This window comes from Ochotona curzoniae, unplaced genomic scaffold (assembly GCF_017591425.1).
Source record: "Ochotona curzoniae isolate NIBS_2020 unplaced genomic scaffold, NIBS_Ocur_1.0 contig_2318, whole genome shotgun sequence".
NCBI classification, from domain to species: Eukaryota; Metazoa; Chordata; class Mammalia; order Lagomorpha; family Ochotonidae; genus Ochotona; species Ochotona curzoniae.
The window spans coordinates 4,743,141-4,887,319 of NW_024465419.1; the positions used below are offsets into that span (position 1 = coordinate 4,743,141).

The 144,179-nt window shown below is 40.4% G+C and overlaps 1 protein-coding gene across 2 annotated transcripts; it reads left to right on the forward strand.

Annotated features, from left to right (window-relative positions):
* Positions 1-21,657: 21,657 nt before the first annotated feature.
* RB1CC1 (RB1 inducible coiled-coil 1) lies at positions 21,658-90,005 on the forward strand. 2 transcript variants are annotated; one of them, XM_040972578.1, is made up of 24 exons: positions 21,658-22,028; positions 39,192-39,307; positions 40,121-40,239; positions 41,838-41,964; positions 42,130-42,300; positions 46,218-46,420; positions 48,076-48,493; positions 53,411-53,581; positions 56,254-56,438; positions 56,645-56,831; positions 56,916-56,997; positions 57,603-57,664; positions 59,155-59,258; positions 60,312-60,438; positions 60,519-62,416; positions 73,067-73,232; positions 75,434-75,542; positions 75,642-75,879; positions 81,311-81,365; positions 82,857-82,904; positions 83,734-83,792; positions 85,637-85,773; positions 87,957-88,027; positions 88,748-90,005. In XM_040972578.1, exons 3-24 carry the CDS (start codon positions 40,169-40,171, stop codon positions 88,823-88,825), a joined length of 4,767 nt encoding a protein of 1,588 aa, XP_040828512.1. In that variant the 5' UTR covers positions 21,658-22,028; positions 39,192-39,307; positions 40,121-40,168; the 3' UTR covers positions 88,826-90,005. The 2 variants fall into 2 exon arrangements, with proteins under 2 accessions (XP_040828512.1, XP_040828513.1); XM_040972579.1 differs by having other exon boundaries at positions 85,637-85,764.
* The last annotated feature ends 54,174 nt before the right edge of the window (positions 90,006-144,179 follow it).

The window sequence follows — 144,179 nt, forward strand, 5'->3', positions numbered from 1 at the left end:
GGCCATTGCAACCACTTCATCAGTGAATCAGCAGGCGGAGGATTCTCCTCTCTGTCTCTCCTTCTCCTTGTGTATCTGCCTTTCCAATAAGAATAGATAAATTTTTTAAAAAAATTAGTTGAAATTAATGTGATCCCTGAGAATCTTAAGCCCCCTGTGGGCAAGCGTGAGGGCAGATAGCATCCCTCTAATTCTATCATGACTGGAACTGGGAGTCTTTATGCAATCCTCTGTAATTTGGAGGCCTCGGCGTAAATGGCAACAGCCTCATGATTTCATACAACTATTTCATACAGATAATTTTACAACAAATTAACATAAAGGTGATAATTCTGAGCAGTGGCTAAGTCTCTAAAAAGATTCACACCTGATAAAATTTTTATAGCTGGGCCAGTCATGATGGCCCAGTAGCTAAATCCTGGCCTTTTTGATGCCAGTTCTTATTCCAGCTACTCCATTTCCTACCCAGTTCTCTGCTTATGCCCTGAGAAAGCAGTAGAGAATGGCCCGAAGCCCTGGGACCCTGCACCCATGAGGGAGATCTGGAAGAGGCACCTGGCTCCTGGCTTCAAATCAGTGCAGCTGTGGCCTTTGTGGTCCCTTGGAGAGTGAACTAGGGGATGGAAGATCTTTGTGTTCGCCTTCTCTCTATAATCTGTGTTTCCACTAAAGATAAATAAACCTTTTTTAAAAATTCTGGTTCTGCTGCTTTAGAAGCTGGGATAGTTGCTTGTCATAGGCCTTAAGTTTTTTCATCTTGATGAAAATGTCTTTCAATGGTTGAGTGTTGAATAAGGAATGCAGCACTTACATTGCCCCTGAGCATTACAATTCAAATTCCTTTCATAGGTCAGGCATCTGGTTCTATTGCAGGGGAATTTAAAAACAAATGCACAATCAATATCAAGAATGTTAACTGATATTGGCTACTGACTATGCAAAAGTGAATCCTCTTATCATAGTCAGGAGTGAGAGCTAGAATCAAACTGTACTTCAGTTGTGGGGCATGGATGTCCTAGCTTTTACTCTGAACACCTACCCTCACTGCAGCTTATCCTGTGCTAAGGCTGTAGGACGCAATAGTCACATTTCATGAGTGTTTAGCAATCGACTAGAGATGCAAAATAAAGTTGCATATAATAACTATATTTGTTAGCTTCAAGAAGCTTAATGAGAGAGTAGGAAGGTGTATGGCACATGTAATGACAGGCTAGAGATAATATATCCTCAGTGAGCTTTCATAGAATGTAGGACTACTTGGGGAATAAGGGAAGCTTTTCTTTTTTTATTAAAGATTTACTTATTTTATTGGAAAGGCAGATGTACAGAGAGGAGGAGAGACAGAGAGGAAGGTCTTCCGTCAGATAATTCACTCCCCAAGTGGCCGCAATGGCCGGTGCTGCACCGATCCGAAGCCAGGAGCCAGGAACTTCTTTCTAGGTCTCCCACATGGGTGCAGGGTGCCAAGGCTTTGGGCCAACCTCAACTGCTTTCCCAGGGACAAGCAGGGAGCTGGATGGGAAGTGGAGCTGGTAGGATTAGAACTGGCGTTCATATGGGATCCCGGCACGTTCAAGGCGAGGACTGTAACCATTACGCTATGCCCCGAGCCTGAGGAGAATCTTTTCTAAATAGGTTCTGCTTTAACAGAGAAGTGACGTCAGGGTGATTTAGTGATTTCTGGAAAGCAGAGGTCCTAGGGAATATGGCTGGCTTAAACACACATGGATGATAGGAATTTAATAAAGATGAAAGAAATCTTATGAGGCCTCTAGTTCAAAACCTTGAATGAAATTAATAGGTTTCTTTTGATTGGCTTGGATGTGTCTGAGGGAAGTGTGAGAGAGTTAACCTGATGTAGGGTAGGTTATAGAATGACACCGATACTGAGGAGGGCTGGCGTGGCACTGCAAGCTGTTCCAATTCAGATCTGAAAGATGGCCCCAGTGCTCGGGCGCTTGCACTTAGGTGGGAAACCAACAGGATCCTCTGGGCTCCTGGCTTTGGCCTAGACAAGCCCTGGCTATTGCAGCCATTTGGGGAGTGAATCAGCAGATGAATGATCATTCTGTAAGCAGTTTTTAAACAAACAAATAAACAAAACAAACAATAGCAGAGAGATGACTGAGAAACCAGAATATGGCCTACAGGGAAAGCATTTTCTGGAATGTGAAAGAATTCAAGTTCATTTTCTGTGGTCATGAAATTCTGGACTCTCTTTTGAATTGATTTCCAGGGGTAGCACATTTGACCCAATTGGAGTGCACACAATTACAATGAAGTCTGTGGGTTCAAACTTCAGGATCCACTACTAATTCCTGTTCTACTAATGTAGATTATTCAAGATGTAATCATGCTGATTCAAGTGATTAAATTCCTGCCTAGGACTGAGTTCCTTCTTCCAGCTTTGTCCTGGTAATCATCAGCCATTTCAGACACTGGGAGGGGGATGATAACCAAATAATTAGGAGCTCAGATTCACTCCCATTTTTTTGCTTCTCAAATCAGTAAAAATAACATTTAAAACATCTTTAATAGCCATAGGCCTAGTTCCAACCTCCTTCCCTCAGTGTTTAATTGTGTGATCATTAAAACTAAAAGCTGGATAGGTTCTTAGAAATTATACATAACGTAGTCTCCATCTAAGAGATAAGAATTTAGGCCGAAGGATTTCATTCTTGATTTCAAATGTGATTTTTTTTTTTTTTAAGATTTTATTTATTTGTATTGGAAAGGCAGATTTACAGAGAGGACAAACAGGATTTCCATCTTGTATTTCACTCCTCAAGTGGTGGCAATAGCCAGAACTAAGATAGTCAGAAGCCAGGAGCTTCTTCTGGGTTTCCCACAGTGGTGGAGGGTCCTAAGGATTTTTGGGCCATCCTCCAATGTTCTCTTAGGCCATAAACAGGGGACTGGATTGGAAGTGGATCGACTGGGACTGGAACTGGTATCCATGTGGGGTATTGGCGCTGTCAAGCAGAGGATTAACCTGGTGAATGAGCCATGATAGTATGTTCAATTTTTGGAAACAGGGAATTCCAGCTTTCTGAAAGTATACTATCTTACTGCCTTGTCATGATGTGACTACAGTGATGTTAGGAAATAACACCACAAATCTAAGCACCAGATGCAGAAACTTACACAGGAGGGCTTTATTTCAGCAGGAGAGGCAGCCACAGGGAAGGGCTTTGTTCCAGCAGGGAAGGAGACCACAGGGATGTGAGAGGCAGCAGGGCAGAGCAAGATGGTCATGGGAAGGGACAAAAAGCAGAGAACAGACTAACAGAAGGAGAGAGGTGTCCTGCCATGTTATCAGGACGGAGCTCTGAGGGAGGCCAGTGGGAGAGCAGAAGGCCAAACATTGAGAAAGCTGAGAGCAGGGAGAGCAGAGGGCTGGGAGGGAGAGGGGGAGGAGGGAAGGAGTGTGCTTTTATAGCACAGGGGTTGGTTACAGCAGTAGGCAGGGACCAGGGGTACCGGACCACAAGGGGTTGGCAGGTAGGACTGTCAGGGAACAAAGCTGGGCATGGAATAAAGAGCTGAAAACAGAAAAGTGGAATGTAAGGAGACGGAAAGCCTAAGAGAAAGGGAAAGTGAAACATAAAGAGACTGAAAGTGCAAGGGAAAGGGAAACTGAAACTGAGGGGAGCTGAAGCCTAAAGGAAACTAATTAACGTGGGGGGTCTAAAATCGATCCTGTCCATCTTGATGAGATCAAACGGTGTTTGAGTCATTTCTCACAGGTGACGCTCCTGAAAGTTTTTAATGATTTTTTTAACCTGTCTTTTTCTCTTTAGATTTATTTATTTATTTATTAGTTTATTTTATTAGAAAGTCAGATTTAGAGAGAAAAAATCTGAGACAAAATGGAGACTAGATTGTGTGTAATTTCTAATAACCTGAGAGAGAGATAGAAAGATCCTCCGTTAATTGGTTCACTCTCCTAGCCCAAGGCTTTGGGCTGTCCTCTACTGCTTTCCCAGGCCACAAGCAAGGAGTTGAATGGGAAACGGGGCAGCCGAGATACACACCAGTGCCAATATGGGATCCTGGCATATGCAAAACGAGGACTTTGGCCACTAGGCTACTATGCCAGGCCCTTTAATGAAAATTTTAAAAATTAATGTTCTATTGTATTATTTTATTTTTTCCTTGCTTTTTATTTTATTGTGTTATTTTAGCTGCACATTTGTGCAGCTCAGGATAAGTCAACATATTTTTTACTCAATATGGGAAGGCCAAATCAAGTTAGTTAGTATTCCTAAAATTTTAAATATTAAAACTTTTTCTTGGTTAACAATAATTGTATACACTTATAGGGTATAGTGTAGCATTTCAATAAATGGATGCAATGTATACTTATCAAATCACCATAATTAATATTTTGTTCATTTTATTTTGAATTCCTTTAAGTTTTGAATTCCTTTAAGTTCCTTGTAAAGTTGAATTAAAATTGGATAATTTTTTTTTTTACATAGTCTAGTCTTATAAAGACTTACTTCAACTGTGGTTTACAGCTTTGGCTTCACTTGGCCACTCATTTTAGCCTTTCACTGCCAGCAGACATAAAATCAAGTGGGAATAGCATAGGGGAAATATTAGTAGAGACAATTAGGGCAAAGACAGCCATCAGAATCAAATCAACAAAAATCCGCATGCCATAAACATTCCCTTGCATACCTAAGAACCTCTGCTGATGCTGCTTTGGGTGAACCTGGGAAAGAAAAGGCAAGGATTCCTGGGCTTCAATCAGATCAGGGAGCACTCACTCCACTGGCAGAGAAGTGTGTCTGTCAACTTGACAGCTGTACTGTTTAAACTGTGTATTTCATCTAGATAAGTAGCTTTACAGTTTACAACCACGTAACAGGAAACAACTCCCATTAACTGGTGATGAACTGCTGTTCTGATTTGGATGAAGGAAAGGACACTTCCGTCATAGGTTCACTATGGCAATAACTAGCCTGGATAACTTTATTCCATCACAGACCATACCGTCAGGAAACCCTACAGCTACCATCAGAGCTGCTAGCTGTCAAGAAGCTACTTCGTTTGGGGGCAGACCAAAAAAAAAAAAACAAACAAAAAAAAAACGGGGCGGGGTGCCAAACTGAAAATTCAACAAGTCCTTATCAAAAGCAAGCAAAAATAATATTTTATTTCTCCAAGTTTCACACACATTCAAGAAATTTTTAACTCAGGAGCATGATTCATAAAGCGTTTTTTCTACAAAATATAACTTCTCCAAAAACACCACGAACAAAAGGAACCAGGGCATGTTCCAGGAGAGGCAGGTGTAACTCAAGACTAAGGCAGGGAAAATCTAAGGAACCTCAAAAATACTTGGCCCAAGGATGAAAAGCTCCAGACTGGTTATTATTTTTTCTTTTCATCTTTAATACATTTGGCTGTAATTGTAAGCGGGGGAAATAATACTCAAGTCGTTGTGGTCCCCAATTTATAAAACAATCATTATTTTAAAGCTAATTTTAAGACTTCATATGTTTTAAGAACAGACACTTTTGGGTGCCAGTTGCATCTCACTACTTAATAAAAATCATTTTCTCATTTTCGTGCCCAGGCCAATATCTGAGTACATTGCCAAAACACTCGCATCCCCTAACTGCACCATCTAGACACATAGTGTTTAATCTATTTTTACATTCCTGCTTCATAGAAATTTGAGGCAGATTTTTACTCACACAGCCTGACAAACATCTGGGAAGCAAAGTTAATCTTTCTCAACTGACTTTTATAAATTCTGCACACATACAACTCCAGGCACTGCTCATGCTCGCCATTCCAAGCATCCTACCTACAAGGAAAAAATCAATTAAAAATAGAGTCACAAGTCTGTGTACTATTTAAACTGAATATCCAATTATAAATTGGTACATCGAACTGTCTAAATAAGATGTTTTAGCAATCTTGTTAAAAAAAATTATTGGGCAAAATATATCACACCCCAAGATTTTTAAAAAACACTTTTAACTATACAACTTATAGGAACATTGAAATTGGTTTATAAGGTTTTAATTAAGGTATTTACATGCCAAATAATGTGAAGGAAAAAATGAGAAAAAAATTAATTTTCAGTGACATTTTAGAACACACTAATGCATCAAAGATTTTATGAAATTAAAATTAAGGCTTTTTTTCTGTGTAGCAATTTGTGTAACTTTAATTTTACATAGTAGCCAACCTTGGAAATGTCAGTCTAAAGACATTTTTCTCCATCTACTGCATCCAATGCAGTGCAGTATGGTAAGTGTTACTCCAAGTAATGACATCGCTGCTACTGCTATGTTGAAGCATGCTTTCTAAACACTGTAGTTATTCAATATTTAAAATTAGATAATTTTAAAAATGATTAAAGATGAATTTAAAAAAATTACATCTCCAATAAGCAAATACCAAAATTAAAGTGCTAAGGCTGACAATTAACATTTTAAACATGGATGATTGTTAAAATTTTCTATCTTACAGTGACCCCTGGTGTTGCTTTGAAATATGCATGATGCTATTGTCTCTAATCTTGATGTCTTCTTAAACAGCTGCTGCATGAGAGGTCCAAAGCTATATGAACAACTCAGTTGTCTTTGAGTAATAGCCAATTTATCCAAAAAAAACTGGAATTTTGTCCAGACATACGAAAGACTAATACTGTGTTAGTTCATTAACAAAATTTTACAAAAAAAAAAAGTCAAACTCTCAACTTGAATCAGCGTTTTGTTCTTGATAATCCACATCCAATCCAGCTTGATGTTAACGTGCCTGGGAAGGAAGCATCAGATGACGGTCCAGGTACGGAGTCCTGCCAGCAACATGGCAGGATGGCATTATGGCTCCTGGCCTCGGTCTGGCCCAAACATCTTTCCAGCTGTATGGGAATGTACCTGAGGGTAGAGGATATCTGTCCCTCTCCTTCTTTCTGCCTTTCAACTGAATAAATAAATCTTTTAAAATGTATGGTAGAAACAGTTTTCAAATTGGTGAAATTTATTTTTTATAAGACATTGATTTGTTTTAAAAATAAAAGCAGTTGGGGCCCGGCGCGGTGGCGCAGTGGTTAAGGTCCTTGCCTTGCATGCCCGGGATCCCATATGGGCGCCAGTTCTAATCCCGGCAGCCCCGCTTCCCTTCCAGCTCCCTGCCCGTGGCCCGGGAAAGCAGTCGAGGACGGCCCAAAGCTTTGGGACCCTGCACCCGTGTGGGAGACCCGGAAGAGTCTCCTGGCTTCGGATCGGCATAGCATTGGCCGTTGTGCTCACTTGGGGAGTGAATCATCGGATGGAAGATCTTCCTCTCTGTCTCTCCTCTCTGTATATCTGCCTTTCCAATAAAAAAAAAAAATTAATTAATTAAAAAAAAATAAAAGCAGTTAACAATAATCTGAATTTATCTATAGTCTGATGCAGTGTATGACATGATTTCCAAGTTTCTTTAGCTATCTTAGTGTAGGATTGTGTTCTCCTAGGAAAGGTAACATTAAGTAATCAGTGGTCTAGGTAATTCACCGTGGACATGAACATTTAACTCAGTGGCTATGCTGTTGTTATGAGAACAAAGTGTTTACTTAAATCCTTCATAGCATGAAAAGGAATGAAGAAAAAAAGAGAAATTACAAGCAGACCAGAAGGAGGGAAGCAGACAGAGGCAAGAGATAGGCAGGAAGAGGACAGCAGGCATCCTCCTGCTGAGTTGGCTGTTTGCATCCTAATTATCATGACATGGGCTGGGCCTGGTGTGATGCTTGATGGGCAGACAGTATGAAAAGGCCCTCAGACATTGGCAATTTCATGAGTAAAGCTGACTGATTAAATGATGCAGAATGTGTCTCCTAACATCTTTCCTGATCTAGTGTTCAGAATCAGGTGGATGGATGTGGCACCCTGGCCACAGTTTCTTTCTAACAGGCTAATGCATCAACTAAACTTCTGTATAACTGCAAAGTATATTGCCACCATAAAAGTAGTGTGGACATCCTTACCTGTGGCCCAGTAATAATGGAAAGCAAGTTAACCTCTAGCTGTTCAGATGATTCCTGTAAATCCATGAAGAGAACAGTATGAGGCCTGTGTTTAGTAGGTGAAGCTGTCACCTACGGTGCCAGCATCCCTTATAAAGGCTGATCCAGCTCCCTGCAAATATGCCTGGGAAAGCAGCAAAAGACAGCTTTTGGGGCCCCTGCACCAACATGGACGACTTGGAAGAAGATCTAGTCTCCTGGTTTCACACTAGCCCTGCTCCGGTCATTGAGGCCATTTGGGGAGTGAACCAGAGGACAAAAGATCTTTATCTCCTCTCTCTGTAAATCTGACTTTCACACAAAAATAATTTTTAAAAGAACAATAGAATTTCAAAATGTTTTTAGTGATTTGTTAGACATTGTCAAAGAGGAAGAGAGTCAGTCAAAGACAGAGATGAAGAAATTTCCCATCTTACAGTTTACACTCAAATAGCTTCAACAGTTAGGCCTAGGCCAAGCTGAAGCCAGGAGCTTCCCATGTTGGCTCAGGGACTTGAATACTAGAGCCATCTTCCACTGCATTCCCAGACCCGTCAGCATAGAGCTGGATAGGGAGCATAGCAGCTGAGGCTCAAATCAACACTCCAGTAGGGGATAATGGCACCACCACAAAACGATAGCTTAGTCTGCAGTGCCATAATGCCAGCTCCTGAAACTACATATTTCCTTATTGATAACTGAAAATATTTTGGGGGAAAAGTTGATTGTATTGAACATGTGCAGATATACTTGTCATTATTTCCTAATCAACACTGCTACAATTACTTATGTATTACAAGTAATACAAGCAATCTGAGATGATGCAAAGTATATGGAGTAATGTATCAGGTAACATGATAATGCTGCACCTTCTCATAAAAGGGTTTCTTGTGCCCATGGATTTAAGAATCTGGGATTTGTGAGGCCCTTTCCTTTTGGATACTAAGGAAAAGAACTTGAATGCCAGCATGGAGGGTGTGACTTCATTAGTCCGATCCATGCTGTTTTTTGTTTGGTTGATTGTGTCCTATGTGTTTTTTGTTTGTTTGTTTGTTTGTTTGTTTGAGTTTTGTTTGTTCCAAGTAGTTTCTTTTTCTCTTGTCGAATTTGTTGCTGGCTCATGGATTGCACGATGGCATCATTTTCACCAGGAGACTTTTGTGTTTCCTTTTTGTCACTCATTTGTTGATTGCTCAGTAGCACATTTTTTCATGGTGCTGTAATTTGCTGTTGATGTTGTTGTTGTGGCTGTTCTGACTTGTGCCAGTTGTTGACCTTGTTTCATGGCTTCTCAATTGTGGAAATGTGTGGTGATGGAATACTGGGGTCTATTGTGTACAGATGTGGGGGTGTAGTGGAGCATGCATCCCTGCTTCCAGACGAGGGATGGATTCCTGGTGAAACTGTTGGACATGTGTGGACAGTGGGATGCTGGACTGTCTGGCATTGTCTGTGCCAACGCTGTCGGGGTGTGTTTGAGTGGGAGACTGACAGAATTGTGGTTCCTTGTTGGGGGACTACATCATTGTACTAAGATGCAGGAGTTTATTGAGGGGGGTAGTTTAGGAGGGAGTCCCAGCCTATACGAAATTGTGCCACATAGGTCAGGGTTCAAAATAAAAATACAATAAAAAAAAAAAAGAATGAGTGTGATGTATATGAATACTACTTGGGAATAATTAAGAACAGATGTAGTATAATAATTGTATAATATAATAATTTAGGACAGAATAAATCAAATTCTTTAGAGAACATTTTTTAAAGATGTATTTACTTTTGTTGGACTGTCAGATGTACAGAGAGGAGGAAAGACAGAGAAGATCTCACTCCCCAAGTGGCCACAATGGCCAGAGCCGAGCAGATCCAAAGCCAGGAGCCAAGAGCTTCTTCTGGGTCTTCCACATGGGTACAGGGTCCCAAGGCTTTGGGCCATCTACGGCTGCTTTCCCAGGCACAGGGAGGGAGCTGGATGGGAAGTGGGGCTTCCAGGACTTCTTCTGGGTCTTCCACATAGGTACAGGGTCCCAAGGCTTTGGGCCATCTACGGCTGCTTTCCCAGGCACAGGGAGGGAGCTGGATGGGAAGTGGGGCTTCCAGGACACAAACTGGTGCCCTTAAGGGATCCTGGCACACTCAAGGTGAGAACTTCAGCTGCTAGGCTACTGTGCCAAGCCCTTTAGAAAACACTGCAGTATTTTGTTTATTTGAGAGACAGAAAGAGAGATATTTTACCTGCATGTTCATTCAAATGACTTTGAACAATTCCTTATATGACACTGAGGATGAGTCACACAAAAGTTAGAAGCCGGCAGCTCCATCTTCATCTCCCATATGGGTGGCAAGAACCCAAGTACTTGGGCCATTCTCTGCTGCCTTCTTACGTGTCAAAAAGCTGGATCAGAAGAGCAGCTAGGACTAGAACCAGTATTCCAAGATAACACTGGCATTCCAAGAGGTGGTTCAGGTTTTTTTTTTTTAACATCATTTCCTTTTAAAATAAAGATCACTTCTGTCACTTGTGCCTGATATGTTTCCTACAAGTGGTGATTTGTCTAGTAAGGGTTGTTTATAGAAATGGTTTTATACCTAAGTGTAATTAAGCAACCTTTGGATACCACAGGCATTCACAGTCTAATAGGGAGACCAAGAACCAGACAATTTCACAAAGACATGACACAGGAAGAACTTCTGAAAGAGTCCGAACTCCATGCTTCCTGTGTTAATCACACTCTTTGTAGTAAGTAGAAAGGGTTATTGGGCACGGAGGAGAAATACAATGCATATACATAAATGTAATTTGCTTTGAGCAAAGAGGGAATAGAAAAAAAAGCACCTTGTCAGTGTTTAAGGGAGATGTTGAATCAGTGAGTGAAGCTGATCATGAAGTATGATCTGTATGTGGACTCTGAGTGCAGAGAGAAAGGAATTCAGTCCAGGGAAATCCAATCCCTACTCCAGACCTGAAGGGCCAACTGGATAGGCTGCTTTTGAGCTGGTTATGCTTTTTCCCTCAGTTTTTGTAACTTGAACAAACAGCCTCATTCATGAGTTTGACAAAGAAACCACGTACGTCAGACTAATTTTTCTGCTCACAATGTATACAGCACTTTTTTACCACCTTCTGAACGGCAATTGGCTAACGGCCATCAAACCTGGTTTATATTTATAGTGAATTAATCCAGGTTCTTTTGCTGTTACCATGACATCGTTTGCAAGCCTGAGAATCAGTTGTTTTTTCTTTTTGTTTTTAAACAAGATTAAAAGAAAAAAATTAAATTTAAAAAAAGGGAAAGCAATAGGGAATAACAATCATTCAAAGATTCTGATTCCCCCGTTGGCTGTCACAGCATGACAAAGATGGCAGCTCTTATCTCGGAATATTTTAACATTAACAGTATGCCCTTATTCAACATTTAGGCAGTGAAGCATTTCGTGGCTAAAGCAAAGGAGCATTTAATGTGGTTAATTTTACTGAGGCTATGCAAAACAGCACACAGACTTCCTCTAATAACTTTCGATCATAGAAGTAAAACCCACTGCAAAATTTCTACAATGGCTGATAATATAGTGGCTATTTAAAAGGATGACTATCTTTTTTCCTCCTGTTTGTATTTTAAATCTACGATATTTTTTAAAAATTTTATTTATTTTCAAGGCAGAGTTAGAGAGAGGGAGACGATGGACAGAGGTCACTGGTTTACTTCCCAGACAGCCACAATGGCAGGGCTGGTCAAGGGCAAAACCATTAACAGCTTCATCTGGATCTTCTGTGTGGGTTGTAAAGGCCCAAGTACTTGATCATTATTGGGAAACTGCTTCAGAAAAGTGCTTCAGCTGGAATTGAACTGGTACACAAATGGGATGTTGATGCCACAGGCAGCAGCCTAACTGCTGTGCCACAACACTGGTCCCCATATTCATCATTCCAAAGGATGTAACTCAGGGATTCTCAATTCATAAGTTTGCCCAAACATCATTATTTAATTTAAGAACATTTTTCATCACTCCCCCCTAAAATTTCAGGATCATTAGCTGTCACAGTATATTCTCTTTCTTTCTCTGACCCCTGGCAACCACTTAGCTGAGTCTTTCTCTGAATTAGCTTGTACTGAATGTTTCATAGTAAGGGAAGCCTTGGGCCCGGCGGCGTGGCCTAGTGGCTAAAGTCTTCACCTTGAACACGCTGGGATCCCATATGAACGCCAGTTCTAATCCTGGCAGTTCCACTTCCCATCCAGCTCCCTGCTTGTGGCCTGGAAAAGAAGTTGAGGATGGCCCAATGCTTTGGGATCCTGTACCTGTGTGAGAGACCTGGAGGAAGTTCCTGGCTCCTGGTCACTTGGGGAGTGAATCATTGGACAGAAGATCTTCCTTTTTGTCTCTCCTCCTCTCTGTATATCTGATTTTGTAATAAAAAAAAAAGAAAGAAAGAAAGAAAGAAAGAAAGGGAAGCCTTTTGTGCTTGTCTTCTTTCACTTAGCACGCTTTCTTGGCTTATCTATGGAAGAGTGACAGCTCAGTACTCAGCTCCTTTTTATTGCTAAGTAGTATTTATTAATTGCTTAAGTTTACCTGCTTATCCTTTGCTGCTTGAGTTATTTCTTTTGGCTACTAAGAACGCTTTCCTGAACAGTGGTGTCCACATTTTTGTGTCACATGGGTTAGGAGCAGAATTGCTGGGTTGTAGGCTGGGCTGATTATTCCTACTGGTGCAAACAAAATTAGAGTGGGTGAGGGTTGTTTGGGCTTAGCCACAGCATCAGCTGGCAGAAGCTGACACTGGGAGCTAGTTCTGTCAAGTCAAACCACACAACTATCTGGAGAGTGCATAATCTGGGAGTGGGAGAGGAAAAAAAATTGCTGGGTTGTGTGGTTGTGTCATTTCTTGAATCACAAATAGTATTTTGTTGATTTTATATATCACATTTTGATCATTTACTTGTTGGTTGGACTGCTACTCCCCTTTAGTTATGAATAATGTTGTACAAAGATTTGTGTGTCAGTTTTTGGGTGATGAATGTTTTCTTCTTTTAATAGTGGAATTGCAGGGTCACATAGTGACAACTCAATCTTAACTTTTGAGGAACTTGTAGTAGTAACTCAGTACATAATCTGTTGAGGAACTGACAGAATGTTCCTTGAAAAGCTGCAGCATTTTACAATTATACCAGCAAGAATTAGTTTCAATTTATTTACATTCCAGTAAATACTTGTTACTGTCTTTTTAAAAAATACTGATTAATATATTTGAAAGACAGCTAAGAGGAGGAAGAGGAGAAAGAGTCTCTATCGTGAGATTTGGGCTGCTCCTGGTTCGGGCCTAAGTCAGGGGTGTAGAACTCCTTCCAGACTTCCCATGCAGGCAGTGGTAACCCCTACAGATGGGCTCCCTGGCTCTCTTCCCAGGCACTTTAGCAGAGTGAATCCTAGGAGCAGCTGGGACTTGATGCCTGCATTGCAAATGATAGCCTCTATTGTCTTTCTCATCTTAGTCATTCTTACCAATATTACAGGCATCTCATCCTTTTGTTTCTATGTCCCTAGTGACCAATATTTTTTCATGAACTTATTAGTTATTTGTGACAATGTCTATTCAAAATTACTTTGTTTAAGGGCTTGGCATGGTGGTGCAGTGGCTAAAGTCCTTGCCTTAAATGTGGCAGGATCCTATATGGGCGCTGGTTCTAATTCCGGCAGCTCCACTTCCATCCAGCTCCCTGCTTGTGGCCTGGGAAGGCAGTCAAGGATGGTCCAAAGCTTTGAGACCCTGCACCCGTGTGGGAGGCCAGGAGGAAGTTCCTGGCTCCTGGCTTTGGATTGGCGCAGCACCGGCCATTGTGGTCACTTGGGGAATGAATCATCTGACAGAAGAACTTCCTCTGTCTCTCCTCCTCCCTGTATAACTTTGTGATAAAAATAAATCTTTTAAAAAAATTACTTTAAAAATTGTCCGTTGAATCTTGAGTTGCTCAAATATGTGCCTATGTGATTTGTAATTATCTTTCTCATGCTATGTTTTCACTTTTAACATTCACTGTCATGAAAGTATCATGCTCTATCTGATTGTTACTGGAGCTCTATTTTCACTTTCTACATGATGTCTTTTGGAACATAAAGTTTTAATTTTCATGAAATCTAACTAACCTATTTGGCTTTCCTTTTGGTGCCCTATCTAAAACACTATTGTATTATCCAAGGTTGTACATATTTACCCTTTATTTCTAATAATTTTAGTTTTAGCTATTTAAGTTAAACCGATCATTTTATTTTTGTATGATGAATTATGGGTCCTGGTTTACTCTTTACATGTGGGTACTCAGGTGTCCCACACTATTTGATGAAAAAAGAAGCATTTGTTGTCCATTGCAATGTTTCAGTGTCATTGTTGAATGCCTAAAAGATTAAAAATTCTGGAGTCATTTTCCCACATCACTCCAATTTTAGACAAGTATCATATTATTTTGATCATTATATTTTTAAGATTTTTTAAAAAATTACTTTTATTTGAAAGGCAGAGTTACAGAGAGAGAAGGAGAGTTAGAGATGCCTTCCACCCACCTGCTGGTTACCTCCACAAATGACCACAATGGTCAGGGCTGGTAGAGTTTCCTCCAGGATTCTCACAGGGGTGCTGGAGCCCAAAGCTTTGGGCCATTCTCTGCTGTTTTCCCAGGCTATTAGCAGGGATGAGACTGACAGTGAACCAACAAGGATGCTGGCTTAATCTACTATGCCATGGTGCTGCCCTCCCCCACTTTTAAAAATTGGAACTTACTGAGTTTCACATCATATATACATATATTCTGCAGAATAGCCAAATAGGATTCTGATAGGGCTTTTGTTGCATTTGTAGATCAACTTGAAAATGGTGTCATTTTAACACTTTCTGTTCATGAAAATGAGATCATTTTCTTTGCTTTTTTTTCTATTAAACATTGTTTATATACTTGAGACAGATGCATGCCTATGTGGCCCTCTGATTAGGGTGGTGAGAGGTGACATACACAAGAAGGTGGATGGGACCAAGGTTTCATTTTTTCTTTTGTGTGCATAGTGAGGGAAGAGGAAAAGGTCACACCTTGCTGTGAAACTACATCAGCAGCTGGGGTTTGGGGACAGTCATTTGATGGTGCCTTAGAAACACTGTTGTGGGAAAGAGTGTTCTGAGGGTATTATTTAAGTGGTTTTGATGCTTCTGAGAAATTGCTGGTTTTATTGCACCAGAGTTGAGAAAATCTTTCCAAGGTCTATTGTCTGAACAAAGTCCACCTTAGTGCCTCCACAACTTAGAAACATGCTTCGAAGCTTGGCCAGGAGAATTGTGCAACCTGCTGTGCTTTCCATCCTCTGATGAGGTACTCGATGTCCTCTGCTGGTCTAGCTGAGCTGGCTGTCATGCCCCTGGGTGCATGTGGGCATGCTGTTCACTACGCAGGCATCAACAGAAGAGGCCCAGTCCCAGTACAAGTACTCCAAGGCTGGATCACATATGTTGTGATTTTCCCTGTGGTCGATTTGATGCTACTTAGGCAGTCCCCCAAGAAACTTCACCTGTGGCGACGTCAGACTTGATTCTTGTATTTGCCAGCCAATGCATAGTCAGGTTCAGTCTGTGACCTGCACCAACAAATGTATATACTGGTGGCTATACTTGGCTTGTCAGTTCCACCTACAGTCCTATCTCATGCAATCCCAGAGGTGATGGGCCTATCTCAGCCCAGTCTGACACATGCACAAGCCTTCACACACACCAGTGGGTGCCATGGACCAGTCAGGGTGGCCACCAGCAATCCCATCAGGCCCACCTCCAGACTGTTTTGTGCATACCAGTATGTGTTACAGCCAAGCCTGTCCCATCCTGCATCAATCTGACTTCTGTGTATAACCAGGGGTGCTTCTGCCTTGTTCAGCTTGGATTTTCTTTCCATAATACTTTATGGTATCTTTACACATAACACAGTTGTGTATATTATACAAAGTAATACATGACAATTGTATTTTTTGTTCGCAGCTAGTTTTAAAAAAACAGAAAATGTTTTTAAGTAAAAATATACTGTTGGGTAAAAATTTTAATGCTACTAACACACTTATGAAGTTGCAAAAAGCTACTTAAGATTTTAAGTGGAGGTGTGAATTTGTTCTTGGTTGGTAGCCTTAAATAGTGATAGCAATGGAAACTATTTGCTCAAACATCTTTTTACTCAGCTTCCAGAATTTTAGATCTATAAAAGGATGATTGAAAAAGAAACAAACTTCCTGTAATGCAAATGGCAGATTTAAAATGTAGTATAATTCTTTAAATGTAAATAGATGTTTTACTAAAATATATCTAAGTTACATAGTTGAAAAAAGGTTGTGCTTACAAAAAATGAGTGATATTATTTGCTCAGGAACAATATAAATTTCAGAGCTACATTCCAACCTGACAGTAATATAAGGCAGTTACTGAGATGTAGAGTCTACACACGGGCACACACACATATTTTCTCAATGGTTCACTCCCCAGATGACCACACCTGCACCCTGGAACTCTTTCTAGGTCTTTCCCGTGTGTGGGAGGGCCCCAACATCTTGGGCCATTAGCTGCCTTACCAGGTGCATTAGCAAGAAGCAGACATGACTCAAGCTGTTGCTCTTTGAATTCTGGCATCACAACTGGCGGCTTAACTTGCTATGCCACATTTTTGACCCATGCAACACCAGTTAAAAAGGAGGAACTTGAAGTTACAGGTGTTAAGTGACTGTCCAAACCTAAAAGAGATTCCAACTTATAAATGCAAGCAAAGCTATAATCCATTTGTGTCTAAATGACTTTTTTTTTTTTTTTGCAAAGATGGACTTTTACTTATGAAAGAGTTAGTCAGAGATCAACTTCCCCAAAAAGTTGCCAAAGTGAGAGCTTCAGCTGGTCTTCCAAGTGAGCACATGGGTCCAAGGACTTGGGCCATCTTCGGCTGCTTTTCCAACTGCGTTAGCAGGGAGCTGGATTGGAAGTAGAGTGGTTGGACCTCAAACTAGTGCCCAGATGGGCTGCCAGGATCACAGGTGGTGGCTTAATTGACTACACAGGACACCAGCCTCTTAAACATCAATATTTTAGTCAAACATAAAGGCATTCCAAAAATGTTACTAAAGTAATATATTTTAGCAAATTAGAAAAAGTTTTTCTTATGACAAATAGAAAACATTTTAAGTCATAAGCAGAAATCAACTTGAATTCAATGAGTAGCGATATACCTTTCAGTTAACTAGTAAGAAGTACACTGAAGTAGTTATGTTAAGTTCTTGATGCTTTGGTTTCCCATCTGTTAAACTGGAGAAAATCTGTTGAAATTGTTAAGTACCTAGGCTTATAAATTAACCCAGGTCTGGCATCTTTGATACGCCCAAACTGCTTCATGAACACTAGTTATTTTTATTTTGAATAATTAACTTATATTAAGATAAAAAGGCACTGAAAGAAAAACCAAGAATACTGAATCTCAAGGTTTAGAGTCTGTCTCATGGACTCTGATGCTTTTCCAACCATGAGATAATGGTACAATTAACTGTGGCTCAAAGAGCAGTGGAGAAAAAGGGAAACTATCAGGGTGCATTATAAACAGCAAATGTTCATGAAATGATCTGATATACCAGCCCATGTGTATATTTGCTCAAAATGTTAGTAAAAAAAAAAAAGATGAAAATTCACCTACAAGTTGACACTTTGGGCAATCTCTTCATGATTATTTGATTAATTTCTGCTGTAAAAAACATTCATAAGGCAGGTCGATTCTACCATTGAAGATTTTGATAAGCTCTTCAAGGTAAGGAAAAGGAACCCAAGAAAATATGCTAGAGAAATGTCATCATTTTCTACGTGAAAAGTAACGCCAGAATTTTTTTTAAAGGATTTTACTTTTTTTAATTAGGAAGATTTTTAGAGAGGAGACAGAGAAGTATCTTCCATTTGCTGGTTTGCTCCCCAAACGGCTGCAATGCCTGAAGATAAGCTGATGTGAAGCCGGGAGCCTGGAGCTTCTTCTGGCTCTCCCATGGAGGGTGCAGGGTACCAAGGCTTTAGGCCTTCCTCTATTCCTTTTCTCGTTCATAAGAAGGGAGCTGGATGGGAAGTGGAGCAGCTGAGACAGGAACCTATGCACATAAATGATACTGGCACTGCCGGGCAGGATTAGCCAAATGAGCTACTGCACTGGCCTCCAGAAGTATTTTCTTACATGTGTTGCAACTTTGGAAAGTGTTGCTCACTGGCCCATCAAGTTCATCACTAGCTTTGAAGGTAGTTACTCCTACCTAAGTTAATTACCATCATTATCATTAATAATATGGTAAGTACCAAACAGACCAACTGAGGAGGGCAGTTGTAAGGTCTGTAAAATCGTTCTGAAAACATTAATGTAATAATCATAGTACCCACAGCCTCTAAATACTACCTGATCATACACATGGAATTAGTGATCCTAAAAACAAAAACCAGTACGACACAGCTTTTTAACTGCTTTGAAAATGGACTACTCTGATTCATATTTTGGATAAAGGCCAATTACATAAATTGTGGTTCCTGGTTGAGTGCAATTTAAAAATTACAGTTGAAAATTGAAAAGCATCCAATGCATGTGCTGAATGAAATCCCATCAGGCAGATTTTTTGCAGAATTTAGACATACCACTTCCTTGATGTCCCGAGTATATTTCCAGGCAGGATTAATGCCATCTGAACTTGTCCATGTTATGTTCTTTAATGGTCCTCCATACTAGCCTTTGTTCAAATGCAGGAACTTTCTGACCTGGCTAACATTCAACATATATGTTTGTGGGATCATTATATTAAACCAATATTTTATTATTTGATAACTGTGCCAAACTCTCTACAAAGTCTTAGTAACCAAAAATAAAAATTCGCAGTGCATGGTTCCTATTTTTAACAATTCCACAGATTTAGAGGGGGAGTAAAAAAAAAATGATAGTCATACAACATAAACCAGAGCCATCAACTGGTAGTTGTAGTAGGTGGAAGCTTTTGGGGTCCAAGCTGCATTTTAAAGGATCATTTTCAAAGGGGAACTAGCGGTATGTGTGTATGTGTGGGGAGGAAGGCATTCCCAGATCAGGAATATACAAGGCACGTATAAAAGAGAGTGCTGGGGAAACTGCTGGAGATGTGGGTCAGTACTTGAGAGATTTTAATGTTAAATTTAAATTATATATTGTATATAAAACCAAGTTAGGAAATACCAGTAGACTGGGCCTATATCAAGAACGGAAGCTGGGTAGGTTAGTTTGGCTTAAGCAGAAGGCTCGAAGAAGGTATGGAGTAATGCCAACAAGTGTTTAATGGGCACTATTTAACACCAGACACAGAGGAGACAATCTCTAAAAAAGATGCTTATGGCAGGCAGGTTTGACAGACACTGAAGACAGAAGAATGTGTTGGAAAGTCAGGGAAGGCCTTTCTGAGAAAGTGATGAAAGAAAATCTGTGATTTTGTAATGATGTGTAATTTCCAATGACGTGAGGCATTGAAGATGCTTTTCTTTATGTCCTGTAAAATCCCTTTATTCTTCTCAAAAAACTACTTCTGCCCTCATGGCAAACTTACTATAGTATCAAAATGTTATTAAATTTAAAAAATAATGTGATGAGGATAGGAATAAGTCTTTCTTCTCCCACAGTACACTATTTTTGCATCAGTCCTACAGAATCATGATGGAGGTTATGAAGTTAAAGGTCAGAGTCTGTAGCACAGGGGGTGGGAGACGGCAGCAGTCAAAGGAAAAAGGAGATAAGACCACTGACTTAAAATGGCAAATGCCTCCAAAAAGTTCAAATAAGTCTCAGCACTGCCATTTTGTAATAATTTGGAGGTCTCTGTTCAATTACGTTTTAGTGTCAGGGAGGAAAGTATAAAAGACAAAAAAAATAACCCTGGATTGAGGAACTCCCATCAAGTGTGGTTGAGAAGTGCCATAATGATTGGGTCATCTTGTTTTTGATTAAAGAAGAAAAAATACAGATGGTATTCAATAGGCTTAGTATGGAATAATAAATTGTGACAGAAGACATCATGGAAACACCTGTTATTAATAGCTTGCATTTCCTTTAGTTACTTGCATGCATGTAATAACATTAATGTTATCATGTTTTCAGTATCCCTAGGAAACAATTCAGATGCTTACAAACTCATAACATTTAAACCACAGGTAAGGATCTTTAGGCAGTGAGCCAGTTATTTCTGGAATTTCTTCCAGCCTGCAATTAAGAGAGACAAGGCCCTAAGTACTTAGCTCAGCAGTGAAGGCATCTGAATCCTACCTCAGGGAGGCTGACTCGCCCCTGATTGGTGCTTCCGGCCATTGCTGAAATGACAGCGGCTCCAGTAGCTGGGTTCCAGTCACCCAAATGGGATTCTGTACATGCATGAATGTGGAAGTCAAAGAATCAGTGAGACAAGCAAAAAAAAAAAAAAAAATTATTACTTAGCAGAATAATCAGAGGCATGCAAGGTTTTTCTCCTCCATTTTTAATTTCTTTTGAATGACCGATATCACTGAAAACTAGAATGTACACGCACCGGCTGCACACTTTGTTTTCCACGGTAACATTCTGGTGAAGCTCGCCTTTCCTACTTAATGTCTATCTGCTGATTACTCATGTTGTGCCTTATAAAGTCAGCTTTCCTTCAGTCTTCTCAGCTCTGTTCTACCTGACTTGGGCTGGCCTAAAAAAGCCGAGTAAGTGAAATGCTTTGCCAAAGATCTTAAGTACATTTTTTTTTCGGTGAGAAAATGAAAAGTGAAGCCCATCTTAATCCTAACGTGCAGACACAGGCTGAGTGTGATGACAACTTTTAAAATCACTAGTGCTTATTCTAACGCCAAAGTCCTGATGACTTCGACCTTGTCATTATGCTTTTACTATACAAAGGAAATTTCAAGAGGACCACGCAAGTAGTTTTGATCCTGAAGCCTCGCGTCTTAAAAGCCATGGCCTCTGCCCGACCTCCCTCACAAAGGCAGGCTTCCTCTGGCCTCCTCTCCCGCCCCTGACGGCTAGACCCTTAAGAGAAGTCAGTATTTTCACGCCGTCACTCCAATCCTCTAAGCCGCTGCTCTCTTCCTCGGGATGCTTTCGCGGTCTTACCGCGCGCCCCGTCCTCGCGGGGACAGCGGCACCTGCTTCCCGAGCTCCCGGCAGGTGGAGGCTGCGGGGCGGCGGCGGCAGAGTGGCCCTCCCGGGGCGTCCGGGTCCACGGCGGCCTCGTGTAGCAGCTCCTCTCTCGCCCGGCCTCGCTGCTCCGCCACTGGCTGGCGGGAGACAGCTGTCTCACCTGGGGCTCATCCCAAATTCCGAAGGGCCTAGCCGGGGCCTACTGGCTGCAGCCAGAAAGGTCAAGCTCACCTTGACACCGTCCGCGCCGGGAGGAGCCTCCAACCAAGCCGGCGGCCCGAGCAAAGCCGGCTCGGGTCAGCGCAGGACAGCCGACTCGGGGCCGGGCTCCCGGCAGCCGCGGGGCGGAGCCGCGCCGTTCCCGGCGGCCCGCCGACTTCCGCCCCTGCGCAGATGGCTCCCTGCGCCGCCCGGGCTGCCCGGCGCGCCCTTCCCCCGCCGGCCCGGTCGCTTCCCGGCATGCTCCGCGGAGGAAGAGCCGGAGTCGACAATAACAAACCCCGCCGCGGCTGTGTCCGCGGGCCTGGCGAGACCTCGGCGCTGTCTCGGGGTCCCTGGGTGGTCCCGGCCCCTCGGCTCTGACAGGCCGCGGCCCTTCGTTCCCCGGCCCCCGACGCAGAGCCGAGGGGCCTAGACAGGTCTAAAAAGACCGAAAACGCCGACCCCTCCCTGCTGCCCGGAGTTTGGGGCCGCGGCGGGCGGGCGCCCGGGAGGTGGCGTTTGTGTCTGTCGCTGGGTGTCGGATGGGCGGTCGGTCGGGAGCCGCCGTCTAGGACGAGGCGGCGGCGGAAGATGTTGCCGGGGGCCGACGGCTCTGCTCTTGCCGCCGGTGAAGGAGGAGGCGCTGCCGGGTAAGTGTCGCCGCCACCGCCCGCGGCCCCTTCCCCCCCATCTGGACATCGCGGCCAGCAAGCTGGTCCCAGCACGAAGGACTGGGGGGGACGCGGGGTCCCGGACTGGCCCCAGCCCGGCCCGCGCACAGGTGTGTGCAGACGGGATCCTGGCTTGTCCAGCCCCAGCAGGTGTTGCCCAGCTGCTGCGTCCCCTGTGGAGACAAAAGCGGGTCCAGCCAGTGCCACACCGGGATGCGGGTGGTTGTGAGGCCGGCCGGCTTCATCGGCTTGGTTGGCCGGTGTCTGTGAGGTTCCTGCCGGGTGCGTACCAATGGTCCACACCTGGCCAAGGGCGGGAGACGCCTGTGCACCCACGGGGACGCATCCTCGCTAGCGGTCACCACTGTCAGGGCGCAGCCTTAATGCTGGATTGGACTCGGGAAACCGGAGAAAGAGGTTGGGCGGAGACCGAAAGGAGCTCCCAGACTGGTGCACGGAGAGGTGATGTCTTTGTCCCGACCCCGGAGAGCGAGAATGGGTATAAAGTTTCTCCTAGCAATGACTCAGCCTCTGCCCGCCCCAGTGATAGGGTGTGCGTGTGGATTTCACAACTTCTTGTTAGAAACAAAAATACATAAGTCAGCCGGAGGGGAGGTAGCTTCACAGTAAAGGAACTCTTGACTGTGTTCTGTGGGTGGCTTCGTGGTCACAACTTTTGTGCCACACCATGAAGGCCTGTGCTCACTGTTGACCCCAAAGTCACTTAGTGCAAGACATGCATTTGGTTGGGGCAGCCCCTTCGAGTCGGCTGTGACAATCAGCGCACCTGTTTTGTTGACAGTACTTAGCTGCTGTTACTGAGTTTCTTTGTTGCTGGGATTTGTGTGACTTACCTGAAGTCTTGGGAAGTTGGCAAGTTTAAAAGGAAACTTTGAGTCTATAAAGACATAAATGGGGTTTTAATCAAAGATGTTGTATTTCTATTGGTCTTCCAAAAAGGGGCTTTCTTCTTATTGTCACTTGTTACTTTGAGAAGCTTGGCTGTGGAGGAAAGTGGTCTTACTTTTTGGGTTGTTGAATTTATACGTAACCATCAGCTGGAGGTGTGAAATTTTTAAAAAATACTCTAACAGAATAGAGCCTCAGTGAATATTGTCTCAGTTACATTTTTCTTTTTCAGAATTTTTATGTTTAGGATTTTTTTACTAGTGTTGATAAATTAACATAATGTTTTTATGGGAATTGGATATGATGTTAGGCCATAGTTTCAAGATAATTTTAGTCTATTTGAATCTTTTATTCATTTCATTATGATTCATCATAGTTAAATAATTTTTGTTGGAACTGGGTGTCATGAGGCAGTACCCCTGTAGCTGGAAGTTTTTCTGGCCCTTGCTGAGTGCAGGTAGAATGTATGGCAGATCGACTTTCTGCAAATAAAGTTTGTAAAGGCCAAAGGGCAAAGGACACAGGATCTTTGTAGTTTTGCAATTTTACTTATTTGGTTTCATTTAATTGGAAAGAGTTACACATACACACACGCAGTGTGAAGGTACCCTTCTATCTGTTTGATGCCCCAAATGCTCACACCTGTAACTCCATGCAGGTTTTCCAGTTGGGGGACAGCGACCCCAGCATTGAGTCATCATCTTCTCCCTTGTGGGACGCCCATGAACAGGAATCTGACTCACAGAAACCAGGGCTTGAACCAGGCACTCTGATTTGGGATACGCATGTCCAAAGTGGTGGTCTAATTTCAGGAAGCCACAATTTTGAACGTAAATTTTGATTATGTGAAGTTCAAGAGCTTGTTTGGGGGAGAAGCTTTAATTTTGGATTATACTTAAATCTGTATCCATTTATTCAGTAAGCATTTTGGCTTTGTTTTACATATATGTATCGGTTCTGATTTTTTTTTTTTTAAGAATGGCTAGTAAAATTTTTTTATTCAGCTGATAATATTCTCCAATCCCAGTAAACTGTGTCTCCAGAACCATTTGGGAAATTCTGAGAATCCTTTGCAACATATCCAAAATATTTATTATTTATGCACTGTAATGAGACCACTATAACAGTTAATAAAGAGACTGTCAGGATGTTAAAGACTCTTTAAAAAAAAAAAAGATTTCTTTATTTGTATTTGAAAGGCAGTTAAGAGAGAGAAGGGAGAGAGATTTTCCATCTGCTGGGTCACTCCTTGAGTGGCTGTGACAGTCCAAAGCTGGGAGCCAGAAGTTCTCTTCCAGTCTCTCGTGCGAGTGCAGGTACCCAAGGACATGGGCCAGCTTCTGCTGCTTTCCCAGGACATTAGCAAGGAACTGATTGGAGTTGGAGCCAGGATTCAAACCTGTTTCAAAATGGCATGCCAGCCTTGAAGGTAGAAGCTTAACATTCTATATCATGGTGTCAGCCCCAAGAAATTTTAAAGAAAATTGGAGTCCTGTGAAAGCAGTTCAAATAGACATTATTGGAAATCACTGTAATGGATTTGCATTTTTTTTTTTTTTTAAAGATTTATTTTTATTATTATTTTTTCATTGGAAAGGCGGATATACAGAGAGGAGAGACAGAGAGGAAGATCTTCCGTCCGATGATTCACTCCCCAAGTGAGCGCAACGGGCCGATACTATGCCGATCCGAAGCCAGGAGCCTCTTCCGGGTCTCCCACACGGGTGCAGGTTCCCAAAGCTTTGGGCTGTCCTCGACTGCCTTCCCAGGCCACAGGCAGGGAGCTGGATGGGAAGCGGGGCTGCCGGGATTAGAACCGGCGCCCATATGGGATCCCGGGCGTGCAAGGCGAGGACCTTTAACCACTTGCGCCACCGCGCCGGGCCCGATTTGCATTTTTAAAGTTATTTATTTATTTTAGAAGTCTTAGAGGGAGAGGTGCAGAGAAATGTTTCATCTGCTGCTTCAGTCCCCAGATGGCCTCAACTGTCAGCACTAGAGCAGGAGAAAGACATGCGCCTCACTCATCTCCTGTGTGGGTGGCAGGGGCCCACATGCTTAGAACATCCCCTGCTGCTTTTGGGGAACTAAATTAGAAGTGGAAACCCAGGCCATGAACCAGTCTGTATGGAATGCACACCTGAGGTGTGGCCTCAGGTGCTGTAGCAAACACTGGCCTCTAGGAGCTGAGTTTCTTAGGGTGTATGTGGATGTTTGTGGGAGAAGAAAAATCATAGGATGGTAAGTCACTTGCCTTCTGCCTAGAAGTGACTTAGCTATCTCACAGGGTCATGATGCTTATTTATTTTTTACTTACTGTGTATTGGGCACTGCTGTAGCAGTACTGGGGATTCAGTAGTGAGCAAATAAAGCAAAATTTATGGAGCAGGGAAGTGTTAAATGCTAAGGAAAATGTTAAAGCAGGAAAGGGCTGCTTGGTGGACGTTATGAAACTTTAGAGAAGGTGGCTAGGAGTGGTTGAGTTTTGAGTAAACACTTGGAGTAAGGAGGTGACATGTGTTAGCTCTCTGACTAGCAAATGTGAACACTCTGAAATTGATGGCATATAGAAGAAAGAGAGGTTACTGAGACAGAACTGGCATGAAAGTAGGGAGAGTGGTGAGTCAGTTGTTAGTGTCCCTACAGATATTCAGGCCTTGAAAATAATAGTAAATAGCTGTAATGTACTCCAGCATGCTTGTGCAAAGGCATGGAAGTGAGTTTCTGGGAAATATAGCAAGACTGGGAAGCATTCTTTTATTCATCCCAGCAATATTGGTGTGAGCAGACGGGCATGTACGTACACAAGGGCACTTCTAGAAGTTGGTGGAAAAATAGAATGAGGACATGGGATTATTTTGTTGCAAAATGGATTTTAAAATTTTGAGTTTTTGAAAATGCGTTTACTTGAGAGACATAGCCAGCTGGACAGGCAGATAGTTGACAACAGATGGAGACAAGACAGGCTGCACCAGGACTATCTAACCTGATCAGGGGCTCCCTTGTGGCGGGTGGGAGCCTAATTACTTGAAACAACCTTTCTACTTCCCAAGGTTTGCATTAGCAGGAAGTTGGCATGAGGAGACAGACCAGGGTCAGCCACTGCACCCATGGATGGGACCTGAACATCTGAACCCTGAGGCTAAATGCCATTCCCCCCCCCCCATGCAGATGTATACATTTACATGAACTGGTTAGATGGCCTGCTAATATGCACATGTCTCGGTTTTATTTTTATTTTGATGCCAAAATAAACATACCTGTTTGCAGCAGTTTATCTGAGTATATTTGCATACATCCAGGGGCTTATAAAAATTGAAGAAAATGCATGCTAGGAAAAACTATATATGAATATTAACAGTTTTCCACAAAAATAAGCTTATTTATTGATCTCATTTTTCCACAAGGTTTTTTAAGTATCCTCACATGTATATATGAAATAGTGAACCATTGGAATGGTCAGAGAAGGTGAAGTGACACAGAAATTGTTTTAAGATAGCAGAATAGATCCAAGAGTAGAGAAGCAGATTGTGGAGTGGTGGGATGAAGTGTTTGTTTTTACTCTCATTGGTAGAATGATATGAAGATTACCTGTTATTTTCTCTGATTGTTTCATTATTGTTGGTCTGAGAAGTCTGATTTGCCTGTGCAGTAGACCCCTGTTCCTCTCTGTCCTCCCACAGAATTCTGATCTTGCCTTTTTGAAGTACTCCAATGCTTGAGTGCTTCCAGACATACTTTATTTGATTGTCAAGTCTCCTCTCACAGCTGTTTAGTGAGGGCTTTGTGGGACAATGCTTTTTGCATCCATTGTCATTTTATAGACTTACAAATATGTTGAAGAAAAGGACTGACAGATTTCTGTGTCTTATTAAGGGGACCCTCTACGTAGATTCTCTTCACATTCTACACAATAATGGCTCAATAATTACCCAGCATATCTGTTGAAGTACTAATTTAATAGCATACTGTCATTTCCATGACTTAGGATAACTATGACTGCAAATAGCAGATGTATTTTTTTTTATACTGGGTTTTGTGTATATGTGTATTTAATAGAATAAAGTCTTATAATATTGGTTATGTAGATACTATTTTTTCATCCTGAGAGCAGTTGTAAAATAAAAATAGAACTGGAAAATTTTCACTGAAGTCATGCATTTTATGTAGTTTTATGAACGGTGAGAGATAAATCACTAGTGTTTATGATACCTGTACAAATGTTTTTATATTATACCTCAAGCAGATTATATAGTAGTATGAATGGTGTTATCGTTCTCAAACCAAGTTGTCTAACTATATATAAAAATGTATCATTTAGTTAGGAAGGAAGGATCTGAAGGATATACTACAAACTTTTTTTGTTTTGAAGATTTTTTGTTTGAAAAAGAGAGAGAGAGGGACATATACACAAAGAGAGAGTCCCATCAGTTGATCTTTCATCTTCTGGTTCCCTCAGTTCCCTCCAGGTGGCCACTTCAGCCAGGCTTGGGGGACGCTGAAGCCCAGAACCAGCTGCTTCCTCCAGGTCTCCCACGTTGGTGGCAGGGCCCAAGCGGTTGGGACCAGTTGTCTCTGCTTTTCCTAGAGCATTAGTGGAGAGTTGGAATGGGAGAGAAGCAGCTAGAATACTAAATGGCATACCACGCAGGATGCTGAAATTAGAGAAAGTGACTTTATCTGCCACACCAGAGCACCAGCCCCTTCATTTTTGGTTGTAAAAGTACTCCAGGGCCCGGCGCGGTGGCGCAAGTGGTTAAGTCCTCGCCTTGCACGCCCGGGATCCCATATGGGCGCCAGTTCTAATCCCGGCAGCCCTGCTTCCCTTCCAGCTCCCTGCCTGTGGCCCGGGAAGGCAGTCGAGGACGGCCCAAAGCTTTGGGACCCTGCACCCGCGTGGGAGACCCGGAAGAGGCTCCTGGCTTCGGATCGGCATAGTATCGGCCCGTTGCGCTCACTTGGGGAGTGAATCATCGGATGGAAGATCTTCCTCTCTGTCTCTCCTCTCTGTATATCTGCCTTTCCAATGAAAAATAATAAAAATAAATCTTAAAAAAAAAAAAAAGTACTCCAGTTTGTCTTACTTACTTCTTCCTTACTTCCTTTGAAGAGTTACAGGGAAGGAGAGAGGAAGAGACAGATTTAGATCTTTTGGTTCACTCAGATGGCTGCAATGGACAGTGCTAGGCCAGGCAGGAGGCAGCTGGAGCCAGGAGCCAGGAACTTTATCTGGATCTCTCTAGTGGGTGGCAGGGGGCCAAGCACTTGGAACATCTACTGCTGCTTTTCTCAGACCTCTAGCAGGGAACTGTATGAAATATGGAGCAACTTAGACTGCTCTGGGACTTGTCCTGGAGCACATGAGGGATTCTGACATCACAGGCAGAGGCATTACCCCCTGTGCCACAGTACTGGCCTCATGCCACAATGCGGGCTATTTTTACCTCCTTCTGCTGTCTTCTGTATACTCACTTTCTAAATGTTATCTGTCTTTTTTAGGTACTGTCCTTATGTGGAGTTGTTTGTCTACTTGCAGACAAGGCATACATTTGGGAGACCCTGAATCATGAAAAGGTTTTTCTCTCTGGAAATTTGAGGAAGATTCTTTTCCTTTTTTTCTGACCTACTCTTCTTTCCTTGTTGGTAGAGAAGGAGCATTGTCAGGGAATGGGAATACACCTGATTTTGAGAAATAAGACTCCCAGTTTCCAGTTCCTAGGCAACCTGGATTCTGTGGTTTGTGGTAGGTAGACAAGTTTAATTGAAACTTGAGTTATACTTCAGTGAGACGGAATTGTAATTTGGAGTATTGGAGATCAAGAAGAATTAATCCTGTTTCATCTGTGAATTGATTCTTCTGTATGTGATGGCATCAAAATTTCATGTGTTTTATTCAGTTTGAAAGTAACTCCAGGGTATTTTTACTCCTCTGCCTAGTAGAGTGCCTGGTAATTGTTGAGGAAGTTCATGGTAATGTGTATTATGAAATAATTGCCTCTGGATTTCGGTTGTTTTTGGTACCAATATAAGCTTATTTTTTAAAATTCTATTTTTCGTGAGCTTAAACTCATTTGCATGAGTTTTTTTAAATTTTATTTTTATTTGAAAGATAGAGGGACACATTTTCCATATGTTGATTCATCCTACAAATGCCTGCAGCAACTAGTATTGGGCTAGGACAAAACTTGGAACCCAGAACTGAATCCCAGCCTATTTCATGAGTGTCTTGGATCCTGGCATTTGAGCTGTCTGAGCTAGTTCCCAGAAACTGGAATCTGAAGTGGAGCAGGGAATCTCACAGGTGCAGAGGTGTAGGTTGCAGATGCCCTAAGCAGCATCCTAATCACCCTTCCAAATGACAGACTTAACTTTGATTGCTTTCATAGGCCTACTAACTGAGGAGGAAGAGGGACAAGGAGAGAGGGAGAAGGCATGGGATTAGGAAGGGAGATCTGTGGAGCCTCTCTTCACTCACTGGTTCACCTTTGAAATGGCTTCAGTAGCTGTGATTTGGCTAGGCCAAAGCTAGGAGCCCACAATACCGTCTTCGTCTCTCACGTGAATGGTAGGGAGCTAAGTGATTGGACTGTGTTCCACTGTTCTCCCAGGTACTTTAGGAAGCTGGATCAGAAGCAGAGCAACCAGAGCTTGATACAGCATGCTGGTGTTAAAGGCCATGGCTTATAATCAGCATTACCTGACTGAAACACCCTCAGATACACTCCAATTATTAGATGAGTAATAATGAATGAATTTCGTTCTGAAGGGCAGAAATTGCTTGGGGATTCTGCCTTTCATCTCCCCATACATGGAGGTTAATTCTTTTTTTTTTTAAGATTTATTTTTTAATTTTTATTGCAAAGGTGGTTATACAGAGAGGAAGATCTTCCATCTGATGATTCACTCCCCAAGTGAGCACAATGGCCAATGCTATGCCGGTCCGAAGCCGGGAACCAGGAACTTCTTCCAGGTCTCCCACATGGGTGCAGGGTCCCAAGGCTTTGGGCTGTCCTCGACTGCTTTCCCAGGCCATAAGCAGGAAGCTGGATGGGAAGTGGGGCCACTGGGATTAGAACTGGCGCCCATATGGGATCCTGGGCGTGCAAGGCGAGGACTTTAACTACTGCGCCATCGCGCCAGGCCCACATGGAGGTTAATTATAAGTTTTGAATATATTAGAGTAGTTGACATTAAGGCTGGAATGATTGAGTTAGTAATAATCATCATGGCAACAGTCTCAAGAGGACATTAGTCTCTAGTTCATAAATTGGTTACATAGCTTCTTGTGAATCTGAATGATTTGGTACTTTTTTTCATAAATGGGATGAAAATCCTGCCATTTTCGCTATCCCCTTTCCCCTCATTTGTAGCTGTTTATATGCCAGAAGGATATGAAGAAGCAAAGTTTCAAGTTTTGTTTTCATCTGTATGAGATAATTCATACTAATTTGTATAGCTAATTAAGAGCTCTGAAAATTCAGAGGAGGGGAAGAGAATGTGTGGGCCTTTTGTGAGTTAGAAGAATGCTTATAGAGACCATAGGTTTTTGGTTTTTTTTTTTTTGTTTTTTCTAAAGAATGAACCCAATTGATATAAGCAGAGATGGGGTGGGAGATAATTTTACCTGGTAGGAATATGTAAAGTGAAGGTGTATTATAAAGTCTTTGGGGGTAGAATTTAAATAAAGTATGAACTGCCACCATGTTTTCGGCTTTTTAGATACCAGTAATGTCTGGAAGAAGAAGCCTGGCATCCATTACTATCCTTCTCATCTATTCTGTAAATTTATCATTATGTTGCAGTATTCAGACCCAGGTAGCTTTTGTCCCAAAGTCAGTCTAGCCTCTGTCAAAGTTGGGAAATTCACCAGCTTAGAAAGTGGGACAGTCAGATAATGAAATTAAGCTGACTGGGTACCAAGCTAGAAGAAGTGTTGGCCGGGTTAGAAGACGCAGGGCTTCAGGGGCCATTTGTTGGACCCTTATGTCTGTAGTAACACTGGAGCAGATCCTTCAGGGAAGCAGCCTGGCGTGTATCTGGTGGTTGTATCTGTCAGGAAGGTTCTGAAAGGTGTAATCAAAATAGAGATGTAACAACAGAGGGGAGGTGTAAAGTAAAGGTTATGTCGTTGGAAGATGAAATTTTTGTGGTACAGAGGAGATTGGATAGGATTTGGACAGAAGTAACCTGTTTGGGAAAGCAGGAGTATAATTATTTGTTTGAACCTTGTAGAAATGTAATGTAATGTAGCAGTAGTATCTCTAATTAATAATGTTAATGCTAGTTCTAGGCTTTGGACAGAAATCTGGTTGAATTACAGTACCTGATACTTGCATTACACTTTAATTCCATGTATGTATTGTCTAAAAATTCCCGCAACAGCCCCCATGAAATAGGTAGCTTTTTTTTGGTAATTAATAAGCTTTTTTTGCACCAAGACAAAGGTAACAAAGACTAGGTGGCAAGAGTTCAGTGTAGGTCTGTTGATTCAAAATCCGATGCTATTGTTACAGACCTCTAATATCCCACATAGGGATGAAAATTGGAAGGAAAAATAGCTGTTATGGGATGGGGCAGAGTTCCTTTGATATGTCAGATTGGTCCCTGAAATGGGAAACTTGGATTTAATTTTTGTTTTACCCTGGAGTAAGACCAATTCCTTTTTTTTTTTAAATTTGTTCCTTTTAAGACCAACTCTTAGCGTAAGTAGCCAGCTTAGGTTCTTCATTTCTTTCTAGTGCGTGGAATGTCATCTTTTTTTTTTTTTTAAATTGGAGGGTTTTGTTTTTGATTATCAACAATAAATGTGATTCTTTGGGAAACCATAGATGGTGAAGATATGGGCACCCAAGGATAGTTAGTGTTGAAAAGATTTTTGTAGACTTTAAAGTGATTGTTGCTTAGAAACAGATCTCTCTGATTTAGTTGCAAAATAAAGTAAGCTGGATATATTCTGTACGTTGCTTTCCTTACTGGAATGATATATTACTAAACAGTATGTATAGTTATAAATGCATATTTTCAGTTTAAATCATGGTGACATTACAGTTACATCATAATGTATTTAACAAACCACAGGGGGTAGTCATTATCTATGTATTGATAGTGATGGCATAATGCAGATCATTCAGTGTGTACCTTTGTACACTTGTCTCATTCTTCTTCTAGTGCATGCACAGAAGCTGAATTACTGATTAGCACATTAAAATATTGGTATTTATTGTCTGTTTAATTTTCCCTAAAATTCAAACCAGTTTATGTTGTCAGAAATGTGTTCTTTAATCAGGAGTTATACTCTGGAGGGGAAAAAAAAGGATTCTTGTTGACATTTTTAGTTCTTGCTTCCAAAGGAACTCCAAATAGTTTACTTTTCATCCGGTTACAAATAGCTACTTGTTATGAGGCCATTGTTTGTAAAAATTGCAATTTTACTATAATATGTGAGTGTGTACATACCAAAAAGTATGCTTGGATTTATTGTGTTTACTTCATTTTTTCCTTAAAATACATCACAGTCCCACAATGGTAACTATAGTATATGTGATGTGTTTTGGTAATCTTTCCCACATGGTCACTATAAAAAGAAATTAAGGAAAAATGGAATTAGAAAATAATACAGGCTTGGTGTGGGAGCCTAGTGGCTCAAGTTCTCGCCTTGAGCGCTGGGATATTCCATATGGATGCTGGTTCTAATCCCGGCAGCCCCGCTTCCCATCCAATTCCCTGCTTGTTGCCTGGGAAAGTAGTGGAGGATGGCCTAAAGCCTGTAACCCTGTACCCATGTGGGAAACCTGGAGAAGGCTCCAGGCTCCTTGCTTCTAATCAGCACAGCTCTGGCCATGTGACCACTTGGGGAGTGAATCAACGGATGGAAAATCCTTCTCTCTCTCTCTCCTCCTCTCTGTATCTCTGACTTTCCAATTAAAAAAATAAATAAATCTTTTTTTAAAAATGCAAGGTTGGTTGGTTTTAGCATAGCAGTTAAGGTGCTGGTTGTGACACTCATATCCTACCTGGTTGTGATTCCTGACACTAATTTCATGTTCATGTGCTCTCAGGGTAACAGTGATGGTGGCACCCCACTTAGTTTAATTGGGTTCCTGCCTCCACCTGGGAGGCTGAGCATTCCTGAAGCTCCAGGTTATGTCCTTAGTCTAGCCCCTGTCATTATGGGCATTTTGGAGTCAGCCGAAGGATGAGAGCTCTATCTTTGTCTCTTTACCTTTCAAATAAGAAAACTTTTTTTTTTTTTAATTCTGTGATTTCATATGAACTCTTTGAAGTCATCTTGTATGTGTTAGATAGCAATTACTATCTTCAGGAAACAAAAACCAAATGTAGTGTTTAGACAAAGGATAGGATCAGATAATGATCTTAAAAAACTCTGCCGGTTTTTGAGTTCTTTACTTATTGCTTTAAGTGTAGAATTGGTTTGCAGTATTGATATACTTTAGTGTTTTAAAAATCTAAGCCAGTTTTTACATGAAACGATCGTTACCTCAAATTGTAGGAATCCTTGATTTTTTAAAGATCATCCAGGTTCCACCACCATGGCATAGTCAGGTATGCCTCAGCCTGCAGTGCCAGCATCCCATGTGGACAGTGGTTTGTGTCCTGGCTTTTCCCCTTCTGATCTCACTCCCTGCCTATGGCCTGGGGAAGCAGTGGAAGTTTGGCTGCCTCCAGTTCTTGGGCCCACGTACCCTTGTGGGAGACCAGGAAAAAGCTACTTGCTTTTGGCTCCTGGCTTCAGATAGGCTAAATTCCTGCCATTGGTGACTATTTGGAAAGTGAACCAGGAGATAGAAATCTTTCTGTCTGTTTCTCTTTCTCTGTAATTCTGCCTTTCAAATAAAACTAAAGTGAATCTTAAAGTACGCAGTTGGTCCCCTATGTCCTTGGTTTCCACATTGGGTATATTAAATGAACCACTGATGGAATCCTGCAGACTACACTTTATGCCTTAAATAATACAGTCTAACAACTGTATGTACGTCACGTACGTTAGGTATTTTAGGTATGTAGAGATGGGTTTAGAGAAGGATATTCAGGGTTAGTATGTGGGTAGAGTAGATGCAGATTTTACACCATTTTATCCCAGATTTTGGTTTGGGCGGAGGTGGGGGATGTGGCTCCTGGGATCAGTCCTCCATGTATGCTGAAGGAGGATTGTACCTAAAATACGACTAGGTTTATGTAAGAGTTACAGGGCAAATTTTTAATTCGTTTGACAACAATTGACTTCTGTGTCATACCTTACAGTTTCTCTTCTCTACCTTGCACTTGTTCAATTGTAGCAGCAGTTGTGTGTGTGTGTGTGTGTGTGTGTGTGTGTGTGTGATTCCAGTGTGTGTCCTTGGCAGCAGGAAGCAGCTCTGTAAGTCGGTAGGTAAGGGTACAAAGGGAAGGCCCCTCTCAGTATTTTATCCTGAGCCTTGTTCTTGGTTGCCCTAGGTTCTTCATGCATCTCTTTACCTGTGAGAATTTCAGTATACCCATTCACAGAGAAATTGACTGCCTGCATTGCATGGCCAGGTGTGGAAGAATTTCCAGTCTCTGCTGCTTGCCCTGAATCACCTTTAGTTTTTAGACCAAGAAAATATTGTCCCATGACCTATATAAAATGATTATATACAGTGGTGAAGGTAATGGGAGGGAAAAAGTATTGGGATTTTTTTAAAAGGTCTGCAAATTGCCCATTCATAGAATTCATGCTTATTATGAGTGAGGGATCTTAATATTGCATAGAATATAGAGTTTTTTCCTTCTTTAATCCAGTCAATATAACTTTGTGCTGCTTTCTTGCTGTGAGGCTTTGAGACAGAGCTGAGCTCTGAACCACAGTTTGTCATTGGAATTCTCTTTCTCAGAGTAGAAATTGAGAATATCATGTACTTAATGGCTTTCATGTTTCCAATCAGCAAAAGCTGTTGCTATGCTGGTAATATCTTCATTTTTACAAAGGATATACAGAGAAATATAACTGTACTTAGAATTTTGTTTTTATTTAAAATCAGTGCTTTGGAGCGTTTTCTTTTTTAAAGTAGTTATTTAGTGTAAATATGAAAATTTTATGTGGCCCATTATGATTAATCTTAATGAAAGCAGTTTTATTAAGTATTTGGTTCTCTGGTGCTGTTTACATTAAAAGTATGTGGTGAACTGACTTGTTCAAGCTCCTCAGATTTTTATTTGATAAGATTCTGCCTTTAATTAACTTGAATAATTTCTACATTTTTCTCTCACCTGCAGATTGAAACAGCAATAATGTTAATGTCTCAAACATTGTGAAAAAAATGAATACATATAAAAGTACTTCGTAGGTGGCATTAATAAATTGCTCATGTTTTGAAAATTTTTATTTATCTTATGTACCACAAACTTCAGCATGTGTGATATAAATAAGAGCATTTGTGGCCCTAAAAGCCACAAACCTGACATTTTCTGTAGACAACAAATGCTTTTGACTCATGTGGAAATGATGCCTCATCTTACTGTGTAGATTTTTTTCTCTGTTCTTGGGTAAGCCTTTGATAATGAGTTAATGAGATGTAGAAATTGATTCAGAAGGAGCCTCTGATTACTGTTGCCATCCTTAAACAGCTGTTAAAATTTGGGTGAAAGCATGGGGTATCTTTTTGGGAATAGGTAAGGAGTTGCTTCTCAAAATAATAGTGTCATATCACTTAATAGCTGAAAGATAAACATCTGGCACGTACACAAAATCTGATTGGTCAATGAAGTTGGGTACCTGTCTTGGGCATTATGTTGGGCGATTGTATCTATGTAGCCTTGCTTAATATTTTTTCTTTCCTTCTTTTTTTTTTTTTAAAGATCCATTTGTTTATTTGAAAAAGGTAGAGCAGCAGACATGCAAGTGAGTGAAACCAGCAAGTAGCTGCAGCGGTCAGGGCTGAGCCAGTACTTTAATCTAGCTCCACTTTGTGGGTGAGAGAGGAAATACTGGGGCTATCTTTATTTCCCAGACCATTAGCAGAGTGTTGGATTAGCAGAGCAGCCAGGACATCAGGGCCCTAAGGGATGCTGGTGTTTTAGGTGTCAGCTTTACTTGCTTCACACAATGGCAGCCCTAAACCTTGCTTAATCTCTCTGTTTCCTACATATTATGACAGCATTGTCATTTTTGCTGCTATTGAGGTTTGCTCCGTGTCTAGTATACTACTTGGAACATAGTAGACAATCTAGGAATGAGTACTGCTTAATAATAAAAGGTGGTATGTAACTATAAAAGTTGAAATATTATTGACAGGCAAGGCTGTAGTGACCTTGCTGGCGGAGTACATTTCCAGAGGAGTATGAATTTATAAAAGAAGGAGGTTTATAGTATATTGTCATGGCCTTAAAATATTTAAAAGTTTAACTCAATAGTTCAGGAATCTAAGTTACAGAAATATTTTTATACAAAAGAAATCTAAAAAACCTGTAAGGTCACAAGATTATTAATATATTCACAAGTCACAATGCCTTTTAGTCTATATTGTGAAGCCTTTGTTGTACCATAGAAAATGCCTAAGTTAATGAAGTCTTTGAGCCAGCATATGCTTAATAGTGGTGTAGAATGAGACCCTTGAAGTTTTGACAGTGTAATATCAGCCCCAAAGGAGTTACCAGGGACTTTGCTTATTGTTACTCTGTAAGATGTGTTTGTTATTGAATCTGTTTCTTTGCCTTAATTTCTCAGTCACTTTTCTTCTTTCATGAAAATATGTTGATACTAATAATAGGATATTACTAGGAAATATATTTTAGTCTGTTAGGTAGAACTGTAGTACCTGTTTAGTTGAGCTGAACAGTTGGGATAGTGTTTTTCAAGTGTCTGTGTCACCCATAAGAGTGTATGGAACTGTTGTCATGTAAATAATGTTTGAAAATCTGAAGTTTTCCTTCAAAGAGCAAATCCTAGGGTTGATATCAAATGTATAACTTTCTAAGAGTGTTCTTAAGGATATAGAAAATCTCTTGCCTGTTTTGTATTACATAAATAAATATAAAAGAATATATTTAAAAGATTTATTTATTTATTTATTAAGATGTATTTATTTTCATTAGAAAGCCAGATATACAGAGAAGAAGAGAGACAGAGAGGAAGATCTTCCATCCACTGATTCACTCCTCAGGTGGCCACAATTGCTGGAGCTGCGCTAGTCTGAAGCCAGGAGCCTTTCATTTAATAAAACATTCTGAATAGCTTCCTGAGTTATAGTAATATCTCACACGCTAGTTGCTGCTGTGAAAATCATTGTCATCATGGCATTTTTTTTTAAAGATTTATTTATTTTTTATTACAAAGCCAGATATACAGAGAGGAGGAGAAACAGAAAGGAAGATCTTCCCTCTGATGAATCACTCCCCAAGTGACCACAACGGCCGGTGCTGCGCTGATCCGAAGCCAGGAGCCAGGAACTTCTTCCAGGTCTCCCACACGGGTACAGGGTCCCAAGGCTTTGTGCCATCTATGGCTGCTTTCCCAGGCCACAAGCAGGGAGCTGGATGGGAAGTGGAGCTGCCAGGATTAGAACCAGTGCCCATATGGGATCCTGGCGCGTTCAAGGCGAGGACTTAAGCCGCTAGGCCATGCCACTGGGGTCATCATGCGTTTTAAGCTGCAGAATAACATAATCAGCACATTTAGAAAAAATATGTTTGGGAAGAAGGCAGAGAATGGCGTCCTAGCAATTGATGAAATACAGAACAGGTTGAGAGGTTTTATAAAGGAAGGACACTGAGAATCTGATGTCAGGTAGGAGCAATATGAATAGGGCCAGGGGTAATAAATATTTAAATGATTTGCTGATGCTTGTCTTCTGAGAGGTTTAGAATAGCGTGGAAGAACAGAGAATAACAGTTTAGATTTATTGTGTTTGGGAAGAGATGGATTGATGATTCAGGAGATATTTAATTCAGATGTAGGAGTCAGTAGTTAAGAGGGTTGTTGCAGCCTAGGGAGTATATATATATATATATACATATATACATATATACATATATATACATATATACATATATATACATATATACATATATATTTAATTTTCTTTTATTTAATTATAGAGAGAAGGAGATAAAGAGATAGTGAGTTCTTCCATCCACTGGTTCATACCCCAATTGGCTGCAGCATCCAGAGCTGGGCTGGTCCAAAACTGGGAGCGAGGAGCTTCTTCTGGGCCTCCCACATAGGTACATGGATCCAAGGTCTCGGAACGTCCTCTGCTCCTCTCCCAAGCTATTAGCAGTGAGCTGGGCTAGATATGGAGCAGCAAGGACTAGAATTGGTACCCATATGGATTCCAGTGCTGCAGACAAGGATTACCTGGCATACTACCATTCTGGCCCCTACATGAAACTTTTGTTTCGCAGTCTCATAACACCTCAAACTTGGTTGATCGCAACACAAATGTATTATTTCAAAGACTGTAGGCATGACTTGTGAAAGTTTTTGCTGAGAAGTTTTTACACAACATTAGCCAGTGGGTTGGCTAGGCCTGCAGTCTTGTCTAAGGCTAAACTAGAGAAGAAATCCACTTCCAGGGTCATGAAATTTTGTTCAAATATAATTCCTTGAGGATAATGAAATTGAAGTCCCCCAGCTTGTTGCTGACTGTTGACAAAAGGCCGCCTACTGTTTCTTGCCAAATGGATCTAGCCATGTGGTTGTTTATTGCTTTCAAGCTGGGAAGGAGAAAAAAAAGCTGTAAAGTACAAGTTATCCATCACTTATATAATACTCACTTTGCTGTTTTTTGTAGACTAGAACAAGTAGATTACAGTCCCTAAGTAAATCTCGGAGGGGAGGGTATTACAGTAGAATGTGGATACCAGGAATTGGAGCGTGCCATCTTAGAGGTTTGTCCACAGGTAGTACTTTAATTATTGAAACAATTAGCTAACTTACCTATGCAGTATAATATAGAGTTGCCATTAATGGGGCCAGACAAATTGAGGCTATCTGACTTCTCAGCCTGGGTTCTTACATTTTCAGGACTGGAAAATGGCTGCACAGTTAATTAGAGTCCATTAGTGATTTTTCTTTGAAGTCTTAATGGAGTCATGGTGTCAAGTCACACAGTTGTGCTTTCAGTAGATGTGCACGTAGCAAAAGGGTTGAGAGTACTCTCAGATGTGATAATTGCTAAAGGACAAATAGTGATAGTATGTGATTGTTACATATTGACTTATTTGTTTTGTAGTAATCCAGAAATTTTTCTTTTGCAGTTCTCTTACTTTAACCGTGAATACCATTCAGTTGCGAACTTCAAGCAAAGCAAACACAAACCAGTTTTAATTGGCTGTTTAAGGAAAAGTGGTAGTCCTTATCATAGTGCCTGACGGTAAGTAATGGGTCTTCCTTTTGTAATATATATTTTGTCAAATGCATTTTAAGTAATCTTTTGGGATTTTAACTTTAGGATCATTGCTTCCATTTTTCTTTGTTGATCTGTTCAGTGTAGTGCTTCTGTGAAAAGAACAGGAGCTTCACGCAGGTCTGCCACATAGGTGCAGGGGCTCAAGGACTTGGGTCATCCTTGTGCTGAGACAAATTAGCGGGGAATTGGATTGGAGATGGAGCAACCAGGATTGAAACCTGTGGACATATGGGATGTTGGCACTGTAGATGACTTTACTCAGTGTGCCACAGCACCAGTCCTTGAGTCATTGGGATTTTTTTTTGAAAGAATTATTTATTTTTATTTGGAAAGCAGAGTTAGAGAAAATTAATTAATTTTTTTTCTTGTTTAAATAAATAATATGTAGTAGGTCTGTATTGTATCTTTTTGAGGTTTATTTTATTACTTGAAAGAGAGAGAGGGAGAGAAATATTCCATCTGCTGGTTTAACCCTCCAAATGGCTGCAAAAGCCAGGGTTGGACCAGACCAAAGCTAGGGGCCAGGATTTCCTTTCAGGTTGCCCACATTAGTGGAGAGGTCTGAGGGCTTGGTCAGTTTTCTTTTGCTTTCTCAGGTGTGTGAACAGGGAGCTAATTGGAAATTAGAACAGTGAGCATTTGAACTGGAACTCAGGATGCCAGTGTGTCTGGCAGTGGCTTTACCCACCACATCACAATGCTGGCCCCTTGTGTTGTGTCTAAATGAGTTTTGCATGTTTGTAAAATTGATTGTTTTCTTGATTTTTTTTTTTTTAGTAACCATATCAGAGGGTGAGATTAGCTCACAGAATTCAGAGAGACATCATGAAGTTATATGTATTTCTGGTTAACACTGGAACTACTCTAACATTTGACACTGAGCTTACTGTGCAAACGTGAGTTGCTTTATATTTATTCCCCAAATTTTATGTTTTGTATATATTTTTAAAATTTGTGTTTTGGTTTTGAGAAAGATTTTATTTTATGGCCAGGTCTAAATTAAAGTTACATTTGTGTGTGTGTGTGTGTGTATGTAAGTATATGTAATTTACATATATAATTTACAGTAAAGCAACCTTCCTCAAAAGAAACCAGTTTTGAACTGAGGTTGTCTTGTTGTGTACCTGTAACCAGTTGCTATTCCAAATTTCATAGGATGTTATTAAATTATTGCTACATAGCAGTAGGTTAAGATAAAGGTATTTGATATTTTGGTGATTTGTTTTTATTTATTTACACAAATGAAGGCAGTGGGTTTGAGAATAAATTCAATGGTTTTAGCTAAATTACTTGAATTCAAATGCCTATCACTGTCCATCTTCACAGAGATTTCAAATATTTGGTTAAGGAATCTGCTTTTTAATGTTTTGCAAGATTTTAACAAACAAGTAAGGCTTAGTAGGGAATTGTATTATGCTTTGGTACAAGTATATGTGGTAATGTGCACCAGAGTAAACTTTGTCTTTTTAAACATTGAACTTTTCTTGATAGTTCAAGCATCCAAAATAACATCTCCTAGCTTTCTTCATGGCAATGTGTAGTGTATTAAGATTATCTGTAGTTATTCTAGAATACTTTATATTTTTGAAAAATGGTGGCAACTGTCATTATGGAGGATATTTTACACATATGTTTATAATTAATTTCTTTATCTGAATTGATTTCAGAGAAAGAGGAGAGGGAGAGATCTTGCTTCCTCTGGTTCACTCCTCAAATGGCTGTTGGACTCAGGGATTGGATAGGCCCAGCTAAAGAGCCAAAACCTTTGCCTGGGGTTCCCACTTCTATGGCAGAGGCCCAATCCCTGACAGGAAAGTGGATTGGTAGCAGAGCAGCCTGAAATTGAATCAACACTCTGATATGAGATGCTGGAACTGCAAGTGGAGGCTTTCCGCACTAGGCTTTGAGCCTTTGAGGAAGGATAAAGAAATAGTAAATGTGCTTTCCAAACCTGCTTATATTTTTATGGTCGCCATTAATAGTAATAAGTATGACTTAAAAAAAATATCTGACAAGCTGTTGTAATTATAGATCTTCAGTGTTATCAGTAACTTTTGTGAGGACTACTTCACACTGAATGCATTTTTATACAAAGCAATGATTTCTTTTGAAAAGGATTGAAAAAGGAATGACTTTTTACATGGTTTAGAGTTCATGTAGTTTCGATATTATGAAGATATTGATAACCTATATTCTGAGGATATTAACAGATTTGATGCTTCTGAATGTATTGTTTTTTTGTGTGTGTGTGCATTTCTAACTTAGCAATGAAACAAATGTGACCAATGCTTGTATTTTAGTCTTGATTTTAGATGTGACAATGTATAATTTATGTTTAGTAAGATCAATTAATTGTGGATTATCCAATTCAAGAAATGCGAAGCTTGTGTTTTCTGTTACAGCTTTTCAAGGAAAGTTTTAGAATGAAATTCATTACCTTATCACTGGGAAAATATAACTAATTGATGCTTTTGATTTTTTTGTTTTGGGGAAGTGTGGCAGACCTTAAACATGCCATTCAAAGCAAATACAAGATTGCAATTCAGCACCAGGTGCTGGTGGTCAATGGAGGAGAGTGCATGGCTGCAGATCGGAGGGTGTGCACCTATAGTGCTGGAACGGTAGGTACCCACGTATTCAAGGGCACTTTCATACAATGGTGTTCCAACTTCACATCAGCTGGGGAGCCAGGAATCATTGCTTAAAAGAAAGATTTTTTGGTATGTTGAGTGTAATGTGCCTATTCAATATTAGTAACGTTTTACTTCTGCCTTTTTAAAACGCAGGACACAAATCCAATTTTTCTTTTTAACAAAGAAATGATCTTATGTGATCGTGCACCTGCTATTCCTAAAGCTACTTTTTCAACAGAAAATGATATGGAATTAAAAGTTGAAGAGTCTCTAATGATGCCTGCAGTTTTTCACACTGTTGCTTCAAGGACACAACTTGCAGTGGTAAGAAAGAAAATTATTTTAATTAGCTGATTATGCAAACTGAATTCAAGTCTAAATAACAAAGTTACCCAAGTTACGTGGCAATAATGCAGGAAAACATGACTGATACCAGTCCTTTCAAAAGAGTTTGCATCTTTTGTTTATTTTGAGGTTTGTATTGTTATTCCTTCTATCTTGTTAGCTTTCTTAAAAATGAGAGAAACTGATGAAATGTAAATAATTTTTTTGATTGGTCTTTAATAAAGTGCCTGTGTTAAGATAGACATATGGACCTGGCTTAATGGTTCAGTGGCCAAGTCCTTACCTGGAAAGTGCTGGAATTCCATATGGGCACTGGTTTGTGTTCCAGTTTCTCCATTCTTCCCATCCCATCCAGCTCCCTGCTTGTGCCCTGGAAAGCAGTAGAGGACAGGCCAAAGCCTTGGGACCCTGCATCCACATGGGAGAACAAGAAGAAGCTCCTAGCTTTGGATTGGCTTTGGACTTGGCTGTGAAAGAGGTACAGAGAGAAAGAGAGGTTGAAACAAAGATCTTTCCATCCACTGGATAACTGCCAGTGGACCCAAGCTGGACCAGTCCAAAGCCAGGAGCCAGGACTCTCTTCCAGGTCACCTGTGTGGGTTTGGGTGCCCAAAGCTTGGAGCCATGCTCTGCTGCTTTGCCATGCCATAAGCAGGGAGCTGGATTGGAAATGAAGCAGCAAGGACATGAACAAGCACCTAAATGGGATCTGGTGGAGGATTAGCCTGCTCCTTGCTGGCCTCTCAGTCGTTTCTTTTTAACTTGTTATTTATTTGTAAAAGCAGTACTATTGTCTTTCAGGTTTCACTGGTAAGCAACATTTTGCCTTCAGACATGAAAAACTATAATATCTTTAAATTAATGAAATAGTACTTTTGTAAAAATAACAGGTAACAATTATCTGAAGCCCTAGGTTTTCATCAGTTTTAAAATCTGCTTTTCCAGATTTCTATTAATTTTACCTGTTCCCATGAACTGTGCGCTTTCGTAATGGTACCTGGTGTGAAGAATCCTTTCCAAGAATCCATCAGTTTCCTGTGCCCAGATCCATCAGAAGAATCCTCACCTAAAGCAGCTGAGGCTTTAAGAGATAATAGTTCTTCAGTGATAAAACTTGAAAGTCAATATTAGTTCTCAATCCATGTGATGCAGAATAGGTATTGTGTCAGCAAGATAGAAAATAAAATGCATCTTCTGGTACATTTCCATTGGAACTCTTGAATGACCAGATATTTTATTATATTTTGAAAGCATTCGCTTTTCTGAACAGATTCAATTATGAATATAAAATACTCCTTAAGGCACTTAATGAACAGACATGCTGTCATCCACATCCATGTATTATTCTTCCTTGTAAAGAGCACATGCAAAAGTTATTAGGGTTCTTAGAATTTTTGGAATGGTAAATAAGTATTGGCTTTGGCCTAAAGTCATCAGCTGTAACAGTCTTTAACAGGAGAATCCGACTTTGGAAATTTTGCAGCTAGGCATTGATGATTGTTCTAGATGTGAATGTACTGGATTTTCCATATCAGACTAGTCTGTTACAACTACATTGAAAGTGTTTAACTTGGCCACTATCAGCATTTGCTGCTTCTTGCATTTTGGTGTTGTGGAGACAGATTTCTGAAACCTTATGAGTCATCCTTTGCTAGCTTTAAATTTATTCAGCTTTCTTACTTTACTTCTCCCTGCCTCGTAGAGGTAGGGCCTGCTGCTGAATTAGACTTTGGCATAAGGTGTATGTTGTGATTGGTTTGGTTTATTCTTCTGAACCACTGAAACTTTTAATCAATATTATGGCTGTAAATCCTATCACTTGTATGTTCCTAAGAGTAGTATTTTAGTTTTCTTTAAAAATTGTAACTTTGAATTCACAACTTTGCCATTTGGCATAAGAAGTCTATGTTTCAATGTGCCTTAGCTTTTAAATTGCCTTCCTCATAAAGCTTAATGATGTCTTGATTTATAATGGAGGCTACTTTCACTTGAACTCCTGTGAGCCTGGACATACTAATTGCAAAAGTAACCTCAAAGACTACTGATTGCACATCATCATAGCAGATACAGTAATAAAAAAAATTGTAATTATTATGAGAATGTCATAGATTAAAGAAATGATACCCAAGGTGGATTGCCACAGATTCTAAATTTGTAAAAATACATATCTGAGTTAGCATTGTGGTGTAGTAGGCTAAGATTCCGTATCTCAAATGGTGGGTGCTGCTTTGAGTCCTGGCTACTCCCACTTCCAGATCCCTGCTTCTGGCCTGGCAGTGCAGCGGTGAATGGCTCGAGTTCTAGGGTTCTTGCACCCACATGGGAGATCAACAAGAAGCTCCTGGCTTCAGATCTGCTCAGCTCCAGCTGTTGTGGCCATTTGGGGAGTGAATCACCACATGGTGCTTCTGTTTCTGTCTCTGCTTCTCTTTGTAACTGTCTTTCAAATAGAAATAAAGTAAATCCTAAAAAAAGCAGAAAAACATAGTGTCTGCAACTTATTGGGATATAGAACATAATAAATTAAGGTATACCTGTATTTTGCAGGTTTTAGGAAATACACTCATATTTTTAAAATGAACTAGTGGTACAAATACTGAAAAGTGAAAACCTTTTTGTGATAATGTCATGGAATATTTGGGAAATGCAAGAGATTTTAATTAAAATTTGTTAGGATTTTTATTAGATGATTGGCTATGTAATATGTATAAGAATTAATGGGATTGTTTTCTTCTGGACAGTGCTTGAAGGGACAAGGAAGAAATGTGACAAACAAGCAGCAAAAATTTTGAAACATTTAACAGTTTGCCTTGTAAAGAAATGCATTTTAAGAGTACATGTAATAAGATTTGAACAAAAGAAAAAAAGTTATTATTGTTAATTTAGAAGGGAGATAGGAAAAGAAAGAAATAGAGAAATGTCCGTTTGATAGTTTAGTCCCCATACATTCAATAATAGCTGGGCCGAGTTAGGCTGAAGCCAGGAGACAGACTCAGTTCAGCACTTTCATGTGGCTAGAATGGACTCTCCTTAAACCATAACCTGTTGCTTCTCACAGTGAACATTAACAGGAAGCCTGAATCTGGAATGCGGCCCAGACTCAAACCCAAGCATTGCTGTTAGGATCCCTGCTGGTAGGCCTAATGCCCACCCAGAATTCTTAATATGATAATGAACTTAATGAATTCATGATAATATGATTTTGTCATGGAGAGCTTTAGGTTTTACACAGTTAACATGAAACACTGTCTAGGAATACACATGAAACATTTTACAGAAGAATATAGGGCCAATGTTGTGGTGTGTCATTATCATGGGTATCAGTTTGAGACTCAGCTATTTCATTTCCTATACAAGTCCTTGTTAATACGACTAGAAAAGGCAAATTTCTGGCCCTGGGTTTTGTCTGGGACGGTCCCAGCCATTCTGGCCATTTGGGAATGAACCAATGGATGGAAGATCAGTCTCTCTTCCTTTCTCCCTTCTTGTTCCTCTGCCTTCCAGATATGTAAAACTTAAAAAAAAAAAAAGCTGGATAGAATAATGTATTTCCTTAGATTTTTAGATTTTAAAATTACACCAGCCTTTGGATAGCTCTTTATAGAATGGTTGTAATTGAGCTGTTACATGTTAGTTTTAAATGGAATCCTTGTTCTATTTCCAGACTAGCTTCTTTGGAATTCTCTTGATCATCTGTTAAGATACCTTGCATTGGTATTTGTATCTTCATTTTACTCTATGTTATATAGGCATGGACAATAAGATAAATGATCTTTTATAAAATTACTGTCTTTAGAATGTACTTAGAATGCATTCACACATACATGCATGTTCTTTCGTTTAAGTCATCCCTTTTACTGTTCTTTTTTTTTTTCTCTCTCTCTTTTTCAATTTAGGAAATGTATGAAGTTGCCAAGAAACTTTGTTCTTTTTGTGAGGGGCTTGTCCATGATGAACACCTTCAACATCAAGGCTGGGCTGCAATCATGGCCAATCTGGAAGACTGTACAAATTCATACCAAAAGCTACTTTCCAAGTTTGAAAGTATTTATTCAAATTATCTGAAATCAATAGAAGACATCAAGTTAAAACTTACTCAGTATGTTTACCATTAAAGTGAATAATAAGATGTTTGCTTAAAATGCTTTTAGAAGTTTTAGCGATGGTTTTATTGTAAATTCTCTTTCATATAGGTCATATATTTATTGTAAATGACAATCCTTTCTTGAGCCTTTTGTTATAGTGGCTTATGGGTTGCTGTTTTTATAGAATTTTTTTTTTTGAAAATGTATTTTATTGGAAAGGCAGATATTCAGAGAGAAGGGGAGACAGAGAGATTTTCCATCTGCTGGTTCACTCCCACTCCCCAAGTGGCTGTTATGGCCAGAGATGAGCTGATCTGAAGCCAGGAGCCTGGAGCTTCTTTGTATTTCACACACGGGTATAGGGTTCCAAGGCATTGGGCCATCCTTGACTGCTTTCCCAGGCCACAAGCAGGGAGCTGGATTGGTAGTGGAGCAGCTGGGATTAGAACATGTGGATCCTGGTGCATGCAAGGCGAGGATTTAGCCACTAGGCAATTGGGCCTGAGCCTGGTTTTTTTTTAACAGAATTTTAAGGTTATCATTTAAAAATCATGGTTTGCCTTATTTACAGTTTATTTTATGAGCCTTCTGTGTTTGAAACGGCTCAAACATTTTTAAAATTATTCACAAAACAAAGTATTTAAAAGTCACCTGCCCAGTAAGAATAAAAGTGCAGGATGCAAACCTAATGTATCTAAATGGAAAAATGAATCAGTCATGTTGGTAGTAATGGAACATTTTATATTTCTTTTGAAGTAGTCATCCTCGTAACAGATTTGGAAAGACAGAAAAAATCCAGTGTATGTTAGTGTCTTATTTAACACATCTACCAGCCAGTGATTCTTTTAAAGAGCTAGAATTAATTTAGAAAAAGCAGTAATTCAACATGATTTACACATGTTATCCTGTGTATGTACCTAATATTCGCATTATTTTGTGTTTTGTTTTGGATTTTTGTTGTTTTGGTGTCATGAGTTTTGTTTTTGTTTTACTTTGACAAGAATGAGAGGCAGGTAGCATGTTTTCAGTTTTTCTTGCCTTCTTATTCATGGGTATGTTCATTCCTGCTTCTCTTTTTCTCCCTCCATCCTTTCCCTTATTCTGTCACAGGTAACTCTGTTAGGTATACTTCATGTTACGGAGATTTAGATAGATTTTGGCCTCAAGGTGACAGTTGATGAAATTAAGGAGAGAGCCTTTTGAAGTTTATGAATAGCTGTAGATTAACTTTTTCTGATGAGTTTAAATAAGTTGCCTTGATTAGAAGCTTTCAATTTATTATGTAATTTTATACAAGTCATGGAGATTTCTTATTTTCCCCATACATTTGGCCAATATACATCCATTTATTAGTTTTTAGTATATAATGAAGTAATGAATGTCAATATTAGCAAAATAATTGCTAGGATTATTAACTTCATTCTGGTTTTTCAGTATATCGGATGTATTCGATTTTTTGAAGACAGGATAATGTGAAAAAGTACTATTATGGTGAATCTTTTATTGTAAAATTTAATTTGTTATGCTTCTGATTCATGAAAGGCAGTGTACATTTGATTGACATGATCTATCTAAATTTATTATAGAGTTTTAATGTGTTAATGATATACTATCTCCTGTTCTATAAACTTTTTCATTGTTTACTGACAGATACATTTTGTGTTTTAAGTTTAGGAACTGCTGTTTCAGTAATGGCCAAGATTCCACTGTTGGAGTGCCTAACCAGACATAGTTACAGGGAATGTTTAGGAAGGTTGGATTCCTTACCAGAACATGACGACTCAGAAAAGGCGGAGATGAAAAGATCAACTGAACTGGTGCTGTCTGCTGATAGGCCTAACAAATCCTCTTTAACCTCATTTCACAAGTCAGTGGAACATGTATCTTCAGATACCACAGATGCTGAAAGTGGCAAAGAAATTAAGGAATCATGTCAAAGTACTATCCAGCAGGAGGAAACATCAACAGATGCTAGAGACAGTGATCTACCTTACTTTAATGTCTCATTGTTAGACTGGATAAATGTTCAAGATAGACCTAATGATGTGGAATCTTTGGTCAGAAAGTGCTTTGATTCTATGAGTAGGGTAAGTAGTAGAAATTTGTTTTCCCTATGTTACCTCATTTTTCAGTGTTTGCTGCAATGTATTTTGCTACAATTTTATACAATGAGTGGCACTATGTTGGGTTCGAAATAATGAATCTTGAAGTTAAACTGTTGAAACTAGGTCAGATTAGATTATTTAACTCATAACTATTTATGAACTGACCAAATTTATGTAGATAGATTATTGGAGAATATAACATTTCTAGTGAATTATAATTACTTAAGACTGTATAGATCTTCAGTGGTTAGCACAGTGAATAATAACCACCATTAAGAAGGCACCAGGTATTTCAGTCATTGAGTTCCCACTGTGCCTCTTTCAATTACTATTGCTCTACACCAAACCTCTTTCTGAATTTTTGAGGAAAATTTAAATACTGCATCTGCTTGAGATCCTTAAAATGTTGGTTTTGCAAGCCAGCCCTCTGCCTTAGCGCCAGCATCTCATATGGATGCCGGTTCAAGTCCTGGTTGTTGCACTTCCAGTCCAGTTCCCTGCTTGTGGCTTGGAAAAACAGCAGAGGATGATCAAGTCTTTAAGTCCTTGCACACAATGGAGATCCAGAAGAAGCTCAACTCTAGCCACCATGTGGGGAGTGAATCAGAAAATGCACGAGCTGTCTGTCTCTTACCCATTTCTGTAAATCTGCCTTTCAAAATAAAATAAATCTTTAAAAAGCTACAGTTTGTGCTGTTGTTCCTCTAAGTATCCAACTCCCTCTAGTGCACCTGGAAATCGGTGGAGGATTTCCTAAATCTTTGGGTTTCTGTATCACCACTTCTGGCTTTAGCCTAGTCCAGCTCTAGCACCAACCGTTGTCACTTGAGAAGTGAATCACTGGATGAAAGATTAATTTCCATTTCTCTTTCTCTTTTCTTTCCTGTCTCTCCTCTTTGTGATGCTGCATGTGAAATAAAAATAAAATGTTTTTTAGGCCCTAATTTAAAAATTTACAGTGTGGTTCAAGCATCCTTGAGAATATAAGAGTTACAAACTATGGATAGGACGTTGATTTCCCATGAGTTTGTATGTTTAAATGTGGAGCTTAGCAGATTCTTAGGCTTTGTTCACATAACAAGAAGAAACAATGTTAATTGTGGCTTAATAATGAAATTTATAAGTGTTCCTGACTACATAAAATGGAGACTATGCTCTGGAGGTTGCATTGTTGAGTTCTTGGAAATTAGGGTTATTTTTGTAGAACATAGCAGCAACTGTAGTCTTTGGGACTTTGATTTGATAATATGTAGTGGTTAATAAGAATTAATATGACTGAGTACTGCCTGTGAAATGCTCATCAGTTGCACATGCCCATTATGTGAATAGAGAATAAGTTTTGCTCTGCGATAAATAAAACATGTGTTAAGAAATTCTCTTTTATGTATATCATCATATTTTACTATAGTATTTGCTGTTGCATTTTTAAGATATATTGTATAATGCACTTTGCTATGTTCCTGTGTATTTATCCTTCGTAGTACTAGTGCTAGTGATGCTTAAGGTTAATTGAACTGAATATTTGTTTTCTCTTTTATCAGCAGTGCATTTATTATTAAGTATTTTTCCTAGATAAATACCTACTGCTGTTAGTACTGCTTGTCATTGAAGCAGTAAGCTGCTGAGGTGATGATTTTCTATTAAAAAATTTAAAAAGTATCAAGTAAGATTTAAAATTTTTATTTTTAGTTAATACAAAGTGAGTAGATTGTACGCTTTTTACAGAACATTTAGAGGCATAGGAGTTCTACTTTTCCCTCTTCCGCCTAACCCCCTATGCGCATTCCCCTTATTTTTTCCCAAATTATTGTTAATAGTGCATTCATTCACTTCACAATAGCAAACTTAATTTTCTGTATCGTTTTTTAAAATATTTGCCTCTAATAGATTGACTCTAGTTGTAACAGGTTTGTAATATTTATTTCCAGCTGCTGAATTTTAGTGTATTTTAATGTATTTTGCTTTTAATGTATTTCATAGCGATACTGCCAGTCAGATGTTGACACTGGCAACCATTACCCCTGTCAACCATATTGAATCACTTAACGATTTACATTCTTTGTTTTATCTGTGTACCATAAACACAGATATATGGGTAGGTTGATTTAATAAGTGCTAGTTTCATGATTTAGCTTTTCCTCCACTTTTGACCTATCATGAAAATTTTAGGATTACTGCTGCATTTCTGTAGATCACTGTAGAGTTATTTATGGGTATTTTAGTTCAGATTGTGCTAACAAAAAGGCAAATGTAATTGTGTTCTGCACATAGCTCCTGGTTGGAAGTTTGTGCTTTTATCTCATTTCTAAGCATTGATTAAATTCAGCACAAATTATTTGACAATTTGTAATTGTATGTATAATTTTGTATAATACAATGCGGTAGTATGGGTTTGGAGGTGGATTGCTGTGGGTGGAGCCTACATTAGTAGATCTCAAAGAGAAAACTGAGTGTAAACATTATTTGTAGTACCATCTGTTTTTATTGACAAACTGGTGATTACTGATGCTTGTGTTTAAGCTATGTAAGAATTTCAAAGACTTTTGAAAAAAATAACCATTTATAGTGTCATCTTCAGTCCATTGCTTTTAGGAAGTCATGTTATATATTCTACAGTCAATGAATCATAAAATTCTCTTTTATGTTTATCATTCTAGTCATATCATGCTTTAAACGATTTGTGAAATATAGAAACTGTGGTTTTGACAAAGTTGAACATTTCAGCTAGTTTTAGGAGTTGATTTCAGTTCCTAGTTACTAATTATTTGTGGCCATACTTTCAGTTGTATAGTACTACAGAATGAAAACATTTGCACATTATAGTAAATTCACACAAGCTGCATTTTTTTTCAAGATAGATAAATCCTTATTGGAAATGCAGATCAGATTTACAGAAAGGAGGGACAGAGAGGAAGATCTCCCATCTGCTGGTTCATTCCTTAAATGGTTGCAATAGCCAGAGCTCAACCAGTCTGAAGCCAGGAGCTTCTTATGGGTCTCCCACATGGGTGCAGGGTCCAAAGGCTTTGGACCATCCTCTACCACTTAACCAAGTCATAAACAGGGAGCTGGATGGGAAGTGGAGCAGCTTGGACATGCACTGGTGCGCGTGTGGGAATCCCAACAGTTGGAAAGTGAGGATTTGCCCACTGAGCCGTCAAGCAATCCCTCACAAAGTGTAGTTAAAATAATATGCAAAGTGAGTCTTTTGCCGCCTGTACTTAAGTAATGGCTCTGTTTTCTGAGGTACAGTAGCACAGACCTGGATTAGGAGCACAGTTGCTAGAACTCTGGCTAGCACTCCAATACAGGATGTTGACATCACATGCAGCACAGCAGGTTAACATGGTGATCCACAACGCCTGGTCCTTCCACTTGATTCTTGATAGTATCAGTGGAATAATTTAGTTTTCAGTGTTTGTTATATGTTAAATTCAGTATGTAAAAATAATGCCACAATCTTTAAGAGCTACAGATTGAAAGAGGGAGAGCCAGAAAGAGGTCTTCCTTCTGCTGGTTTACTCCCAAGGGAGGCATAGTGGCCAAACAGTTTGAAACCAGGGCTGTGCCAGGCTGAAGCCAGAAGGAAAGAGCATCTTCTTGGTCTCGTTACATGGCACCTGGGATGTCCTCAAAAAATTTTTTTTGCAATCAGTTTCACCTTGAGGAAGGTAGGTGGATTGGAATTGGAGCAGCTGGAACTCCAACCAGGACCATATAGGATGGTGATGTTGCAGACTCCGGTTTAAACACTGTGCCACATTCCCGGCATACCACAGTCGTTTTGATTGCAAATATTGGAGAAACGATCATGAAGAAGATAGTATTTAAGTAGAACCATTATGGGAACAGAGGCTTAAATAGTTAGTAGAGTTTTAGGCATCCCTTGGTTCCAGAAGTATTTCAGAATTCAGACTTTGGGTCAGATTTTAGAGTATTTTAATCTATATAATGAGGTCTTAGAAATGGGACCACATTTAACAATGAAAATTGTTATGTCTTATGTATACCCTATACCCACTTGTCGCCTAGAAGTATAAGTGGTTCACATGTGGCATGTAGCTATATAGCCTGGGAATTTTTTTAGATGGTTAAGGGGTTGATCTTCCTTGTGGAGAAATTATATAGAGCAGAGGGAAAGTGGGCAAAGAGCAGAATAGTTCTGGATCACCTATGCTTAAAGATTAGACATGGAAAAGAATCCCAAAGGCATACTAGAAAGAATCAGCAAGGTGTAATATACTGAAGTCTCTTAAGAGTTTGTAAAGTTGTTACCTGCTGTGCTAAATCTAGTGAAGGAAGGGTAATGGTAGTATCGCCTAACAGTTTCAATAGAACATGTAGACAGTCAGCTATGTTTGTTTCTCCCCCCGCCACCAACCAAGGGAAAAGTGTAAAAATTGTTTTCAGAGTTTATGAGTTCCTGCAAGTCTGTAGCATTGAAGCAAATGGTAAGAAACTTTTTGATTTTTAGAAATTCTCTGCAAAGATAGCAAGAATCAAGGAATTTTATTCCTTTTCCCCCCCGTAGGAGGGAGATTAGTTTCAAAAGGTTGCTAGTTTTAGGAATTGAATTGGTAGGAGAATTAACTTTGGGCATTATTTCTGCTATGCTTCCAAAGAGTTTGAAAATAACATTTTCTGAGGCAAGTTGAGGATCACTTAAAATGTGGCACCTATGGAAATGTGTGATTCCTAAAAGTATATTTTAGGAATCAGATTCAGCATTCAGAAGTGATTATTTAGTTTTATTTATCTTGTTATTGAGCATCTTGTGAAAATATGGCATATTTTCCATGCCTTTTCTTTTCTGTGTTAGCATCTTTATTTCTCCAAAGCCTTGATATTTTAAAGTAATTTCCTGTAATGTTTGCTCATATGTGTCTCCTTGTCATTTAGCTTGATCCAAGAATTATTCGACCATTTATAGCAGAATGCCATCAGACTATTGCCAAACTTGATAATCAGAACATGAAAGCTATTAAAGGGCTTGAAGATCGGCTGTATGCCCTGGACCAGATGATCGCCAGCTGTGGCCGACTAGTTAACGAGCAGAAAGAACTTGCTCAGGTACCTCTTGGGGTTTTCTCAAGAAAATCTATGTAAATGTTTTATGCGCTGTGTTGGTCTGACAAGTCCCGTTGTTTTTTTGTTCTGTTTTGCTTTTCAAATCTTGAATATTAGAGTTTGTTAGTATATTGTTTTTATTAGTGAAGAAGAAAAGCATGTTCTTAGTGGTTGGGATTGTTAAAGTGAACTCATACATAGTATAAATGTAGCCTGAATGATAAACCATGATAGTGCTACTTGCAACTAACTGCATTAAAAAATTCTGCTCAAAAATATGTTTTATTTCACTTTACTTGAAAGGCAAGGCCAGGCAGGGAGGTAGAGAAGGAAAGAGAAATAAAACAGACAACTTCCATTTGTTGCATTAGACTGAAACTAGGAGTCTGAGACCAATTTTAGATTGCCAGATGGGTGGCAGGAACAAAAACCAGAGTCAGACATCATCATGCACCAACAGGTAGGTGTTTCTGAAACGGGCAGTCAAGTATGGGTTATGGGTATCCCAGTCGATGTTTTAGCAGCTAGCCAGACGCTTGCTCCCTCTACTGTTTCCGGGAACTTATAAGCGTATGATTAAAGCAGTTGTGGTACTGAATGCTTGAATGTGTTTTCTCTCCCCATCACTCCCCTGAATAAAAAAGGAAAAAAATGAAATATTTGTATACTATTTGTGCTTATCCTTTTGTGGCTCCCTTGTCGAAACTGATTTATAATCAAAAGAATATGATGGAATGAGAGCAGAGTTCTAATCTTGAACATTGTCCTGTAAGCTTGTGCCTTCCTTTGTGACATTTTACCCTGCTGGCAATATGACAAAACAGCCCATAGCTAAACAGTTGAATTTCATAATCAGATTCTGACACATGACGTACTAATTTAACTTTCTTCTGCTCAATTTTTACCTCTAACTACCCTTCGTAAGATACCTTGTTGCACTGGTGGCTGCTGGAAGTTAGAATGTTATCCTTCAGTGTTTCAGTGATCAGTTTGATTTTGTTATTGTAAAGCCACTTTTATTTTGTATGAGATATTTTTGCTTAGTATAGAACACTAGATTGTAACCAATTTATCCTTTATTTTGCCTGTGGTTGTTTTAGCGTTTTTACTTTGTTTCAAACTGATTTTTTTAGTCATCATTTAACTTATAGTGTTCTGTGAATCTGACACTTAATGACGTGTTTTCGGTAACAAATCCCAGACTGTTGAAATCCTTGTATGGCCATACTTGCTTTCCCTCTTTCAGTGACTATTTTCAACATATCCTTCAGTTTACACATTTTATGCAGTTTCCATTCTTTGGGCTGTCTGTGCCTTATGGTAGGTAATTTGACTTGTCTCATCATTCTTATTCATTTTTCATCATCATGTATTGATTTCTTCAGCTCTTTAATTCCATTGTGCTTCATTTGTTCATTCAATTTCATATTTTCTACCAAAACATTTGACCCGATTGATCATTTCTTTGCATAGTATTCTTAATTTAAAAAAAAAATTATGGGTTAACTTCATTATCTCTTCCTGTGAGTCTGTTTATATTTTTTGATGCTTGTTATAACTTTAACTCATGTAGTCTTTTCATGTGACTGTATTTGATAGGAGAAGCCAAATAACTGTTATGAGGTCAAGGACAATGCTTTCTCGAAGACAGAATTTGTTTTGTAGATGTGTTTAGCAGCACGTACAAACTTCAGTTACTTGGCAGTTAGTAGTTTTGCTGTGGTCATTTTAGTTGTTACCCTTTCTCTTTCTCTCTCTCTTTTTTCTGTTTTTTTTTTTTTTTTTTAATATTCATTTCTTTTTATTTGAAAGGTAGATTTACAGAGAGGAGAGGCAGGGAGGTCTATCCAACAGGTTCAGTTCCCAGATGGCCAACATGGCTGGAATTGAGCCTGTTAGAAGGCATAAGTCGGGATCTTCTTCTAGGTCTTTCACTTGATTGCCTTGGCCCAAACTTGGGCCATCCCCCACTGTTTTCCCAGTCCATAAGCAGGTAGCTAGATCAGAAATGGAGGAACTGGGACTAGAATGGTGCCCATATAGGATGTCAGTGCTGTAGGCAGAGGATTGCACTGTACTTTGTATTGCTGGCAGTAAAATCTTGTGAGTGATGTGTTGTACTGTGATGTGAGAAATGCTGTCACATCAGTAGCCAATAGGCACTTTTCAACTCTTATGATTTTGGGGGATCACCATAAGCATAATCTATACCAGACTGAATCATATGTGATATTATGACTGCACTGTAAAATTCAAGTCATTTTCATAAGAACACCACTTGAGAAAAAATAACTGCAGAGGTAACTAATTTACTGTAAATACTTCAAGAGTGGTAATTTTTCCATAACTATTTCATTTATGCTTTAACTGAGGTCTGGTGTAATAGGAGTAGATGCATAGGTTCTTGTTTTGTTCAGCTATTAAAATTGTTCTTTGGTTAGCTATTTTATATTCTTAGTCCTCATTTTCCCTAATTGGAAAAAAAATCAAGGTTTTGTAACAGTAGTTTTCTTTCAAATTCAGTTTGTTACCTTATTCAGAAGAAAAAAAAAAGAGACAGGCTCTTTAAAATCTTACTTGAAATTGAATAGTTCTGTTTAACATGAAGACTTAATTAAGAATTCACATTGTTCATGAGACAAAATTAATGCCTTTTAAAATACCTTTTCTCAAAGGGATTTTTAGCTAATCAGATGAGAGCAGAGAACTTGAAGGATGCATCTGTTTTACCTGATTTGTGCCTGAGTCATGCAAATCAGTTGATGATTATGTTGCAAAATCATAGAAAACTGTTGGATATTAAACAGAAGTGTACCACTGCCAAACAAGAACTAGCAAATAATCTACATGTTAGACTGAAGTAAGTGATTCAATTATATTTGATTTGCAGTATGTTGGGTTGATGTTTTATTTCTCCCTAATCATGGGGCAATTTTTCTTTCCTAGTGTATTGAAATATTTAAGTTTACTGTTTCTTATGTAATCTGTGTATCTCTTAGTTTTACTAGTCAGGAATTATTTTCAACAGACTTGTGGGTTTTGAAAATAATGAATTTTATTCTATAGGTGGTGTTGTTTTGTAATGCTTCATGCTGATCAGGATGGAGAGAAATTACAAGCCTTGCTCCGCCTTGTAATAGAGCTATTAGAGAGAGTCAAAATTGTGGAAGCCCTCAGTACAGTTCCTCAGATGTACTGCTTGGCTGTTGTTGAGGTTGTAAGGAGAAAAATGTTCATAAAACACTACAGAGAGGTATGCAAGTTTAAATTTATTTTATTTCATACTTGTAATTTTGTAATTTGGTGGAAATCATAACCATATACTTACTTCTTCCAGTGGGCTGGTGCTTTAGTCAAAGATGGAAAACAGTTATATGAAGCTGAAAAGTCAAAAAGGGAATCCTTTGGGAAGGTATTTAGTAAGTATTCTTCATCAATAGTTTTTTTTAAGTGGAAATAAGTGTTGTTATTTCATAGATCTGAATTATCTGCATCATTAATCACTGCATTAATTGCCATTGAAATCTTTAAAAATTCATTTTTTTAAAACTTTTTGTTTTGTTTTAAATATTGTTTACATAGTTTAGAAGAATGGCATGCTCAGTGGGCCTTTCATTAGGGTAAGGCGGGTCAGGTATGGAAGAAGGTAGATTGGAAAATATTTCAATTTTTTTTTCTTCTTGTGTCCACATGAGAGGAAGGGAAGGAAATGGTCATTTAATGGCACCTTAGCGATCTCAGTGTGGGAAAGATTGTTCTGAGGGTGTTACTTGAGTGGTTTTGATGGTTCTTACAAGTTGTTGGTTTTGTGGCTCAAGGGCTGAGAAAATCTTTCTAAGGTCTATTGATTGACAAAGTCTACAAAGTGAGTGCATCTACAGACTCGGGAAACATTCTTTTTAAAGATTATGCAATCAAATCAATTAAGGTTTTCATGTAAAGTGTTATCAAAATGTAGGATTTAAACAGTTTTTTGTCTCAAATATTATGCTAAAGTGATTGTATTGTCTACTTCTCTATACAGGAAAATCTTTTTTAAGAAATCGCCTGTTTAGGGGACTGGACTCCTGGCCTCCTTCCTTTTGTGTATGTATTTATTTGCTAATTGTCACTAGATTGAGTATGTTTCAAAATATTTTTTCCAAAAATAACCATTAGTGTCTTATTTTTAGAACTTTGATGTAATTATTGATCAACTCTTCATAACATAGGTGGAATGTCTTATATTTAACTGTTAAAATTGGTTTATAGAAATGTTTTTTGTCTTATTCTTCCAATTTCTTTCCTTACCCTGTCATTTCCTCCGTGTGTTTGTTCCCCTACTTTTGCCTCTTCCTTCATGCCTCCTCCCCTCACCCATGTTTGAAGTTAGCATAGACTGTGAAATTTTCACTGAAACTAAATCATGAAAACTAACAGTGCTCTGTTTCTAAACCAGTATTATTTTGAGTTCTTAATGTCATTACATGAGAGCAAAAATTTTATCATTGAACAAATTTGAGAGGTGTTGGATTTTTCCTCCCGTTCAAATGACTATTTAGTTTTTAAACATGTTTTCATATTCAGGGACGTCCTATGATTTTATATGTCTAATTTTCTTTAAGAGTAAATGATGCAGTAGAAAGGGATTCCTAAACTCTTAACTCTAGAATGATTTATTGATATTTTTTTAAAGATTTATTTATTTTTATTGGAAAGTCAGATATACATAGAGGAGAGATAGAGAGGAAGATCTTCCATCAGATGATCCACTCCCCAAGTGACCACAATGGCTGGTGCTGCGCTGATCCAAAGCCAGGAGCCAGGAACTTCCTCCAGGTCTCCCACACCGGTGCAGGGTCCCAAGACTTTGGGCCGTCCTCGACTGCTTTCCCAGGCCACAAGCAGGGAGCTGGATGAGAAGTGGAGCTGCCGGGATTAGAACCGGTGCCAATATGGGATCCTGGCATGTTCAGAATGATTTTTTATAAAGAGAAAGTCTGTTGAGATAATGTCTAAAGAAAATTTGTTTTACAAGATGAGAGGATAGGGCATACTAACTATTTACGAAAAAGCAGTGAAAGTGAGTTTTACCCAGATTCTGTGTTTAGGAAGATAACTATCAAAATGTCAAGGGAAAGGCAGGGAATGAAATCATACATGGAAAAAAAAAATAGATGCTTCTATCCGTATTGTAATAGCAAGGCATGCTAACTAGTAGCAGAAATAGATTCTTGTCTAGAGCAGTCTTCATAATTGTGCTATAAACAAGAATTTAAGAATAGCTTGTATACTAAAGAAACAGATGTTTTTACTTACTGATTCAGAAACAGAAGCATAGGAGGAAGCACATGAATTTGTGTATAAGTTGTTAAATGGGTCTTAAAATATTTTGTGTACTAGGTCTTCATTGAATGTTCTTGTTTTTGGTTTTATTTTGTGTGTGTGTGTGTGTGTGTGTGTGTGTGTGTGTGTGTTCAATTGAATCATATTAAACTCATTTGTTGTATTTTGTGTAAGTAAGAAACCCTGTATAAATTTCTCTTTCATATATTTTAGGGACAAACCTTTTTTTTTTTTTTTTTTTTTTTTGATAGACTCAAAAACCTCGAAAGTTTGACTGTGAACTTCCAGATATTTCCTTAAAAGATTTACAGTTTCTTCAATCATTTTGTCCTTCGGAAGTTCAGCCTCTGCTCAGGTAAATGTCATTAGAATTTTTTATTTCAGTTATAACTTTACTATCAGAAAATGTAGCACTGGTATTTAGAAACAGCAAGATAAAGAAGTATTCTGTGATGGAATTGTTGTTTTGATTGCTTTACAAATTTACCAAGTAATATAAAAATGACAAGAAAACAAAGTACAAGTAAAGTTTACCTTTTATGGGATTCTTTTTTTTTCTCTTTCCTGCTAATTTCTCTGAATTTAGATACTTTAGAGATTCTGTGTTGACTTTCTAATTTTCATGAATGAAGTTTCTTAAAATGTATATGTGTATATATATACTTAAATGTTTACATGTTTGGAAAAACAGAGGGAGATACAGAAAGAGATCTTTCATCCAAAGCTTTCCTCCTTATATGGATGCAAAAGCCAGGATTAGGCCAGACCAAAACCAGGAGCTAGCAGCTTCTTTCAGATTTCTTATGTAGGTAACAGCGCTCTAGCATTTGAGCTGTCTTCCTCTTTTTTTCTCAGGATATTGACTAGGAACTAGATCAGCCTGGATGTGGAGCAACTTGAATGCGAACTTCTTCTGTATGTTATACCAGTATTGTAGGTGTCAGCTTTACCCATTAAACCACACTGCTGTCCCTACATATTTCTTGTATTGATTTAAAATGAGATGACAATGGTCTAGTAATTTTTGATGTTTAAATACTTGATTGTTATTATCTGGTTTTCCATTCAGAAATCCGTTAGTGTGCCAATTTGAGTCCCAGAAACTCCAGTCTAACTTCCTGCTAATACACACCTTGGAAGGCTTTAGAGTAAGACTCCATTCCTTGTGTCCTTGCTGCTCATGTGGAAGTCCTTAATGGAACTATCAGCTTCTGGCTTAGGCCTGGCCCTGAATTGACTATTGCAGGCATTTAAGTCAGCTGATGGAAGATCCCTCCTTACCTTCTCTCCTTCCCTTGCTCTCTCTTTCTGTCTTCTACCTCCTCTGCTTGTGAAGTAGATGAAAAATAAGTAAGTACTTAAAAAACATAAGAGACCAAAATTATAATTTGTTTGCATTGTGTTTCAGGGTTCCCTTACTTTGTGACTTTGAACCTCTGCACCAGCATGTACTCGCTCTACATAATTTGGTAAAGGCAGCACAAAGTTTGGATGAAATGTCACAGACCATTACAGATCTGCTCAATGAACAAAAGGCAAATGAAATTCTTTCAAATGTTTATCTTTATTAGTGTAAAATATCTATGACTTTTTAATCGCTTTCTCTCTCTTTCAGGCATCTGTAAGTCAGGCCTCCCCACAGTCTACTTCATCACCAAGGATAGAAAGTGCAACAGGAATGACAGCTACTACCTCACCAAGAACTCCTCCCCCACTCACTGTTCAGGATCCCTTATGTCCTACAGTATGTCCCTTAGAAGAATTATCTCCAGATAGCATTGATGCACATACATTTGATTTTGAAACTATTCCCCATCCAAATATAGAACAAACTATTCATCAAGTTTCTTTAGATTTGGATTCATTAGCTGAAAGTCCTGAATCAGATTTTATGTCTGCTGTGAACGAGTTTGTGATAGAAGAAAATTTATCGTCTCCGAATCCTATAAGTGATCCACAGAGCCCAGAAATGATGGTGGAGTCACTTTATTCATCAGTTATCAATGCAATAGACAGTAGACGCATGCAGGATACAAATACTTGTAAAGAAAATTTTGGAGATTGTGCTTCTCTAAATGTCCAATTAGAAAAATGTAGAGTTGTTGCCCATGACTCTCATTTCAGTATACAAAACATCAAGGAAGACCTTTGTCATTTCAGAACTTTTGTACAAAAAGAACAGTGTGACTTCTCAAATTCTTTAAAATGTGCAGCAGTGGAAATAAGAAATATTATTGAAAAAGTAAAATATTCCCTAGAAATAACACTAAAAGAGAAACATCAAAAAGAACTTCAGTCTTTAAAAAATGAATATGAAAGTAAACTTGATGCACTAATAAAGGAGAGTGAAGAAAATGAAATCAAAATAAAAAAATTGAAAGGAGACTTAGCATGTCTCGAGGAGGTTTTACAAAATAAAGATAATGAATTTGCTTTAGTTAAACAAGAAAAAGAAGCTGTGGTCTGCCTGCATAATGAAAAAGATCAGAAGTTGTTAGAGATGGAAAATTTAATGCATACTCGAAATTGTGAAATTGAAGAACTGAAACACTCTAGAGAATTAGCATTAGAAGATTTAAAGAAGCTCCATGTTGAAAATGATGAGAAAATACAGTTGGTAAAGGAAGAACTTCAGTCCTTAGAGCAAAGGCATCTAAAGGAGTTAGAGGATACACTGCACCTCAGGCATACACAGGAGTTTGAGAAAATTATGGAAGACCACAACATTTCTTTGGAGAAATTGAAAAAGGAAAACCAACAACAAATGGAGCAGTTACAAGCATCTCATGCTGCTATGGTCCAGGAGAAGGAAGAACAGCTGCAGGAGTTAAAACACAAAGTGTCTGACTTGTCAGACATGAGATGCAAGTTAGAGGTTGAACTTGCATTGAAAGAAGCAGAAACTGATGAAGTAAAGCTTTTGTTGGAAGAAAGCAGAACCCAGCAGAAGGAGACCTTGAAATCTCTACTTGAAAAGGAAACAGAAAATTTGAGAACAGAAATAAGTGAGTTAAACCAAAAGATTCAGGATAATAATGAAAATTATCAGGTCGGCCTAGTAGAGTTAAGGACTTTAATGGCAATTGAAAAAGATCATTGCATTTCAGAGTTGATTAGTAGACATGAACAAGAATGTAATGCGTTGAAAGCTGAATTAAACAAAGTAACATCTTTGCATCACCAAGCATTTGAGATGGAACAAAACCTAAAAGAACAAATAGTTGAAATGCAGAATAAACTGGACTCAGAATTGAGTGCTCTTGAAAAACAGAAAGATGAAAAAATCAGTCAACAAGAAGAGAAATATCAAACGATTATACAGCACCTTGAGAAAGACAAAGAGGAATTGGTTGTGCGCAGTAAACAAGATAAAGAACAGTTAATTGAGAAACTTAATTGTGAAAAAGATGAAGCCGTTCAAACTGCACTAAAAGAATTCAAATTGGAGAGAGATGTTGTTGAGAAAGAGTTATTAGAAAAAATTAAGCATCTTGAGAATCAAATAGCAAAAAGGTAAGAATTAAGTTCAGTATATAATTAGACAGTTAAAATTGGTGATTCAACTTGCCTGTGTATAACCATAGAACCTTGTTTATATCATTAGGTAAGTGTAGTAATTTGAATACTTTCTTATTAAAAAAAGCTTTTTTTTATCGTCACTCTTTCTTATACACAAAAAAATACATAACCCTAACCCTATACTAGTAACTTTAAAAAAATGAATCTCAATATTTGAGAATTTTTGAGAAATGTTTTTTAGAAGGTTTGAAATATTTTAAGGCACTTCTTTTTCTTTCTTTAATCCGTAATTCATGTTCAAGAGTTTTTCTAAATTCTTAAGTTGCAAATTGCTTATTTTTATTCTCTATGTTCACATTAAAGAATACAAGATTCCTCTGGGCAAATTCTAATCACAGTTTGAGAATATGTTGAGTTAATCATCATCATTATTTCATTGATGTTGCAATTTTATTTTCTCTGTGGCTTGAATATAATGTTTCAAATTTCAGATCTGATTCTATAGATTGGGATTACTTTTTGTTCTTTGAATCTTTCTTATTGTTACTATCTGTGTCTATCTCCTAGTCCAGAAGATAATTTTTGGTTTGTTTACATTTTAAAACTTTTTGATGGGGATATGTGGACTAATAAACAATTTCTAGAGTATAATATATTAATTAGTTGTTTTATTAATTCTCCAAGTGAGTGTATTTATGGTTATTTTGTAATTTAACCTATTCTGCTGCATTATTACTTTTAAAGTTTGTTTGGCTGATATGTAATTCTCACATATTAGGATACAGTTTGGAAATAGAAACTCTGGTTTTTTATCCTGAGGTGCACAGGGGGGTTAACAGAAGCATTTGTGCTTGCGTAAAGGTTGTAAAGATCTGGGGTCCTGAAAATCTACCAAGTCACTGCTGAATATCCAGGAATTTTATCATGGAGATACACAGCTGGATGCTAGCTAAAGTAGTTACATAAAAAAATAAAATTTTTGTAAGATTGTGGAAGTGTTGAAATGGGCGTAAGAGAGCTCTGTAGAACATGCTCAGTTCACTTGACATAGCTTGAACAAATTGAAGTTTATAGCCAAGATAGAGGTGGAAAGGAAGGTGGAAGGAACGTGGGAGAAGAGAATACTTAGGTAATTGGGAGATTTTGGCTAAATTCTTCTTAATTCTTGGTGGAAGACCATCCGAGTTGATTGGTTACTAAAACATGAAGAGTTTGGGAAACTGCTTTTCCATAAGGAGTTAGATATGATATCCATCTATTGTGGGGTTTCCCTGTCTTAGCAGGATCATTGCTACAGTTAAACACTACAGTCTAGAGAAGACATAATGTTAATGCCAGAGCCCAGGAGGACCTCTAAGAACCTGATCCAAGTTGAGTTTTAGAGTTTTTATGAAGTTTCTGAGTAAAATACTAGGAAATCGAAGCATCCATCAAAGCTGATGATTTGTGATTGTTAGGAAGCTGCTAGAGCATTGCAGTCTCTTCACAGCACTAATGGGTAGTCTTGTACAGAAAAAAAAAATCTAATTTTTCACAGTCCACTACTGTGAAACTTCAGTTGACTACATCCGCCTTTGCAGAATAAGCCTGAGCTTCTTGAGAACCTGGGCTTTTAATGGCAAATACAGAAATATATGTATGGGGGAAAAGTATACATAGATTGCTGGAAAATGTAGAATGTCTGCATTGTATTGTGGATGAAATAAAAGGAATGAGGGCAATTCTGAATAGATAACAAATGGGTCATCCCCTATTGCACTTTCAAATAAAGACACTTAAAATATCATGTTTATGCCTGACATGATTCAACTTTATATACCTCATGTTGCTACAGTCATTTTCAACCTGTCTCCAAAAGGTAAGACTAAAACATAGCCCTTTAGGAGTGATACTGCCATTAATTATGCTTCCTGTTATACATTTGTATAGTTTTTAGTTGATTCTTCACTGCTGATCATGCCAGTACCAACACCAACATCCTCTCCTAAAAAAACCCCATTAGGTTCCAATAATGTTTGTCTTTGCCCTCATTGAATAAGAGCAACCTTTTGTTCATAGAAAATGAGGTTTAGTAATCCATGCAACAGTATCCTTTGTATATTTTCCAGAATGAAGAGTCCTAAGTATCCAAGTTACTAATATAAACTTCGAGTTTAGTGGTACTAAACAGAAACAGCTTTTTTGCTTTCCCAGGCCACAAGCAAGGAGCTGGCTGGAAAGTGGGGCTGCCTGTATGAGAACCTGTACCCTTGGGCCTGGCGCAATGGCGTGGTGGTTGTGGTTCTCGCCTTGCACATGCATGGATCCCATGTGGTCCCCGGTTCTAATCCCGGGTGGCCCTGCTTCCAATCCAGCTCCCTGCTTGTGGCCTGGGAAAGCAGTCAAGGATGGCCCAAGGCCTTGGGACTCTGCACCCAAGTGGGAGAACCGGAAGAGCTCCTGGCTCCTGACTTTGGATTGGCTGAGCTCTGGCCATTGCAGTCATTTGGGGAGTGAACCATTGGAGGGAGGATCTTCCTCTCTGTCTCTCCTTTCGAATAAAAAATCCGCCTTTCGAATAAAAATCTTAAAAAAAAAAAAAAAAAGAACCTGCATCCATAAGGGATTCCAGTGCGTGCATGGCAAGGACTTTTTAGCCACCAGGCTACCGCACCGGGTCAATAGCTTTTCTAGATAAGCCTAAACGAAATTTGTACAAGCAGGATGCAAACATTTATCATTTCTCTGTGTCTCTTTCTGATTATTTGATAGGTAGATATGGAGGCTAGTGCGGAGAGAGTATCATTTTGCATTCACTGTTCACTTCCTAAATACCTGCAAATGGGCAGGGTTAGGCCAGTTTGAAGCTGGGATCCTTGAATTTCTTCTGGGTCTCAGGTGAATTTCTTCTGGGTTCAGGATGGGCATCTTCCACTACAATCCCAGATACATTAGCAGAAAGCTGTTTCAACACAGTGCCAGCTCCAGACTTCTCCATTTGTGCCCTTCTTCCATTTGATGATTGAGACTCCAGAGGCTACTACAGGCCTGGACCTGGCTAAAGCCAGAGCCAGGAGCTTCATTCATGTCTTGCCACGTTAGTGGCAGGTCACAGGCACTCTGGGCATCTGATGCTGCCTTCTTGGGTATATTAGCAAAAACTGGATCAGAACTGGAACAGCCTTGATTGGATTCAGTCTTCCTGTTTCCAAAACTGGTTTCACATGCCACAGTTTAACCATAGTGCTGGCGCCCATCTCTGTATTCCCAACATGGGAAAATTCAAGTCAAATAGTGATCTCTGGTTTAGAGCATGCACTACATTTGGACATTATCCTGATTACAAAGTAGCAGCTATCTAGCGCTGTTAAGTCTTCAATCTTTTGGGGGCTGGTACAATGGCTCAGTTGGTAATCCTCCACCTGCAAGTGCAGGCATCCCGTATGGGCTCAAGTTTGTGTCCCAGCTGCTCCACTGCTTATCCAGCTCCCCACTTGTGGCCTGGGAAAGCAGTAGAGGATGACCCAAGTCCTTGAACCCTGCACTGAAGTGGGAGACCCTGAAGAAGCTCCTTGCTCCTGGTTTCAGATGGACTAAGGTTCTGCCCTTTGTGGGCGTTTGGAGAGTGAACCACAAATGGGGGATCTTCTGTCTCATTCTCCCCTTAAATTTGCCTCTTCAATAAAATTAAATATTTTTAAGAAGTCTTAAATAGTTTGGACTATCATTGCCTCAATCTAAATGGGAAGTAGCATAGATTGTATGACCAAAAACTTTGCTGGTTACCGGATCATGGATACACATCTTTTCACTGGAAGTGGATTCCTGTACTTACAAGTGATTCTTTTAAATCAGACATTCAGCAGCTTTTGCAATGGTCGTTTTGGCATGAATGGTCAAAGTCATGAATAACTACTGGTGAGCACGCTGTTCTCATTCACCATCGATGTGGTCTAATGTAGTCACTGCCACTAAATGGTCATTCTCTCGGGAACTGCAGTGCAAGGACTCAGTGTTTGTTGCTTAATGTATGCAAAGCCATGTTGCTGAATTCAGGTCCAGCCTCTTGTCTTTCCTCACAGGGTACATCTTTATCAGTCTGTTATATGAAGATTGATGTGAGTGGATAAAGATATTTCTTGGTAACTGAAAATTTCAGCTTGACAGTGTGGTGACTAACTGGTTATTTGAAGTAGAACATAGTTCTCAGAAGACTTAAATAGCCTCATGTGTGCTTGTATATATGGCTTCATCCATATTCTTCCTTCACAAATAGTCTGTGACCAAATTTGAATCTAGTACATTTCATATCCTTCACTTAACCCACTCAGCCTTTTAGCCAATCTCTTCAGTGCATTTCTGTATCACTGGCCATTCCTCAGGTGTATTGCTTGCCACATTGCCAGTGCAGATTTACCTTCACTGCTTTTCTTCAGGTTTACTCAGCAGGACCACAAGTTTTACGTTGCTTTGAAGAGTTTGAGCACATTGTATAGAATCAGCAGGAAACCAGACCTGTTTTTCTCTCTAGCATATGGCTGGTGAGAGGCAGTGTAAAAGGAACTGAAAACTCCTGAATGCTTGAACTGTTTCTTGTATGCCAGATTTGTCAAATGGGGAGTGCAGTTGTGCAAACTCCTGATTTGATTGATTAGGCAGGAGCTTCATAACAAGAGGCTACAGTGTCCTGGTTAGTTGGAAGCCCCATTGTCAGCTGCCAGTCTGCCCAGGGACCCAGTAGCAAGCCACAAAAATAATTTAAAAGAAAAAAGTGGCTTAAAATCTCAGGAGTCTTTGTGATCATTTATGCAGTTTGCCAAAGACTCCATGTGGAATTTTTATCTGCCATGAACTTCTCAGGTATAGGAAATGCTAAGTTGTAACAAGTACCTAGCTATTAAGAAGCATGTTGTGCTTGTTACTACTTTGCTATTAAGAAGCATGTTTTCACCAACTGTGTTAAGTCAGTATGCTGTTCTTGAGATTCACAAGAAACTAGCATCTTTATCAGACTTACACCACTACCCACCAAAGAATTTGTAGAATAAAGAAATGGTTAAGATACTCAATGACCTTCCAAAAGTATCAAACATAAGCTGTGATTTGATTTTTTATTTGCTCTTTGTAGTTGCTACCAGATAATCATGATAGAGAAGTTGGGAGTTGATATAGTCTCAAAATTATACACTTTGTAAGTAAAAGCAAATCCCTCTGTCAGGGATTGAGTTCTGAGGGAATTTGTCCACTATTTTTTACATATATTTGTCCTCTGCTCTTCCTCATGGTCAGGATTTCCTGAAGTATGGGTAAAGGTCAAGCCTGTAGTGTTTCTTATCACTTCACCTGTTCAAATAGATGTAATATTACAAGAGGAAAGCTACAAGAAGTACGAAAAGATACCATGAGGGAATGGAGTGACAGTCATCTGTTGTGTGTGTGTGAGTCTTGTGCATAATTTATAAGTGAAATTGTCACAATTTTCCTTTTTCTTTTTTTAGGAAGTATCATATGGTTTGGTACTGTCCTACTTTAGGCATCCCCTAGGACTTTGTGGCTTCATTGGAATACAGCCTCCACCACTACCCTAGAATCATTTACCATTTATTTATGCCTACTTTAGGCAGAGATAGTAGTTACAACAGAGATCATGAAGCTAACCTTTTTTTATCTGACCCTTTACAAGGAAAGCTTGGTGATCCCTTCTTTAGACCCATAGGGCTGGGGAGGGGGTGAATGGCTGGGTTAGGTAGGTGCCAAATCTAATAACTCTTCCTCAGATAGTGGTGGCATTGTTAATTTGAACCAGCAAAAAGCTCATAATTGAAATAGCCATTGAACATGTTCAGGTTGAGTAAGAACGTGATTGAGATCTCTGTGTCATGTTAAGTGCTGTATGGTTCTTGAGATTTTATTTGGCCCTATCAGTAGTTTTCTATATTGAAGAGTCTGGGCATAAGTCATCCCTGATTCTGCTGAGAGGTCTGTGGTATACCACCTGTTTCAACTGTTGAGTACTGCTAACCTAGTAGACTGTAGAAGCGTTGGGATTCCATCACCCAAGGTTAAATAGTTTCCTGAAGTCAGGGAAATAGTTGCCCAGCCCATTAATGGTGTAATTGATTACTGATTCTCAGGTGTTGGAATTGGTTGGGGGCTATTCTTGATTTTAGATCTTTTAATGCTTATGCTTCTTTCTAAAATTTTCAAAGTTTTTTTGAACCCTCTCACTATGCCTGCCATTAGACCCTTTCTTCTAAACCAGAATTTACGAAACTTGTTCTTCAAAGGATCAGATAGGCGATTTAGTATGGAGTCACATTTTGTTGTGAGTTATCATCCATTAAGCAAACCCGAGAACACTGTTTTTCTGTACTTAAAAATTGAAACTAAGTGTTTTTTTTGTCACTTAAAAACAACCTCTTTACGTGTTTACATGGATAAGATTTTTTTTAAAACTTATTAAATTATTTGATACAGATTCCTGTGTTTTGCATCACTCTGGAATGCAGTCAGTGACAAAGGTTATATCTGGTTGAAGACAGGAACCAAGACATCAGTTAGGTCTCCTCCAGTGGGTGGCAGGTACCAACCAGTTGAGCCATCATCTGCCCTCGTGGGGTGCATAACAATAGGAAGTTGGAGTTGGAAGTGAACTGAGCACTCCAGCTTGGGATGTAGAGATATTCCAAAATTGTTGGCTTAGTTGCTTTGGGAAAATATCTGCCCCATATGGAAATTCTTTGCTGCAATGAAGATTCAAAGAGTAGCATTGTTTTGCATTTGAAATCCTTTTACCTACTCTATAGCAGTGCATTTTGATTGACATTTGGAACAACCTCCAACCATCCCCTAATCTAAATAGAAGAAGAAATACTTGTTTAGTCTTTTCATGTAGTTGTGGTTCTGGTCACTGTATTCAAATTTAGCAAGCAATTATCTTAACATTAGGTGTTCTGTGGAATGTGAAACTCATTCAGTGGATTTGTTCATAATCATTTACTGGTATACTGTCACAACTTATATCTTTTATCCAGTATTTTGTTTTGGAGGGGTGGGGTGACATCATGGATTATTTTGACTTAAGAAAAAGAAAAAAAAAACACAATGGAACTACTTAATGATTCTTAACATCAGTGTTTTGTTTTTGTGTTTGTTTTTAAAAGGAAAATCTGTCCTTTTTCATCTTCAAGTGAAAGACAAATGGTTATAGAGTTGGTGCAGTTGTCATCAGTTTGTTGTCAGGTGCCAGAAATTTTACCATAAGTGAACATGTCAACAAAGTAAAAAGATAACATCTTAGTGTTGTAATGAAAATAATTTTAGACTCTTGACTCCTGAAAGTCAGAATTGCATCAAGTTTCTGTGGAACATAACTTTTGAGAATTCGTCTAAAGATGTTTGACAAAATTTTGTTAAGGAAATACTAAATACTAATACTAAATATTTTAGGCTTTCGGGACAGATGGGCTATGCTCTTGTTATGCAGCTTTAAGTGTAGCAAAAGAACAGCAAGGCAGTGTAAGTGAATAATGTGGGTATGTCCCAATGAAAATGCAAATGAAAGGGCTGAATTTGCCCACCATGAAGTATCCTTTCATTCATGTTGGCAATATGATTCTGGTTTCAGGTAGTCCACAGAGTATTACCCACATTGAGTTGTAAACTTGGTCACTGCTTCCATTTGAATAATCATGGTCTGTTGCAATATTGATTTTGACCTTCCCATTGTATTCATTCTTGTACACATTTCCAATTTTAGTATTAAAACTTTCATTGAGTGATTAGTAAATCTTACTTTGTTAGCTTTTTAATTCTTTGGTTATGTGCAATTCAAGGTAGCAGTGACCTGAAAACGATTAAATAGTTGTGACAGGTTGTTAAAACAGCTTGTTGAGAAGAGGATACCTTGTGTGAGTTTATACTTAGCACCTTAGGCAGGGGAGAAGCAGCTGTTGCTGTTACCAAGGAAGGGTTGGCAGGATCTGTTGGGACAGCTGGAACATGTCCCATAACCTTGGCTTCTTTACCCAGCTGATCTCCGACAGCTACCGTCCTGCTCCTTAGTGCCTGGGTCTGTGATTTGGGCTTTACACTGGCAGTGGGAGCATTACTGCCTCAGTCCTAATTAGGTTAGAGAATACATTCTAGATTTCTCCGAGTTCTTTTACTGTGGAGTAATTTTTATCTTTCTGGAATGAGCTTAAAACAGTGGCCACTTTTCTGAGATATTAGGGTTTAATATTAGAACTTGCCTTAATGCTGGGAGAACAAGTAATAAATGAATCACTTTTGTTTTTTATTCAAATAGTAATTAACCAAGAGAGGGAGAGATAACACTGGAGCTGTGTAGTTGGCCACTAACTGCTTCCTGGTCTCATGATACAGGGACCCAAGAGCATGGGCCATTTCCCACTGTTCTCAACAGTGCATTAGCATGGAGCTGGATTGGAAGTGGAGCAACTGAGACACCAACTGGCACCTATACGGGAGGCTGGCACTGCAGATGAAAACTTAATGCAGTGCACCACAATGCCAGTTGCATAGTGGTTAATTTTAAAGGCCATGAAATATACCCACTGAATGTCAGCTAGAAACTCCTTAGGAGGCTCCTAGAGTTATTGGAAGACCTCAGAAGTCATCCAGAGATGCCAGAGTGGCAGCTTATTAGAAAACCTTGGGAAGCTCACATTGTCCAAGTATCTGGACACCAGTGTGTCTGCAGCACACTAGGTAACCTTGTCAGGATTTTTCTTCATCTGTTTATATCTTTCATTGGCAGTCTTGAGCCCAGAACCTAATGTAAAGAGGACTCTATCCCATAGCATAAACCTTTAAAGAACAATGCTAGTATAAGCACAGACAAGCACTCACATGTTTAACACTTTCACAGCTTGGTCCTGCATATATTAGAAAGCAAGTTGTGAGGTCAACAGCCAGAAAAGAGATTAGTAAAAAGCACATAATCCATCAGTTAGTGCGCAGAAGCTATAAACATAATAGAAGAGATGCAAATGGCCCATAAGTAAATAGTTATTCTACCTAGCTTTTCAAAAAAATTTAAAATTAGGATTATTACGTACACATTATTTTTGCAAATATAGGGGAAAAGGTTTTCTTGTATGCCTGTGTACAGTGAGAGTTTTGGGTGAGTATTTAATCTTCAAGATAGTCTATCTCTCGTACTTCAAAAAGTTTGTGCAAAGTTAGAAGTAAAAAGTTGGTTTTGGCGAGAAATTTGGAATTGACACAAATTTCAACGAAGTCCATACAACAAGCATATTTTGGGGGAAAAAAAAAACACCTGTAGGGATTTCAAAAACACTTTCATCATAATTTTCTATTTATTTTCTGAGAGCTTTTTGAAGTGCTTTTGTATGCAAAACAACAGGTTTGTACATTTCTTTTGGGAATGAAGGAATTCACAAGTTTTTAGATAATGTTAAGTTTCATTTGGTAGTTTTGTTAGAAAAAATACATTTTCCTTGCTGAATTGTAGTTTTTTTCTTCCAAAATTAGCTATTCCCCCAAGTATATAGTAGCTTGTTCCTTAAAGAAAGCTAATCACTGTTGTTGAGGAAAAAATATGTTTCAGTTGTTAACATTGGTAGGCTTAATTCTGCTCATATCAACCTTTTCTGTTCCTAAGGTATTGAAAAAAATTACGTGGCTGATAGGTAAAATGATCATTGAGAAATTCAGACAGTATAGCATATGGTGTCGTTTCATCTGGATAGATACAGGCACAGTAAGTCCTGGTCCCAACCACAGGATGCTTATTATTGCTGATTATGTCATAAGCTCCCTTTTCTTTGCCATGACCTTTCTGGTCAGTGTATCGTGTAGCCTGTGCTAAGCATCCAGGGTGTTTGGTGATATGTTTGGGGAATGATAGTATCTTAAAGAGATAATGGTGTTTATGCGTATGTGTGTGCCTGGAAATATGTCTGGTACCTGTGGCATCTCATCTCAGAATTGACCCTGACCTGAAGTTGAGCATATCAGGTAATCCAAGGATGCAAGAAACCTAGAAATTAATGTGTTGCCTTTATACATACAATTCTGTTTGGCTGAAAATGACTGTATGTAGTTTTGTTGGTTCTGCTCCAGTTTCTCTTCCTTCTGCCTCCCTTCTTCCCTCCCTCCCTTTACTTCCTTCCTTACTTCCCTCCCTTTTCTTCCTTCCTTCTTTCCCACTTGGGTGCAGGGACCCATACAGTTGGGCCATCCCTTGCTGCTTTCCCTGGCCGTTCCAGGGAGCTTAATCAAAAGTGGAGCAACTAGGACATGAACTGGCACTCGTATAGGATGCTAGCATCATAGGCTGAGGGCTAGTTTGCTATATTATAGCACCAATCCCATTTTTGGATTCGTTTTTAATTGCAAAGTGTTTGTGTTTGAAAAGTTACAGTAACAGCCATCACAAAACTGAAATTTGAAGGCAACTTTCAGAGAATATTTTTCTACATGCAGATCACATTATTTTGAATTAATTTAGTCTACCATTTATTATTGGCTAATATGTTTCAATCCTTCACCTTTCACTTGCCTTGCTTACTTTTTTAGATTGACTTCATGTAGAAAATACTTTCACAAATGTGAAGAATAATATATGTATTTTAATTGGATCTATTTTTAAAAAAAGTAATACTATATTTAATTTTTAAGTTCTGCCACTGAGTCCATCAGGGAAGATTCTTCAAGCTTAGTTGCTGAACTTCAGGAAAAACTACAGGAAGAAAAAGCTAAGTTTCTAGAACAGCTTGAAGAGCAAGAAAAAAGAAAGAATGAAGAAATGCAAAATGTTCGAACATCTTTGATTGCAGAGCAGCAGGTATGCACCTTTGTCCCCAAACCAGCCAGATGCAAGCTCACAAATTAATTGCATCTTGTAGTTTGTCATGTTTTTTGTGATTTTCCTTATATTGAATCTATCAATTCTCATTAAATATTTTCACTATAAAAGCACATCTTGAAAGTAACTTTAACAGTAATTATGTTATCTGATTATCTCAGTTGCTTCAGAGTATGAATTAGGAGATGTGAATACGGTGTGTGGTTTCTTCAGTACCTATAATATCTTGGATTGATCTTTGGACCTCATGATAGCTACATTACTTTTCTCAAATTCTGATGTTTATACTACTAAAAAGATATTTCAGTAATTTCTCCTGAGGTCTAAAATACTGTTAAATTACTTGCTGTCCAGTACAAATTTATTGCACATTTCTTTTGTAATTTTTTTATTAGGCTCATACAGTGTTGAATTTACTAATTTAATGGTTATTTTATTTATTTATTTATTTTTGGCCAGCTTTGAGAGTTAGTGTTTGTTAGCTTCCTGGAACCAGATCACAGGATGAATGCCAGTTGAAGACAAAATTAAAGAAAGCCATTGTTGTGTTTATATTTCATGAGAATTAGCTCAAGGCTGTGGGAAAGGAGAGGACTTCGAGACAGGGAGCTTCAGGAGCAGTTGAGTGGCTGTTGTCACTTGTGGCAGCTGTGCCAGGGAACATAATGTCATGCTTTTTCATCCCGAGTGATACACCTTTCCAACTACTGTGGGTTATTAGGATATATGCACAGGCTTAACTTGCAGAATTTTTTCTTTTCCCAAAATTATTATGAATTTTTAAAAAGTAAGTTAGGGAATACAAAGAGAACAAGGAAAAAAACAGTTAAACCTTTTGGAATTGTTAAGTTTTAATATCTGGTGGAAGAAACAGATACCAGAAGAAAAGCAAAATGTGGCTTCCTGGAAATAAAGGGAAGTTATGTAGTAAGGGAGGAGGAGTAACTAGTAGTTTCAAGAATCGTCAGTGAAGAGTGAGCATCATGACATCACTTTTTAAAAAAATACTTATTTTTATTGGAAAGACAGATTTACAGAAAGAATTGAGAGGCGGACAGAAAGATCTTCCATTCACTGGTTTACTCCCCAGGTGGCTGCATCGACCAGAGCTAAGCCAACCCAAGCAAGAGCCAGGAGCTCCTCCAGGTCTCCCACGTGGGTGCAGGGTCCCAAGGCTTTGGGCCGTCTGCTGCTTTCCCAGGCCACATGTTCAGAGCTGGAAGGGAGCAGTTGGAACATGAACCAGTGCCTACATGGGATCCCGGCACATGCAAGACCAGGACTTTAGCCTCTAGGCTACCATGTCAGGCGCTGCATTAAAAATTTTTTTGAACAAATTTATTTGAAAGCGAAACAAGAAGAGACATTTTCATTCTTTCTTTGATTGCATTTTGGGGACCAGGACACAGGAGCGCTTAAATTGAACTCTTCCATGTAGGTAGCAAGAAGCCAAGTGCTTGCACCATGTTCTGCTGTCACCCAGGCACTGGAGCTGGAAGCTAGGTCAGTAGCTGAACAGCCAGAACTTATACAGGGATTCAGGCATGAATTTTGATGTTGCAAGCAACCACTTGAATTACCTTACTAACCCATATTAAGTTTTTTTCTAAAAATGAGATTAGAGATTATAGAGTTCTTAACTTTGGAATTTGAAAAACTGGGCAAATAGAAATAGTTAATTTAGATCATTAAATCAATGTTTATATTGTCTTGCATTTAAAAAAGGCTTGTTTACAAAGTTAAGATGTAATAACGAGTCTAGCTAATGAAGTCAGATATCTAGCAACCGTTACATATAGCCAGATATGAGGTAGAAACATACCTCTAAAATGTTCAGACGGTAATCAAGATTCAGCTGCAAAACAGAGGAAGCTTTCAGAGGCAGGGAGATTACTGAGAGAAAGGTATGTAACTGCGTTCTTGAAATGGTCCATCATTTCACTTTATCTCGAAATGATTGCTAATGTTCTGCCTCTGACAGGAAATACATGAGTAATGGTGAGAATTTATTTTTAAGATACATTGTATTGGGCTGAATATCCTTTAATGCTCATGTAGCACTTTTATTGAAAAATTTGTAATTCACATTTTTTTCTTCATGTGTAACATTTGCAAGTTTATGTTCTCAATCTTAGTTTTTAGGTATAGGTACATAATTAAAAATTTTTCTGTTGTTCCAGACCAACTTTAACACTGTTTTAACAAGAGAGAAAATGAGAAAAGAGAATATAATAAATGATCTTAGTGATAAGTTGAAAAGCACAATGCAGCAACAAGAACGGGACAAAGGTTAGTACTCCTTGTAATATGGTATTTAAAAATGACAGAAATTGTCTGCATTTTTTCCTCATTACTCAATGTCTATTTCAATTTGGGGGGTTCTTTCAGATTTGATAGAATCACTTTCTGAAGATCGAGCACGGTTGCTTGAGGAAAAGAAAAAGCTTGAAGAAGAAGTCAGTAAGCTGCGGAGTAGCAGTTTTGTTCCTTCACCACATGTACCTGCAGCCCCGGAACTTTATGGAGCTTGTGCACCTGAACTCCCAGGTGAAGCAGACACACTGACCATGGAAACAGCAGAGGGAAGAGTGGATTCAGCAATGGAGACAAGTATGATGTCTGTACAGTAAGTATTGTTGTCAACAGTGATATTTAATACCTTTTTTTTAAAGTCATAGCTATACAAGAGAAATAGCTTCCGTCTGTTCATTTTCCAAGCCATCTTCTCTTTTCTCAAGCCATTATGCAGCCAGTTTTGAAGTGCAGCAGCTGAAACTTAAACCAGTGCCCATGTATTAGCCAGTATGCCACTCCACTGACCCAGTACTTAATAATTTTAAACTACTGATACAATTCTATGTAGCATAAAGTTCTGAAGAAATACTTACTATTCAGAGTTCATGTGTCTATAAGTTGTGCTGTTTTAATTTTTATGCTGAGTGTGAGAAATTATTTTAATATAACTGGTGTTTTCATTACCGTATATAATTTATGTATCCTCCTCTCTGTTCTCCCCTGCAGTCTCCCATTGGGTGCCTTTTCCCAAGTTTTGTTGCCCATGTGAGAAAGCCAGATTAAATTTCCAGATTCCTGCTTTGGCCTGGCTAGGTCCTGTCTGTTGAAGCTGTTCAGGGTATAAACCAGTGAATGAGAGATCTTTATCTCTTTTCAAATAAACAAACTAAAATTTTGAAATAGAGGAAATATGTCATTTAAAAAGAAAATAAGCATATTGAAATTGCACGATAACTAAAAAATATGACAGGGCTTGGCACCATGGCCTAGCGGCTAAAGTCCTCGCCTTGAAAGCACTGGGGTTCCATATCAGCACCGGTTCTAATCCTGGCAGCCCTGCATTCCAACCGGCTCCCTGCTTGTGGCCTGGGAAGGCTGTCAAAGATGGCCCAAAGCCTTGGAACCCTGCACCCATGTGGGAGATCTGGATGAAATTCCTGACTCCTGGCTTTGGATTGACGTATCACTGGCCATTGTGGTCACTTGGGGAGTGAATCATCAGATGGAAGATCTTCCTCTCTGTCTTTCCTCCTTTCTGTATATCTGACTTTGCAATAAAAATAAATAAATCTATTTTTTTAGATTTAGTTTTATTATTTTTTTTCATTGGAAAGGCGGATATACAGAGAGGAGAGACAGAGAGGAAGATCTTCCATCCGATGATTCACTCCCCAAGTGAGCGCAACAGCCGATACTATGCCGATCCGAAGCCAGGAGCCTCTTCCGGGTCTCCCACGCGGGTGCAGGGTCCCAAGGCTTTGGGCCGTCCTCGACTGCTTTCCTGGGCCACAGGCAGGGAGCTGGAAGGGAAGCGGGGCCGCTGGGATAGAACCAGCGTCCATATGGGATCCCGGGCATGCAAGGCGAGGACCTTAACCACTGTGCCATGGCGCCGGGCCCAAAAAATAAATAAATCTTAAAAAAAAATGCCAAATATATTCAGTGTGGAAATATTTAAAAACATTAAATATAATCCATTCATTCTGCATACAAGAAACATAACAAAGTGACAGTGAAAACTTAATACAGTTGGAAAATATGTATATGACAAAATGAAATCTTTATAAGCAATTTAGAGCAAAAGGCTATATAAAAGGATGAAATTTTTAAATTGGCTGGGGCTCATTTCACCCAAAATCCGATTAACTTGCAAATGCTTTGAAATGACTTTGACTTGCTTTTATGAATCAAAAATGGATTAAAACTAGGACTTTCACGCCCAAAATTACAGCAGAAAAACAATGAAATATATTAACCACAGCGAAATATAACAATGTAATTATAATCTTAGTAATTTTTCAGGTTGGACATATATCAAATAAAAGGAAATCTGAAAATTCTAAAAATTGAAATTAAAATAGGAATCAGTACATCTGGGATAGTCATATCAAAATATAACTTAGTCATTCAGTTTGTGGAATCTAGAGTTAGAGGTTCATTTTGAGCAGAAATTTTTTTTAGAGACAGGCATTGTGGTGCAGCAGTTTATGCAACCATATCTCATATGAATTGGTTTGGATCTGGTTGTTCCCTTTCTGGTCCATGTGGGATACCCAGATAGGTTTCCAGGCTCCTGGCTACAGCTGTGGTGATCATTTGGAAGGTGAGCCAGTGAATGTGAGATTCTTTTTACACTTCCCTTTTTCTTTCTCTGCAACTGCCTTTCAAATAACTAAATAAATGTTTTTAAAAAGTTTAAATTGAAGAATCATTAAAAAGGCCATGAAATAGGCATTTTGAAAAATATGCATAGGTTTCAAAGCCTTTTGTACCCAAATAAATAAATAAATCCTAAAATGTAAATGACTTAACTTTAAAAAGCAAGCACATACAGAAGATTCCAGTGAAACTTTAAGACTGTTTTAGGAATGAACAAAAATGTTCATGGCCTCTTGGGGAATACAAAGAGATCTTAAAGTTATATCTGGACAGATGACATTTTTCTTCTTGGTTTATATTACTTCTCAGATAAGAACCTTGGTTAGGGCCTGGTGTGCTAGCCTCTGGTTAAATCCTCTCCTTGAGTCTGCCGTGATCCCATTTGAGTGCTGATTCGTATCTGTGCTGCTCTGCTTCCCATCTAACTCCTTGCTTGTGGCTTGGCAAAGCAGCAGAGGATGGCTCAAGGTTTTCGGACCCTGCACCCTTGTGAGAGACCTGAAGGAGGCTCCTGGTTTTGGATTGGTTCAGCTTCTGGCTTCAAAGTGGCTCAGCTTCAGCTGCTGTGGCTACTTGGAAACTGAATGCAGAGACAGAAGATATTTTTCTCTGTTATTGTTTCTCTATTTAGCTGTCTTTCCAATAAAATAATAAATCTTAGAAAAGAAAAACTGGAACCTTAGTTATTTAATTTCCACCACATTAAACAGAATAATTTAGGTAAAACTTGATATTGGAAGGTAGAATTTATATTGGGAAATAGATGTACCAAAAAAAAAAGGTAAATATAATTTCCTGGTAAAGATTAGAGAGTAGAATTGTGTCATGTCAGGTATTTAGTTGCAGTTTTAAAAAAGGATGTAAATTCCAAATCCTGTTGATAAAGACACACAGCGATGGACATTGTTGATAATCCTGAAAATAAACCCATGGATGTATGAAAATGCATATAGGTTATTGAAAAAAGTTTTATTTAAAAGGCAAATTTATTTAAAAGGCAAATTTTCAGAGTGAGAAATAGACAAATAGACAAATGTTCCATCAGCTGATTTGTGCCATGACCAAGTCTTGCTGGGCTTAAGCCGAGAGCCAAAAACTTTTGCATGCAGGGCCCCAGAAACCTGGACCATCTGCTGCTGCCTGCCAAGGTGCACTGGCATGAGACAGATGCCATACTATAGAATGCATGCTAACATTGCAAGTGTTGGCCTAACCCATTGTGCTGCAGTCCCAACCCCTGTATTTGGCCTCTTAAATGTGATTCATGATGGTATCCCCAGATGGCATTTTTAGAGTTAATTGATTACCTATTAGTGATTTATAACCTGTATTTCACATTATGCAAATGTGAAAGTCATGTAATCACTAAAATTCTTATTCAACATACAGATTTTCTTTAAACTTTTTATTTTCATCTTATTTTGAGACTCAGAGATCTTGCACCCACTAGTTCATTTGCCAGAAGCTTACAGTATCCAGAGTTGGACCAGGCTGAAGCCAGGAGACAGACTGGAAACCAACCTGGGTCTCCCTCATGGTTGGCAGAACCCCACCATGAACAAGCTTGAGGGTGTTGTTTGCTGCTACTCGGGGTTCAGATGAACAGGAAGCTGGATTGGCAGTGGACTAAAAAAGCCAGGCACACTGCATATGGGTTGCAGGTGTCCGAGTTTATGAATTAAGTACTCTACCATATTGTCTATCCTAAACCTATAGATTTTCTTTATGGAAAGTGAAGATTACTTAGGAATCATGCAGGGAAAACACTTTGAACACAGCAATAAAAGATGTTAAATTTAGACCTAAGTATCAGTACAACAAACAACTAAAGACTAGTAGTTAAAGTTTTTTTTAAAAAAAAAAATCCAAATATTGAAATTATTGTTGTCAAGTCTTCAGTCTTTTCCAAAAAATTAGAAGAGATAATAGGTTTTCAAAATTCATTAAAGGTTGGTATTACGCTGGTATGCAATCAAACACATCGTAAGGGGAAAAAATATTCTCATTGACTATCAGTGTAAACATTTTCTCTTGTATGACTTAATATGTTTCATAGGCAGAGTAAGAGTGAAGGGCAGACAGACTTAAATTTGCCAGTTTGCTCCCAAAATATCTGTAACTGCTAGGAGTGGTCCAGGCCAAACTCAGGAGCCAGCAACTTCTTTTGGGTCTCCCCTAGGTGCAGGGGCTGACTGCTTCTTGTCAAGGCACATTATTGTGGAGCTGGGTTGAAAGTGAAGGCAAGATGTGGACCACTGCCCATAGAGGATGCCAGCAGCTTTATTTGTTATGCCACACTTTTGCCTAATATAAATATTTTCAAAATAATTTTCAAAACCTAAATCTGGCATCCTACAGAAGACATCTCCAATGAATTTATCCAGAAATATAAATTTATGATGTACTGTCACTAGTTTGTTGTACTATCACTAGAAAAAAAAAAACGATCAGCCGAGTAGATGAATGAAAAACAGTTGAGAGAATGCAGTAGCCTTCCTTGATAAAAACATTTTTAAAAAGAGAAGGCAATTTGTTCAACCTGATGAAAGACATCTGAAAAAAAATCCCAGCTAACATTATACTCTGTGTTGCAAAATGACAAAACATCTTAAAGAACCAAGTTACAAGACCTTAAATATTTATAAACGAAAGGAAGACAGTGTTGTGCTAGACTGACATATATGTCAGTGGAATAGACTTGTCACTTCAGAAATTAGTTCTTGCATTACAGTCCAAGATCCAAAGCCTCAGTTGAGGAACACACTGTCTTTTCCACAAATGGGCTGGGATAGCTGAATATCCACATGTAGAAGGGAAAAATTGATCTCATTCCTCCTCCTGTAAAGTAACTTACAATAGAGCCTAGACTTAAGTTTAAAAGCTAATGGGAGTAGGTCTTCATTACTTTGTGTTAGACACAGGCCCTTCCTGAAGGAATTAACATTTAGAAAAGAAGATGCAAAAAAAGAAAAGAAACAAAAAGCCTTTACTAATATTTGCTTTCACCTAGCTTTAGATTTGTTTTAGTGTAATGGGCAAGAATACATGTGGGAAAGTTACCTAGTAATCTCTGTTGAAGCTCTTAATAGTAACAAGCATTCACTCAGGAGTGAAAAGAGTGATTTTTCAGTCCTTGAGAAAAACGTGAAAGTTAAAAGAGATTGGCCTAAGATAACTGCATGCACAAAGTTTTGCTGATAATTTGAAATGATTTATTGATACAGTTCTACAAAGATCACACTGATGTTATAATTTAGTTAAAAGACAAGTATAGTTTACAAATTTAAATTATAGTATGCTCTGTATTAAAACTTAAATTTCTAAATTCTTATTTGGAAAATGTAAAGTTCAGAATTTGAAAAGACTAAATTATTCTCTTTTAGAGAAAATATCCAAACGTTGTCTGAAGAAAAGCAGAGGATAATGCTGTTAGAACGTGTAAGTACATTTTATTCTTTAAATGCCGTTTGTAATATTTTCACTTAGAGATAGTTAATAACTGACTTTCAAAATGTATAATGAACTATCTATTTCTGCTAATGTTTTGAGAGGATCTGTCATTTACATTCCTAATGGTTAGATCATCGACAGTGGCGTGTCGATGTTTTTGTCTGTCTTTGCATGCCAACAAATGATCTATATGAGGAAAAGAGGTTGGTCGCTTTTATAAAATAAATATTTAAAATAATGACTAATAGTTTAGAATTCAGTAATACATATAAATTTTACACATTTCAAATACTTTGGAGATAGTCATAAATATAAGTGATGGAAAAAATGGTGATCTTTTTTTTTTAAGTTACGGTTTTAGTAAATTTTGACTCAGAGGAGAAGAAAATTGGCCAAAAGAGGTTTTTCTTTACTTTTCTTTCAAAATTGTACATGTTTGTCAAATCTTTAATTGTAGACTGGTTTTTGTTCTGTAGGTTTTTAAAGTTTTGAGCAGTACATTTTGACTTTATATGTGCTTCATTTTCTGTTACAAATCCAGTCAAAATAGCACAACTGTGTTCAAATATAAAATGTTGTAATTTCATGTGTATTTGAATGCAGTGGGGAATTAGAGAATATGAATGTCACATTCCTCTGCCAATTTACTCCCCAGATGCCAGCAGCAGTCACTGCAGAAGCCAGGAGCCATGTTCCCAGGCTGGGTCTTTTCCCTGGTTGCAGGATTCCAACTACTCGAGCCACCTGCTGCCTTCCAGGGAGCATAATAGCAGGAAGTTGGAATTATAAGCAGAACTGAAACTTGAACCTAGACATTTCCAAAGACATGAAATTAATCACTCTGCAAAATGCCTACCCCTAACTTTACGTTAGAAGAGTTCCATGGTTACTTACCTCAGGGCTATCTGAAATGACTGTCGTAAATTTGGGCTCCCTCCTGCTAAATGAGGCCTGTTATTTTTTGGAGGAAAATCTTGAATATTTACTGCGTGTTTGCAAGTTTCATTGACATTTCCAGTATTTATTAAGGTTTGAGAATCCTTTCATACATAAATAAAGCAACTCCATTTCATTTTCATTAAAGCCAATAAATAACTGTTTGCAACTGTTTTAGGTAGCAAAGGAATGGAAAATATTAACCCTTCATACCAGTACTGAATATTAGTTTGAAACAAGAACTTTATATCTGTTCATTTGAAAGACACGGGCAGAGATCTTGCACTTGCTCCTCTTTTCCCAAATGCCCACAGCATCTAAGCCAGGCAGAAGCAGGGAAAACAGCATTCAGTGCAGGTCTCCCACAAAGGTGGCTGGGAGCCATGTATTTGAGCCATTATTTGCTTGGTACCAGAGTGTACAATAGCAGGAGCCTGGAATCAAAGTTGGAGCCAGGATAGGAATTTTTTTAAAAGTTTTTCTGTTTGGATTTGTTTGGGTCGATACAAAGATGAATCCTTGATTTGTTCTTTCTACTTGCAGACATTGCAGCTAAAGGAAGAAGAAAATAAACGGTTAAATCAAAGACTGGTAAGTCTTTCTTTGACAAGTTGCCGTACCTGACAGTTTGCCCAGTTACACCAGCAACCCATTTTTTTAAGATTTATTTTAGTTATTTGAAAGGTGGAAGTTATATAGAGATCTTCTGTCCACTGATTTACTCTCCCAAAGCATTCAGCAGCTGGTGCTGTGCCGCCAGAAGCCAGGAGCCTAGAACTCTCTATCTGCATCTGCCACCTGAGTGCCGGGCCCAAGTATGTGGGCCACCGATTGCTACTTTCCCCGGCACGTTAAAAGGGAGCTGGATCATAAGTGGAGCCAGCAGTACTCAGACCATTGGGATGCTGGCATTGCAGGCAACTAATTAACCCACTGTACCATGTCACCAGTCCTTGTTACTCATGTGATAGTCTAATGGCTAAATCCTCACCTTAAATCTGCCAGGATCATCAGTGCCAGTTTGTATCCTGGCTATTCCACTTCCCATCTAGCTGTCTGCTTGTGGCCTTGGAAAGCAGGATGGCCTGAGGCTTGGGACCCTGAGCCCATATGGGAATTGAGGAGGCTCCTGGCACCTGACTTTGGATTTGCTCAGCTCTGGTTGTTGTGGCCACTTGGGGAGTGAACCAGAGGATGGAAAATTTTCCTTTCTGTCTCTCCTTCTCTCTGTGTATCTGCCTTTCTAATAAAAAAAAAATACTAATAATAATAAAAATAAATCTTAAAAAAATAATCTCAGGGCCAGCATTATGTCATAATAGTTAAACCCGCTTCCTGCAACTACAGCAGATACTAAATATCTAGTAAATGCATGTGGTGCTTTAATTTTCTAGAAGTTTCATGAGTCATTTTTTTTTAGATGTCTCAGAGCATGTCTTCCGTATCTTCAAGACATTCTGAAAAGATAGCCATAAGAGAGTAAGTATTTTATTTTTAGTTTGTGTTTTAGTTTTGTGTATTGAAGTTTTGTGAATTGTGCCTTAAGGAAAATACAGAACTCATACAAATTCAGCCAAATTCAATGAATACAAGGGGAATATTTTGTATTTAGTGATAATAAGTCCTGGAAACATTAGAATTGCATTCCAAAACCTTCTGACTCTAGCTTTATCCTTCTCACATACTTGCTATGGGCCTTTTAAATGCTAGTTTTCCACAGATACTGTCTTTTTAAATCCCATTTAGCGCTAATCTTTTTCATTTTAGATTTGAAAGTCTTTTTCTTTTTGTGTGTGTGTGCACAAAAGGCTGTTATAGATTAAGAGGGAGAGACACAGAGATTTTCAGTCCGCTGGTTCGCTCCCCAGCTGGCCACAATGGCTGGAGTGAGGCTGATTTGAAGCTGGAACCAGGAGCTTTCAGGTTTCTCATGTGGGTGCAGGAACCCAAGTACTTGGAATGTTCTCCACTGCCTTCCCAGGCATGTTAACATGGGAGTCAGATCAATGCCCGTTATGGGATGCTGGTGCTGTGGGTAGCAGCTTTTGCTTATGCCGCAGCTTCGCTCCTGCCTTGTTTTCAAGTTGTCATGTGCTCCTACCATTGTTGTTCAGTTATTATTTATTAATATGGTACAAATTTTAAAAAAACACTATGAAATGTATCATATGCTTCATTCAAATTTTACTCTACTGAATTATGCAATAGTAACGTTGTCTTGACTTGAGATATATGAAAGGTGTTCCAAGACAAAGCAAAATGTTATTAGCTGCTGTTGAATAATGGTCATGTCTTTCATATCTGATAAGATGTGAAAATTATAGAACAGAACACTGTTAAACACCTTTAGTTTTATTTATAATAGCTGTGTTAACAAAAGGTTTGATTGTTAGAATCCAATGGTTCTGTCTGGCATTTCACATCTCACTAGGATTTTATTTTCTCCCATGTTGTGAAAGGACTGGTCACATCTGTGAGAATCGTCGATATGTTAGATCAGTAGTAATCAGGCATTCCTTCATTGTCTTTTTAAAGATTCATGAAAAAATGTTTTGTTTTGTTTTGTTTTTACTTTTGACCTGTTAGCATGCTTACTTAAATGGTCCTGCCACCTCATTATGCAGTAAGCATTTGTAAGATAATTTTGAATGGAAAGCTGTTTTCCTTTTAATACCTCCACAGCTGATCTTGATGATCTATTAGGTGTAGTACCTACCTAAATGGTCCTGACAACTGAGAAATCAGATTAGTTTTTGAAGTCCTATTGAAGTGTGAGCAACAGTTCTGAAGAAGTTCTAAAGAGTTACACAAGCCTGCAAGCAGCTGTACCCTCTCGATGCTCCGTTACTATGTCAGGCCCATACCCCAGTATTACAAGTGGGGATCCATTCACTTGTTTAAACCTCATGAAGTACATAGACCAATTGTTTCATTTAGAAGCATTTTATACCTAGAAAGTGGATGAGCTAGGTGGTCTCTCTGAATTTATTCCTTGGAAAATTTGGACAGAAATCGTCCCGTGAATGAATGAGCTGCAAAGATGTTTACACAGCTCAATTGAGCAGGTTTTTCCCCCCTTTTTGTAAATTTAGATTATTTAAAATCATTTTAGGATATATGTGTTCTTTGACAATTGCTGATTGTATCTTTTGCACTTTTGTTTGTTAGGAGCTGAGGGGACAGATAGTACCCTGTAGATGTGACATGTTATGTGTGTTACTATTTTAACATTGTTGAGCATTGCAGAATATGTGTTTAAATCTTCAGAATAGAGTGATTGCTGCTAACTCCACAGGGTAATAAAATTACATTCCTCTATCCAGTTTTCAGGTGGGAGATTTGGTACTCATCATCCTGGATGAACGCCACGACAATTATGTTTTGTTTACTGTCAGTCCTACTTTATATTTCCTGCACTCAGAGTCTCTACCTGCCCTGGATCTCAAACCAGGTGAGGGTGGTAAGTGTCACAACTATGGCTAAAATATTAAGTGTACTGCATATAATTCTCAAGATTTTTTTCTTTGTCTATTATATTCAAAGCAGAGGGAACTCTGCTTTATCTTTTTAAAAAAAAAATAAAATCTTCACTATCTAGATTATTTTTATATCTTTCCCCAATTCAAAAATACCAGATAATTCATGCAGTGGGTTAACTGATCAGTTGATGAAAAGTGCAAACATTTTACACTGTAGCAATTACAAAAAGATCTTTTCAAAACTCTCGTGTGAAATCTGCTGTGCTAATACATGTTTATTGCACCAAAAAAATTCAAGGTTTTTTTTTTAACTTATATTTATTGAAAAGTTAGATATATAGGGGAAGATCTGACTCATTCCCCAGGTGGCCCACAATGGCCAGAGGTGAGTTGATTTGAAGCCAGGAGCCTGGAGCTTCTTCAGGTCTCATACACAGGTGCAGGGTCCCAAAGCTTTGGGCTGTTCTTGACTGTTTTTCCAGGCCACAAGCAGGGAGTTGGATGGGAAGCAGGGCAGATGGAATACAAACTGGTACCCATTTGGGATCCTGGCGCATACAAGGCAAGGATTTTAGCCCACTAGGCTATCCTGCTGAGTGCAGATCCAAGTTTTTAAAAAATTATTAAGTGTACTCATATCTTTAATTTTTACCTAGCTTTTCATACTAGCAAAATTTTGTTAAAAATGTACTGTTATTGTACATTTCTATAAATGTAGATATGTTGAAAATTGTAATGTGTGTTATCTGTTTTCTTTAAAGAACTCTAAAAGAGTGCAGTAGGTACTGTTATATACCTAGCCTTATAATAATTTTAAAATCAAAGAAATTTGGCCTTTAAGACTGATGTTTCTATAAGGAGTAACGTACGAACACACATTCACACATACCACCTTTTAAAAAATGTATTCCTTTGAGAAATATTTAATCGGTGATGCCAGTTGGGATGCTGCTACCCCGATAAAGAGATTGGCAAAGTTCATTTTTGCCCATGATAGTGAGATCATCCTCTTGCATAATAGGAGTTTCTAGTTTTCTGTATTTTTTTTTTGTTTTGCAGACATCATCAGTTGTTGGTAAAGTGTTTTATTCTTTAGAGTATTTCATATCTTACTGTCTAGATGTTTTATCTTTCTGTCACATAATCTTTCATTTATGTATGTTTTGGCAATTTCGTTTATATTTGAATAGCAGAGTGACAGAGAGACAGAGAAGTAACTCTTTCATCTTTGATTCACCCCTCAGCTGCCGCAATAGCTAGAGATGAGCCAAGCGCAAGTCAAGAGCTTAGAACTCCATCCATGCCTCCCACATGAGTGGCAGAGACACAAGTATTCGGACCATTTTGTGCTACTTAGGCACATTAGCCTGGAGCTAGGTTGGAAGCATAGCAGCTGGAACTCCATGGACACAGTATAGGAAGGATGTTGACAGCCTAAATGTTGGCTTAATCTTTGCCACAGTATTTGCCCTGGCAAATTGTTTTTAATGAAATAAAAATTGATGTGACTTTGGTTGGGAATCTCAACAGTTTTAAGAGTTTATCTACTGCATACATTTAAAATCATCTTTACGATTAATTTAAAGGGAGAATAAATACACATCTTTTAGCCTGCACTGTGTCAGCTCTGAGAACTTGCCTTCTTAGGTGTCCCATATTGTTTCTCCTTCCAACAAACATTGCCCATCTAGAATCTTTTTATTTATTTACTGGGCATCATGTATGTTCATGCCACCATGCCAGCTACTCTTCTGTTTTTAAGGACTTGTGTTACAGGTACTTTTTCCCTCTGTCATTGATGTTTCCCTTTGATCCTCATGAACATGTTTTGTCTGCTTTTAGAAACACAAAAAAGGTCACTTATCTAGTTATTTCAGTAGGTGGCACTGTTGAGTTATATTAGAACTTCAGATATGTTTATTCATGATTTGGACTACTGGTGTTTCCTGAACTGTAAATAATGCTATGAGGAAATAACATACTGTGAATATTTAGTTAATGAGTAATAAAAGCCATACATTACTGTTTAAAAGAAACACGAATTCAGTTTTATCAATTATTACGCAATCCAGTACTCCTTTAGAGTGTTTTAATTCTGAGGTTATTGTCATGAATAATAGTAATTCTGTACTTTTAAAAAGAAGTTAATCGTTTGATTAATTAGCTTCAGGTACATCTAGAAGACCATGGGTGCTTGGAAAAGTGATGGAAAAGGAATATTGTCAAGCCAAAAAGGTAAGAACCGTAGCATATGGTAGAAGCCTATGAATTACAAAGATTGTTGCATTGTTTTATAAAGATGTTCTTGGCCTTCAGCTTACTTGAGTTAGAGTCTAAATTTAATGAGCATTCAAACCAGTAATTTTAACAATTATTTAGTTTTTTTTCTTAGATAGCTTATCAATGGTCCATTAACCTGTAATGAGAAAAACAACCACATAGTTTTTGTTCTATGTTATTAGTGTAATTTGTGTGCAGGAAAAGCATCTTGAGTAAATGGTGCAATAGACACAAGCTGTTTGTTAGTAGAACTGATGTTTTCTTTTTTGTATTCTGCTTCCCAATTAAGTAAGACAGATTCAAGTGTTTGTTTTTGAAAATGATCTCGATAATATCACCAGTAGTCTATAGAATCATTAAAATTTATTGAGCTTCCTTCTTTACTCACTGTAATTTGGTTTGCTGTAAAACTGTAATGCCACTGAAGTGTATAGTATTGAGGTTCCTCTTATATTTCTAGTGATGCGTGGCTCACTTGGTACTGTAGTCTGGAAACTTGACACCAACTTTTTCTTCTGTCCCTTATAGTATTCTCGCTTGGAGAGGAATAGATCCCCTGTGGTTTGATGAAAATCTCCCTCCATCCCTCCAAATCATATTCTAGAAGAAAAAGAGTTATGTAACTTGGTTTAATCATTCAAATAATTCCTCCTTTTTTTTCTCTCTCTCTCTTAGGCACAAAACAGATTTAAAGTTCCTTTGGGAACAAAGTTTTACCGAGTGAAAGCTGTATCATGGAATAAGAAAGTATAACTTTTTGGAAGAAATTAATATATGTACTATGACGTTTTCTGATTTGTCCAACAGTGCTCATTAATCACTCCAAACACAGCAGGCCATCTTTTTATACAGAAGTCAACTGACATGATACTTCATTGGTATACATCGTTTCTTTTTAACTGGCTGCACTATAGGAACAATAAATTCATCAAAGCCCTTGCCTGAATTACAGTGGTTTTGTTTCCGCTTTTTTTTAAACCCAGGTAACTCTAGTCTTGCGGACCAAATTAGCTCCTTTTCTCAAAGGGCATCCCCTGTGCATTATGGCTTCATGATTAGCCATATTAATTGCCTGTCAAATATACATGAGCTTGAAGTTAGGTGTTAAATGTTAGTTGTTATTATTACCAGCATTTGTCCTTTTGTGAAATCAGTATCATAATACTTGCACTCATTAACACATTCTTTATAAAATGTATAAATTCTTCAGTACTATTTAAAGAGGAGTGTTACTGCATGCAGATAATCATAATTTTGAGTTTGCGTCAGTAGATGACTAAAGCAAATTCCTTCAGTTATTTTTTTAAATGCCCTTTGATATTTCAACAAGAAAAAAACTCTAATTTGACTGACTGATTTTAAGATCAGCCATAAATTATCAGCAATCTTCAAAAGCACTTTCAAGAGACATCATCTGGGCTCTAAAGGGAAGAGTCTGTGCTGTAGACTGTTTGAAATGCCACGCGGAAACCTTCCCAACATCTTTGACTGTGTTTAGAATAATCACATTGATGAAATCATAATTCATGGTTGAATTTCAGAAAAAATATTCATTGTACATTAACCGTTTAGAGGTCATTTAAATAACAAAGTATTGTATTGTAAAAGATCTGAACAATTTTAAAACAATAAAGATTTGAACCTGTAAATGTGTGTGCCTTTTAAAGAAGGAAACATTTTTAATATATTTGAGTGATTGCTGGGAAGTATGAAAAATTGTTATGAATAATATCAAAGAGAAACTTGTTTATTATGGAAATGTTTAACTATATACCATGTAACAGGGTAAAAACAGTGTTGTGTAGAATAGAAATATGTAAACTAGATATGCAGAGAAGTTATCATTGAACAAAAGTATTTAAATGAGTTTACTGAATTGGACGAGATTTCAGTTCTGTTGCCAGAGAACAATAATAAAGTGATTCTTTTTCAAGAATTATTTAATTTCTTCATAATAAGTTAACTATTTTTTAAATATATGTATCTAATAGTACAAAAATGGAATAAACATAGTGTATAGAAAACTAATCTTGACAACGTATTAATGAATAAATGAACAAATGATTTCACGTTTCTTTTCAGTCCTTCTATGGCATCTTTCTGCAGTGAATATTATTGCAATAAATTAGTTTATATAAGCAGATTTGGTTGGTTCCAGATGAATTTCCATTTAGGCTGTTTTGACTTCGTAGTTGCTGCTCATTTAACATGTGCTCATTGATTGTTGTGTGAAATTGAAGTGAGCTGTGACACTTTATGTCAAATCTTTATCTCATTAATGTTGCTGCTTAAAGTTGAAGGTTGTCATTGTAGGTTTTTTTTAAGATTTTTTTGTTTTCATCGGAAACTCAGATTTACAGAGTGAAGGAGAGACAGGGGTCACTCCTAAGTAGCCGCAACTGGCGGAGATGAGCTGATCTGAAGCCAGGAGCCCGGAGCTTCTTCATATTTCACACGTGGGTACAGGGTTCCAAGGCATTGGGCCGTCCTTGACTGCTTTCCTAGGCCACAAGCAGGGAGGGAGCTGGATGGGAAGTGGAGCATCAAGGATATGAACCAGCACCCATGTGAGATCTCAGGGCATACAAGGAAAGGACTTTCAGCCACTAGGCACCGTTCCGGGCCCCATCATTGCAGTTTTTCATAGGATGTATTTTGTATCTATCCTCTCAGTTTTTAAGTGTACTTTTATCAATCAATAGAAGAGTGAACTGAGTTTTCTTATTAAAGAGAGATGAAATCTAGAAATCTGTGTTCAGCAGATTGCGGATTTCAATGAATAAAATCAACATCAGACGATAAAGTGGAAGCATGCTGTGAGCCTCTGCGTGAGCAGTTTCTCAGCAAATCAAAATCTCCTTTTACTTTCTCAGTTCTTGTGTATGTAATGTTATTTTCCACGTTGTTCACTTGGATTCATAAAGATTTTCCCACTTTTTTCCTTGCACTGTTACAATTACCATCATCCAGCATGTGGATGATCTCTCTTCCGTCGTGCCCTGCACAAAGGCATAGTTCTGCAATCCCCTCACCTATGTAACAAATTTATAAAAGTCAATTTAAAACTTAAAGTCACAAATATTTACCCACAAATATTTACCCATGTTTTTGCTGTGAAGAAATATATAGTGTTTGCCCTTAGACTGGTTCAATTTCCAGTGAGTTTATATCTGGTGAGAACTGCCTGACAGCATTCATCCGCAAGTGAAGATACAATAATCCCCAGTCCCAATTTAATTCATGGAAATGACACTGCTAAAAAAGAGTAAGCACGGACTGCAAACTTTCAGCACCAAAATAAACTTAGCTTTTAATTTCAATTTCTGTGGAAGTGTATTACTGGAAGTACTAGGATATTATTACCAGTATAGTTCTGTAGTAGGTTTTGAAATTGGATGTGCGCATCCTGCAATTTGATTCTTTTCATTAATTATTTTGCCTGTTTGGGATCCATTATTCCATGTGAAATTTAGGATCTGCTTTTCCAGTTTGAAAAAAAAAAAAACCTGGGGGTTTTGATAGGGACTGCATTCAATTTGTCAACCGCTTTAGGTGAATATTGCTGTAGACTTAACAATATGAGTCTACTATCCTCTCAGCAGGGGATTTTTTCATTTATTTATGTCTAATTTTTCTCAGCAGTAGTTTGTCATCCCTGATGTACAAATTTTTTCCCCTCCTTGATCAAATTTGTGTCTTGTTTTTTCCAGTGGTGTAGTTTTGTTGATCTTTTATATCTAAATTTTGCTAAATTTTCTAGATCTTGGTTACATGGGATTTTCAGATCCAAAAACACAGTTCTACTTGTTACTTTCTAATAGGTTACCTGTTATTTTTCTTGCTTAATTGCACTTATTAAATGATATGGAAATGCACATCCCTACCTTGTTTTTAATTGTGAAGCATATGATTTTGGTCATTCACTGTTGAATATATTAGTTGTGTTATTTATTTACTTACTTTAAAGTCACAGAATTCTTCCAACCACTGATTCTCCTTTCACAGCTTCTAGAAACAGGACTGGGCCGCACAACAGCCAAAAGCCTGAAACTGCAAGTTAGCCACGTGGATGGCAGTGGCTCAGGTACTGGGTCTGTGTTGCATTGGTCTTCCCAAACACTTAGCAGGGAATTGAAAGTAGGAGCACATAGGACATGAACTGGCCCCTCTGATATAGGAGGCAGGTATTTTAAGAGGTGATTTAGTCAGTTTTCCACAGTGTAGTCCCTAGGTATGAATGATTTCACATGTGAGTATGACTTTGTTCTGTTGGACATTTTTTCTGTTCCTAGTTGTTTTTAGTTGACATGAAAAGATGTTGAATTTTGTCAAATGCTTGGCCTACCTCAGCTGAGATGATCATAAGGATTTTTACTTCATGCTGTATTACATCAGTGGACTTTGTGTGTTAAACCGTACTTGTATTCTGGGAATATAGATCCAACTTGGCTAAGGTGTATAATCATTTTAATATGCTTTTGAATTCAATATTTGGTTCAGGGACCTAGTGCAATGGCTAAGTGGCTAAATCCTCACCTTGCATGCGCTGTGATTCTGTATGAGCGCTGATTCATATCCCTGCTGCTCCTCTTCCCTTCCAGCTCCCTTCTTATAGCCTGGGAAAGCAGGAGAAAATGGATCCTGCACCCATATGGGAGACCCGGAAGAAGCTCCTTGCTCCTGGCCTTGGATTGGCTCATCTCCAGTAATTGTGGCCACATGGAGAGTGAGCTAGTGGACAGAAGATCTCTGTATTCTCTCTGTAAATCTGCTTTTCCAATAAAAAAATCTTAAAAAAAAAATTTGGTTCATAACTTTCACCTACTGACTTAACCTATGGATATTCCTAATCAGCCATTTTGTATGATTCAGGTAAATGATTTGACCAGTATCTAACAATCAGGTCTCAACTGAATGTTAAATTGATCACCCCGGTCTTTAACATGGAGATTTTTAGCATGTTTCCAATCAAGAAGAAATTTCTAGGTTAATTTATTTCAGTGGTTACAATTGCTTATGTGAATCTCATAAAGGAACTAGAAGATTTTACCTACAGGAAATTAAGACAAAAACATTTGCCTTAGTTCTTTGAGGTGGGCTCCTGTGATGGATTTGTTATTTCCTGCTTGTTCAAGGTTGGGTATCTAGTAGCCTATTTCATTTTGAAATGTCTGTGCTTACACATTCAACAAACTAGTCCTCTATAAGCTTTGGGTTTCCCACCTGAATGACTAAAGTTATCTGTAACTTTGAAAGCTAAGTTATATTTCACACAGATTTTCTAAAGTGGTAGGATACCAGTTGACACCTTAAACATTTCCTGGAAACCTTAGCTAGTGTCACAAGTTCAGTAGTTTTGCTACTTCAAGACATTAGTTCCCATCTTTGCAGCTTCCAGTAGCAGTTTCATTTTCAGCCATTACTAATTCATTTTCAGCCATGTGTTCCATGCTTTCGCTATGGTAGCAGCTCCGTGTTAGTACCAATTACTGCGTCAGACATGTTGTGTAATCTGTAATCTGATCATTACCACACTTTGTGGCGTCAGATAAGAACTACGTATTGGCTCATGTGGCTGTAGCAATCTTGGTTTCAGCTGCAGTTCAATGACCCGTAATGCCTTAACTTGCAAGTCTGCTCCTTAGCCAGAGCTCTTATGCAGATGTCTTACTTCCTTGCTATCCTCTGATAAAATGATGCTTCAAGAAGAGTAAGTAACAAGCTTCGAACTCATGGCACTTCTACCACATTTCTTCTGTCCAAAGTCACAGAGCCAACTCAAGATTCAAGGTGTAAGTGGGAGTAATTGCAAAAGGGTGGGAGGGACAAGAGTCTTTTTAAAACCACATTTCTTATTGAAGTTCTGAATTTGATTTTGTATTAAGGTTTAGATATAGATTCATAAATCTTTGAAAGTTTCTACAAGAGAGAGGGTACAGTTTAGTGATGCCTGAAGCTAACCAAACTTAGTAATTTTCATAAATTCACCTTAAGTTACTTGCTAGTGAGAACTGAAAAGTAGCTAAAACTTATTAATGTCCACTAATTGATAGCCCTTATGTTGGTCATACTCTTAGGGCATAAACAAGCTGTCTTTGGCCAATTTTTAAAAATACTTTGTGTAATTTATCATCTTTATGGGTAAGCTGGAAATTCTTTCAAACAATTGTTAACATAGTGGTAATGAGACTGAACAGTCAGCTGTGAGCTATTTGGTTTACATACTTCTTAGTTGTCTCAGACTTGGAGACCATTTCGGGTGAGCTCCACCTGCTTCATTCCCGCCTAACGGCTTGATAGCAATGACAGTTGTAATGTTGGAAACAAACAGCAAGGCTCAAGATAATAAAATGCAAGCTTAGTCCCTCAGACCCTCTAATCAAAGCAATAGTTTTATGTATCTCAAAATACACCTAACACTGCCTTGGTGTAGCCTATTCCCACGGTCCGTTAAAATACTAAGCCTTTCAACCACGTTAAACCTGTTACCCTTTTCTTACAGAACAGGGTATTAGGCTCACTACAGGCAGGAATCCTTGCGACTTCGGTCACCAAACTTTATGTTGATAGTGCATTCTCACATTAGCTCTTGAGAGATATTTTATAAATGTGAATTTTAAGTTTTGTGGAATCTGGTAGCAAAGATGTTTCTGACAGTAATTCCAAATTGCTGTTGGAATAGTTAGTTTTTCAAGACTTCTTCATATTTCACCTACAGTATTCAAGTAGAAGGGAGTTTAAGTGTGTCACTTCTTTAAACTTAGATCCACTGGAATTTTTTTTTCTTTTTGAAATTTATTTTTGTTGTAAAGGCAAGTTTACGGAGAAAAACAAAGACATATCTCCTACTCCCCGAATAGCCACAATGGCCAGAGCTGAGCTAATTTGAAGCCCAGTGTCAGAAGCTTCTCTCATGTGGGTACGGAGATCCAAAGACCTGAGCAATCTTCTCTTGATTTCTCAGGCTATAAGCAGGGAGCTGGGTGGGAAGTGAAGCAACCAGGACACAAACTGGTGCCCATGTTGGATCCCAGCGCTTGCAAGGGGAGAGTTAGCCAGTTGAACTGTCCCTGAGCCCTGAATTTTCTGAGCCCTTACCAGAAGGCTGTTGTTATTAATGGGCACTGAGTAATTCTGTGTAGTTTAAAATATTATGAGATGCTTTACAAGCAATAGTAATCTTTTAAGTGATTGTGTGTGTGTACATATATGTGTGTGTGTGTATATAGTGTGTATTTATGTATTAGTGCTGCTGTGTCCTGGAGTTCTGTCATCACTCTGGTCTTGTTCTTCAGACCTGGATTAGGCATAGTAGACAGAAGTGGCCTCTCCACTCTGTAACTCAATACTGTGTTTCCCCAGGAACTTCCAGATTAACTTGTGCAGACTGAGCAGTTTTGCTCTCCCTAAACTCCACATTGGCTTTTGAAGCAATGCACGTGTGTATGGGATTTCAATATTTTGTACCAAAATGAAGTTTAAAGTCCATTTTCCACAAACTTTTTCAAGTACCTTCATAAAGTTTTAGTCTTAATAGACAACTAATTTAGCATTTACTTTTATAGGTATGCTTATTTGATAGGTGGGATATCAAACTAAGAACTTGCATCAGTTCTTGGTTTTAGAACATCGGGAGGTGGGAAGAGGCTTTTGGATATAAGTGGGATACCAAGAATAAGCCAGTTTCAGAACATCTATCACCATATCACTTGAAATACTAAGCACTTTTATCTCAGCCCTATTGTATCTTCTAAAGATACTTCCTAAATTAGAAAAGAGGGAAAAAAAAAAAAAACCAGAATCAGCAGTGTTTTTATTTTTGTATGAATGAAAGCTACATTATAAAGGCTGGTACAAAACAAAATAGACAACCTGTTTGAAGTGCTAGTTGCCAATTGGAATTACAATAAATGAACGCTTTGCCCTTGTTGGGAAGCATAATTACCAAGAAAGGTCCCTCTAGAGATGGAAATTGGAGGCAGGGCTAAATGAGTCCACAAGCTGACCATTGTGCCAGTCCATTGAAATTTAACTTTCGTATTTAAAAGGAATACACCTTTTGCTTTAAAGAAAACATGAACTGGTTCCAACATGGTGGACCACTAACAACCTAGCCAGTATGCCACAACAGTGCTGAAGCCCAGTGGGCAAGTAAGCTCTCAGACTAATATTGAAGGTGTCTGTGTTCAGGGCTTGTGGTCAGCTAGGGTGTGTTCATGGAGGAATTTGATTCTGCTCCCAAGTTACCAATAGCACCACATCATCTAGGTTCAAAGTGAACCTCAAAAAAATACTTGAGTTGTACATAGCCATCATTATTTACTTGACAAGTCTTTAAGTGTCTTTAGCGTCTGTTTCCTTTGGAAAATTCCAATGTCATTCAGACATTGGATCCTGCTGCTTAGAATTTTAGGTATGATACACTATAACATTCTCACAAAAGGCAGAGAATTTTTAGTGTATAGAACTGGATTAAAATTCTGAATGCAAAATAAATTACTGATTAACCTATATAGTTTATTTTACCCTCATTTTTCCCATCTGTAAGCAATATATTTTGCAGTTTATTACAATGATAGAAAATAAAAGTGAGTTGAAAACTGCCATGTGGGAGTAGATGCTTAGCTTAGACATTAATTTATGGGACTACCCGTATTCAATTTCTAACTCCTACTTCTAAATCCAGCTTCCTAACAATGCAGACCCTGTGAGGCAGTGCTGAGGGCTAGATTAGGTGAATTCCTGTCACTAAAGAGACACCTGGATTGTCTTTGGCTCTTGGTTCCCACTCCAACACAATTCCAGCCTTGACGGGCATTTGGGGCTTGAATAGTGAGTAGAGACTTCTTTTCCCCTCTTTCCATCCCCTCCATTTCCCTCCCCCCTTTCCCAAATTTTTAAAAGTTAAAGGGACACCCTTGTGACTCAATAGGTTAGGTCCTACTTAACACACTAATATCGTTTCTTTTTACAAAAAAGAAGAAAACAAAAAACAGCTCCTTGCTCCACCACTCACTCCCACAAATGTTGAATGCATTAGGTATACTAGTTCCCCTGGATGCATCGAATAACTGATTAATGCCTAAATCATGATTTCATTTTAGCTGTCAGTTTTTAAAGAAACATTTCATGAAAGTATCCCAGCTAAAATGTGTGTGATTTTTTCTTTCTGTAGATAATGTTTTCATTCACAAGTGAGTTAAAAAGGCACTTTCTTAAAATATTGTATATTGTGACTACCTAATAGCATGAATATAATCAGATGCTAAAATTAAGGATTAAACCATGGGGCAGGCATTTTAGTCTACCAGTTGTCAATTATAATGCTCATGCCCTGTATTGGAGTGTCTGCTCCCAACTCTACTTAGCTGATGATTCAGACCCTCAGAGGCAGTGCTGGCAGCTCCAATGAGTGGATCATTGTCATCCACGTGCAAAGCCTGGATTACACTCCAGCTTCTACCTTTTCAACCATTTTGGGGGAAGTAGTCATTGCATGAGAACTCTTTTGCCTCTAAATTTTAAATATGAAAATACATAATATTTTCCTTTAAGAAAAAAATAAAGTAAAAATCTTATACTGTAGCAGTATTCTTTAAGATCACAAAGCATTCCTAAAATATTTCTAGTAAGTGTTCAAATATACAACCAGCCAAGAATATAGAAAATGGATTATGAATGATGCAAAAAAGTCTACTTGTGTAATTTCAATTCCCTTTCTGAGTGTTGGGTTAATGAGCATAAGTCTGTATAATTTAACTGCTTCTATGAGGAAAAGTAGACGTCCTAGAACTTACGGAGAACACCATCGCAGAACACCATCGCGTTGGCCCCTGCCGGTGCACGTCCTGAAGCTCACTGACATCTTTGTCCTTATAAAGGGATGAAAAGTCAGTCAATGGAAGGAATCAAAAGAACTCCATCAAGACAAAGCAATTCCTGTCACAACCTAAAAATAGCATGTTGGGAAATTACTATTTGTGGCTTCGCAAATCCAGTGCTGGTTTGTGCACACAAGGGAAAGTGGAAAACAGAGCCCGAAATAGACCTGCCCAAAAACAGTCACCTGATGCCCTACAGAAGAATGAGTGCAATCCAGTGGTGAAAGAATGGCCTTTAAACAAGACAAAGCAAAACAAAACACACTATGTTGGCTATTTACTTGAAAGGCAGAGAAACACAGAAACAGAGGGATATTCCATCCATTGCACCAAATGTCTGCAACGGCCAGGCCTGGACATGGCCTAAGCTAAGCCAGGAGCTAGGAATTCTACCCAGGTCTCCCATATGGGTGACATTGACTCAAGCAGCAGGAAGCTGAATTGAAAGTGGAGGAGCTGGAACTCAAACACTCTGATATGGGATGCAGGTCTCTGAAGTGGCACTTTTACTTGTTGCACCACAACACTTGTCCTAAGGATAGCTCCAATTATCAACTACCTATAGAATTCACTAGAAACAAGAAAATATGACACATTGGGTTTCATAAAAACTAAAAACTCCTATTCATCAAAAAACTCAACCAATAGGGTGGGTTCTGTGCCATACCACATTAAAGTACCTCTTGCAGTGTTGGCACCCTAAACAGGCACAGGATTGAGTCATGTGAAATGGCTTAACCCACAGTTCCACAATGTCTGTCCTGTATGATGGGTCTAATCAAACATTTACTTTTACTTTTGTTGTCCTAAACCTTAATTCACGGTAGAATAGCAGGTAAAGTCACTGCCTGCAATGCCAGTATCCAGTATGGGCTCCTATTTCAGTCATGTCTACTCCACTTCTGATCCAGCTTCCTGCCAATGTACCTGGGAAAGTAGCAAAATATGGTCTGAGTGCTTTGACCTCTGTACTCATGTGGGAGACCCAGAAGAAGCTTCTAGCTCCTAATTTCAGATTGGCACATCCGTGGCCATTGTGGCCATCAGTGGAGTAAACCAGTGGATGGGAGATCTCTCCCTCTCTAATTCTGCTTCTTAAATAAGTAAATAAATCTTTAGAAAACAATTCTTCCATCGAATACTAGCAGAATTTTCCCTTGCTTCATTTTTGTTTTTACTTAGGTAAAAGTCCTACACTTAAAAAGTACTTTCTGGTGGCTAGCTCTAATTTATTGAGACACATTTATATCCTTCATTCTTTCATACACTTCTAATATTTTTTAGTATGTGTGCAGCTGAAGCGAGCACTCTTTCATACACTTCTATGTTTCTCTTTCTACTCCTGCTTTCTCCCAAAATAAAGCCTTAGCTTCCCTTAACACACTTCATCTTAGTCTTTAACAGTTTTAGTTCCAAATTATTTGTAAGCAATTCTTTTCAGAACTTTTAAAATTTGGATCAAGAGTCAGATTCATCATCTGTTTTGATCTAAAAAAATATCTGTATTTTTACCTGTAAGGATATTGAAGCTTAAAGAGATTAATGGACTGATTCAGGGTGAAGCTGATCAGTATGACTCATTGTGCAGCAGTGTAACTATTGCAGACAAATACAAATGCCCTCATCTTAAACTTAGTTCCCCACTCTTAGCTTCCCTTGTCCTATCACAGGCAGTGTTCTCTGTGTAAATCAGACTTGAAATCTGTGCTTCAGTCATGTCATTCATTGTCTATATGTGTTGGGAGGATGTGGTCCCCATGCTGTACACTCTTCTTCTCATTTTCAACTAACCACCACCTTTCCTTTGGTTTTAAAATTCCAAACATTATAAATATCAAGTAGAACTGCTAGTGAAAGGTACTCAACAAACCTGAAGCTGCCTTAGACTTTCCAAAAACCTATTGCCTGCATTTTCATCCTATTGTCAAGATATGGTAAACAGTTTCATTGGGAGTGTATTTTTGATCTGGAAGTAGAGATGCATACTGCATTGTATCCTCGTATCTGGATATGATAATCTCCATTACATAGTTACTAGATATCCCCTTAAATGAAAAACCACAAAACATAACAACAGGAAGAAAAAAAAAATTAACACCATGAAGTCAAATAACATGCTACTGAATGACTAATGTGTTCCTGAAGAAATGAAAAGGAAAATCAAGAACCTTCTTGAAAAAGATGATGCTACTCTATGAGTCACTGAAGAATCCAATCAGAAGAAAGTATTTTGAAGAGATGAAACTAACAAAAAAATTCTTAAAAGACAACAAATGATGAAAATTGTGTTGCACTATTGTCTGAATCACAAACTATATTCAAGAAGTTACCTGTTGTGAATCAATAAGTGTGGTTTGGTTCCCTGTTACCTGGTGACAATTTTTGTCCCAAGGATTAAATCCCAAGAGGTACAGAATATTTTCTTATCAAATGACAAGTCTAATAAGACAAAGGTAGCTCATGAACTGTCCATTGTAATGCATACCAAAACTGAATAAACAAAAGGGAGAAAAGGCAAAAACAGGTAAGAGAATTTACCCAAGGACAGAGTGCCAAGACCCAAAACACGGAGGAAGTGATCCAAAGGGTCCAAGAGATGGTCCCTTCAAATGACAATCAAATGTTCATGGATGTCATCAATTCATCAGCTGACTTCTCACCCCCAGCACAGACCCTGGCTAATGCCTCCTCACAGTCCACACTCACAAGGAGTCCAGTCACTGTGAGAAACATCTGGAAGGTAGGAAGTTAGCATTGATCAGCCCAGAAATAGTATTATCTCAACATACTTGGCCTTGCAGGAGAAAAGTCTAGGATGCCAATGATCTCACATGGACAAACTGTTGTCAATGTGATTGACAGCCATCCACTTTGCTCAGTTGTGACTTGTGTTACAAGAAGAAACTCAAAATGAGTTACAATCGTCATACTGAAACAAGAATCATGACCTGGCAAAACAGACATCCCAGGTTTTCCTTCACAATTTAATTTCACCTGTTCTTGATGGCTTAAATTTCTTTTCCAGGGGAAATTCAACTTTAAGTAGAATTAAAGGCATATCAAAATGTTTGCTCTTATTTCTGGGACTTAAGACATCTTGATGATTGTCGTTTATTACACAGTTTGACGCCTGCCTGCCAACAATCATTATATTCTTTCACTATGCTTCTGTTTTGTACTTCCATTGCTTTTAAACTGTCTTGCAAAACAGCACCACAGTCACCTCATATGCTGCAACTTACGGGAAATCTCAGAGCTCTGAACTTTAATTTAGATGGCAAGAAAATCTAAGTATCCGCAGTAATAAATTCAACAGTATTTTGGCCATCTCATGAAACTTGGATTAATCTGTGCTGTACAAATTGTTTGGCCGTCACAGTTAAAGAGTTGGGGAAACTGTCTCTTACCAAGCACCAAGTTCTTCAAAATTTAAAGCACCTGCACTTAGCGGCTTTCCTATCCAGCTCAAATGATTTACATTCCGGAGTCCAGCAGTGCATTAAGCACAGAAGTAAGACTGTTCCTGGGCTGCTGCTGTGCTCTCTGTCTTTGCAAATGTTCTCCTCGACTCTTCCTTTCAGGCCCAACCTGTCCTACAGAATTCACTCTAAATTCATGCACTTTCCAGAAGAGAAGCTCTGAAAACCAAGGTGGTCTGTTGCCAATCCCCGCTGCCTCCAGCCTGCAATGGCCACGATGCGGAAAACAGTCTTAGCAAACCCATGTTATTGTGCAGGTTTAATGCCAGGGTACCTGGTGTTTGTTCCTTCTGTACCCCTAAAGAGGCTGCATGCAAAAACACTGGAATTAGAAATGCTTTACATATGTGCTATGCTTTTGATGAGCCATTACAAAATCAACACATAAATAAGACCTAACAATCCTTAAGTGCTTTCAATCAGTAAATCATTTCAAAATAAATGTCACCCCATGAGTATCTTAGAGCAGGAACAAATCTAATAGAAGCTCCGTAGAAAGAGATTTAGCATCAAGTGTGGGTGTGGTTGCCAGTAAATCTCGTGAATATAAAGACCTGAAGAGGCTTGAGTGTCCCAAGGGGAACAGGGTACCTGGGCACAGTGGCCCCTGAAAGTGGAACAGAGCTACTGCAGGCACGGACTGCTTATGCTTACATGGTCACCGTCCACAGGAGTCGTGAGAACTTTTGTGGCTGCTGCACTCTGCTAACTACTCATGGAAAAGTAGGAGTTGTTTTTTTATCTTAGCAGTTATGTGAAAGTGCTTGCAGCTATGCCAGGGAACCAACTGCTAATTTTTGCAGAAATGCAAATGGACTGTCTGTAGACAAGGAAAGCCAAATTAATAATATAATAAATCTCACCAGTACCAACCTAAAACAGATGTGGGGGGAAGGCCACATGACCCACACACCCAGTGAAATTTGATTCTATTGAGAGAGTTCAATTTGGTGAATAAATGAATCAGAATGAGGAAGCAAGAGTTAAGAACACACAGCTGAGAGCAAACTGTCCAGTTCAGATCCTGACTCAGCGATGAGATGAGCCTGGCTTAGGACTTGTGATACACTGTGTGGTTCATTTTTGTTGTTGTTGTTGTTTATGTGCTGAAAACGATGGTAGTGTTAATGTTGACATTTGGGTGGGCAATTGTGAAGATTCCAGGTGTTAGCATATGACAAGTGGTGGGATACAGAGTTAGATGGCAAGGGATTGTCTCACATAGCCCTGCGTGTAACCCTCCCAGTATGCATTTGACATGCATTTTTGCATGCTTCTCCTTTTCCTATAATTAGCACATGGCCCCAAAATCCATTTATACCGACAATATAAAAGATGAAATTATGTTCCATTTTTGGTAAAATGACTCTGCATGTGTACATAGGATTAGTGGCCATCTCAAATTGATTTAATAATTAATACTTATTAGTAAAACTTTTTAATAAATTCCTAGCAGCAATTGTGACTCAGGTCAACAGAAAGCAGTCTCAGATGCTCTGATTCAACAGGCATCAAAATTATGCTTCATGGCATTAAAGATGTTCTCAAGCATGAGTTATAAATCAATGATTCTCAGGTATTCATGTTCTAGTGCTTCTATTTGATTTTTTAATTTAGACATGATATTTTGAGTATTTTACCAAGAAGGGGCATGCGTGTGGCCTCCTGATTAAGTTGCAATGCCTGTGTCCATGTTTGAATACTTCAGTTCAAGGTCCCAGCCCTGCACCTGATCGCAACTTCCTCCTAGCAAACATCCTGAGGGGCAGCAGCTGATGGTTCACATGGCTGGGTCCCTGGCACTCACTCCGGAGACCTGAATTGAATTTCTTGCTGCCTGCTACTGCCTGGCTCAGACTGGAGTACACTGGGTGTTTGAGAGAATGAACTAGCAGATGGAAGCAATCTCTCGAATTAATTAAAAAAAGAAAAAATTTAAAAATCTGTATCTCCAGTAATAATAATTATATATATGTATATATTAGTGGAATGAATCACAATAGAAAACTGTTGCCACACAGTAAACAAGATTTATTTCTACTAGGATTTTTTTTTTCATTCTAACTTCTCACATGTCTGGAGGACCAACTTGCAGCATGATCTTTAAGGGCTCATTCCAAACTATGTCAGCAGGTAAAAACTAACCAATCACTGGCAAGGTCAGGAAAAAAAATAGTTGAGATATTAGCATTAGAAACAACATTTTGTGAATGAGAGATGCTCAAATAAAGGTTGTCTACATAGGTATCAGTACATTTAAGTTGTCTGGATTCCTCTAGCAGTCTAATAAATAAGTAAATAAAAGGGTATTTAGATCTCGAGCAGTCCCAATAGAAAGCATGTGTTATTGCTGTCCATCTGCTTCTCTCAAATATGTCTGGTCGTCCTTTCCAGTGGCAGAAGATCAGACCAGGCAGAATTCTGCAATTGTTAGAGTATGGTCCCAATGAAGGTAGCAATAATTACTTTGCTAAAGAAAGTATGGTATTTTAATTATTGGTAATCAAGTTTATGATGCTCCATTTTCGCTTTCCAATTTGACATCTGTGAAGACTGGTAATGAGGGCAACAATTCTTTTAAAGATTAGGGCACCAAAACCGCATATGAAATTAAGCTTTTTTCCTTGAAATTGAGTATTCATTAACTCAGTGCAACAAGCCTTTTGGACATGTATCTGCCCCTAATCTCTGTGAGTGAAGAATACCAAATGAAAAATCTAAGGTTTTCAGTTATTCAGTTTTTGTTCATGTCATAACTATTTGAGGGATTTTTCCTGATGAATAACTTAAAAATCTTCATAAATAGAGTTTATCAGGAACATTAAATTTTACAGATAATCGGCATATGATCTATTCAGGTAGGGTTTAAATAAAAAGTATGAATTAAATCATTTACCTTAGGCAGGGATTCTAAAATTTAAACTTTGTACAAAACATTTATAGAATTTTATAATGTCATAAAATATCAGAGAATATAGACTTCATTCACAGGTGTTGGTGCTGTGACATGGAAAGTTAAGCTGCCACTTGCTATGCTGGCATGCCATGTAGGCACCAGTTTGAGTCCCAGCTGCTTCACTTCTATTCCAGGTTCCATGCTAATTATTGAGAAAAGCCATGGAAGATGGCTTGGGTCCCTGCACCCACATGGGAGACCCCATGAAGCTCCTAGCTCCTAGCTATGACCTGGTCCATCCCTGGACATTGCAGCCATCTGGTGAGAGAAAGAGTGAATGAAGATCTCGTTCTCCCTCCCTGTCTGTTGCTCTCTCTTCTGCAGTTATGCATTTCCAATAAATAAATAGGCCTTGCAAAAAAAAAGGGGGGGGCTATATTTACAGGATTGACGTTGAGGCACAGTGGGTACAGCTGCCTACTACAATGTTAGCATTCGAATAGACAATGGTTTGTGTCCTGGCAACTCCGTACTCTGTACTCATGGCCTGGAAAAAGCAGCAGACGAAGGCCCATGTGCTTGAGTGCCTTCTACCCACATCCAAGACCTGGAAAAAATCTTGGTGTTTTCCGGGATCAGCCCTGGTAATTGTGTTCACTTGAGTGAGTGATCCTGTGATGGAATACCCTTCTGTGTGTGTGTGTGTGTGTGTGTGTGTGTGTGTGTGTGTCCCTCTCTCTCTTTCAAATAAATAAACCTTTTTTTTCTTAAAAAAAAAAAAAAAGACTATAGCAATGACCTAGACAATTCTTACATGTTTATGTACCATTATCTTAATTCTCTATGGATACTGAAGTTGAGTTGGTTCAGAGATGGAAAAATGCTGCTGCCACCCATGAGAATTCACTTTACATTTGCATAGTCTATGATTATTATAATATTTTCTCAGTCCCTCTAATTTGTTGGTCTTCACACAGAGCAATTCTAATCCAGCTTCCCTGAGAAAACTTTCAAATATGACAGGCATCATAAGCTTCACAGGCCCACCATTGATTTGGATAAATAACTCTTGTAATATTTAATTAACTGAGAACATGTATATTAGGCATTCTGATAGCCTTAAAGTACAACCAAGAAATTAATTGCCAAAGTGTTTTAGAAACAGGTAATTTTTAAGATAGTCCATTAAGCATCTATTAAGTTTAAGGAACCTCTGGTAAAGCTGGACTCTGAAAGAAGCTTGTATGAACTATGTCGGAATATGACAACAAATAATGTGGAGCAAAAACATTTTGTTTTGATTTACCACATTTGAAATTGAATTATAGAACTCTGGTCCAGAGTAGGACTCACCATGGTACCACCGTAAGCCCTATTGCTACATTACCCTATGAAAAATCAGTTGAGATGGGGGGATAACCAGACATAGGCTACACAAATTTCTAAGTCTGGAGTACAATGAGAAATCTTTAAAGAGCTCTTGGAAATAGGTGTTGTAAAAAATTACACATGGATTGAAACATCACTTTGCACCATGGTAAACCTCTATTTCAGGTTTTTCCATGAACTCTTGAAGTGTTGTCATATTTGTTCCTCCCACATAATCTCCTTAGCATTCTTACACTTTGCCTTAAGTCCAGGGGGAGAACCAGCATTTGCAGAGTCGTTGTCGCACACTCACCAGGCAGAGCTTTCCCCTTGTTAGCAGACACCAGTTGCTATGTCACTGTGGAGTCAATTGCTCCTGGAATAGATGCAGGAAGAAAAATGAAACAACATTGATATGTCTGACTCTACTTTCCTGTTTCCATCTCCTCCTGCCTGCCTTCTGTGTCGGAGGCTAAAGACAACTCAAGTGCATACTACAACCAACTACAATAAAGGGAGTCCCGGTCAGGAAAAATTACATAAATACAACTTACGGTAGAAATTTTAGACAGCTGTAAAGCATAGTAACATATGTCCAATGCATCTGGCCTTTCTGAGGATAACTAATAATAACTTCTCCCACATTTTAAAAAATGTTTTACTTGAAAGCGCTACTGAAAGAAGGAGATTGAAAGAGGGGATCTTCTGTCCACTGGTTCGTTTCTTACATGATTGCAATAGCCAATGCAAAGGGCAGGAGTCAGAGTCTGGGACTTCTTCCGTATCGCCTGTGGGGGTGGCAGATGTCCAAACACTTGGGCTATTTTCCGCTGCTGTTCCCAAGCCATTAGTAGGAAGCCAGCTGGAAATTGGATCAGTTGGCACATGAATAGGTTCTTGTATGGGATGGTTGCATTGTAGACAGTGGCTTCACCAGCTATGTAACAGCACTGGCCCACATATTCTCTCTAAGATTGGACCTTTTCAAATTTTGATGTTTTACAAAGTACATGTTCCATTTGAACAGCCTCTCATATTGAGTTTTCAGCAGTGTGTTGACATAAGGAGATCTCAGAAACAACTTCAAAATTTGAGACATTTTTCATACTCTTGTCATAAATCCTTCAGGGCCTGTTTATCCCGCTCATCTCAAAAGAAGCCCCAAGTTTTGGAGTGTATGTGGTGTAAACAACTGTGCAAATGAGCCTGCTGCTGTGGTGTGGGAGCCCAGCACGCCTGAGTCATACTGCCTCACAAGCACTCACACGTGTGTTGCTGTGATTGCAATCTAAAGCGTCCAAGAAAAAGGCACGTCTTTTCTCCAAAAACAAGGTGACAGCTACAAACACCAAAGGATCTTACTCATCCTCACATGTGAGGTTTGAAAACTTGGACCTTATAGAAGTTAGTAATGCTTAGCTGAGACTGGGGTGGGGAGGGAAATGTGACTGGGTAGTCAGGGGGTATGACCCTGCAGTTAGGAGGAATCCCGTCAGAGTGTTCCAGAGGTACTGAACTTCTGGTACTGGACTACAAGGAGCAGTAAATAATAAGGCCAGTTGCTTAACATTGCTGGGTAATGTAAATTGACTTAAAGTCCATGGAGACGGAAGATATTTTCAATAAACAAGCATCACATCTCTGACTATAACAAATGGGTTTATCATAGCTAATAAGCTAACACCTAAACTCATAATTAACAGATAATGTTTTTTCCTGGGGAAGAAAGCAAATCTTCTAAATATGAAGACAAGTAAAATCCCTTGGTTGCTGCTACTGTGGCATTGCGGGCAAAGCCGCAGTCTGCAGTGCTAGCATCCCAAATGGGCACTATTTCGTGTCTTGGCTGCTCCTCTTCCTGTCCAGCTCCCTGCTAATGTATCTGGGAAGCAGCAGAGGATGCCTCAAGTACTTTAAGCCCTGCCTCCATGTGGGAGACCTGGAAAAGTCTGGCTGTTGTAGCCATTGTGGGAGTAAACCAGGGAACAAGATTTCTGTCTCTCTCAATTTAAATAAAACTTTAAAACTTCTCTAGCAAACTTCGACAATTCCTTCAATAATGCCAAAAGACAATGCAGCACTACATAGAAAGTTTTTTATTTTTATTTTTGAAAAAAACAGTGTGGTTCATTTCCCTTAGGGTTAGATACCACATGTTTGCCTTAATTTAACCTGTATTTTTTTTTCCTTTTGAACCTGTAATTAATGCTGTCTCAACCCATGTGTTTTGAAAAATTGTAAAACTGACTATACTTTCAAAACCTTGTGTTACACCCCTCCTATAACTCTTATGCACCTCAATTGTTGAAAACTCAATGGAGTAGTCACAGGATGTGGTTAAGGACTTGCATTATTTTTAATAGATTGTTTACTCAACACTATGTCAATTAATACCATAACATTGCATATTGTTGCTGATCTTATGTTGGGGCTTTAGATTGATCAGGGTTTTTACTCTGTTGGCTCTACCTTCAGACCAGAGAAGGTCTCCCCAAGAAGCCGTTGAACTTATCTGGACAATAAGATGCTGGACTCTATGTTGGTATATGCTTGCAATGAAGGAATCTCAATTGAACTTGAACTGTGGTCATGCAACAAGGTGGAGGAATCCACCATGGGGGGAGGGTTGGGGGGTGGGAATCCCAGTACCTATAAAACTGTGTCACATAATAAAAAAGAAAACAGTGTGAGCCAGGAGCACCGTATCTTCTCATCTGTGTAGGTTCACAAGCTCTAGGGACACAGGTCAGTGCCCACTAGGCCTTCTGAGTCAAATCAAATAGAAAAACAAAAAAACAATGTGGAAGTCATAGCCCAGCAGGCCTGGGGCTGAGCTCTAGGACCCTGAACATAGACTCCTGAATGGGTAGTAACTGCCCCTCTGTGTCACATGCCATGGCATCTGGAGCGGAGGAGAGGAGAGGCCAGCTCTGGACAGTGGAGCGGGAGGGGTCATCCCTGCCTGGCTCTGCTGGTTTCTGAGACAGGATGCAGGTGACCTGACACAAAGGGACCTGAGAGCCCTGAGCCCAGACCCTGTGGCTCTGCACAGGAACCCTCTCATGCATGACAGCAGTGTCCTCCCCAGAAACAATTGTTGCGGAGTCTCTTGCCCTTCAGTTGAATTGAGGGACCCAACTCTGCAGATAAGTCCAAATGCCTGATTCTTGTAACCTGCAGGGAAAATGAGTATCTACTGACAATGACAACATGGAACAACTCTCTTATCTTTCTCTATTTCTCAATGATAGCCCAATTCAATTCCCTTATTTCACAGGGCAAGTCATTGCTTACTCTTTTTAACATGATAAATAGTGACACTTAAATGAAGCTGTTGGTAACAAGTCCAATAGATTGTGGCAAACGATTCTGATGTTTTTAGTTGTAGTTAACCATTGTGCAAGATTTGGAAACTAGACATAGCTACAAAAATGGAGGCAGGAGCAGACATTGGAGCAGCAGTTAGGTTGTAGCAGATTTCCACATCCCTTACTGGAGAGCCAAGGGTTTGAGTCCAGTTACTGCTAATGCACACTCTGGGAGGCAGTAGATGATGACCCAAGTGCGTGGATTTCTGCCACACTTGTGGGAGGTCTGGACTGAGTTCTAGGCTGCTCATTTCAGCTGACCTAGTCTTGGCTGGCACAGATATTTGGAAAGTAAATCAGTATATGGAAAAGTCTTTTTTTTTTCTCAAATAAAATGAAGTAAATAGTTTTTTTTTTAAGTAGACATAACATAATCTATACTCTAGAATCCAGATAATAGCTTTGCTTTTCCATCTGTTTATTTTAATGTCATTTATGTAATTAACATAACTTATGGAACATAACATAACTTATTGTATCTACTTTATTTGCCTTTGAAAATTCAGTCTTGTGGCTACATCATAATCCAAAATACATTTGTATTTGAATTTATATAAAATACATGTATTATTATATTTTCTGTCTTATTGAGTAAAACAAAGTGTATATTAAAATTTTTCCTTATTTCCTGTGGGTATAGAATAACTGAAATTGATTTGTTAAATGTATGAACATCTTAAATTTTTTCATCGTGAGTGACTAAAAAAAATTATTGCTGAAAACTTGAAAAGGAATATGTCCAAAATTCAAAATCATGCTTCATACTGTTTTAAGATTTACTTGGTTGAAAGACAGAGTGGTAGAGATGGCCCTGCACCAGAGCCAGCAGCCTGAAATGCTGATGGATTTTCCACTTGGGTAGCAGGGGCCTGAGTGTTTCTCACGTTTTGTTAAGAGTGATGCTTTTGTGCGTCATGGACTGTTCCACGTGCTTATATTAGTGAGAGCACAAATTTGAAAGTTCAGGTTGGAAGGTCAGAGTGTATGTGGCTCTTATTCCATTGAATTCAATTTTTACAGAAGCTCTGTTGCCAGAAACAACATATATTTATCAAAGAAAATTTGTAAATGCAAAGGTTTCCAGGAAAATCTACAAATATTGAATATGCAATTGGACATTCTGGTGTCTCAGATGCCATCCTGGTCAATGTGTGTATGTGTAAGGGACAGGTAGGGTCCAGGCTTGTGGCACTTGTTCAGTGACTCGTAGCCTGCACAGTAGGATGTGGGAGCCACTGAGAGAGTGTGTGAGTGATCCCAACAGGGCTGGCAGAAGTACAGCAGGGCTGTGGTCTGGAGGGTAGCTCTCAGAATCACTGGTGCTGCTGACCTATGGTTGCAGTCCCTGGGAGAGTTCAAACATTTCCTAATGACTATGACACTATGAAGAGTCAGATGAAGAGTCTGTTAATTTACTGCTAATGGGCAGTTAGGCCAGTTGGAAGGCAGTTAGATCAGTTAACTGCACTTCTTGTAATCCCCACCTTCTGATTAGCTGTTATTCTGCTCTTTTCCTGATTGGTTATATCTAGGTTTGATTTTCAGAAATGGGCCAATCATGTTATACCTAGAAAGAGGACCCCGCCCCCACAACCATGCCAGCAGGTTTTACCTGATAACTCCTGCCTTGGAGCTTGCTCCCCCTGTCTGCAGCGGAAGTAGTCTTGCTTTCGAAATTGGTTTTGCTCACTGCCTCTGTCCTCATGAAAATTCTTCAACATTAGACAAGACCAGAGATAACCCTCATCCTCCCACAACAGTGGACATTTAGGTACAAGTAAGAACTGAAAAATTAAAATGTCATTAGTATGCAGCTCCATTTTGCAAAGTGAACTCACAGGGCAGCCTGTCCAGAGATCCACACAAAGACTGGGGCTAATGCCCCAGAAGACCCTGCCCACAGCCGCTCTATGGACACCGTTGTCTCCCCATAGTGACATGGATCCTGCTGTTTTACATGACAATTTTGTCTAGATTTAGGCTGAGTGAAGCCATGAGGCAGCTGATCTCTTGAGCCTGGTTTCATTCTGGAACCTGGCTTGATTCAGCCATGTCTGGGATGCTCAAAGCATTTATAGGCAGCCATGGTCAGCCTTTGTCCACTCACGCTCTGTTAATTTACTGATTTTATTGTTTGTGACAGCTTAAGTTGGTTTCTAGTTTTGGCTGCTAAAACAGTTCCCTAGGGTCATTTTTTAGGCTGAAATACATAATTTGATGCAGGAGATCATCAGTAAGTCTTTACCTCCATGAACGGAGTAAAACACAAATTACCTGGTCAGCATAACTGACAAGTTAAGGCTATAAGGATCAGAAAAGTCCATAAGAAACACCAACTAAACTAGTTGACCACTTTCCGTTGATTAACCGGAGGACTTTGTGATGAGCATTTAAAGAGGAAAGAACTGTACTTATGTAAAAACTATTAAGTGGTGGGCAGCCTTAGCTGCCAGTGTCTGTAGGGTGAGCTTTTAGAAAATGGCTGAACTGAGCACTTTTCACACTTTTATTGGCAACATGGCTGTTGCTGTTGTGAAACTCCTATTTGAGTCTTTGCCTGTCTCTTTGACCACTAGGTTTTCTAACTCTTCTTAATTGTAGAAATTCCTCCTAAATTTTCTATGGGAATCTTTCAAAGATGTGTAATCAGTACCACATTTTCTTTTGGGGTGGGTATGGGTGTCCTGCTGCACGACTGGAGTCCTGCAGGCCATCAGAACATGAAGACATTCGATAACTCAGGTGTGTCAATAACCCTTTTGGTCCACTCTTCTGTTTGCACAGATAGGTTCTAGCCATCTCAGTTTTGAATCCTTGAAAATAAATGATCAAGGGACATAACCTAGGTTAAGGAGGAGAAGTACAAAATAACTGGCACAGTTCAACCACAGCACTGTTGGCCATCAGTGATGTAGGGAACACAATTTTCATTCTCCTTTGAAGAATGGCTCAACCTGCCAGTGAGGGGTCTTGACAGGCACTGGCTCAAATTCCCTAACACCTCCTGGATTTCCTTCTTCATCTTTTAAACCTAGGATGCCTCCACCCAAGTCAAACTCTTCAAAAGATATGATTCAGGGACAAGGCACTGAGGTCATCATAGAGCTTGCCTATCACAGGGGAAAAAATTACCGAATATCCATCTCCCAGGAGCACTAACCACCGCATCTAAAGATTTATCCAAAAGATAACATTTATTTTCATAGAGCAGCATAATTCAATTGGAAATTGCGGTAGTACGAAAAGATATTGGGTCTAACAAATGCTTGTTTCAAGAACCCAATACTTTAATAATTAGAGTAATTCTATTTTATTGATGTATGTTTTGTTTTGTTTTCAATAGATGAACATTTATAAAGCATAAAATATTTTTAAAAATTATTGAATAATGGAGATTCTATTCAGGTAGTGGAACATAACAAAAATATGCAAAAGTGATAAAATCTGGAATATTATCACCTTGGGAAAACAACCCTACATCCCTTCTTCATGATCATACGCATGCGCACACACACATCAGCTTTATTACAAGGTGGAACTGCACCTGTCTTGCACTTCTGTAATTATGGATATCTTTACTTCCTTCTCTATGGACAGGTACTCAAATCCCCAACAAAAACACAAAAGGAACCTGGTTACATTTCATCATAAAATCATCAACAAACATATATTTATTTACATGTAATCACACAACATGTATATATACAATAATTATATGTCTCTGTTTATTTCACAAAAGAATTGAATTTTTCATATCCATTTCACACTAAATCTCACAGTGAATTATTTTTCTGTAAGTGAAATCTGCATTCTTGGGAAACTTAACACGGTATTTTGTGACAAAACATTACTTGGAAAACAGTGTACAAAAGACCACATTGCCAAGGCTCCTCCCGAACTCAAAGGAGAAAGTGTAGGAGGAAGCAGTGTTTTTGCACCAGGCAAATGATTGATCACATGCCTCTATGAGAAAAAGCTCAGGGAAGCTCTCAAGCGGAACGCATGCAAGCGTCTGAAGCCAGATAGAGTGCTCACACCTGGTGTATTTGCAGAGTAGAACATGCCCTCCAACCCACTCACACAGTCTGGATCGGAGTGTAAACTGAGAATCATCTCCAACTGTCAGTTATGGGGAAGAAATAAGCAAAGAGAATGACACTCATGTTAATAAAATTTTAAGAAAGTGGTGTTAAGTTTGAGCATTGTAGCAGAATGAGGAAAATGTGTCGAAGGACACAGGACACATTGATGAGAACATGTCAGCCCTCCCCCACCACATACCCCACTTTTCATGGCAGGCAGGTCACTCTTTGAGGCTAATGATAGGTTTTGCTGAAACTGGGAAGTGAATAATGTCATGATTTACACTCAGGGCCCTGAAAATGAGCTCTGAAGCCTCTGCACCTGCACGCCTGGGTGCTCCCTCATGGTGACATCCACATGGTTTCATCTTCTTGGCCTTGAGGCAGTTGTTGGCCTTCAGGTAGAGGGCTCCAGCAGGCAAGATGGCTTGTAGCTGTTGATGGAGCAGTGGTCATGAACCTCACTGTGTCCCTCAGGCTGTGTCCCAGGGCCTGCCCAGCAGCCACTGTCCTGGAGTTCAGCAGGGCTCACTGGTCACATCCTGGGCTCCAAGAGGCCATGGATGCTGATCTCATCTCTGAACTGCACAGCATGGAAAGTTCCCTCTTCCTCCACCCTGGGTGTGGTTGAATCCCTGGGCAGCCCTCTCCTCTCGGTGTGGTTGAGTCACTTCATAGCCTTGAACCGGTGTCCAGATGGTTTATCATGCTGGAACCTGTATTTATTGGCTGCCACTTGGAGCAGCTGGACATCTTGAAGGACTTTAATCTCCTGTACCCAGAAGGGCAGACAGGACACTGAAAGGCTTCCCCTGGGAATGCTGTGGGGGCCAGGTGAGGGAGTGGCTGAGAGCCCCTGGGTCCTTTCAAGAAACTTTCAGCCTTCATCTCATCCACCCTCCAACCTGTCTTTAGACTTGGGGTCAAACAGCCCTTCCTCCAGAAAGTTCTCCTGATTCCATCCCTTCCACAGCCTTCCTGGGATGGATGGATCTCTTGTGTGTACTAAGACCTCCAGATGAAGCAGAGATGCATGGCTTGACTCCACAGGTGCACCCTGCTGGGAGGTGCGGTGCTCTCCTTCCTCATTTGCTCTGCGTTGCTCTCAGGCCCCCGAAAAGCAGGCAAAGTCAGAATAATTCTCAGCCTTTGACTAGCTCCGGGACCCTTCCTGTCATGGAAAAGGCCTTGTACTTGAGCCAGTGTCCAGGCTTTGCAGAAGAGGTCATGGCATCGGAAGTTCAGGGACAGCCTGTCTGATGACAGATGGGGAAACTGAGGCCTAGGCCCCATTGCAGAGACTGAGGCAGCTCAGCTGAAAGTTAGTGCAGCTTTGCAGTCAGGGCTTCTGCAGCCCTCAGGGAACGGGAACGGACATCTGATTGGAAGCTCCGGCACTCTCCAGGAATATGCCACCCCAGGGGCAGCTGTGTTGCTTCAGGGGAGAGCAGTGGTCAGGAGGCTAATGATTCAGTCTATAGCTTTTTCTTCCCAAACCTCAGGGTCTGGGGCCAGCCCATCACTGCAGGCTTACTTACACTCACGGAGTTCTTTTCTGTAGTGTCCAGTGTGTCAAGGTACTTGAGGAAGGTGGCAAGGAAAGGGATAGCTACATGCAGCATCACGTAGTGGTGACGCGCACCTGCTTTCAGGTGCCACAAAGGTTAGGCCCCTCCCTGTGTTCTGCTTCATCCCAGCTCCTAAACTCCTGCCCATGTCTCCAGCTAGGAGCTATCCAGGATCCTAAACTGACTCTCCCCACTCTCCCTTCATTCTCCCAGCTGAACCTAAAGATGATAGGCAACACTAGGAAGCCTGAATGGATGTCAACAAGTCACACAGGTTGTGTGGCTCCCAATCTACCTCAGCCCCAAGTCCACGTTGACTGCAGCTGCTCCAGGCCCTGACTGTGGTCTCTCAAGGGAAGCCTTTCAGGCACTGTGTGATGGGGAGGATGAGGCTGGAGGAGAATGGCCCGAATCTCTGGACTGAGGCCATAGTAGGAGGGAGGAGCATGTCATGCCACAGGGTCACTCACCTTCTTCTGGCACCACTGCCTCAGTTGGGCTTTCTGTGTGTTCTGCTCCAAGGCAGCCAACTTGGAGATCCCCATCTGCCAAGGTTGAGGTCAGGGTCAGGGAGACTGTCCTCCCCTCACCTGCACATACTGTATCCCTTGAGTTTCTGGTACTTGAAACAATGGTACTCCCTCCCCCACCAGCAAGCTCAATCCAGATTCATGGAGCTGCTCTTCTGAGGGGGGCTTTGGGTAATGGCCCAGGCCTCCTGGGGTCAGATCTACAACCTTCTCCCTGGAGTCTCAGTGAGTTCTTCTACAGCCTGCACAGCAGGCCTATCATGCTCTATTGTGAGAAGACAGGGGCCAAAATTCAGGAAGTTACTGGCCCAGGGCCTCACAGAGCAGCCTCCATATACCCCCACAATTGGAGGCCCTTCCCACTCTTTCACTTCCTCCATACCCCCTCAGGACCCTTGACCAGATTCACATCCTCTGGACTCTCCATGTGTGTCCCTCTTCCATGGACAACTTCAGCAGGTGCAAAAGAGGGACATGTGTCCCAAGATGCTTTGCTGGTGGATAATGCCTGCTCAGCCCTACTGGAAGTTTTGCCTTCCTTGTCTGGTGTGACACTTGCTTCTTCCCTTAGGTGGAAGGGACTGAGGTGTGGTCAGGAAGGAGCCAATGGGAATGCTTGAGGCCCCATATATTTCCTTTCATCCACTTGGAGATTACTTTGTTATCCCCTAGGCTGGTGCGATAATCCCACAAGTGTCATTGATTAACAGTGTGTGAGTTGTGTGTGCATAGGGAGAGCAGAGTGGGCACTACAGCAAACACGTGGATGTGTCCTTAGTATGCCCAGTGAGACTCAATGCTGGGAAGCTCCCCCTTTTTTTCCCTAAAGGCAGAGAGAGAGAGAGATTCCATGTAGTGTTTCACTCCCCAACACTAATTCACTTTCCCAAGCTGCTGCAATGACTGAGATTGGGCCAGCTGAAGTGAGGAGCTAGGAGCTTCACTAAAGTGTCCCACATGCATGCAAGGTGCCAAGACCTGAGTTTTATTCTATTGATCTTTCCAGGAGTACTAGCATGGAGCTGGATAGGAAGTGGAGCATCTGGTACTTGAACTGGAACCCAAATGAGATGCCAGCATTGCAGGTGGTGATTTAACTTGTTATGCCACAATAATGACCCCTAGGCAGATCATTTGACCACTTGGATTCCTTTGCTGTGTATCTCACGGTACAGGCAAAGGATTCCTCCCCATGGAGATCCTGAACAGAAGGAGCCTTAGCAGAACGTGGATTTCTAAGGAACTCTAGGGTCATGTGGAGGGACGAAAGAAGCCCTGCTCGACACATTCACCTGCACTCCTGGCGAAGTGGGTCCAGTATGGAAGCTAGAGACATGTGGATAATGTCAGCCCCCACTAAGAGTCCACGGGTTCTCTCACACATTACTGTTGTCTTCTGACCCCCCCAAACCACCCCTCACTATAATCAAACTTGTCTCCCTCCCTGTCTGGATACACAGACAGCACACCACAGAGAGTTTCCAAGTATGCTTTTCACAAGTGCAAAGAATCATGTCGGCCTCAGTGCCCTCACAACCTCATTTCTTCCCCTTCCTCCCAAACTCTTGTCCTAACTTCCCGTCCTCCACTTAACCTCCTTGAGTTAGGTTCCAGTTCATGGCATTGTCCTTTCTACAGATGCTGACATTTTGGGGAAGCTTTTGCTGTTGGGAGGGAAAAAAAGGAAAGGAAATCTTAGGTGAAAGCGGTGGGGGAGGGGGCGGATGGTACATTCAAATTCTTTTTATTCCAGAGCCAGGGGATTCACGCTGCCTGGGAGTTTCTCACTGTCTCCTTGGACCCTCAGGGCTCAGGAGACTACATGGGAGTTTTAGTCAGGTGGGTAACCTGAGCCCACCCCCTTCTACTGAGCAGCTCTGTTCTGTTTCAAGTTCATTTGCAAAGGAGTTTTAGTACTGCATGGTGAGCAGGTGCAAACACACAATTTGGCAATAGTTAATGCTTGATATTAAAGAAAGCATCACCCTGAGGCCAGTCTACTGCTACCCTTCCTGTCCCCAGACACAACCCCTCCTGGCATTCAGGAGGGCTAGTGTTTAGGGCTGAGGGAAGACCAGGGTCCAGAGTGGTGTTCCTATGGTAGATACACCCACCTGGAGACAGTAAATTGGAATGCTTTGCAGAACAGAGAGGATGGTGTGCACCGAGAAGACATCTCTATGGAAGTGGGGAATGAATGGGAGGTGGCTTGGAGGTCTGCCTGAGTCAGGTTAAGTCCCTTGTGCTGACATGTCCCTACTGCCACAGACAGGGAGCTACAGGAAAGCAACAATGCACCACCCTCACACGAGGATTAGGTTCATCCTATGGCAGGAGCCCATATAGGGGGTGAGGAGTCACTGCTTGGACAAGTGATTCAGGTCAGCACTCCTCCATGAGAGGAAGGGCCTACGAATTGTGCATGATCTTCTATGACAGATTATACTCTGAGAGCTGAAAAAGTGAAGTGGTACACACCACATGTGTAAATAGGTTTGGGACCACCCACAGCTTACCCTAGCCATCTTGATACAGACGCCACCACCTCTGTCCTATCCATTGCTGTTGTGCTGGGGTCCTTCAAGTGACATTCCTGTATGAGTGGTAATGGTACGGACTGTGGAAACCAGGTCCTCCTTGAACTTCCTGCTCCTCTGGGTTAAAAATGAGCCCAGACAGTGACAGGGCACCGCCTTTTGAGACAACTCCTGTGAGGAGGAAAAAAGCTCATGGTCACAGTAGCTCCTATGCAGAGTGCATGGATGCCCACCATGCTGAACAGCAGGCAGTGGTCTGGGCTGCAGCTCAGGAAGCCTCATGTGCTACTCCCATATGTGGGTGTAGCTGGGTTATATTCTCTGCCCTTTGAGGGTGTCCAGCACTCCATGACCAATAATCCAATGATGAAGAGATTACAGAGAAGCATTTTCTCCCAAGCATTCTCTCCAACTCTACATGCTTCTGCTCAGCCATTATAGTCTTTGTCCCTATCCCAGTGCTCCTCTCTGTAGCAGCCAAAACAAAGAGTTGTATTTGAGTGTCTGCTTTAGGACCCAATATACTCCTGGTGCCTAGTCAGTGCCCAGGAAGGGGAGGCATCCTGGGCAAAGGTGCAAATGATGAGTGGACCTAGATGCATCTCAGTGAATCCCTTTCACTATCACATGAGCCAGACCCTGCCCTGCTTTCTGCCTGACTCCTTTTAGTTGATGTGTAGCCACTTTGTGCAGCTAGTACTGTATGTGGGGTCTGAGCCCTATGGGCACTTTTCCTGCCCATACAGGACAGGACAGCTTGTGGGTAAGAAACTAGTCCAGATAACATAGGCAGTGAGACATGATGTATGCAGTGACTCAGTTCCTAGACTCTGAGCAGGGCTGTGTGGCACAGCTGGTGCCAGTGAGGTGTTTTATCCTGGCCCTGCACAGCAAAGCCAGCTGCCTACTACATCTGTAGGAGTTGGTTCCTCTATTAGCAGCATGGGCTTCCTAAATGAGGTAGCACAGTGATAGTACATCATCTTCTTTCAGGGAAGGGACCCTACAGTCTCTGGACATTCCCTGCAGGCCTTTGGAGCTGACCCTGGTACTGATTCTGATCTGATGGTAGCTGAAGATGAGCTTGATTTCAAAGCAGGCAATTTGTAGGAGCTGACTGTAGAGCTAGTGTTTGAAATACCTGTGCCCCTACAAATAGAGGTGGAAATGGGGGGGGGGGGAGAGATAGAAGGTTCACTAACATTAATAACTTTCCAGTGGTCTTTCCAAACTCGGGGAAGATTTCATTTCCTTAAGGTGATTCTAGCCCCAAGATAAAAGCCAAGAAATCTCCAGATTGCAGGGCACCTCATCATCGTGTGATGGCACAGATTGAAGTACTGAAGGTACATATAGGTCATCAGGTATCCTCCAAGTAGGTATACCTGCTGGTCGCAAATATTCAGCTTCAGCAACAGGAAATCTTTTTTTAATCACAGAACTATGTGATGCAGTGAGCTTTACAGACTGGTGCAAAGGAAGACATATGGCGCTGAGGAAGAAGTGGCAGCACAGTCAGTCCCTCCACTCTGCCCTCCCAGGACTCCTGTGTAGGTCTAGGGCTTTGTGCCTGCCTCCTCTTATCTAGAGGATGTTCCCAATTGTTCAAGTTTTCCTTGGTTGCCCTGGCAGTGGCAAATCTCGGCTGGGAGGGCTGGTCCCAATCCTGTGGACTGAGTTATCACACTGACATTGATTTCTAAGTGAAAAGATGCATGAGTGCTCATGACTGAGGTTCTGGATAGAATTGAGAGTAAGTTGCTCCAGATAACTCCAGTCCTTGGTCTCCTGGGGTGGGGGGCATGGTAGATGCATGGGGAATGGGGAAAGGTGGGGAGAGCTGGAGCACACACGCACTGGGCAGGGATCTTTAGGGGACTTCCATGGAGCACCAGCTTTTCCTCCTCTTGACAAGATGCCTTGGATCTATACATAGCTGTATTCCATTCCCTTCTTTTGGTGATGAGGCAGTCTTAAGGACTTGATGTTGTTAAAGGAATCATAGAAAGCATTTATAAATGAAACCCATGTCCTCTCTGTCCCCTCTTAGCCACGTCTACATGTTCCTCACACAGTTTGGAGGATTCAAAGGCCCCAGCCTGGCCCCAGAGTCCATACAGATCTTAGTGAGACAAGAGCTCTGACATTCTGGTCAGCATATGGGATGGTCTGTTCACCCTGCAGGGGAGGCCAGATGTCCTCCCACTGCTACTCTGGACATGAGCTGAGTAGGAGGTGGGCTGTGTGAGTCTGACTCCTCAACAACTAAAAGATTCAGTAATGTAGTCTGCTTTGGTTGATGGATGGTAACCAGTGTCCAGGAATCTACACAAAGTAGGAGCTTAAAGTGTATGTGTTGCATGTATGAACCACAAAGAGCCTTTGCCATGTAGCTAAGGTATTTGGGCACTCTTTCCCCAGCTTCCATGGTCTCTGTTCTGTCTCTATTGATACAAGGCCCAGTTGGAAGGAGTGTGCAGCCTTCTTACAATTATGTGAAAGCAGGTGGCATTCTCTATGATTTCTCAAATTTATGGTGGGAGCTTTGTAGGGCAGAGGGAGAGAATTTCTTTAGTGAGTGTGTAGAGAATAAAAAACAAGAAAGTTCAGCGCATCAACAATGCTGTCCACAGGATCTAGCTTCAGGTCTGTGCCTGTCATATCTTAACCCACTTGGTTCCCATAAACCATTCAAGGCTCACCTTTATGTTAACCTCTTTGCTCATAGGACCCTCAGAGCTATCAACACATAGATTTTGATTGGGAGATTCCCTTATGTGCCCTGTAGGAGACAAATGTTCACCTGTTGAATATCATGTCCAAAAAAAGGGGGGTGTGAAGAAAAGCCACTGTACTTACACAGGAAGGTAGAGAAGTATGGGATGGGTTTGCCTGGGGAAGCACGGACCAGGGCATCCATCAGATTTTCCCTTTGGCATGGCTCCTGTGTCTGCATGGCTCAGTCCTCTTGTCGCATGCAGTGTAGACCTATCTCCATACTAGGGAATGTAGGGAGGGACACAAGTCGGTGACAACATCAAGAATCTGAGAAGTTTGTAGACACAGACTTGGATAAAAGCCCCCTTGGGTCAAGAGCCTGAGGAGATGCTTGGGGGATGGTAGTGGCATCACAGATGATGGCCAGCAGCTTCACAAATTAATAGACAAGTTGGGACTAAAAGGAACACTGAATTTTTCTTTAATTTGAATAGCAAGTTGCAAATATAGGGCCAGGGAGACAATGAAATGCCAGGTGACATTATGAAACACCAGTGTTCAGAGACAGCTTCTGACAGAGATGGCTTTTTGCAAAGGACTGTGACTGGGTTTGTTTACAAGGCAGCACACACACATGACCCTCCCTCCAGCCAGCCCTGTCCTGAGACTTTGTCTTTAATGGAACACTGCTTTCTGTTCTGAGCTAAATTGTGACGTTCTGACACTTGTGTCCCAGAGTCTGTCTTCAGCTGCAAATATGTTTCTTAAAGAGGTGATTTACATTATTCAGGATCTGTCAATAGGCCTCATCCCATTAAATTGCTGTGCTAATAAGAAGTGACCAGGTTAAAGAACAGCATAGGAAACCAAGGGAACATGACAAAGAAGATGGAAATATACAAACAAGGAGACAACTTCTTAAGAAACCACCGAGAAACATGGGAAACCCAGCCTCCAGAACTGTGCACAAACACTCCTGTTGTGAGATTGCCCGCTCTAGTGCCTACCCTGACTGTCCCAGCTGACTGTGCTCTGTAAGAAAGCACACTGAGGCTGTGCCCCACAGCAAGGCAGCAGTGGAAATGCAATTGAATCACAGCGCCACCTAGCAGCACTGCAAGTGCTAGCCACAGGGGACTTGTACAGAATGAAGGTGTTGGCGAGGGGTGAGGCTGCAGTCCTGAGGGACTAAGTGGCTGTGATATGCATGACATGACACATTGCTGACATGCAGTCACTTCACCATATTCTGTGTAACCCTTACCCATGTTTCTGTGGAAATCTAATAAGTATGTTGGATTCTAAATCGCAGAGAAGCACTGGAAGGGCAGTGGAACTGATGGATTCCTAGGGCAGGCATGGAGACATTCAATACACTGGCCACACATAAATACTCTTGGCTTAGTGCAGAGTGGAACCAGTAGAAACATGTTCTCTGGTATTCCTAGTTGTGTATGAACAGAGCAATTTCTGTAATCAAGTTGCCAACACAATGGGGAGAAATTTTGGGACTGGGATTGGGTGTCAGTCACTTAGATGAAAAACCTCTAGGGGAACCCCTATCTTCAGGATTTGGTCCTGGGCCCACTCTTTTTTGAGTTCCCTCCTGTGCACACTCTTAGACTTCCCTCTCAACCCAGACCAGCATTAACCAAGCTTTTGGCATGACATATCTGTCCTTTCATTAGGTAGCATATGGCTTTTTCATAGGACTCACAGGGGTCTCCTGTGTGGAGCTCTGCAGAGAGTTCCTAGCAACTGGACCAGAAAGCATCAGTTTCTCCTTTAAGAAATTCTGTTCCCAGTTCAGGGACATAGATACCAGAGGAGGTTTCAGGATTAAAACCTAAGTACACACAATACCAATATCCACTTTCCACCAGCCATCCATGAAGTGGGGTTTGAACATTATAGATACCTGGTTTCCAACACCTAAATCCTGCTACTATGCAGGAAGAACCTCTCCTCTTTTGCCCTCCATTATGGTGAAGGGAAGGGTGAAGGAAAACTCAGATGGCGTCACATGTGATGCCCAGCCTGTACGGAACTTCTCTGGACTGTTCTTTGACCTGTGGGGGCCTCTTTGCAAATGACCACAAAAATTTGGAGATCTGAGCCAATCTGTGAAGCACAGGAAGAAACCCAAATGAGATCACAAGATAGTGTTGTTCTCTGAGAGTCTTCCATCACATGAGCTGCTGACAGTTGTTGTTACCCGAATTTGAAGTTCTGTTTGGATCTGTCACCAAGGAAGTTCCATGAAATGGACTCCTTCCTTTTTTACAAAAATTTATTTTTAATGTTGTTTATGTAGTTGAGAGGGATGCAGTCTAATATGGGTCTCCCGATTAGGGTGGGAAGGGTCTAGGTATGGAAGAAGGTGAGTGGCAAAAATGGTTCTTTTTTTTTTTTTTTCTCCTGTGTCCTCAGGCTGGGAAGGAAGGGGGTTAGTCCATGCTGTCAAACTGCATCACCACAAGGGGATGGGGGGCAGTCATTTGAGGACACATTAGAGACGCCAAAGTGAAGAAGCGTGCTCTGAGGGTGTTGCGTGAGTGGCTTTGAGAGTTTTGAGATGTCATTGGCTTCATTGCACCAGAGCTGAGACAATCTTTTCAAGGTCTATTGGCTGACCAAGTGCACCTTCATGCATTCATAGGCCTAGGAACATGCAGCAAAGCTTGGCCAAGAGAGTGGTCCAATCTTTCGTGCTTTCTAATCTTCTGATGATGTCCTCTGCTGGCTTACATAAGCTTACTGTCATGTCCCCCGTGTGCACCTGAGCATGCTGTCATAGACTCCTTCATTCAAGAAAATATACCAAGGCCCCTCTGGTCTGCTGACTGCTCATCTCCAGTTCTCTTAACTATTATCACCCTAACAGTACACAATTATGGACACACACTTCCATCCATGGAGCCCTGAATGACAGGACTTTTCCTATTATTCTCCCAAAACTGGATCTTGATCCCTTGGGAAATCCTCTAAAATAAGCAAAATATGAAAATCAAACAAAAACCAACCAGTGACCACAGCAAATTAAACTCAGTCTCTGAGGCTGGGAGACCCAGTCAAGATTCTGAGATTTAACCTCCTTTGTCAGGACACAGTCCCTGCAGGTGAGCACAAGAAGCAAGGCTGAGTGCAGCCCAGATCAGGACAGGTTACAGTACCCATTGGCACACATGGGGGTCAGGTTTGGAGACAGACCAGATTGGCCAATTTGTAACACTGACTGGCAGACATGAGAATCAGAGTAGGGTGCAGGACAGGTCGGGTGATCTGCATCACCAGCCAGTTCACATTAGGACTGGGACTGGGGGCTGGCTAGGCTGGGCTAGGCTACAGCAAATGCCAGCCAATACTGAGGTAAGACAGGTCATGCCAAACTGGGTAGAAGCACCCACCAGCACACCTGAGACCTGGCAGGGCTGTGGGAGGCTCCCCTGCTAGGCCACTGCTCCCAGTAGTGAGTGTAAGAACTGAGACTGGACAGAGCTACAACATCTGTTGGCCTGCATGTGAACTGGGTTGGGAGAGAGCCAGGCTGGGCTAACTGAGTGTATCGACTGGTACAAGTATGAGCCAGAGTAAGTGGAGGTGGGTTGGGTTTTGCTACAGCATTAGCTGTTAAGTGCTGGAACTAGGGACTTTGAGAAGTGAACCAGCAGATGGAAGGTTTCTCTCATTCTCTCCTTCCTTTCTCTCTCTCTAACTCTGCCTTTCAAATGAAAAAAATAATCTTTAAGAGGTTTAGATTATAAGAGCCTAGACTGTAGAACCACCTGTAGAGTGCAAGATCTGGGACTGGGAGTGGGCCCAGAAGGGAAATGGTGAGCACCTCACTGACAGGCTGTAACTCCCACTGATGAATATGAGAAACAGGGCTGGCAACAGGCTTGGCTAGATAGCTGGTGGCACCTGCTGGCATAAGTGTAGACTGGATATTGGGGTCAGTTAGGTTGAGCTAGGTAGGGTTGAATACCCGTTGACATGTACGAGAGCCAAATGGGATGTGGAACAGATTAGACCAGTCTGTTGTGCATATTGGCAAGCACAGGAACTGGGGTTGGGGTTGGGCCTAATGGGGGTTTATTTGGGGTCACTCCAACTAGACTGCAATTCCCACTGGTGTACATGAGGACCAGATGTATGGTGGGCAAGGTTGGAATGGGTTGCAGCATCCATTGGTTTATGATATGGGGCTGGAAGCAGAACTAACCCAGCAATTGCAACTACCAGTATCTGCATAGGCTGATGTGGGTGACAGACTGAGCCAGACCTCACACTGGCTGGCACACATAGGAATCAGGTCTGAAATCACTTCTGATGAGGTTTTCTTGGGGATCCCCAAAACTAAACCACTGGACCCAGAACTCCAACCATGGGGGTGGGGAAAATCACATGACCTGAGGTCTGACCATGCAGAGTATGTGTTAGAACTGGGCCTCCTCAGTGGATAAGATGGAGTAGTGAATGTGCCAATGAGAGAATATGGCAGTCCATTGGGGCCTGCAGAGGGCATCTGATACCTACCATAGCAGAGGATGGAGGGCAGAACAAATTGATCAACTACCGCAGCCAAGCATTGACAGAAGTATCTGGATGAATCCTTGGAAGGATTTCCTCATCCTTGGATCGGCGAGATCGAGAGCATTTCAGAACTATTGAAAGTGCCTGCACAGAATCCTCAGAGCATGTTCCACATTGGGGACCCTGGGATGAAATACCCCATCAGGGGCATTGGGAGGAGGTTGGGAGACTGGATGGGGTTTCTCCCCTTATCTTCCCACTTCCCTAGATAAAGTAAGAAAAAGAAAGTTTAGAAACAATGGTCTCACCCATTTTCTCCTAATCCTCAACCCTTCCCAACCCTAATCAACTATGTAAACATCATAAAAAAATTATTCTTACCCCCTAAAAAAAGATTCTGAGATTCGAACTGAAAGTATCTTCTTTGGCTTACAGTTTGAACATCTGTTGTCATGACATTGGGCATTCCCCAGAACTGCATGAGGAGAAGGTGAAACAGCACACCTGAAAGTTGCCCTCTTAATTCAATATCAAACCACGCCTCTTGAGCACATAGGGTCTCAGACACCAGCCCCCTGACTGATGGAGAATTATGTCTGTGCCATAGTGGCGAGGACTGAAGTGGATACCAAGTACCCTGTAATTTTCTACTTAATGATAGATTCTACAATGAGAATCTCCACTTTTACCACAGATAATCGCATCCATTTGAGAATAGGTGCAATCTCATTAAACATGGCCTGATTATTTAAATGAGCACAGTAAGAAGAGTGAATAATCACATATATTTGTTGAAAGACTGATTCACTTGGTATTAAGACATATCAGATGACATGGACCAAATCCCTGCCACAGCAGAGAATCAAGGCAAGGGCCTGGCTTCAAAGTTTTGGGGGAATTGCCTTATTTCTCAGGTCCTCAACAACATTTGGAAGGTTCTTATTCCTTTTTAATTCAACTCTCAAGGGCTGGAGAACCATGGAAGTCATGGACTAAGCAAAATGTTACTTTAGTGCAGGAGATTTTCTGTGGTTGGCAGGTTAACTCTGGTTCTTTAGACTAATTTCATCATATCTGGTTCTATACATATTCTGAAGTATGACACTCTAGTCAAGCCCTTGGTGACAAAAGTTTTCATTTTGTCTTATCATAAGGGACACAGATTCATTCTAAATTTTTTAAAGATTTATTTTTATTATTTTTTTATTGGAAAGGCGGATATACAGAGAGGAAAGACAGAGAGGAAGATCTTCCGTCCGATGATTCACTCCCCAATTGAGCCCAACGGCCGATGCTATGCCGATCCGATCCGAAGCCAGGAGCCTCTTCCGGGTCTCCCACGCGGGTGCTGGGTCCCAAAGCGTTGGGCCGTCCTCAACTGCTTTCCCAGGCCACAGGCTGGGAGCTGGAAGGGAAGCGGGGCTGCCTGGATAGAACTGGCTCCCATATGGGATCCCGGGCGTGCAAGGTGAAGACCTTAACCACTGCGCCACGGCGCAGGGCCCCATTCTAAATTTAAACAAATATTTTTATTGCCAAGAATTCTGTGGGACTGCAGATTAAGCCAAATCACAGTATAGCTCCACATTACCCAACAAATTAGGGAAAGGAAGGAGACAAAAGAGTCAGCAGTCATTTTGTTAGCAGTGATCCCAGAAATGTGGGCAAATTATTCCCATTTAGATTTCATGGCTTGGCTTCCATTGCACACTCGTGAGGGGTTGGGGCAGGGGAAATGAGGATTCCTGCTTTATTGCACAGATGACGGAAGGAATCAGCATTTGCTTTTCCCAGGAAGGGATTAATCATCTAATTTTGTTTTATTATTCTGTTGCTTTTGTGGTAACTGGAAGAGTTTTCCAAAATTAGAGTTCCATTGATCATCTAGAAAAGGAATTACTAATTTTCAAGCATATCATTTCATACAAAAAGAAATTGTGACCATGAAGAAAAGTACATACACAGTGGGTACAAAGCAACAGGTTCAAAATGACCCTATGCTGTTTGTCCATCATCCAAGCTGCTACAAGAAGAATCAACATGAGATATACAATGAACTCATTTTAGTAAGCATCATATAAGTTATTTAATTTTAATAAAAACTCTAAAAAGACTGGCACTAGTAATGATTTGATGTAATTGGAGAAAAAAATATGTATGTATTGAGTTTATGACCATGAGGGCTCTGTTTATGACCAGAGGGAGGCCCTCTGTTAGTCACAGACTGGACATCAGTGGGGCTGGGGGCTGAGTGTCATGCTCCACTCCCAGAGCCCACACAAAACAGAAACTTGACTGAGCTCTGAGCTCCTAAGTTTCTGCTCACCTGGAAATTCACAAACACCATCATGTATAACACACCATTTAAGGGTTTAGGGATATTGCCCTTTTAAAGCAAGGGTTTCAGCATGCAGAATGGGTTGTATCTGCAGCACAAGGGGGCAGTTGTGGGTTCACCAAAAACTTCACCCAAAATATCCTTCACTGGGACTGCTTAGCGGTTTCTGCGGTTGCAGTGCGCAATAGGAGCTACTGCTGACCAGGGAGCCTCACAGGCTGCTGTCTGCAGTTGGGCCACAGCAAGTACCTCCTCCACACCTTCAATCACTGCCCAGTATGGCATATGGTTACCACTTAATGCTTCAGGATAACACACCCTACAGTCTTTTCCTAGCTCATCCATATGTGCATGGGCACACACACATGCATACAAGCTGTGTAACAAAATGGAACCAACATGTCTAGCTCTTTTTATTATGAATCCATTTGCTTCCTCCTCTTTTCCGGACAAAGTTTTAAATTTCCAGAAAAGCATGGAAGGCATTTGGGCACTTTTAATAATAAACTCAATACGGATATATTAACCTACAGACATATAGATGAATATATATATGATATATAATAATAGTATAGTATATATGGTATCATGATATATTTTTTATATTATTTTAAAATTTTGTATCACTGTTTATTTTGCATAAACCTTTGTATCCTTATATCCATTTACTAGTAGATCTTATTTTCTTATTTTAACAAATTTCTGTCACCTTTTTGGGTTGTCAGAAAGCTAGCATAGGCTTCATTTACTCTTTAAAATGATTAAATAATACCCTATGATTATACATACCGCAACTTACTCATCATTATCCCTAGCTGATGACAGTCTTTGGGTAAACAATTCTAAAAATGGATCCATGCATTTTCATTCTCATGCATTGATATTTTTATCTCTGCAGGAAGGTTCCAAGAAGTAGAATCCCTGTGAAGGATAGAAAAAAACGCTTGAATAGATTTTCAAACACTGAAATAACACAGAACACTTCTCTCAGTCATGCTCAGATTGCCACTTCCACACATTCCGTGCACCACAAGATTGTGGAATGCTTTCTGGTTACAGATGGCCTGCTGGGGGTTCAATATGTCACACCTGTTAATATTCCTGTGGGAGTACAAATGATTATGAATATTGTGATGTACCAGTTTTGGTACTTTAATTAAAGTTCCTTAATCATATCTTTTCTCACACAAAAAGAAGAAAAACTACATCCATTGCTTATGGTTTCATCTTCCATTGTCATGTCTACTTCACAGTCCTCTGTTCCCTTAGGCTTCCCATCTGTGGGGAGACTGTACAATTGTTTCCTACTGACTGGCCAGCTCCCACAGCACTATATTATCTTGTATATTTCTATGCCACCATGTGGGCCTAGTCATATCATTCTATGGATAAACACAAGGCCTTGAAAACCTGAAGTGTCCCATGAGGAAACAGACTTAATTGTAAATATGAACCGATGCCCAAGAGCCAGCTTTTTGACACAGCCAGAACAAAGCACTAGATTTCACAGGGCTAAATGGGCTTTGAACTCAGAGCATGACAACAGTATGACATTATGCCCTTGAGGGACAGAGTACCAGGAACCCGAGCCTACCTCAGCACCAGGTAGAGGACTGTGGGAACTGATTGTACTTTTTGAAGAGATCTCTTCAGTTCATTCTGTAAATCTGAAACAAATCTGAGTCTGAGGACTACCATAGGATTGAAACAATGAACAATCATCAATAATAGAACTTGGTCGTAAAGTTGGATGTAAAGGAATTGTCCGTAGACTCAGAAAATTTTTTTTGAAAAAAGCTTACCATTTCTAGAACGACAGACACATAAAAAACTAAATTACTAGAACTAGTCTTCCAATTACACAGGCAGTATCATACACTCACAAGCAGCAAGACCATCAAAGGAAACGTGATCTCACAAAAGAGCAAAACAAGCAAATCAGAAAACAATCACAAACCAGGAAGCAATCGTATAGCACTTGAACTTTCCAAACATCACAACCTGTAGGTAACTGCTTAGGTTGCATTGTACCTAAGCAAGTGTTACACTGTTGGGACAAAAACAGCCAATAGCTGGCAGGTATCCTGGACCTGGTTAATGCCAAATTTTTGTTAACTATACCGGTGTGTCAGCATAGTTGCCTGTTTTAAGCTATATTGTGGGTAGGTGCCTGCATGCCAGCTGACAGGGTCTGGGGACCCATGCTTGAGCATGCTTGGGACCTGGGTAGGCAGACAGGACTCAAGGTGGCACAGGACAGTGCTAGAGGACTGGGTTTGGGGATCTACATGTTTGTGGGCATGGGGGGCTATGGATTGCTCAGGGAAGCAGGTCTGGAGATGTGTGGAAGGGAGGACTGCTGAGGGAGAACAAGACAAGTGAGGAGTGACTTCTGGGGACTTCCGCCAACCAGGTTACTGCATGTGCAGGCAAATGAGTAGGCTGAGACTGGGTGGTTTAGAGGAGGGAAACTAGAGGAACTTTTGGGGCCAAACCAATCACCCATTGGGAAGACATGAGCTGGGATTGTTGGTATCCACCACTGCCTAACAACACACATGAAAGCAATGGATGCAGGGGCTGCTTGGTAGGGTTTGACCACAGTACCCGCCAGTGAGTGTTGGGGCAGGATGTAGGTGGTGTTAGGCTGGGCCATGACACGAACCAGTTCATGAGAGAACTGGGTCTGGAAACAGACTGCTGGGAATTTGTGGGACTACCATGCCAGATGGTCTGCTTGAGGGCTGGGAGGTGGTGATGGGCTGAGCTAGATATGACCATGGAACTCACCGACACTCATGAGTGCTGGGTTGGTCTAGGCTGAAGCACGTGCTGTTGCACCCAAGAATTGGGTGTGGGGCAGTCCAGGATTCAATATCCACCGGCACATACAAAGGCTGAAACTTGGGGGGGGGGAGAGATTGTGCTGTGTAAGGGCCTACCACCCAATGGCATGTGTGACATGTTGGTCTGGGAGTGGGCCTTACTTAGGGAAAGTGGCCCACTTACTTACTTGTGGGCAAACTTAGGGAACTTCACTGGTTGAGTTTTGCCACAGCATCAACTAGCAGGTGCTGGGAATGGGGGCAAGTCCTATCAGGGTAGATTGCAGAACCACCTGGAAACTGCAAGCTCTGGGGCTGGGAGTAGGACTGGTAGGGATGTGTTATATTTAGCACTTGCGAACATGAGAACCAGGGCTGGGGACAGGCCTGGCTAGGCAGGTACTGGCACCTGCCAGCATGAGTATGGACTTCATTTGTGGGGTAGGTTGGGTTGATCTAGACTACAACACCCATTGATGTGTATGAGAGCTGAATGGGATGTGGGACAGACTGGATTAGTCTGCTGCACATACTGACCTGCTTAGAAATTGGGGCTGGGGGTGGGCCTATTGGGGGTTATTGAGATTGCTCTAAGTTGTGGTTCCTGATGGTATGCATGAAGACTGAGTGTGTGGTGGGCAAGATTACCATGGGATGAAGCATCCATTTGTTTGTGTAAAAGATGGTACTAGAGAAAGAACTGACCCAGCAATTCCAACTGCCAGTGTGTGTAAGCTGATATAGGTGATGTACTGAGCCAGACTCCTTACCAGTTGGCACATGAGTCAGGTCTGGGGTAATCTCTGGTGAGGTTTCTTTGACGACCCTCCAACTGGATCACTGGACTGAGAGCTCCAACCATGGTGAAAATCACAGGATCTGTGGTTTCACTGTGGAACACATGTGTAAGAACTGGGTCTCCTCAGTTATTGAAGCCTGTGCAGCAGGTGGCATGTCCAGATGTGCTCATGATGACATGACAACCAGTTCATTGAGGCCTGCAGAGGACGCCTAGTACCATGGAGGGGCAGAACAAATTGGACGGCTCTCCTGGTCAAACTTTGACAGTAAGTATCTGGACGAGTGAAGACTGTAAGATGGACTATGTCAGACAATGGATCTTTCATCAACCTTGGAGCAACAAAATCAACAGCATCTAAGAACTATCAAAATCACTTTAGCAGTACCCTCGGAGCACGCTTCACACTGGGGATTCTGTAATGAGATCATGTGATTATCACCCAGGATGGCGGAGGCCGGGCTAGGCGGAGCAGTCCGAGACTCCCCAGCTCTGGTCCATGTGAATGATCTGGACAGCTCGGATGACGACCATACCCATCTCCGTACTGCTGCCTTTTGGTGGATAGTCATCACATACACCCGGGAGGATGTAATCACTGCGAGGCTGCTCTCTAGATGGAGCACAATCTCTTCTAGTGGGAGAATCTGGGTAATCGCTGCATGAATAGTCGCTTTAGTAGGGTATCCGTCATGTCTCAAGGACTACTAAAATGATGCCGAAAGAGCAGGGCTTCCTCTCAGGGGGGATCTCCACAACAAACTTTTCTTTTCTTCCCGCCCATTGCACTGCTGCTGGGAATGGGTCCTGAAGCAGCTGATCTCCTTGTGGTGGGGTCCTCCTGGAGGAAAATATGCTGGAGTCCATGCAGTAGGCATAAATAACACTAAGGTGTGAAGAGAACAGCTCCTCTGCTTGGCAGGGCCCCGGGGAGCTTCCAGCTGTTTGGCAGGGCCCAGTGGATTTCTCTCTGAGCACCTTGACGCAGTCTCACCCCCTGTTTGCATGGACACTCAAGCACCCCACTAAGAATTCTGTAATCTATTGAGGCATTGTTTGCCCTTGTGAGACGGCTTTTGCAACCAACATGAGCTTGAGAGTCAATGTTCTTGATAACTCTCGGTGAGTGGGCCTTTAACTGCACACAGGAGTACTAATCCCGTGCCATTTCTGGACACGTTATTGTGTGCCTACCCATTGCCCTGAAATCTGGCCCAAACATTTAACATGCTTTCTGGGAAATGGCTTGATAAGAATTTTGCAAACTAGTGGCAGTGATGAGAGTATGGGCTGAAACTGCTATGACAAAAACTATAGTTACTGTGACCATAAGGCTGTCCTGTTACTGTGACCCTAAAGGCTGAGCTTGCAGGCCTAATGGCCAACTATGTCAATGATCCCAAGCCCTGTAAACCAAGGCCCCAGATTTTTTAACCCATACATAATTTAAGGTTGTCACAGGCGGCACCAAGGTTAGAGCCCAGACCTGAGGGGAGCAGGTGGGGGGGGTGGTGGCTGGCAAGCTGAGATAAGCAAGGAATGTGGAATCCTTCCTCACTCACCTCTCAAGCTGTTGTAAATTGTGCCCACCTTGAAGCTATGTCAAACTGCCCCTAATGAAAACTTTGTAATTGTACTGCCTGGGTCTGCACTCTGTGGTCCAGTGGATGTAACACCATGATGTAAAAAGTCTGTGCCAGAGCTTGTGACTGCTTCTGTATAAAGTGGGCAGCTTTCTCACATTGTCCACAATGACCTTGGAATTGTAGTGGTCCATTTCTCTTCTTTCTACGCTTATTTCATGCACCCTTCTTGAGCTCCAAACTCAGCTGGACTCCTGCAAAAATATATAATATCCACCAAATAAACATCGTCATCCAAGGGCCCTCTACCTGAGAGCGATTCTGCTTCTTTCTCCACTTCCTCGTGAGGACCTTTAGCTAGAACGCAGCTTCACTGAGGTGGAGGCTGAGGTGCCACACATCTCTGGCAGCATCCTCGGCATCTATTGGGCTTTCAAACGTGACAAAAGCAAAATCTTTTGATTTGTTGATGGTTGGTCTGTCATCAGCAGTACTTCCACTATTTGTGCATATTCACCAGGTATGTTTCAGGGGCTTTCTCATTTGTTCCATGTTAAACTCAACAAGGAAAAGTTTTCCCCATCAATTGGCCTCAAGTATTTACTTATTTATTTTTATCCCAGTGAGTCACAGGAGTGAAGAGCTCCCGGAAGCTCCTCGGCAAGGGACTCCTAGCAACCGGGCATGACAGACAGCCTCCTGCCGGGAGCCCACAACTAGGGAGCTGATTGCCCTACTGCCCAAAGAGATGCGAAATAAAGTAAGCATAGAAACACGAGAACCCTACGATCTCATATGTGAAGTTTTAAAAAGCACCGATCTCATAAAGGTTAAAAGTGCTGTGGTGATTATCAGAGGCTGAGAGGAAAAGAAGACTATGGGATGTGGAAAGGTGGTTTTACAGGTACGTAGTGATGGCTAAGCAGGGCTAAGAAGCTCTGGTGTTCTATTGTAGGGTAGAGTGACATAGATAACCTGACTTGCTACAGATTTCTCTGGAAGAATTGGAATACAGGGGTTCAAATGTTCTCACCATGAAGATTATGTCACCTGTTTCAGTAGGTAGATGTATTTTTCATGATAGAGCATTACACAATGCACATATTTATTGAACATGGTGTAGTAACCCTGTAAATACATACAATTTTACATGTCCACTAAAATATTAAAGAAAAATTAAATTTTTTAGCATTGAGGATTGGATTAGATTACATTATTTTCCCATAGAGAAAATTTTCACCCTGGAAAATTTAATTCATGCAGTTTTTTCATACCATATATTTTCCATGAATTTCCTGAAGATTCTTCACTCCATGCACAGGCTAATCAAAGGAAAATCAAGGCCCAGCAGACTTTAGCATCATATAGTGCCAAAAGAATCAACTTAAGAAAAATTCATAGTAGTCCTCAGCAGGTACACACGGGAACTTCAGAACACATGAACCCAAATGGATGGAACTGGAAGAAGAGAAACAAACCAAAACTACACGTGTCAACTTCAGCATTTCTTATTTTTCGTGTTGTATATATTTTTTTCATACATTTTTTCCCGTTGTTTAAAAATAGAGGAGGCCAGCATTGAGGGTCTCCAGCAGGTCAAGCTGCTGCTGCTGGTGAGAGCTGCTGGTGAGACTAATATCCTATTCTGGAACATTGCATCATATTCTGGTTCTGCCATTCAGACTCTGCTTCTCGTTGTTGTACTGGGACAGGTAGCAGATGATGGCCCACGTTTTTGTTCTCACCTTCCCGTGCAGGGGACCTACATTGTCAAGCCTTTGGTGACAGTAGGCAATGCAGAGGTATCTGCTCCATGTGTTGCAAAGTCTTTTTAATTAGGCATATGCAGAATTAGTAATATACATAACAATGTAAAAAATGTTCTTGGAGAGCAATCACAGGTGAGGGGGGCCCTGTGAAAGAAAGTCTTCTAATGTGAGTGGTCTGCGTCCTGACCTTGGGATTTTGTTGCACAAACCAGTAAGCTGTGGGGGCAGCAACTCTGGAAGAAACACAGTGTGGGCTCTGGCCAAGGACTGGCTTTGCCTAAGACAGCTTGGAGATGCCCCACACTGCATGAAACACCCAAGAGGAAAAGACTGGCCATAAAATAGGAAATAACAAATTTCCTCATAAAACTGTCCAAACTCCCCTTCGGATGGTCGGGTTTAAGTAATCATATTATTCACCCCCAGGAGATTTACAAGGAGATTACCAGATACATAAGGTGACTTTTTTCCTTAAAGGGCTTGAATTTGTTTTATATTTAAGACTGTTTAAGAAGACAGAAGAGAGAAATTTAAACAAAGTTTATAGTAGGCTTAGCATGCTCGGCAACACAGGAGGGCTGCCCACTTTCCCGTGGATGGTTTGCTCAGTCTCACCATTGATCTCACTCAGAAAAAATTCATTAATTTAACTTGTGGCACGGAGTCCATTCATAAGAAATAAACCATCACATGAATGGTTTACCTAGAGCCGTAAGTCATATTTCACTTGATCTTAGCCAAAAGGCCTAGAAGTGATAATAAATCATATTTCTATCTATATAGCTCAAATGATATTTCTCTGAATTTATGATAAATGAGCATTATAGTTGCTGCTGAATCGAGAAAACAAATCAACCATAGGGAGATCAATAGTTCATCAATTTGTTGCTTCTAATCTATACTTTCTTTGCAGAACCCTTAGCAGTGAAGGTGAATTCTCTTAAAAATGGCAGACAGCTGAGTTTACTTATGAAGCATAATAACAATGTTTCATGAGTTATTGGACAAAAAGTTCCCCTGAGTCATGCTGTGTCTGTGCAGAGCAGCCAGTAGGACGGTCCTGCTTTGTTGATGAGCTCGGTGGTAATCTGCCCAAATGCACCTGCCGGGAAGAGGAACAACTCTTCTTAAATCCTGGCCTTTGGTTTCTCAAACTTCAAATAGACTCTTTCCTAAGTGTGCTCTGCTTCAAGTCCTTTTTAGGAAATGATAGGCAAACAAATATGCTTAAAACCACTACACAAAGAGCTAATAACATTTTGAGACATTTTAAATTTCCTTAGTGTGTTTCATTATTATCATTCCATAGTGTGTTATTTTTTTTAAAGATTTATTTTTATTATTTTTTTATTGGAAAGGCGGATATACAGAGAGGAGAGACAGAGAGGAAGATCTTCCGTCCGATGATTCACTCCCCAAGTGAGCCGCAACGGCCAATGCTATGCCGATCCGATCCCAAGCCAGGAGCCTCTTCCAGGTCTCCCACGCAGGTGCAGGTTCCCAAGGCTTTGGGCCGCCCTCGACTGCTTTCCCAGGGCCACAGGCAAGGAGCTGGAAGGGAAGCGGGGCTGCCAGGATTAGAACCGGCGTCCATATGGGATCCCGGGCGTGCAAGCGAGGACCTTTAACCACTTGCGCCACCGCGCCGGGCCCCATAGTGTGTTATTATTATAATCTTCATGAACCTTACACAGTAAGCTTTAAATCAACCCAGAGCATGCAAACTATCAGAATTATGCAAAAACTATTCCTTTCTAGTATTGCTAACAAACACTGCAGTCATGGTATTTGTTCATATTCTGTTACTGTAGCAGAATACTTGAGACCGTGTACTACGATAAAGAAAAGTGGTGTTTAGTTCACAAATCTGGAATTTCAAGGGCATGACGCTGGCATCAGCCTGGCTCATGCATGGACTAGATAGCAGTTAGCATTTCCACAGCAGAAGCAACAAGGAGTCAAAGGGACTGGGTGTCCAGGCCTTAACATCCCTCTTAATAAAAGATTCATTTACTTGAAAGGCAGAGGTTACAGCAAATGGTTGCAGCAGCCAGGTCTGAGCCAGATGGAAACCAGCAACCAGAAACTTAGTCCGTCTCCCACATGGGCGGCAGAGACCCATGTACTTGAGCCGTCGTCTGCTGCCTTCCCAGGTGTGTTAACAGAGAGCTGAATCAGAATATGAGCATCTGGCAACTGAGCCAGAGTTCCAGTATGGAATGTGGATATTACAAATAGCAGCTTACCTGGCTAAGCCACAACCCCAACAGCAACAGCAATACTCTTGAAATAACTAACTCAGAGACCCCACAAGGGATGTCGTGAGGGTAGTGCCTTCACCACACCTCAAGAGCTAGAGGACCTCCCACTAGTTTTCGCTTCTTAGACGGCCCATTGGATGGGATCTGCACTGTGACGTAGCACACTTAGCTATCACTTTGTAGTGCTGACACCCTGCGTGAGAGGGGCTTTTTGAGACCTGGCTGCTCTGCCTCTGTGCCAACTCCCTAATAGTGTACTCGGGAGGCAGCAGAAGATGGCTCGAGTCGTTGGTCCCTGCCACCCCTGGGGAGGTCCAGATGCAGTTTCTAGCTCCTGTCTCTGGCTTTTATAGTCATTTATGCAGTGAACCAGTGAATGGAAGATTCTCTCTCTCTTTCCATGTTACTCAAGTTATAAAATAAATTTTATTTATATATGCATATACACATATTTTAAAAGTCCCTGCCTCCTCAATATCCCCACGCTGAGAACCAAGTCTCTGTGACATAATCCCTGGGCAGAGAGGATGGGGATGCACTACAACCCGTCCACAGCAAGCATAGGATCTTGTATGTTCAGAAAGTCTTTTTTTTTTTCCATTTTCAACAAATATTTTCCACCATTGGGCAAAGAAACTAATGGGTTCTTGGAAAGGCTGAGGGCCTTCAATAAAAGAATTGTTCAAGTACTTCAAAACACAAGTACCATCCTTCTGAAGACAGGAAGGCACATCCTGCAATGGGTAGCACGTTAGACTTGACTGGCAGAGATCCACCTGCTGTGCCAAGAGGTTTTGCAAAGAGAGCCAGCTCTCTGCCAGAGCTCTCACAGAGTACAGTTCTTGTGCGCTTCCCAAGTGCAGTCCTGGACCACTGGCCTCTAAGGATTCACAGCAGCGAGTGCAGATGGCCAGGTCTCCCTCTGACCATGTTGAGTCAGCCGCCGGAGTGTCTATGAGCTTCCCGAGAGAGTCCCATGCTCACGAAAGTTTGAGAACCCGAGGTCAACAACAGCAGTTCAGTGACCAGCTTGGTATGATCAGGCAGTACTAGGGAAAGGCCAGTCATGCTAATTCATCTCACCCGCACTTGATAATGAACTAGAGGGTTCTCCATAGCAGAGTTATTTTTGCTCCTTTACATGTGCCAGGCCTTAGAGCAAAACCTAATTGATCACAGAAGATTCAGTTTTTGTGGGAAACATTGTAGAACAAAACTTCTCAAATATGAACAAACAGAAGAGTAAATATAAGTGAAGAATTAAACAGGAGAGGGAAGACAAGTCTGCCTTGCAGTGGGCTTCTCTGACACATAGAAAAAGAAAAAAGAAGAAAAAAAGAAAATTACCATGTAGCAACCACAAATGAATACTAAATTGTTGAATTATGGTATGATGAGAAATAAGACATTGAGTTAAGAAGTATTTTCCCACAGGATGCCAATCAACTCTAAAGGGAAAACCAGCAAGTTTACTGTGGAGATGTTGCACTAAGCATGTGATCAAATATAATATGAGCAGTCAGGAGATAGTGACACTGTACGCCTGCTGGTAAGATGTCCAAAGATGGGCATACCGTTTCTGTGATGTTCTTGCTAAAATGCAGAAGCAAAATGTAGACAGCTCATTGGAGTCCTCGCTATACCACTTTCCTTCCAGCTTCCTGTTAATGCCCTTGCGAAGACAGCAGATTACTCAAGAACTTGGGCTACTGCCATCCAGCTGGGGCATGCAGATGGAGTTCCAGGCTCCTTGCTTCAGCCTGCCCTGAGTGGTACGGCCAATCAGAGGTGAACCAGTGGGCACAGATATCTTTCTCTCTTTGTTACTCCGCCCCCCCCGCCTCCGCTTTTCAAATAAATACGTAAATCAATCTAAATTTTCTTTTGAGATGTTGAGAAATCCAAACTGAGGAACGTTCTAAAAAATAACTGGCAAGTGCGCTTGAAAAGTATAAAGGTGATAAATGACAAGAGACTGAGGAACTGACCTAAATGGAAAAGTTGATGGAAGCACAACTTCTAAATAACCCTGGGTTATATCCTGGGAGACAAATAGATGCTACAACAATTGAGCCCAGTCCTTAATTTAACTAACACCTTGTATTAATTTTAAATTTGATGATTGTCTTATATAACATGCTAACATTCATGGTAGCTGGGTAAATAGTGTACAGGCACTGTTTTGTATTGTTTTTCTAGAAATTGTTTTTGTTCAGTCCAAGGTGATTTCAATATGAAGCCTTAAAAATGAAAACTGTTTAAAAAGGCGACTCTTTCTCAAACTTCTCAGCATCCACTCCTGGAGGGTGTACTGTCATTTTAGAAATATCTTGCTTCTCTGCGATCCTTCTTCCTCCTCCTATGGAGGGAAGACCAGGGAGCAAGCTTAGCACACACTCACTGTTTGGAAAGAAAGTATTTGCCAAACAGAAATATAAAACACTCCTTTCCCCGGGCACCACGGAGTTGTGCTACGAATTTCCCTCCCTATGCAGATAATGAGAGGGGAAGAGTTTTCGTCCTTTGAAGTTGCTCCCTGCTGCAGATGGACCAGAAATGCTGTGATCCTCAACCCGTGGAAAGCTCATTTGCTTTCTCTGAAAATTTCTTTTTTTAATGTATTTTATTCTGGACCTCCCTCAGATCTGATTTGAAGTATGGTTATCAATGCAATATAACTACAAAAGGAACACCAATACAGCATCATTATTTCAACAATCTGACAACAAGAGTGCCTCTAAAGGATAAAAGGCCCTTTGGGAACAAATTCTTGTGATATGGAAGCAAATACATCATAAGTGTAATTAGTGTGGTCCTAGACAGCTTAGAGCGTGTCTGTCAGTCTTCCTTACATGATAATCATGAGACCTGAACATTTAAGTTCTATGACATGGGGCCCAGCGCGGTGGCGCAGTGGCGCAGTGGCGCAGTGGTTAAGGTCCTCGCCTTGTACACCCGGGATCCCATATGGGCGCCAGTTCTATCCAGGCAGCCCCGCTTCCCTTCCAGCTCCCTGCCTGTGGCCCGGGAAAGCAGTCGAGGACGGCCCAAAGCTTTGGGACCCTGCACCCGCGTGGGAGACCCGGAAGAGGCTCCTGGCTTCGGATCGGCATAGCATCGGCCGTTGCGCTCACTTGGGGAGTGAATCATCGGACGGAAGATCTTCCTCTCTGTCTTTCCTCTCTGTATATCCGCCTTTCCAATAAAAAAAATAATAAAAATAAATCTTTAAAAAAAAAAGTTCTATGACATGTACCAAATACTGTCATGGACTGGCTTACACTTTCACAACTGCTACCTGGATAACTTAAAGCAATGATGCGGACATTTAAATCCAGCGCTATGGGTGGGCTCGCCAAATTAGACCCAAAGGATTTGTGAAAAACATGATGAACACATTATGGCTGCAATGTCAAAGTTAGGAAGATGAAAATACTTGTGCATTCAAGGATTACCTGGCTACAAAATACAGTCGGTGTGGTGTGACTTATTTTGTTATGAGATGCACAAGTACATCAGACTAGATAAAACATGCAAAATGTTGTCTTCAATTACAAGCGACATTCCAAAAAAGATCATGAAATAATTTACTAGAAAAGAAAAGTATGCTCTAGCTTCACCCTGCTTCAGCACTGTCCGTGCAAAGGCAGAAATAACGAATTCCAGCCATATCTAAGAATTGCTGATGAATGGGCCCGATCAGGTTACTGGAGCCACGATTTTCTGCCTTGCAAACTGTACATTAGCAGGAAGCTGTATAGGAAATGGGAGGATCTGTGACTGGACCTACACTGTCCTAACCGGGATCTGGGCGTCCTAAGGTAACTGCCGAGCCAAGGACCTGCTTCAGGAACACTGGATTTGAGAATAGGAACTCTACACTTCAAAAGGGACATCCGAGAACACCAGAGAAATCTCCTGGCTTGCTCCTGCATGCATGTGGGAGACCTGGAAGAAGTTTCTGGCCCTGGAACAGCTCAGCTCCCATTGTTGCAGCCACGTGGGAGAGTGACCCAGGAGGTGAAGAATCTTTCTGTGTCTTTTGTTCTCTCTATAAATCTGCCTTTCAGATAAAAATAAATAAATCTTAAAGAAAATACCAGCAGAGGTTTGGAAGAGGATGAGAATGTGGGGCTTAGCTAAGAGCATTACAATTGTCCAGGCAACAGATGTTTGGGTGGCTGGGCCTGTCGACTTTCTGTTTAGATTACAGCACACAAGCTTATTTCCCGTGCATGTCCCTTCTGGATGGATTACACCTCGCTGTTCCACAGAGCTTGGCAGGATGGCCAGGGCCCTGGAAGTTGGTAGAAAACATTGCAGGAAGCAAAATGAAATCTGGTATTTTTAGCAATTGATTGATTGTTTCTCTGATGCAACAATCCGTTCCAAAATTGAATCGCTGCTGCCATCTAGTGGTGGTTAAGCTTCTCTCTTTAACATTGTCTACCTAACACACAGGCGATGCAGGCCAAACTGCCAGCGGATGCCTGACACTGCATTACTGAACTCTATTTCCATTACCAGGTCCTATCACGTGCACACATGCCAGACATCAGGTTTATTAACTATGCACGGTGAAGAGCAGCTAAAACGATACTTTATAGTAGATTTTACCCATTTAGCCTACAGCGCAAGAGGTCAGTTGAACACTAGCGTCCTGCATCAGATTCAAATCCCAGCCCTGCTGCTGATTCCAACCTCCTGCTAAGGTGCACCCTAGGAAACAGCAGGTGATGGATCAAGCACTTGACTCTCTTTCTTGCCTGTGGAAAGTCAAGATGGAGTTAATGTCTCCATCCTTTCGTCTTGTCTAGTCCCAGCTGTCGCAGGCATTTGGGGACTGAATCAGAAGAGGAAAGAGCCTCTCTCTCTCTCTCTCTCTCTCTCTCTCTCTCTCTACCTCTCCATTCTTCCTTCTGTCTTTTCCTTTATCTCTCAGGTAAACACAAAATTAAAAGATCTTGACAGGATGTGGGGTTGGGACCTAACAGTGCAGTGACTCAATTGACTAATCCCCCACCTTCAAGTGCCAGCATCCCACATAGGTGCTGGTTTTCAGCCCATCTTCTCCACTTCTCCTCTTTCAGCTCCCTGCTTGTGGCCTGGGAAAGCAGTGGAGGTTGGCCTAAAGCCTTATGGTCCCACATCCATGTGGGAGACCCAAAAGAAGCTCCTGGCTTTTGGCTTCGGATCAGCTCAATTCTGGTCATTGCAGCTGTTTGAGGGAGTGAACCAGTGAATGGAAGAATTTTTTTCACTGTCTTTGTCTCTATAAATCTGATCTGCCTTTCTGATAAAAAAAAATCTTAGCAACCTCAACCTTTTCTTTCTTTGCTGAAAACTTTTTTTAACTTCAAGAAAGCATTTTATGGATTCTCTCTGTCTGATTAAACTTGCTGGCATCACTGTTGTGCTTTGGGACCATTACTAAGTAATGCCAATGTTACTTGAACACAACCCCTGTGATAGCTCAACAATGGATCTGGTTACTGAGACGGCTCCTAAATGGCTGGCAGGCTGGTAGTATGTACAGGGTGGACGTGCTGCTCAATGGTATGTCAGCCAGGATGGCATGGGGTTGCGTGAGACGTCATCACGCTGCTTGCAATGGTGCACAATTTAAAATGCACGGGTTGTTTATTTCTGGGACTTCTCCACTTCGTGTGTTCTAATTGTGGTAATAAAGCTTGGGCAATAACATTTTGGGTAGGAGGAGAAGACTGCACATTGACAGGATTGGTGTTGGTTTCTCACCTCTCCAATCGGTCTGCCCAGAATATTTGGTCTGAGTATAGAAGAAATGAAAAAGCAAACATCCTATCTTCAGTCTGGCAGGTATAACCATTGCAGCCACCTGCTACCATGTGTACGTGCAATGTGAGAGCCCAGGCAGGAACCTGACGGTCTGTGTTTACCTGTTGCAAGTTAAAGGTATGGTGGAGGAGAGATAGTTCTTGCTGAAGAGACCTTTTTGTAGGCAAGCATTAGTTGTGACCTGATTGGGGAGTGCACAGATCTCTTGTGTCAAAGAGGCTTCCGACCTCAGGCTCTTTTGCCATTTCCGGTTAGAGATCAACATCTCAAGCTTGGAGCCAGCTGTGCTTTGCCAAGCTACCAGAGCTGCTGTGAGGGAGCTGAGAACATCTACCCTCTTGGAAACAAGCACCTGTTGGTCTCCTCCTTGGATGCAGAAGACAGGTGATGTGGGGTGACTGAAATGCCTTGGAGCTTTGACGCAGTTTGCCATGTGACTTCCTTCCTGGAGAAGACTTTGTAGACCCTTCATTGAAAGAATGTGATGCTGCTTGGTCCACACGGGGGTGTGACATCAAACCTTACCCTATTCCTCCACGTGCGAGATACTGACCTAGTTCCTGACCCTCCTATTGACTTCACAACACACACAAACTCAGGGTTTAACTGACACTTTGCAAGGGCTGTATTCGGCCAGCTGCTTCACTGAATGCTGAGACCACTTACTGTGACAGGACAGCATGGGGAGGCCTTGCAGCTAGTCATAGGTATCACTTTGTTACCGTGGCCCAGCCAGCTTCTTCCCAAGGCCGTGGATATAAATGCCTACCTCCCACTTGAGCTAGTTTCCTTTCCACAGAGGTTGGCTTCCATCTTAATTGGGTCACTGGACTTGAATTAGCTTGGAACAAACTTGCCATGTGGTTGATGCACCTGACAATCTATGCAGTGTGTTCCCCTGAAGGTTTGCTTATGTTGCTCTCCCTCTCTTGAAGAACTGTGAACCTGAGAACAATTTAATCACCCGTGTGATTCATACAATTCTACTTTAATTACTTACTTCTCCCAGTATAGACAAGATCTAAGCAAAGAAAGGTAGCTGGAATTCACATTGCTAGCAGAGGGCTGCAGAGTATGTGTTCTTGCCTAAGTGAGCAAAATGGGGTAGGGAGTCTACTGCAGCTGGCCCTGGGCTGCCCTAGCCTTTCTGTGCTGGGGGTTGTTTCATAAAAAGAGCATGACTGATGGTTAGCTCCAGGAGTGGAGTATCATTCCTGACAGTTAGCTCCAGGAGTGGAGTATGATTCCTGTTTTCCAGGAAGCAAATGGAAGGAGGGGACTGTTAAACACTCCCTTAGAAAGCTGGGATTTTAGCATAGATAGACCCATTTTAATGAAGGCATTTCCCCTTATTTTTTCATATTAGTTGCTTATCTGAGAGAGAAGGAGGGTGCTTGCTGTCTTCTGCCTCACTCATCGGGTGGTTTCAACAATCAGGGTGGGCCAGTTCAGAATTGGGAGCCATGACTGCGATCCAGGTCTCCTTTGCAGGCGGACGGGGCCCGGGCACAGAGGTCATCGCCTACTCATTCTCCACTTGTATGTGATTGGGCAGCTGGGATCAGGGGTGGAGCTGAGACTGAAACTCAGGATGTGCAATACCGGAGTGCCAAGTGTCCTAACCCAGACCACATGCCCACCTCTGACCTCATCTGACTGAGCACATCTCACTGGTAGAGACTCAAATCTCACATGAGTTGGCGGAAGTTGGATCATGTTGGGCTAGTACCATGTATTTGGATTCATATTTATGGT

What these genes read in the sequence shown, in the direction of transcription:
- RB1CC1 (XM_040972578.1), top strand. Translation starts at nt 40,169, where the DNA reads ATGAAGTTATATGTATTTCTGGTTAACACTGGAACTACTCTAACATTT. An exon ending in ACTGAGCTTACTGTGCAAAC is followed by an intron (nt 40,240 to 41,837) that starts GTGAGTTGCTTT and finishes GTTTTGGGGAAG; the next exon opens with TGTGGCAGACCTTAAACATG. An exon ending in GCACCTATAGTGCTGGAACG is followed by an intron (nt 41,965 to 42,129) that starts GTAGGTACCCAC and finishes TTTAAAACGCAG; the next exon opens with GACACAAATCCAATTTTTCT.